Source organism: Schistocerca serialis, chromosome 2, assembly GCF_023864345.2.
Source record: "Schistocerca serialis cubense isolate TAMUIC-IGC-003099 chromosome 2, iqSchSeri2.2, whole genome shotgun sequence".
Classification (NCBI taxonomy): Eukaryota; Metazoa; Arthropoda; class Insecta; order Orthoptera; family Acrididae; genus Schistocerca; species Schistocerca serialis.
In genome coordinates this window covers 436745599-436889777 of record NC_064639.1, presented here as the reverse complement: position 1 = coordinate 436889777, position 144179 = coordinate 436745599, and the positions used below count along the sequence as shown (strand labels likewise).

Sequence of the window (144179 nt, the reverse complement as noted above, 5' to 3'; positions counted from 1 at the left end):
TCTTCTTATTATTCTTCCTCCATTTCCGTTTATATGTTTGTTCACATTGTTGGTCATGATTACACTGGTCGGGATTTTCGTTACCAAATTTCACGTTTTTCTGGAAATAATTCACCTGTGGGTTTGGTGAATTGTGTGCAAAAGGTTTGTTTCCATACTGTTTGTTGTTACTATTGTATTTGTTAGGTTGGTAACTTGGTTGGTTATAGCGCACACGAGATTCTTCGAACAGAATGTCTATTGAATCCAATGTGGCTAGAAAATCTTCCACATGTTGTTCAGGCACATGTAGAAGTTTTTCCTTAACTTCAAGTGGAAGTTTGCCCTTCAATATTCGAATGATATCCTGCGTCGGGATTGGTTCATTCCAGTATTTACTTTTATTTATATACTTCTCGAAATACTTTCTTAAAGATCCATTTTTGAAAGAAAAAGGTTGTGGGTCAAAAACTTCCTTACGTAGTCTTTCTTGTACACCTTTATTCCAGTATTTGTGCAAGAAAGCGCGTTCAAATTGGTCATAATCTTGACACCAATCGGATGCTTCTGACGCCCACATCGATCCATCTCCATGTATGAATCCTGCAACGTACATAATTTTTTGTTGCTCAGTCCACATTCGCGGCAATATCCCTTTAAATTGCTTGATAAATACCACGGGATTGATCGACTTCCTTTCGGGAATAAATATCTGGAATTGACGATAATTAAGCATTTTTTCTTCATTCATAGTCACAGGTGTATTCTGGTGGCTACTACGCGGTGAATGATAATCTCGATAATTTGTTTCTGGTTGATTACGTAAATATGCACCAATACATGGATATTGTTGGATGGATTCGGTTTCACTGGTTTCATCAGGAATAATGTCTGCTTTTGATAAACTGCAAGTAGTATGTGCCCCTCTAGTATTAACTAGACCCTGCTGGCATGCTTTTAATGTATTTTCTATCTTTGCTTTCCAAGCAGGAAATTCATCTCCTATATTCTCCTTAATCTCTTTAACTTCTGCTTTAAGTTGTTCTTGTGCAGCTTCGTTGTTAACTTGCACGTTAGAAACTGTTTCTTTCAAGGTTTTGTCAACATAATTTCGCACTGTCTCGGTTTGCTCTTTCGCCCAATCTTCAATGTCCTTAGAAAATGCGATCTTATGTTCATTGAAAAGTTTCTCTATGTGTTTCTCGCCTTCGAGACTGAGAGTGTCTATCCTCCGAGTAAGCTCAATGACAGCTTGCTCGTTATCGTGCTTAATTGTATTCACGTCTTGCGCAATAGTGTTCTGTACATGAATAACTTCTTGCACTTGATGATTTAGTGTATCTTGACGACATAAGATGTCTTTGTATTTGTTTGTTAATTCCTGATACTGTTGTTCTTGTGAACTATGAGTTGTGCCTGACTGGTAATCAAGTGACTCTGCTTTGTTTCCAAACTCTGGAATTTTTCAGTAATCTTATCATTTATTTCTTTTAGTTTATTAGATTGCTCCTGAGCCAAATTAAATTGCGCACTCTCCAACGCCTGGAATCTACGATTCATGTCGTTTGCAAACGTGGATTGTGCCGTTGCAAGATTAGATTGCGTGGTTTCCAATGCCTGGAATCTACGATTCATGTCATTTGCAAACGTGGATTGCGTGGTTTCCAATGCTTTAATCCCTTGTGTTATGACAGTCAAACTTGACATCAGCTGGGATAACAAATCGGTATTCTCAGCAATTGGCGATTGCACTGGGCTTAATGAGGATTGTACCGACACAATTTTCGGTACAGTCATTTCGTTTTCGCACGCGTCTGTGTCAGAGATGAAATTCATGTTGTTTGTTGGTTGCTGCATATTTCTCTGGACTTCTTTCGACATATGAATGTCGGAACTAGCGACCGTTTGTGTCGGCGGCATGAGCGCATTAATTATTGTTGGTTGCTCAGCCGTAATCGACATATCGCTAACTACGGCGGTATTAAATTCTGTGGCTCTGGTTGACGATGCATTCACACTATTTAATTCATTTTGTGGCATTGTGATGCGTGCTTGCTTATTGGCTTTGAACATAGATCTCGTTATCACCATGTAAATGAGCAATTGACAGTTTCTCCTCTAAATAAGTCCTACAAAAGTGACTATTGAACTTTTACACACGCAAAAACGTTAATGTCCTAATGCTGTTAATGTACACTTTACAATGTGACACAAAAACAGTGCATAGATAACACATAAAATGTTGTCTTACTATATCTACTGAAATACTGGAATTCTAGTAAAAGTAATATAGCAACTCTATTTCTACTTAGAAAATTTCTACATGAAGGGTCACTACAATGCATAAATGCTCAAGAAAGCTAGTAATTCAAATGTTCTGGCCTTTTTGAAGTTTCTGCTCGGCTGCTGGGACGGCGCACTCGTTCTCTTCACAAGATACTCCCGCACGTTAGCGTTAGCATGAAACATACAAAGGACCATAATGTAGTTACTCTATAAGACTAGACATATATACACACAATGAAACATTACTTACTAAATTACTAACATATTTATATTGCAGGTTCACTATGAGTGTTGTATCAGGATCGTGTCCTGTCTAACGGTAGACATTTATAACGACTCCCTTTTCTTACTAGGCTAATTACTGTTTAGCTCTACAGGGCCATTATACTGAAACGTTCCCCCACACCACCTAGTATTGTCTTTCTATTTGTGTGAGTAACTGTATGTTCACTGTTGTGGGTAAATACATACAGCGTACACAGGGCGGTGTGTGAAACTGATGGCGATTACACGCTTCCGCTGTTGTAGAAATCTGCTCCAGATGCTGCAGATACCGTGTTGAGCTGAAAGTGGTAACCAAAATACGGAGAAATATTCTTCGGGGCTCTGTTGCATAGCAATCAGATTGCTTTCAGTTCTGAGAAATGTCCAGTTACTATTGTGGATTTGAATGACCCATGAAGTGACTTCTTTTCCGAAGAAAACATCGAACTATTTCACTAGAACTGAACGCTCCCGTCGGAACTGTTCTCAACTGGTTTTTATTAGTAAATCACAATAGCAGTACATCGCTGGGTGTATAATAAGACGTACCTTCTTGAAATGAACAATATTTTATTGTTCTATTAACTGATTTCCTTCCAAATGCACTTATATTTTACAATGTGAATCAAAAACTCGCAATGGCGTCGACTTTTTACATCACAATAATGGCTCTCCTCCCCTCAAAAATTACTCTTAACAAGAACAAAAGAACTCCATATCCTAAGAATAATTATGTGAGCGCTGACCGCCACAGAGTAATAAACAATATCTTTGTCTCTCTCTCGCACTGTCACAGCAAGTTACGTTGCATGATACATCATAATATGTGTCCGGAAACGCTCACTTTCCATGTTAGAGCTCATTTTATTACTTCTCTTCAAATCACATTAATCATGGAATGGAAACACACAGCAACAGAACTTACCAGCGTGACTTCAAACACTTTGTTACAGGAAATGTTCAAAATGTCCTCCGTTAGCGAGGATACATGCATCCACCCTCCGTCGCATGGAATCCCTGATGCAGCCCTGGAGAATGGCGTATTGTATCACAGCCGTCCACAATACGAGCACGAATAGTCTCTACATTTGGTACCGGGGTTGCGTAGACAAATGCCCCCATAAATGAAAGTCAAGAGGGTTGAGGTCAGGAGAACGTGGAGGCCATGGAATTGGTCCGCCTCTACCAATCCATCGGTCACCGAATCTGTTGTTGAGAAGCGTACGAACACTTTGACTGAAATGTGCAGGAGCTCCTTCGTGCATGACCCACATATTGTGTCGTACTTGTAAAGGCACATGTTCTAGTAGCACAGATAGAGTATCCCGTACGAAATCATGATAACGTGCTCCATTGAGTGTAGGTGGAAGAACATGGGGCCCAATCAAGACATCACCAACAATGCCTGCCCAAACGTTCACAGAAAATCTGTGTTGATGACGTGATTGCACAATTGCGTGCGGATTCTCGTCAGCCCACACATGTTGATCGTGAAAATTTGCAATTTGATCACGTTGGAATGAAGCCTCATCCGTAAAGAGAACATTTGCACTGAAATGAGGATTGACACATTGTTGGATGAACCATTCGCAGAAGTGTACCCGTGGAGGCCAATCAGCTGCTGATAGTGCTTGCACACGCTGTACATGGTACGGAAACAACTGTTTCTCCCGTAGCACTCTCCATACAGTGACGTGGTCAACGTTACGTTGTACAGCAGCAACTTCTCTGACGCTAACATTAGGGTTATCGTCAACTGCACAAAGAATTGCCTCGTCCATTGCAGGTGTCCTCGTCGTTCTAGGCCTTCCCCAGTCGCGAGTCATAGGCTGGACTGTTCCGTGCTCCCTAAGACGCCGATCAATTGCTTCGAACGTCTACCTGTCGGGACACCTTCGTTCTGGAAATCTGTCTCGATACAAACGTACCGCGCCTCGGCTATTGCCCCGTGCTAATCCATACATCAAATGGGCATCTGCCAACTCCGCATTTGTAAACATTGCACTGACTGCAAAACCAAGTTCGTGATGAACACTAACCTGTTGATGCTACGTACTGATGTGCTTGATGCTAGTACTGTAGAGCAATGAGTCGCATGTCAACACAAGCACCGAAGCAACATTACCTTCCTTCAATTGGACCAACTGGCGATGAATCGAGGAAGTACAGTACATACTGACGAAACTAAAATGAGCTCTAACATGGAAATTAAGCGTTTGCGGACACATGTCCACATAACAACTTTTCTTTATTTGTGTGTGAGGAATGTTTCCTGAAAGTTTGACCGTACCTTTTTGTAACACCCTGTATATCCTCTTGATTAAGGCAGCAGTATAAGTGAAGCATAAAGCCCCGCTTCACTTGACAATTTTAATTGTAATATTCGGGTTCAGCGCATCGAAATCTGTAAAGACCGTCTACTTTGTTTCTGTAAAGAATCCGCTGTGGACCGGTGATATTTGCAGCGCTCTGCCGCTAGATAGCTCCGAATTGTAGCGTGTAACATGACTCTGTGTAACGTAACAATGTCTGTCCGTGGGAAAAAGCATGCTGTAATCGAGTTCCTAATTCGAAGAGTCCATCCACACGCGGAGCACTCTCTCCTTCAGCATGACAGTGTCAGAATAGACACGAGCGCTGCGACGCTTGCAGAAGTCCAACACCTTGGGTTCACTGTCATCGATTATTCTCCCTACATACCGATTTGGCCCTATCCGATTTTCATCCGTTTCCAAAACTTAAAGAACATCTTTGAGGACTTCACTTTGATAATGATGTTGCAGTGCAAGCACACATAGGGTTGTTGATCCGGCAACAAAGTCAAAAATTCTGCAGTGACGGTGTAAACAAACTTGTCTCTCGTTGAGAGAAATGCGTTCATCGCCAGGCTGACTATGTTGAGAAATTAACATGTACACACGAAGAATAAAGATGAAGAATATTAATAATCTCTGTTTTATTTAAAAATCTTGAGTTTCCACATTATAAAATTCGGAGACATTCCTTTTCATTGGACTGGTGAAAGAAATAGGCTTTCTGTACAATGTCTAAAGAATTTGTCGATCATCAGTTATAACTATAAAAGCCCAGTTATTCTCAATACTGTGATAGCATCGAATCCAAGAAAGAGTTTTAAGAAGATTCGAGGAAGGGAAAAATATGTTTCTGTAAGAAAGCAGCCGTTCTGGTTCACATAAAGGAGGTTTGTATTGCCCCCTCGGTTTTTTCAAGTGAAAATAGCGTAACCCTAGTTGCCTCGTACTGTATGAAACCAAGAAGTCGATGTATGTGCTTATTTTGAGGTATTAGGGCGTGAGTAGTTCCGTACCTCAGCCAGTAAAAAGAAATTCTGAATGTCTGGGTATTAGTGAAAGTACATTGAAATGAATTTGAGAGAATATAGAGAAACTTCGTGCCTAACACCACCAAAAAAGAGTTCTGACAGGCGACAGAAGTTTGTATTGGATGAGTTTACACAGGGAGTCATAAGAAGGAAAATCCACGATTTCTATACGAAAAACCAGTTTCCAGTAATAGCAGACCAACTGGAAAAGTTGAAGACTGAAGTTGGATACTTCCCTGATGTGACTCAAACAACTTTTTGACGTGATATTCCCAAACTGGGCTTCAAATACGAGAAGTTCAACAAAAAGTATTTGCTGATGGAAAATAACCGAGCAGGAGGAAAAAGAGACGGCTCCTTGTGGAAATTGAGACACTTGCGAAATACTGAATGGACTATTTATTACACTGATGAGAGTTAGCGTGGTGCAAAGCATTCCAGAAAGTTTGTATGGCACGAAAAAAAGTCGTATGTCTCATAAAATGTATACGATTATCACTGGGGGAGGATTCAAGAGCGGAAAGGCTGGAAAAGAGGAATTTAAACACTGTCCTCTTGTGGTAAACGTGCTATAACGTACCACACCGGGCACGAAGGTGGGTTCGTGCAAAATGCTGGTTTATGTTTTATTGGGCAAAAGAAGACTTGCTGATTATCATTCTGAGATGAATGCCAGACGCTATGAAGAGTGGTTTAGGAGCGTTCTCAAAAAATTACCACACAGCTCTTCTCCATATCACACGACGAGAAATCCAGTATCACGAAACTCATGTAGGAAATGGAGGAAAGGTTCTGTTACTGAATGGAAAGAAAGCAGTCACGTAGAGCTTGAATATAATGCCACGTCATATGAAGAATTTTTTAAAGCACGCTTGCTGGAACACGCACGATCACACTACATGTTACAAGAAAACCATTAGGAACGTGTATTGCACTCGGTGGAGAAGGGAATTAAACTTCTGTGGATGCCTGTGATGCAATGCGAATTCAACGTCATTGAACTTATTTGGGCCTTTGTCGAAGACAAGGTAGTAAATGAGAACAAGGGTTTTAAGTTAAATGATACTTTACTTTACTCTGGAAAGTGTCCCTCAAAGTGTCTGGAGGAATTCAGTGAACCATGTGCACAAATTTGAAAACAGATATGCAAAAATAGTCCTTTATCTTGAAATGGCAATTTTTATTTTTTTGCGCCAGACAGTAAAGCATTCAATATGAAGCCTCACATTACACACAGAGCACTGTTTCCTTGCGTTTTTGTAGAAAATTCAACATTTTCTTTGTTTCCCCAATGTCATGCTTTCAGTCAGGTGTCCAGTTCTAGAAGTCCTGAGTGCAACTGAAACACGTAATGTAGATGCCTTCGGGTATGATGGACGTCTTGTCCTTTTGAATCAGAAACAGTCAATGATTGAGCAAGATATGCTCTCGCTACCATCCTTCTGAATTGGAGTAGTGGAGTATTTACTGAAATACTGCAACCGCATCCGTAGTTTTGCCATTAGCTCCTTTATATCTGTCACAACAGAATCATCAGCATCGGTTTTTGAATTTTTGAGTTATCGTTTTAATATTCTGTTCCACGCTTTGTTCAGAGTCTTCCTTTCAATCAAGTGCCACGCATCTACAGTCATGTAACAATCCTCCTTTGAATTCATTTGTTAGAAAAATCACAAAACTACTTCTACGTTATCTTCATAAACAGATAACGATTTACGTAAATGTAAATAAATTCGTTGAATGTTTCAGTAACACTTTGATCCTCTGGTTGTAGCAAGGGTGTCACATTAGGAGGCAAAAAATTTACTGTAAACATTCTGTTTTCTCTCTATGCCGGTTCAGCCGAAGGATGAGCTGGTGCATTATCCAGTAGAAGTAGGACTTTCCTTTCTTTACCAATTTAGTTTTGAATTTTTTCACTTCAGGGAAGAAATGTTAGTCATACCAGGCAGTGAATATTTCGGTGTTCTCCCATGTGCTTTTTTGGCTTTTGTGAATCATGATGATTTTTGAAGAATCTGGAGTTTCTGGATTCACCAGTGAGGAGCTAAGGTGGTAGCGTTTAGGCAAACTAATATTGTTATTCGCTCTTTACTAGTTTAATATTCCGGAGCTGAGCTTTCTCGCCGATATGCAAAAGATTTTGGCGGTAATGATTTCCAATTTGATCCGGTTTCATCAGAATTGTAAACAAAGTCCAAGTCATTGTCATTTTCATTCATTTCTTTTTTAAAACCATCTTCAAAAGAATTTGCTGCAGCTAGATCAGCTGATATTTTTTCACCTTGTACTTTCCAATTCATGAAATGCACGACGAGATTTATAAGTGTACAGTCATTACTTACGTAACACAAACGATTCATCGCCAGCTATTTCTTTATTGAATTGTAATGCCTTTTCACACAGCGAAGGACCAGACATCGTTTGCCCGGTTGATCGTTTTTGTAAAAACCAAAAATACAAAGCTTTTTCCAAAATTTCATTTTTCCGTTTCATCGCTTTTCGATGTTTGCTGCCATATTCACTATCAAGTTTGCAGGTGAACATCAGAATTGAATCGGTATTCTTCTTAATATCGCTTATCTAGGTGTACCTACATCACACTTATCCGGTAACTTACAACCAGTTTCTCCTTTTTTAATAAATCAATAATGTTTATTTTAGCTTTAACGGGAGGTACGGGTAAAATTTCAACCTGGTCGTAAAAAAAATCGCAGAGTGCTGAAAATTTGTTTCGTAATATATCTTGGCATGCTGAATTCAGTAGATAAACCCAATTTGCTAAACCATGGATAAACCCAATTTTGCTAAACCACAGAAATATTAAAAAAAAATTGAGTCAAAAAGTTTTAAAATTGACGGAGGAGTAGCATTTTTTTGTTGTAGCCATTTTGATTTTTTCAAAAAATTTGAAGTACAGTCAGTTTCCTATCACTAGACAGATATGTACGGTGCAGAAATTTAATTGAAATATTAATTTTATGTGAAAATGGCTGGAATTTTTTTCTTTCTTCTTTTTCAGACAAGCGGATTTATGTTCGCGGTGGACTCAGTTGTGAAACGAGCAGTGAATTTTTATAAAGGTTTCTGATCCAGAATGGGTGGCAGTGGGTTATGTGGTTCTTAGGTCGGGCAGGTGATCAACATTCGAATACTGTTCAGTTACTTTACGTAACTTTACTCAAATCACGAGACATACATACACTCTAGCGATCAACGCTCTGCCGTCTACCATCTCTAACGTGTCGCGAAAGCCCGGAGATTAATGACAGCATGACGCCTGATGCCAGGAAAGATCGAGTTTTATACTGCGTTCCCAGATATGGGGGTTGGAACACTTGTACACGACCGGCACTTGAAAGGAGCCTGGAGCTCTTGCCGGGATAACCGGCTTCCCACAGGTACAGCCAAACTAAGAAGTGTAGCACTTCAGCACAGCTGGCCGTGCGAGTTGGCCCGCGCTCACACCATAGCAGTGAGCAATCAAGTGTCGCTTCAGGGTGGCTGATTAACGCGTTTAGTGGCAGATTTATGTTTAAGACTATATATGATGAGCATTGATAATGTAATTCAACACAATGACAACTGACAAAGAAATTTAACATCTCTTTTAATATTTTGATGATGTGGCGAATGGAGGGCAGTTAAGTAAGAATCCTGGTATTTCTTACGACTGTCGCAGCCTTTTGATGACCGCCGTTTGAGGTCAAAATTAACAGATTTGTATTTCGTTACCTTTTTATTTAAACGTTAACCATAAAATGTTAATGAATATCACTTATTTTGCTTGTCACTAAAGGATCAATGTCTGGTACCACTTTTCGAGTAATGCTAAGGAAAGCTCTTAAACTGAAGTCTGCCAGTGAGCATCTGTGGATGGATTTCGCTCTCGTCATTCCATAAAAAAGAAGCATGTAAATGTAAGACTTAACATTGGCATATTGTAGCTGCCGACTAGTAAAGTCGTGAAAACTTAGATTGAGAAAACGGAAGTCTACGAGACTAATTTTGCTATGAAACTAATCACGCAAACGTCATACTGTAGGTGTTCAAGTTCTAGCTGTAGCCGAGTTTCCAGACTACGTCGCAGGTAGCGGCGGACAGCACGGTGTATACCACTTCTGGAACACCCTGTCCACTACCTTCACTGTCCTGGGCTCCGTACAAATATCACCACATTCTCTCCGTACAAGTGTCACTTCGCGCAAGTGTCACTAACTCGCCAGCTGTAACCGCAGCCGACGAGCCGCCCGTGCGGAAGGAGCGGAGACGGGGACGTGTGATGTAATATATAAACTGAAAATAAAAGAATACAATTTTCAAACTATCAAGTCGTCTTTTATTTATTTGTCCTTTATACTGGCGAGCCATTGTATAATGTCGTAGTAATTCTATTTTACGCTAAATTCTTATCACGTACCGTAAATACAGAATTTTTATAACTGATTTACACTTTTCGTATGTATGTAGTGTTAAAAAGGTAACTACACTTCAATTTCTTTGAAAAAATTAAAATGGCGGAAAGGAAAAAAGGCTACTCCTCTGCCAAATTTAAAAATTTTGGCTCAATACGTTTTTGTCCGTACATTCCGTGCTAACCAACAACTTCACTTATGGGTTTGAGAAACACTGATTTTTTTTCAGCACTCTAAAATTCAAAAGTATGAAAATTCAGCACGCTGAGATATGTTATGAACTAAATTTTCAGCCCCATATGGTATTTTTGCGACCGAGACAAAGTTTCACCGATACCTCCCCTTAAGCGATGACACCACTTACACTTTAATAGACGGACACGGCGCAGGGGCGTAGCGGCTGACTACTGTACCTAAAACAATAATTCAATGCACATGAACTCAAACAATAATGAACGCAATATCCTTGCACGAACGGTGAAGATTGTAGACTGCAAAGACATTTGCTTGCATTTGACAGTCCGGATAATCGCGAATCCATATAACTGAGGACCGAATTATCGAGTCTCCACTACACAGTTCCTGCGGTAGAAGATGGTGTCCAGTGAAGGGCAGTATACTTAAGAACTTTATGTTTTCAGTGGATAACTCAAACCTGTGATTATTGTTCAGTATAGCATATCGAATACTTCCACTGGCAGTCAAGTTCAGTACTTGTTCATCAATAAATTCTTCAAAACAATTAACTGCAGACTCTCCTTTTGGTGCCAGTACCAAATTACATTTGCGCTACTCAGTTTTTGCTAGATCGGGGTAGGTTTTACTTCAGGTTGCAGCTTCTGTTGGCCAATTAGCTTTCATTTTCTTCTTGAAATGACCTGCGCTTTTCTTGTCCACCCGTTCTTCATTAGTATGAACTTTCGAGCTACTTGGCGAGTATCTTGGAAGAGTATCTTGCATTGTATTTTCGTTGATATCATCACAGTCAGGCATCTGGTCTAAGCGATATAGTGGAAGCTCGACAATGTCACTGATCTCATCCAATTCATCCTCATCATCAGAAAAAGCCATGAAATTGGTGCCATTTTTAAAAAAAAATCTTTATTTGATACGACACAAGATGATGATACAAATGTAAACAGTGATAATGATACAACAATTCAAAAAGAACAAACACTAATAGTCATACACAATAACCCACCACTTTATCTGATTAGTGGGTCCTTTTATGATACAATAGCAAAAGCAGGTTATACTTAAATTAGTTTACTGGCACAAGCTATGGACAAGGTTAATCTATATTGTTAACTACACTAAGACTAATCTACTCTGCAGCGTTACAGTTGTGCCAGATGATCGACAAACCTACTTTTTTGTGGCCTGCTCACCGAGCTAATCCCAGTGAGCGTGCCCCTGGCACTGGGCTGGTCAATTTACTTAAAGATCGCTGCAGTCACTACCTGTGTTAGTGGTGCCATTTATAATTGTTTTCAATTTTCATTATAAAACATGCTGTATTGCTACTCATTGTGTCTGAGAAGAAAAGAAAACAAAATTTTGTTTCAGGTGGAACCTACCAAGAGCCACAAATAGCGATCGAAATTCAAGGAACCCTCGTATGAGGCTTGGAAATAAACGATCGACAGCCATCTTCTAAAACCGTTACAGACCACGCCAGTATACAAGTGCTGGAATTTATACATAAGAATATAACTTACGCTATTTTGAAAAGGTTCAACTCTTGTAACTCTAAAAAACTTTACTGTTTCACGCAAATAATCCTACACAGCTCGCTCGCTTAACAATTACTGTCTAACAACCAACGCACAAGCTTGACAAAGGTCTAGACAACAGTAAAAAATAATAATAACTGCTGTCAACATAATTACAAATACAAACTTTCCGCTACAAAAAAATCCCCAAATGTGGATCATGGCATTTAATCGGTTAAGGTAGATTTTATTTCATTCGTCATTCTATCCTACAAAATTTATTTCAACTAATCGATTTTTCATTTACTGCTAAAATGAACCGTATGTTTCATTATTCATTTATCGAGAGCTTCTTGTACATCGAGAGTTAACTTGTAATTTCCCATTTTATTCCCCTTCCACTCGCAAAAACAACTGAACGCGGTAAAGCTGTACTGGGATGCGAATACGAAGTTGCCATTCTTCGTTGATGAAACGGTAGCGCTTATCGCGCGTTACAACAGTGGCAGTGTGCTGGTAACACAGCTACAGATCCACCACAGCCTCGCATAGACTGCAGCTACCAACGTAATTGCTTTTCAAACTCGTAACTGGCAAACATGGGAGTATTCATTGGTAATGACACACAATGTAACCAACGAAAGTTAAAGCTTCACATTCGTGTTTTCTCTGCCGCAATAGCTCCAATGGTAAGCTCAATCTCAATGTCTTGCCTTTGACATTATAGCATGAAACGACTAATAAGAAAATAACGAAAATCCGCCTGAAAATTACCGTGTATATCGCCTCTGTTCCACCAACACGTGATATTTACAAATGAAATAGAAGTAGATATTTCCACCATTCCGGAAAGCTTGAACATGTAGACGTTCTCCACGCGATGTAACCACAATATGAGCTCAAAACCAGGGGTCAGTCATTGTGAAATGGATAAATAGTTTCCGCCCTTTACTTCAATTCTTATTGCTGGTCGTTCGCTCAGCTTGATTCTGCAGCTGAATGAGGCTTCTCGCCTTCAGCAAGTAACAGGCCATATCTGTTCCTTAGCTCAACAGGAAGAGTATTATAAATAATTACATAGATATATTTGGTTTTCCGTATTAGTGGTGTTACAGTTGTATTTATACACCCGAAAACCGTAAAAGAATTACGTCTACTGGTTGCGAATTCTAACACTGAATAACCTTAAGAAAATTAACCAAGATCAAACTTGCTTTCATTTCCGTTCATAAACATTAAGTAGTTCGATACTTAGCCTTCTACATAAAACAGAAACGCAAGCTAATAAATCAAGACGACGTTTATCCCGTCTTTATCGTAAACTAATTTGAACCAGAGCGCGCGATTTCCTTCCTTACGAAGGTTCCTCTTTTTTAATAAGTAATACGACTGTAAACGGGAAACTTTTGTACTAGGGACTGAAACAGGAGCCAAAACACTTACCTATTAGTAAGGAATAAATATTAAGCAACCATTGGAGATGAACAACATCTGTTTGATATAACTAAGGAAGCAATAGCTTTTTTTTTTTTTTCAAATTGCATCTTTCCTTTTAAATTACTTGATTACATTTAACTGACATAAGCATTAAAGAATTGTGCTAAGTATTACAATGATAATTTATTGTTAATACTATGTCCAAATTAAGTTGATACGATTTGCGCGTCGTATTTTACTGTGTGCTGAAACGTCCCCTTTGGAAAATTTTAAATGACTGTGCTGATAAACCTCTTACATTATTTGATTTTCAAACAGCTGAGCAGAACTGAACGTACTCAGACATTTCTCTCTTTACTTATTCTGATCAACATTAAACTGACACAATATTTTTAGCACAACGCAGTCTAACATTCAATAGTCCCTACAACAGAATGGCCCTGACTAACAATAACCTATACCTTTCATGAATCACTTACCTCACAAAAATCTTCGTTACTCGAACTGCTGCAATACAGCGAGCGCCAATACTGCCAGCTAAATAAAAGATTCTAACTACTGAAGGCACTAACTACTGATCGGCATAGTTAGCAAATGAAAGATTTTGATATAGAACAAACAATGTATTTACCTTAATAATGTTCAAAAGTCATCATATATATATCATTTCATGATATCCAGTAGTACCAATTTACTCTTCCTGATGGACACACGTCCAGATCGTCCGCTCTCAAAATTCTGCCGTCTCTCCCCCCACATCCACCACTGCAGGTGGCTTACCTCCAACTGCGCAACTCTACGCGCTGTTCCCATCCAACTGCCCACACTACGATAGCAAATATTCCAACAATGCAAACCAGCCACAGACTGCACACAGCACAGTCAGTGATTTTCATACAGAGCGCGACAGTGCATGACGTCTCTATGTCCTTCACAGTTAATATGTGACGCTTGTCACGCCCCTTATATATCCTACCAAGCCTGATAACAACACTAAACACAGATAACACTAACGGACTCTGACAGCCATTCTACTTATCACAGAGAATTGCTACTATAACCATTTACATAGCTTTGATGGAGTGTACACCAACGAAGTTTCATTGACATCAGACCAAGTGGTCTGCGTACTTCACTTCTTTTGTCACGCACCCCTTGTATTTGTGTACTTAACGACCAATCCGCATGTTACATGATCTACAACATAAAATCGTCAGTGAAGAAAATAAAAGCAGGAAAAATAAAAGGGCGTGCTGAAAAGTAATGCCTCCGAATTTTTTATGTGAAAACTCTTAAAGCTTCTTGAATAAACAAACTTTATTAACATTCTACACCTTTGTTCTTCATGTCTACAAATTTATTTCCCCTGGTCGTGAACACATTTCTCCCAAGGAGAGACCGGTTTGTTCATACCATCATTGAGAACGTTTGACTTTGTTGACGGAGTCACAACCTTACCTCAGCATCGCTTCATCACTATCAAAGAGAACTCCCTGAAGCTGTTCTTCAGGTTTTGGAAACACTCCCAGCTCTGTCACACACGCTGAGGTTAGCATTCCTTCATTACGATCACGAAAAACCCAACGTCGCACTTTACTGATGTCAATATAATCATCACCGTACACAGCTTTCATTCTTCTATGGATTCCAATTGGAGGCACGTTTCCTGTAGTTAGAAACTCTATTGCAACACGTTGTTTCTCACGCACCGATACAGTTACGTTACACACCGCCTGTTACGCGCTACAATTCGGAACCCTCTAGCGACAGGGAGTTGCGACTTGTGGCAGCGAAGCGGGAAAGTCAACCGAGTAATATGCATGATATGCAACACTTCAACCGATTCTGACAACAGAATTAAAAACTGCTTTTGAAAATTACATAATTTTATATTGATAATACGAATGTGGATGAAGGAAACCTTCGAAAACAACCATCATTGATAGAACCAAGTCTCACAAAGCCTAGAAGTGAACCAAATTGTGCCCTATGCCACTCGTGTGGGATGTGTAGTCGTGGTAAGGTACAGAATTCATAACCTCTGGCTAGACGTCGCTGTGTATTGCATCCAGTACACCTTACGAATGTTTAGTTTAAGAAAGTCCAAAACAGCCTTTTCAAACCTTGAAATTTCACCGTTTGTTACTCTCTTCCAACGGAGGCATTCGTATTTCTTCTGCATTTGAGTCCACATCTACAGTGTACCTACTACACAGCAAAATAGTGTTCCTCATACGCTACTGCAGTCGGTCTACTATGTAAAACTGAATATAGTGGTAACAAGCCGTAACTGGTCAAATGCAAACCTACTGTTGAGATTAAGATGTGCGGCATGCGAAAGGGCTGTTCCTGAGGGAGCTGGGGACGGGTGTTGGGCAGGTACAGGGTGACAATTATTGAACTACATGAAAAAAAAGTACATTTGTGCCAACTACGGCGTGCATACACTTTATTCAACATGTAAACAACTTACAGATATTCGGATTTAGGTTATGTCATGTTCGATATGCCTGCCATCATTGGCGATGATGTGGCGCAGACGAATAGCGGAATTCTGCATGACCCCGCTGAAGTGTCGCAATATCGATGCTGTCGACGACCTCCCGAATGACTAGCTTCAGTTCAGCAATGGTTTTGGGTCTATTGCTGTACTCCTTGTCTTTGATATAACCTCACAAAAAGGAGTCGCATGTGTTCAGATCCGAAGAACGTGGCGGCTAATCGAGGTCCATTCCGTTGGCCTCTGGGTACCCCAGAGCCAGAATGCGGTCACCAAAACGCTCCTCCAGGACATTAAACACTCTCCTGCTTCGATATGGTCGAGATAGGTCTTGCATGAACTACATCTTGTCGAAATCACCGTCACTTTGGATAATGGGAATGGAATCACCTTCCAAAACCTTCACGTAACGTTCGGTAGTCACCGTGCCATCAAGGAATATCGCACCGATTATTCCGTGACTGGACATTGCACACCACATGGTCACCCTTTGAGGTTGAAGAGACTTCTCGATCGTGAAATGCCGATTCTCAGTCCCCCAAATGCGCCAGTTTCGCTTATTGACGAACCCGTCCAAATGACAGTGGGCTTCGTCGCTAAAACAAACCAAACCATGCGAATACTAATTCTCATCATGCCCCGCGGCCAACCGTGCAGTTTTCACCTCCTAACCCAAACCCTTCAGAAGTTGCGACGATTTCATTTCATATAGTTCAATAACTGTCACTCTATATATTGCAGCCTTGTTTGCACTGTGCGCGATGTTGGAACGGTTACTTCCTATAGCTCATTAACAGGTGTAGAGGGAAGCGACAGAATAAAGACCGGGTATTCTATTTCGGCTTTGTTTTGTAAAGGTTCACATCCACCAAGATTGCAAAACAACGGTGAAACCACTTCCACAGTAAGAAAACAGAATAATTTCTTGTGAAGAACCTGACAAACTAAATTGCGCTGTTTACTAAAACCACAGTGCTTCACTTTTGCTTTCAGCATTGCTAAATCTGCGGTTGAGTAGAATCAGTCAACCATGACAAGAAATACGTGGCAATTCAGAAACTAATAAAAGGCTCCCCCTTGTTCCTCTTGCACCCAACACCATCCTGCCTTCCATTCCCCCCTCCCCTCCCCCCCCCCCCCGCACCCCCACCCCCTCTTTGCAGACGCCTTTGTACTCTGCTTGACAATTGCTAAGAAACGGAGACATTGCTGGACAGGAGTAATCACAGGCAATGATGGGATACATCAAATAAAGTACATACGTAATAGAGGTGGAGTGGTATATTTATAATGAAAAATGGTACACATTGCGCCACATGGGAAAGCATGATAACAGACATAAATAATGTTCATGTTTGACATAGGTTATACGTCAAACATAAAGGTCGACGTCGGATTCTCAGTAAGGAATGTGCCCTCCTGGGGCACTAGAGCACGTTTTGCACTTGTTATTCATGCTAGCTACCAAAGTGTTTCGTAGTCGTTGGGGAATTTGTCCCACTCCTCTGTCAAGGGGGTCTTCAGTTCAGGGAGGAGGTGTTCGTTGAGAAAAAGGTCTGCCAAGAGCATTCCAGCCACGGTCTACAGGGTCTAGGTCCAGGGAGTACGCAAGCCATTCCATACGTTCAATACCTTCGTTTTCTGGTGTTCCCGACACCTCAGCAATCATGTGTGGGTGCGCGTTGTATATAATGCCTGATAACGTGTAGCCTATACCGATGACATTCATGAACATCCTGTGGTGTGCAGCGTGTTCCCTCTCTTTCCCTTTAACTGGTGGCCAGGATCATTTGCAACAGGGAAGCTGGACTCCTCGGAGAACTTCACTCTGGACCACTGTTGCTGACCCTATCAAACACGCTCCCTACACCAACGAACTCTTTCTCGAAGATGGCGTGCCTTAAGTGGGTTGCATTTAACATGCTTCCTAGCATACAAACCAGCCTAATTTAATCGCCGAGACATGTTTCTGGCAGACACACGTGAACGGGTAACGGTTGAAATGTCTGCAGCGACTCATCTAGGAATGAGATGTCTATTTCTTTTCGTAACTAGGGCTACGTATCTATTCACTTGCGGTGTTGTGGTCCGTCTACGACCACAGGCATGCTTTCGCATAGCATTTACACCTTCAGCGTCCTTTTTTCAATCGCGAAATGAGACTTTTGGCCATACCCATTGCTGTGGCCACAGCAGTGGCACTTCGACCGGCTTGGAGCCGTCCAATTGCTCCACCACGGTAGCAAGCACTCAAATGGTGCCTTACATCACACGGAATATCGCATTAATCCGTCCCACAACAACGTCATCACACACTGTACTGCATGAACTGTCGAATGCAAACAAAATGTTCGAGCACAAGCTTCGCTGCAGTTAACACGTCCCTTCCTCTACATTTACGTTTGCTATAACTGCTCGGGTGTTCCGTGGCAATTGCCAGTTGTTCCGTAGCAACTGGTAGTTGTCCCTTAGTAACTTTTAGTTGCTCCTTAGCAGTTCTCAAACATTGTATTGGAGTGATGTCTCCTGGAGGTAGTATTTCGCCTGGTGTCCTTACCTGGCATTTGTTGCTAAGGCCGAGGCCATCTCTGACACCACAGCGTCACTGATAAAAGGACGAAATGTTACGTTTTTGAATCGTGTAACACGTATCCTGTGCGCTTTTCATGTTTGTGGCTCCTGATTCTCTGGCTGTGGCGGGGGATTAGCCGAAGATTCGCACAGAGAGGCGCTGGAAACTCCACCAAATAATAATTCCTGTGGTCGTTTACTAAACCACCACTCGTCAATCGGCACGTGTACGGGACTGGCTCACCTGCTAGTCGCCAAGGCGTCACCCCCACACGACGTCCGAATAAAATCTACGTGCACGGTTGAGGTGGCCGTTTGTACTTCGCATTTTCTTTCATAGAATTTTTCTACATCATCAGTATGGGGCAAACATCGTTAACAAGCAACACAGCCCAATGCGTGGTGAAAGTAGAACAATTCTGGGAGCTGCCTCTTATCGCTGGCTGTCCTCTTTATTTCGACTCTTTACGTAACATGAAGTGGAACAATGCTGCAGACGTTTACCCAGTACTGGGTACTATAAACTTGACTGGCCGCTACGCTGAGAGAAACCGGAATGGCATGCAATGTACGTTATTATTCGGCTCTCTCGTTATGCCCTAAGGAATACGTCAACGAATAATACGAAACATCAAAACTTTGCTGACTTGAAATTTCTCTTTCACTGGCGGCATTATGTATGTTGGATTTTCGCAAACCGAATCAGGTGTCATGTGGCATTCTAGGAAGGTTCATTTCATATATTCAGCTCGAAAGACAAAGATCTGCGTCGAGTATCAGTTACCTTCTTTTTCCATGATCGTTCATTTCGGCGCACAACGTTCTGCTAAGAACATGTTTATGCTCGAACGAAACTAACGTTTCTTCTGAGTCTTTACTCCGATTGCTTTACCAAGTATTATCGTTCGCACAAACTTCAACTAACATTCAAGTTGAAATATCCTATACTTTGCCTGTTCTAAGGTGGTCAATCGTTTACCGCATTTACAGAAATTTATTGCGTTAATTTCATCACACAACGTGCTGCTCAGTGTAGGTTTCATTTTGGAACGAAAGTCTTGTTTATTCTAACGATTTACTCTGATTTGCTTGCAAAGATACGTCGTTCGCAAAGTACTGATTAGTTAACAACCCTACAAAGTATCTCTTTTTTTTTGCATGGGCTACCGATTTATACGCTTATAGAAGCATAATAGTAAATTGGGTATTAATCAGTCGGAGGACAATGAGAGAACCTATCAGTCTATAAATATATCTTCTAGAAACTCTTGCTTATAAAGATTGTACAAATTAAGAAGTTACACCTTTTCATGGCTATTATCTACATCTACATGGATACTCTGCAAATCACATTTAAGTGCCTGGCAGAGTGTTCATCGAACCACCTTCACAATTCTCTATTATTCCAATCTCGTATTGCGCGCGGAAAGAATGAACACCTATATCTTACCGTACGAGCTCTGATTTCCCTTATTTTATCGTGGTGATCGTTCCTCCCTATGTAGGTCGGTGTGAACAAAATATTTTCGCATTCGGAGGAGAAAATTGGTGATTGGAATTTCGTGAGAAGATTCCGTCACAACGAAAAACGCCTTTCTCTTAATGATTTCCAGCCCAAATCCTGTATCATTTCTGTGTCACTCTCTCACATATTTCACGACAATACAAGACGTGTTCCCTTTCTTATCAGCAGTAACAATGGTTGACCAGAGTAAATGGGACCAATAAAATACTACGTTCTTTGGAAACAGTATGACAGAATGACAGTCTACTTATACAGCTATGAGTCACCACACCCTTCTTTTGTACCTCTAATTATTTTAAACATCCCAACCCAAAATCCTTCTTTCTTGACGAAAAAACACACATGCGAAGATTCAATTTTGTTTTGCACTCAGCCCGCCAACTACCTGCTATTTAAACTTTCCAGAACTGCCACCTTTCTGATGTAGATACTCCTCCCCCTCTCTCTCCCACGCAGCCTTCGTCTCTTCTCTGTGGACCAACATTACCTTGACGCAAAATAAGGCTCCATTAGATTCAGAGTGTGGGTTATAATACTCTTAAATGTCAATGTGCTGTTAAAGTCGAATCACTATTCAATTCGTACTTTTCATATGCACAAAATATTAAAAGCTGGTATGGGAAAAACATTTCAAGACAGAGCGAGGATCGAACCCTATACATTGATTTTTGTAGCCTGACCCCACCTAGCCACTAACCTTTCTGAAAAATATGTAATATACAAAAAGGATCTATCTTGATGGTGACCATCCTGATCATGGATAGGTTAGAGTTTAAAGCCCTGCACTCATCGAAATTATTCTTGCATTACAGCCTCTATAGGACAACGGTCCTTCTTCTCCTCCCAGAACTTCATCCTTTCTCTTCTTCTCTCCCATTCTTTTTCCGAGATCTTCATTAGCCTCTTCTCTTGTCTGCTCCACTGGTGACACTCTATCCTTTTCCTGTATCCTGACTGTCGTCGATCTCTGGTGTATTGGTGGGTGTGTACTTGCTTCTCCAATTTTCCTTTCCCTAGGTCTTGATCCTCAGTTCAGTCCATTCCTTCTGGACGTCAAAAACCCATTTGGTTCCTTCTCTCCTCTTCTCTACCCTGTTCGTACATGTCCAAAAGAACAGACAGTATTTTGATCTTGCAGCTGCTATGAATCAAGACACAAACAAATTAAAGACATTAGCTGCCAGGGGGGATTGATTTATATCAATAGTCCATGTTGAAAATTTGTGCCGGACAAGATTAAAAAATGGTTCAAATGGCTCTGAGCACTATGGGACTTAACATCTGAGGTCATCAGTCCCCTAGAACTTAGAACTACTTAAACCTAACTAACCTAAGGACATCACACACATCCATGCCGGAGGCAGGATTCGAACCTGCGACCGTAGCGGTCGCGCGGTTCCAGACTGGAGCGCCTAGAACCGCTCGGCCACTTGGGCCGGCTCAAGATTCAAACCCAGGTCTCCTACTTAATAGGCAAATGCGCTATCCACTATGCCATTCAGACATAGTGGTCACCACAAGCGCCTCGACTACCCCATCATTCCTCCCGTCGGACCCAAATTCTGAATTTATACCACACATTACTGATGTAGTGCACCTGCTCATTAGCCTGATTACTCGCGGTATCTCGGCGATTCGAATAAGATTTTGAGTTGGTGCGTATCTGTACTGAAGGGATCACTGACCATCATCGCCGTAATTATATACACTACAGGCTATTAAAATTGCTGCAACACGAAGATAACGTGCTACAGACGCGAAATTTAAACGACAGGAAGAAGATGCTGTGATATGCAAATGATTAGCTTTTCAGAGCATTCACACAAGGTTGGCGCCGGTCGCGACACCTACAACGTGCTGACATGAGGAAAGTTTCCAACCCATTTCTCATACACAAACAGCAGTTGACCGGCGTTGCCTGGTGAAACGTTGTTGTGATGCCTCGTGTAAGGAGGAGAAATGCGTACCATCACTTTTCCGACTTTGATAAAGGTCGGATTTTAGCCTATCGCGTTTGCGGTTTGTCGTATCACGACATTGCTGCTCGTTCGTCGAGATCCACTGACTGTTAGCAGAATATCGAATCGGTGGGTTCAGGAGGGTAATACGGAACGCCATGCTGGATTCCAACGGCCTCGTATCACTAGCAGTCGAGATGACAGGCATCTTATCCGCATGGCTGTAACGGATAGTGCAGCCACGTCGCGATCCCTGAGTCAACACACGAGGACGTTTGCAAGACAACAACCATCTGCACGAACAGTTCGACGACATTTGCAGCAGCATGGCTGCGGTTAACCTTGACGCTGCATCACAGACACGAGCGCCTGCGATGGTGTACTCAACGACTAACCTGGGTACACCAATGGCAAAACGTCATTTTTTTGGATGAATCCAGGTTCTGTTTACAGCATCATGATGGTCGCATCCGTATTTGGCGACATCGCGGTGAACGCACATTGGAAGCGTGTATTCGTCATCGCCATACATGCATACCAGCCAGCGTGATGGTATGGGGTGCCATTGGTTACACGTCTCGGTCACCTCTTGTTCGCATTGACGGCACTTTGAACAGTGGACATTACATTTCAGATGTGTTACGACCCGTGGCTCTACCCTTCATTCGATCCCTGCGAAACCCTACATTTCAGCAGGATAATGCACGACCGCATGTTGCAGGTCCTGTACGGGCCTTTCTGGATACAGAAAATGTTCGACTGCTGCCCTGGCCAGCACATTCTCCAGAACTCTCACCAACTGAAAACGTCTGGTCAATGGTGGCCGAGCAACTGGCTCGTCACAATACGCCAGTTACTGCTCTTGTTGAACTGTGGTATCGTGTTGAAGCTGCATGGGCAGCTGTACCTATACACGTCACCCAAGCTCTGTTTGACTCAATGCCGAGGCGTATCAAGGCCGTTATTACGGCCAGATGTGGTTGTTCTGGGTACTGATTTCTCAGGATCTATGCACCCAAATTGCGTGAAAATGTAATCACATGTCAGTTCTAGTATAATATATTTGTCTAATGAATACCCGTTTATCATATGTATTTCTTATTGGTGTAGCAATTTTAATGGCCAGTAGTGTATGTGGTGTCCGTACTTCCGGAAATGTCCGAAAGAATAGAGGCCATTTTGATGTTGCAGCCACCATGAATCAAGACACAAAACATTAGTGGCCATTGGGCATTAATTTATACAGTGGGGTAGCTTGCAAATTTGTGCTGAACAGGGATTCGAAGCCGGGTCTCCTTCTTACTAGGGAGATGGGCTCCACTATAACATCCAGACACAGTAATCACCAAACATGCATCCCGTCAGTCCCAAATTATCAACTTATATATAGGCCGCGCGGTTGTGATGGCCACTGTGCCTGGATGGTGTAGTGGTCAGCGCATTTGCCTTGTAAGCAGCAGGCCAGGTTCCAGCAACGGTCTGGCACAAATTTCAACTTCCTCACTGATATAAGTCAACATCTACTGGCAGCTAAAGTCTTTAATTACTTTGCGTCTTCCCTAAACATTTGTATCCATCTCTCACCATCTCTTTTTGGGTCTAGTATTATTCTCTCTTCTTTTCCTAGTTGTTCAGCACCATTTCTTCCTAGATTTACCGTCTCATACACATTTAGCACAGCATTTCACAACAACTCGTTGCTGTGTCTCGCATTTGTGTGTATATATATATTCTTTATACTGCGTATGAAGACCTCGGCTTTAAATATTAGTACGGGACACTCAATGAGAAACAGAGTTATAGCATGTAAAGCATGGTACGTGGTGTGCTTTATTCATATTATTCGATAGTTCCTTGATAAACCGAAAAATGGCTGCTCTATCTCTAATTTCAGATTCCCACTAATAGGAACTTTGTCAGGATGTATGCATGTAAACAGTGGTAAGTACGAAAAACATGGTGGTAGTAATGTGTGTGGTGTTCGTGCCAGAGAAATTTCTTTCAGGAACAATTTATATGAGGAGAATGTGGCTTTACATAAATAAAGATCCTGAATATGTCCCTGAGCGCAAACTCCAAACATTGTTGCTACTCAGGTAAATGTAAATAATTCTTTAAGCAAGCAAATACTTTTAAGCTACGTCCCTTACCACTGTTAACGTGAATTTGCAAGACTAGGTCATGGTAGAGATGTTAACATTCTGCTGAATCATAGATTAATTCTTAAGTTTAGTGTCTTCATTATTTCAAAAATTGGCAATACAAGTCTTGGTATCATAAACTGAAACAATGCGGACCTTACAAATTTGAATTTTGGGGAAGTAATGTTTCGTTAACTCGACCAGCAAGTAAATAGTGGTAAGTCAATGGTATATCATGTTAAATACATTCAGTTTACAAGTAAAGAATGTTAAATAACCACTGAAATATTTTTGAGAATAAAATTTGGATAGACTTTACGACTTTAAATATGTGTGTTATTCTAGAAATATTTGAAAGCAATGACTTATCTGAAAAAAAAATCACAATCAATATACTTGAATTATTTTATTCCTGAGAATTCATTGACACCTTACGTGCAGTTTCTCAAAACAACCAACCTGTACCTTTCTGTTGTTTACATATGAGATCTTCATGTACAGGGATCGGACAAATATACGGAAACACCATGAGAAATGCATTTTTGAACATAGATGCAAAAGACAGACACGCCTATTGGTAGCACTGTTGTATTTGACCATGAATGGCACCTCTGATTTTCAATGTTTAGAATTTGTCCAGCTTATGTAAACAAATGTGCTATTGTGTACTGTGTTTTTGTGGTGTAACAATCATCGTATGTGAGGGATATATGTCGTACCAGAAAGATGTACACTGGAGAGGAGCTACAAATGAAACAGTCTACAAGGAAATAGAACTGGTAATGAATGAGTACAATCAGGAAGAAACGCATTTCAGTTTTCTAACATCTTAATCAGAACACCAGAGAACAGGATCATCAGGAGAATAATAGAAAAATTGTGGAATAGTATGTGAAACATTAAGTGGATTACAGAAATCAAGGAAGATATGGATGACCTACAGATTACACTTGAAGAACTAAGAGAAAAAATTGACAAAATCAGGAAACACACACACAAACAAACCAGACTGCAAATGAGAATCAACAAACAGACAGTAGGAAGGGTGATTTCCGATGAAGAAAGAAGGATGAGATCCGAGAGAATGAAGAAGTACTGGGCTGACAGAAAACTGAAACATTCTTTGTACAAAGTTGGCTAGAGTGGTCTAAAGCAGGCCATAAAATGTAAATATGGAAATGGCCATTTGTAGCACAAAGTACTTTATGGTTTTAATATTTACAACAAATCTTTTACCATATGCTGATTTTTGTCCACATGACAACTCGGCATTAGGTCCAACATAAAATGAACATGTTTCACAACAAAGAGATTTTTAAGACATGAAGATGACAGCGAAGTCTGTCAATAATGGTTGTCTTAAATAAATAAATATTTATGCCATCTAGGCTCTTGAATGTTTTTAGTGATATTTACAAAATCAAAGAACTCTGTGATCTTTCCACCATTGCAGTACAAATATAAAAATATTTGTAAATTTTACAAATGATATTCTCTGTATCAGTTGGTTACATCTTGAAGGCTGTTTGCATATCGTTATGGATAATATGTGCCATGCAACTCACACCTCTGGAATAATTCCTACCAAGATTTGCTTGTAATTTAGCAAAAATATTTTCTCTGTCCCTTCTGTTTACTCCAGCAAACATACTGTTCACACTGTCAGCAGGTAAGCACACAAACTTAGATTCAGTGATCATGCAGAAATGAATCACATCTGTAGATAGTAGATTAGGAGTTTCATATTCAGTAGAGATGAATTCCAATATTTTTGATGCACCCCACTTTCTGAATTGAAATATTATTTAACTATGGAAGAAACTTTGTTGATTTGTGATTACTGGTAGCAAGGGATAAACTTACTATGTTTATATGGTTATGATTTTTAAAAAGTTGTTTGCACAAAGGAGTTAATTCAATATTAACAATGGCTTCAACTTTGCTTATTTTATATCTAAACTTGAGATCATAGAGTTTTTTAATGATATTTGTTGTGCAATCCACGAAACAGTAGCTATGATTATGACTCACCTGATATGGAAAGTTTCCTCAGCTGCAGCCAATGTCATTTCCTGTAATTTCACGAATTACGCCTTTACTATTGACCCCTTGTTTCCGGATACAAATTAACTCCGAAAACTGTGGTTCTCAATCTACAATATGATTTTTTCCACTGTGTACAAATTCTAGGTATAGTTCGATAGGAGGATATGGAACAAAAAAGCTCTAATGAACTTAAGTCTGGAAATGCATAGTTTCCATGTTAGAGACCATTTATTCAATCATACTCTGTTACAGAGGCTGCAGTCCAGTACGCGCTGTACGCTGCAGCCACAGTTACAGTATGCATGGTTTCCTCCTAGAGGGTGGTAGTGTTTCTTGTACGTCATTCTCTAACGCTCACCTCTCCTGCCCTAGCAATTGGTAATGTTATGTCCGATTCATTTCTCTTGCTGCCTCACCTTGTAGTGGATGTGATACAACGTTGTATACAATGGTTCTGTATTCGTATCCAGAGCTTGTCGACATGGTTTTTACTTACGGAAAGGCAAATGGCAATTGGGGGGGGGGGGGGGGACGGGCAGCAAGTTTGTATCAGGAGACTCATCCCCGCCGACAACAACCACAGCAGTATTCAATGTTCGCAACAATGTTCCACCTTTTGTATGAGGCAGGGTCGTTTCGGGTAGCAGGAAATCATGTAGGACATACCCGAAATGTTCGGACACCAGACCTGGAGGAAAATGTGATTCACACTGAGGAAGGCGAAGGCCGTGTCAGTACCAGACTGCTGGCTGGCCAGTACAGGGTGAGACAGACGACCATATGGAACATTCTCCATGACAATTGTTACTACCCTTATCAGTTACAGCGTGTGCAGAGCTTACTAGCGACAGACGGTCCACATAGGGAGCAATTTTGTCACTGTTTTTTTCACCAGGCAACCACGGCTCTGGGATTTGTGTGATCCATCCTGTTCACAGATGAGGCCCCCTTTAGGCGGAGTGGTATCTTCAACTTTCATAACAGTTATCTGTGGTATAGTGTGCAGAACTACCATGGTATTGTGACAGCGAATCATCAACATCGGTGCAGCCGGAATGTGTCGGCCGGGATAATTACCGACGGTATTTTGGGACTTGTCTTCCTTCCAAGTCGGCTAACGGGCCAGAACTATCGGCGTTTCTTGCAGGTGATTTTGTCTCCCCTACTGTAAGAAGTGCATCGATGATTGATTCAAAGGGGATATGTAGCTGCTACATGATGGTGCTCCAGTTCACTTCGCCGTTAACGTCTGGAGGCATCTCAATCGTGCCTTCCCCGGTCGATAGATCGGACGAGAGAGTCTAGTTGCATGGTTTGCTCGTTCATCGGATCTCAACTCGTGCGATTTCCCGTTATGGGGTCATCTCAAAAGTATCATGTATGTAGAGCCCATTCCAGATGTGGAGAACTGGAGCAGTGTATTCATGCTGCCTTTGACACTGTTCGGTTGGAGCCTGACCGATGTGAACATGTGAGACAGAACATGCTTCGGCGCGTACAAGCATGCGTTGAGGCACACGGAAACCGTTTCCAACACATACTGTAACTGTGGAAGCATGGTACAGCGCGTATTAGACGGCAGTCTCTGTAACTATGTGAGATTCAAGAAATGGTCTCTAGCATGGAAACCATGCAGTTCTGGACATAAGTTCATTAGACCTTTTTTGTTCCGTATCCTCTCATCAATCAATCCCTATAGTTTGTACAGGACGGAAAAAATCACCCTTAATAGAGCCAACTATGAAGTCCAGGTCAACACTTCAGCGATAATATTACATCTTTCGTAATTATAATTGAGGTAAAAGCTTTGTGAATTTGAGTATCAAGTATTCGCTTTCACGATAGCTCTTTAACAAAGCATTTTTACGCTAGCAGTGTTTCACATTTTTAAATACGTATTTCATTGAAACAGCGTTAAGCAGAACATCTTAGGATGCGTGAAAAAAACTTTACCATAATTTTTTTCGGCGAAGAAGTCATTGATTTTAGAAGCTGTTGCTACAGCAGCAGAAAAAGCCAGCTTATGTTTGGTTGATTTATCATGCTGAACAACATCTGAGTTCGCACTATGTGCAGTCGAAAATGTGGGATTGCAAATTTTACAGTAAACTTCATTATTAAGCACTGTCCGTTCGAGGAAAGAATATTTTTCCTTTAAGTTAGAAGAAAACATGCATTTGCATAACACTTTAGTTCAACGACACTCCACATTAACTGCCAACACTGGACTAAACTAACTTCGTCTGTCTGCGTTGTTCACATAAGGCGCAAAACAATGACAACAATAAGTGAGAGAAATGTCGATCTAGCATTTCTCACAACAAGAAATTTCAAAAATAGTTTGATTTTTAATTTAGGAAGACCGTGTTAAGAAAATAGAGGACCTATAATAATTGGGACGCGAATAGGTCTTCTATTTTCTGCTGGGAACGCGGATCACACAGGGGAAAAATTCTGTGGACGCGGGACACACAGGCAAAAACCGGGGATGTTCCGTTTTTTACGGGATGAAGGGCAGGCTTAACCAGGATCTTTAACCCTTAACGTCCCAGATGCGGTCTCACTAACCGCTGGCGTTTATTGTTTGTTGCTAACGCGTAGTGGTGCTGCAGGGGACTACAGCGTTCGACTAGTTGCTCTTCCCCGGAACTGCTTTGGTTTCCTTTGTCAGTTGCCACTTGAATGTTAAGTGGACCTACACTATTACCGCTTATTTCGTGCTCGCGATCTCTGAGACCCAGCTGGGCGTTGCGATCGTCTACTGTTCATGTTTAACTGACCCTGACTTTGAGGATACTATTTTGAAATGGTTTGAGGACAGTTTAGGAGGCGATGTTGAATCAGATAGTGGCAACGAAACTGAAAGTGAACATAACGGAGAACAGGACCAGTGCGAAAGTGAAGACGAATTTATTTTGACGCCTATGAATTCCATGAATGAAACAACTGAGCAAACTGATGAAGACAGAAGTGTGCAAGCTGAATCTTTAGCTTGAGGTTCTGGTAGAAATACAGTAGGTCGAAACAAATATCTCTCTTCGTCGAGGCCTCTTCCAGCGATGGCCACCGACATTTTTCCGCATGTTGGACATAAGTGGAGTGAATGCGTTTGTCCTTCACAATTCTTCCAAAGTCAATACGCAAGTAGAACGCTTTAAGTTTTTAAGAAGCTTGGTGATACCACAGATAAAAAACAAGTCGATTCGAAAAACGCAAAACATGCTCTAGCTACGACCCACAAAAAGAAACGAAAGACACCTTATTTTTGCTATTGTTGCAACAAGCCGACCTGACATGAAATCTCCACAAAAATTTCCAGTGGATACAAAGAAAACCTCTGAGAAGGAAACTAAACACATAAAAAGCGCTTGTGTTCATTTTTTGAATATTTTGTGGGAGTTTTTTCTGCTTTTATTATTACATGCGTAATAAACAGTAAAAATATAGCAAAAAGTAAAATTCAGAGTGCAGGGTGTTTGAATTTTTATAGCAATAACATTATCATGTAATACTGTGTTCATTTTGTGCAGTTTTCTATTTAAATGCGTTTTTTCGTAAAAATAAACTTTAAAATTTATTTGGGATATATTTTTGTATAGTATTGGGTAACCTTTTACATACAATCTGAGTTGTTCCACTGAAATTGCTAAATGCAATTTTTATGGTTATTTAAAAATAGGGATCACTCAGACCGCACCTACGACTGTGTGATCAAAAATACTACCTATCTGGAAAGCTAAGAATTAACGTGAAAAACTTTGAGGAGATGACAGTTATATATTTAATGATGTTGAATAAAAGCGCACAACGTCGGTACTGGTAGTTTCAATTTTAATTATTCGTGATTTTCGTACACGGTCATTCAATAGTTTTCAAGTCGAAAGTCAGGGTACTCTCTTCACTAACAAGCTCAATGTTCCTTCCAAGATAAATAATGGTCATGTCAAATCGACGTTTACTTAGTTCTACCTTCCAGTGCACTACCTCGAATATATACTTTTCCATAAAGCATAAGGCGAATAGAGCTTCATGAATATTCTTTAAATTGTTTAAATCGATATCCTTGTTTATAACCGTACAAGACAAGAAGCGCCTGACATTGAAAATTGTAGGAGTTCTTGGTCGATGGCCACGGCTTATAAATGTTTAAAGTCCACGATCGTTTTGCTTGTGACAAACATGTTTTGTCGTCCACGATTATTGAAACACCACACGATTATGAGTTGATGTACAACGACGTGCGTTAGCACTGTGCGGTGCAAGGAGAAACTAGGCACCAGCTGTTGACTGGTGGCGCCAGGAACGAGGTTCTACGTGTCCACGCCGCCGCCAGATGGTGCGCGCGTGCCTGACAGCCAGCGGTACACGTCCGCCAGGTGGTCGTAGAAAACCGCAGCCAGCGCCGACTGTAGCAGGATCTTTTCAGCGTACGGCGGCAGACCACTATATATAGCGCGGATGGCCTGCGACTTTGTCATTGTACGGAGCAATTTCACAGCCGACTCCGTGTGGCACCTCGTGTGGTCTGAGCATTGAATCCTGTAGAAAAAGGAAATAACATTCAATTCACTGGAGATGTGTTCACTGTAGTTCATGTGTGTTCAAGAACTACTTTTACGAACCTTGGAGATGATAAAATGCATCAAATCAAACTATTTTAAATAAGAAAGTATGGATCAGACGCTGAAAGCTATTTCTCATTTTTGCGGCCCATACTTGAAAGCTACTCAAGAGTGGAGAACGCTGAGTGTATTCAAATAACGGCAGTGCGAATGACCAAGCAAGATGTAGCAGCAGTATGATGTTGGGCTCACATTCCGTAGACGGTAATTTAAATACCCGTCCATAAATACATTGTTTCATGGTTTCCGCAAACAGCTTAAGCGAATGCCTGCATGATTCCTTCAATCGGGCACTGCCAATTTCTTTCTTGATAAATCCCCAATCCGTCTCTACTGACCTTGTCACTGAGAGGACGTTGACTGACGAGAGTGTAGCAAAAATGTTGCAAAACATTAACTGGCAAACAGCCAAAGTTAGATTCCGTACACCTCGAGAAAATCTGCTTACAAAATTCAAAAGAGCCGACTTTTAGAGCACGAATTTCGGGTATTCTTCAGGCATCTACGTATCAGTTCCGCAGAGACCACGAAGTTGCGCTGAGACGTACAGTCATCCTTTCTACGCTACAGTTGTGAGTGGAACGGGGAAGAAACTTGAATATACGACACAATAAAAAATACTCTCTGCCACACACTTCATAGTGCTTTGCATAGTATAACGTAGATGTAAAATACGTAGTACCTAACGGAAGGGACATCGAGACGAATAGAGGAAGGCGATATACATTAACTGAACAGCTACAAAGACCTGACCGAATGCTGAAGAACATCAGTGGGAGCTACAATGTAGGGAAAAACAGCTGGGCAGATGCGCATTAGCAAATCAAGGAACAAGAAGACCCAACAGTACCAACAAGCTGGACAGACTCGCAGCAGACAGAAAACTGTACAAAAGGGTTATTGCAAGCCACAGAATAACAATAATAATAATAATATCAGTAGTAGTAGCATGACAATGGTAAAGAACAATATCTATCATTAAGAATCCTGTCAGATTAAAAGTGTGTGCCGCCTGGGATTCTAATCTGGAACCTGATACCTTTCTTCCAGGAGTGCTAGACCCACAAAGAATGTGGGAGAATTTCTGTGGAGTCTGATTAGTAGGAGAGCGGGTCGTGGATAATGCCTGGATGACTCAGACGGTAGAGCACTTGCACCGGAAAGGGAAAGGTTGTCGGTTCAAGTTCCGGACTAGCTCACAGTTTTAATCTCCCAACAGAAAGTTTAAAATCAGTGCACACTCTGGTAGGAGAGTGAAAGTCAATCCTGCATACATATCATCTTTCAACAAAAATAGTTCATTTCTGATCATCCGAAGTGTTGTCAGTAGAACTTCTGTGAAGTTAGATTTGTTGTTACGCATTTCCTATCTCGAAGTCTTATTATCTGAGAAATCATTTGCAGCAAACACAAGTCGACGTCTTAGCGAGCCCGGCTGCTAGGAAGTCTGCAAACGCTCTGCAAATGATGTGTCCTAGATGGATATGGCACTGATCCAGCTAAACTGCACTGTAATCATTCATATTTTTTTAGTGCGTAGCATCGCAATAACACTATGTCCATTCAACAGTTCCCCCTTGATAAGCAAATTAGTCCTGCAATGGCTGTGGCTAGCGCGTTGGTTAGTTCTTGCCCAAATAGATATTTCAAAGGTAACTAGTTAATTGGACTAAAATATTGCAATAGCAGCTTTAAATGCAGCCTTGACCATTAATACACTGTTCAGGAACACTAATGTGACCACTTGTCAAAAGCCTGAATAATCGTTTGCAGCGCGGGCTGCTGCGAGACGTACAGGAAGACAGGCACTGAGGCTCTGGAAGCTACCGACAGGGATGTGGACCGACAGTGGCGTGACAATCTGCGCTAGGTTCTCGGCTCAGAATTCATGACGCGAACAGTCCGGTCGAGATGGGCCCACAGATTCTCGACTGGGTTCTAATCCGGCGAGTTTGGTAGCCAGGGAAGTACGGTAAACTCATTCTGGTGCTTTTCGAACAACGCACGTACGTTGACATGTTCTACTGTCCTGCTGGTAGATGCCAGCGCGCCCTACTGCATGTAGGGATGGACATGGTCCCCAAGGATAAATGCATACTTGTATTGATCCATTTTCCCTTCCAGAAAGACGAGATCACCCAGGGAAAGCCGCGAAAATACTCCCCAGACCACAACCCTCCCTCCTCCGGCCGGGATCCTCCGACGATTGTTGCAGGTATTTTCGTTCTGGCGTTTTACGCCTAAACCCCAATGGCCATCTGCCCGATGGAGCATTAAACGTGATTCATATGAAAAGGCCACTTTTCGCCAGTCAGTGGAAGTCCAGTTGTGTAGTGGCGTGCAAATTCCAGTCTTAGTCAACGATGAGCAGCAGTCACTACTGGTGTATGGGCCAGGCACCTGTTGTGGGGGAACGTACATAGCAACATCCGCTGAACGATAATTGAAGAGACACTGTTGGTAGCCCCGTTGGTTCAAATGGTTCAAATGGCTCTGAGAACTATGGGACTTAACATCTGTGGTCATCAGTCCCCTAGAACTACTTAAACCTAACTAACCTAAGGACATCACACACATCCATGCCCGAGGCAGGATTCGAACCTGCGACCGTAGCGGTCACGCGGTTCCAGACTGAAGCGCCTAGAACCGCACTGTCCCGTTGGTTCATTTGGGTGATCAGTTGCTCAACAGTTGCACGTGTAGTCGCTCGTACACATTTCCGCAACAGTTTACCCCTGTCATCTATGGCCCGTGGTGCACCACGGTTGCCTTGGCGCCGGTCTTGGATAGCGTCATTTTGCCACGCACATTATACTTAAACCACGGCGGCAGGTGAATAGCTTACAAAGTTAGCCGTTTCGAAAATGCTTCTACCCTTGGCCCGAAAGCAAATGATCATTCCCTTTTGGACGTCAGATAAATCGCTGCGTTTCTGTATTACAACAACTGCACTGTTTTCTTCGTCCCCCTCCCCCCTCCCCGAAAAGCTTTATATACCCTCGACTGCTAGTGCTGCCGTCTGTGGGTGGTTATTGTACGTTTCAAGTTGAACATAGGTGGTGGTCACATTAATGTGATTGGACTGGAGATCAGGTAAATAGATCAATTTTCGTAACTGTTACCTATCATGTGGATTAGAATAAATGTATTTACACTACAGCTATACATTAGTTATCTTTACAGCTTTAGAATTTTATAGGTTTAAAGCTGTACTAGATATTAACAACTGGTTTTCAACATACGACATAAGAAATCAAAGGTTTCCTTTCTTACTTTTTTTTAATCCAAGTGGCGCAGATCTGACGAAAGATGCAAGCATGAGTTTTTCAAAAGATTTATTGCTCTGATGATTCATCTTTTCATGTTACCTGCAAACCAACTGTCATAATGTTTCGTTTAGGGATAAGAGTGTCCTCGTGTTAAATGTAGAATGGAAAGCGACAGTTCTAAGCTCAATGAGTAATGCGGAATTATGCATAATTGCATCTTTGGTCCAATCTTTCTCAATGAGTCTAAATCAACAGTGATGTTTACTTGGACATGTTACAAAAATTTACAGTGCTACACTTGGGGCACCTGAAATTATTGTAGTAGGATGGTGAAGACCTCTTTGGTTCCTAAATGTCAGTTAATTTCTGGGTGAAAAGTTTCCAGAAAGGTGAATAGGACGAGATGTCCGATTTGCTGGCCTCCACGATCACCTGACTTTACTCTGGTCGTTCTCTTCCTCCGCGGATTTATAAAGGATCAGGTGCATCGACCCGAGGTGACGGACGTACAAGGCTTGAGGACATGCATTAGCAACACATTTGAAGACGCCATGTAGAGTTCCTGGAGCCTTGTCTCTTGCCGAAAATCGGTAGTTATTATTTAGTATAATTTTGAAGTTATTAGAATCTAGCGTTGTAAAGGTAATTTATGGACACACTGACTTTCCACGGGGCACTGCAAGCATATGTTAATGTGATTAACAGCCTCCGATACCTATAATCAATTATTCAAAATAACAGCCACAATCGCATTATTTATTTTGCCGCCAACCGGTTTCAACCAGCGATGGGGTCATCTTCAGGGCAATTTACACCATTTGGTCGCTCGCTGGAGTCGTCACCCTGCCTGTGCACGGATAATTACCAACCGTGCACAGGCAGGGTGAGTGGCCGAGCGGTTCTAGGCGCTACAGTCTGAACCCGCGCGACCGCTACGGTCGCAGGTTCGAATCCTGCCTCGGGCATGGATGTGTATGATGTCCTTAGGTTAGTTAGGTTTAAGTAGTTCTAAGTTCTAGGGGACTGATGACTTCAGAAGTTAAGTCCCATAGTGCTCAGAGCCATTTTTTAGGCAGGGTGACGACTCCAGCGAGCGACCAAATGGTGTAAATTGCCCTGAAGATGATCCCATCGTGGGTTGAAACCAGTTGGCGGCAAAATAAATAATGCGAATGTGACTGTCATTTTGAATAATTGATTATAAGTAAATTAATCACTGTTATCTCCACACAACTATACAGTCTAAAAATTTCCGATTACCTACAGAGTCGTGAATGTCGGCAGAGATAAGAAACCGGCGTGAAGGAAGGCGTGTGTCCAGCGCTAGATGTCGTGTACATCTGCATTTACATGACTAGTCTACAATTCACACTTAAGTGCTTGGCAGAGGGTTCATCGAACCAACTTCAGCCCATTCCTCTACCGTTCCAATCTCGACTAACACGCGGAGAAAACGAAGGCTTAAGTCTTCCTGCGTGAACTCTGATTTCTCTTGTTACGATGGTCATTCCTCCCCATGTAGGTGGCCGCCAAACATTCGGAGGAAAAAGTTGGTGATCGAAATTTCGGTAACAGGTCTCGCCGAAGTGAAAAACGCCTTTCTTTTAATGACTGCCACATACATCCGCGACACTCTCTCCCCTATTTCACGTTAATACAAAACGAGCTATCCTTCTTTGAACTTTTTGGATGTCCTCCGTCAACCCTATCTTGCAAGAACCCCATACCGCGGAGCAGTACTTCAGAAGAGGATGAATAAGCACAGTGTAGGCAGCTTGTACCTTCTACGTCTTCTGCCAGTTAAACGCACTCTCTGGTTCCCCTTCCCCACAACGTTATATATGTGATCGTTCCAATGAAAGTTGCACTTGATTGTGCTCCCTAGGTATTTACTTGAATTGACAACCTTTAGATTTCCGTGATTTCCCGTGTAACAGAAATTTAATAGATTCCTTTTCGTACTCATGTGGTTGACCTCACACTTTATTGTTTAGACACAACTGGTACTTTTCGCACAATGCTCATCTATTGTCGAAATCGACTATAAATAGTAGCTAGTGGCCGGTAAAACGTCACCTCTTTTCATTAGCTATCTAAACTAGGGTTTACCAAACAGCGTCCCGCAGAACACTGCTGTTCCGTTGGAAGCGAACAGTTACTCTGCAAAAAGATAGATTAATCATTAACACCGTCAGTAAGCCCCTCCTTCATGATTTTGTGCATTACACATATTTACAGCTACAGTCCGCACTTATTACTGCAGAGGTGCTGAATCGGACAGGAGAAAAATTAGCTTGTGGCGCAATTTTACTAAAATGAGTGATGGGTTTTTGTGTGTGTAGGTGGGTGGGTGGGTGTGAATGTGGGGAGGAGGGGGTAAAAATTGAAGAAGGAAACCAAGGCCTGAATACAGTAAGTAAGTTCACATGGATGCAGAGTGCAGCAGTTACGCAAATATGAAAATTCTTGCTTAACGTAATGCGGACACCTGCAGCAAAGAGCTGATGACAACACAACACATAACCCAATACCATTTTTTTTCTTTGTGCAGTAGGAGACAGGAAGGAAGATTAGAGTTTAACGTCCCGAAGACAGCGCAGTCGTTATAGATGGAGCACAAGCTTGAATTACGAAAGGATGGGGTTGGGAATCCGCCGTGCCCTTGCCAGAGAATTTTTCTGGAGCCATTTAGGGAAATCACAGGGAACCTAAATCCTGTGCCACCTCGCTCGGTCTAGGAGACATGAGCGAGTTAGGGACGAAGACTGAGTCACTTTCGTCGAGCCTGGCTCTCGTGGCATTCTTATTAATCCGAGAATACGCGTGTCGGCTGAGCCAAGAAAGAACCGAGATAAGGCGGGCTGGCACGGAACCAGCTCCCGCATTGTTCGGCTGTGCGCCAGCGGACCGCCGGGACGGTGCGCTACGTGCAAGCTACTACAGTTAACCAACGTCGACGAGCCCCCTCAGATAATCAGTTTCATTTGTGGCTATCAAATATAATGATGAAAATTGGAGAAACAGTTAGTTACAAATTTGCCGTTTAATCGGTTTTCGGTTCTCGTCGAAGCGAATATTCTACTCGTTCCCACACTACGCTTTACTCAGAAGTTAAACGGGCAATACATTAATCACCCTCTTGAAAGAATACACTGATTACTTTGGAACGCTGTAGATTCCTTTGCAAGTTATGACTGAGAAAGCAGCTGCTTAGTCTCTCTTTATAAATTAAATGTAGGTGGCCTTACCGCTACTTGCTTTGTGTGGATGCGCTGAAACAATAATTAACTGCATATTGAAGTATACCACTTTGCCTTTTATTTGATGTTGCAATTTCAATAGCCAGCAGTGTATATTTCATGATTAATTGTTTTTGTGTGGCACTTAAAACGTACCGAAACACACAGTCGGAAACTCGTTCGTTCTTTTTCGCCATATAAACACGACCATTTTTACTTTTATATAGTGATAACTGTCCGGGGCGCGGATTAGTCGGTCTCTCTGCATCTGCTCGCTGCCTTTGCCTCCGCCACATAACCGCCGGCTGCTTTTCAAATGGCTCTGAGCACCATGCGACTTAACTTCTGAGGTCATCAGTCGCTTAGAACTTAGAATTAATTAAAACTAACTTACCTAAGGACATCACACACATCCATGCCCGAGGCAGGATTCGAACCTGCGACCGTAGCGGTCGTGCGGTTCCAGACTGTAGCGCCTAGAACCGCACGGCCACTCCGGCCGGCCCGGCTGCTTTTGCTCCGAACAACATCCATACCGAGCGAGGTGGCGCAGTGGTTAGTTTCTTTTTTTTTCTTTATTGTTATTTTAAACACCTTGTACAAAAGTCAGCAGCATAAATGACATAAGGTAGTGACAGAAAATACAATAAAAATGGCGGGTAAAAACTGTAGACACAAAAACAAGATACATGAAGCCGTTCACGCTGGACAAGAAAAAACACTAAAACCTGTTGACACGGCGCACATAACATGGATGACTGCGACGGGACACGTGAACAGTGGTGGCAAGATGGCGAAAGAACACTAAACACAAACTTAGGCATACACACGAGACACTGATGGCGATGATCTCCAGCGCGCGAATGTTCACTGAGCGTGTGCGAGTCCGGGGACCTGCCAAGAGAGGAGGAGGAGGAAGGGGAGTGGGAGAGGGAGAGGGGAGAGCAGAGATGCCATGGGCAGGGGAGAGAGGGGGAGGGAGGAAGGGGGAGGGGAAGCCCGGGGGAAGAGGGGCGGAGGAAGGGGGATGGGGGAAAAGGAAAGAGAAGGGAGGGAGGGTGCCGAAAGGAAAGGACACAGGAAGTGGGGGGGAGGATCAAAGTTGATAGGAGGGGTAGATGGAGGGGAGGACGACATCATCAGGTAGGGGGAGCTGGCGGAAGCCACCTTGGGAGAGGGTAAGGAGGGTGAGGAGATGGAGACCGGGTGGGACGTGGGAATACAGGCGCGGCAGTGGGCAGGGGTGGGAGAGGATGGGTGAGACAAGTGGGTGAGAAGGATCGAGTTTGTGGGAGGTGTACAGGATCTGTATTCTTTGAAGGAAAAGGAGGAGGTGGGGGAAGGGGATGAGATTGTACAGGATCCGCATGGGGGAGGGGAGACGGATGCGATAGGCGAGGTGGAGACCATGGCGCTCAAGGATTTGGAGGGAGCTATAAAAGGTAGGAGGGGGCGGAGATCCAAGCCGGATGGGCATAACAAAGGATAGGGCGGATGAGGGATTTATAGGTGTCGAGGATGGTGGAGGGGTCCAGACCCCACATACGGCCGGAAAGGAGCTTGAGGAGACGGAGTCGGGAGCGTGCCTTGGCTTGGATTGTCCGGAGATGGGGAGTCCAGGAGAGGCGACGGTCGAGGGTGACGCCAAGGTACTTCAGGGTGGGAGTGAGGGCGATAGGACGGCCATAGATGGTTAGATAGAAATCAAGGAGGCGGAAGGAAGGGGTGGTTTTGCCTACAATGATCGCCTGGGTTTTGGAGGGATTGACCTTGAGCAACCACCGGTTGCACCAAGCGGTGAACCAGTCAAGGTGGGATTGGAGAAGGTGTTGGGAGCACTGCAGGGTGGGGGCAAGGGCAAGGAAGGCGGTGTCATCGGCAAACTGGAGAAGGTGGACCGGGGGGTGACGGCGGCGGCATGTCCGCCGGATACAAAAGGTACAGAAGGAGGGTGAGGACGGAGCCTTGGGGCACACCGGCGGAGGGGAAAAAGGTGTAGGAATCTGTGTTATCGATGGTGACATAGGAAGGATGGTGGGAGAGAAAGGAGCCGATCAGACGGACGTAATTAATGGGAAGGGCGAAGGTTTGGAGCTTGAAGAGGAGACCGGAGTGCCATATGCGGTCATAAGCATGTTAGAGGTCCAGGGAGAGGAAGATTGCAGAGCGACGGGAATTAAGCTGGTCGGAGAGGAGATGAGTGAGGTGAAGGAGAAGGTCGTCAGAAGAGAAGGACGACCGAAAGCCACACTGGGTAACGGGAAGGAGGTGGTGCTGGCGGAGATGCTGGTGGATGCGGTGGGTAAGGATAGATTCCAGGACCTTGCTGAAGACCAAGGTAAGGCTGATGGGACGGTAGGAGGAGACGACGGACGGCGGTTTGCCAGGTTTAAGGAACATCAGGATATGGGAGGTTTTCCACAGGTCGGGGTAGTAACCAGTGGACAGGACTACATTGTAGAGCCTGGCCAAGGTGGAGAGGAAAGAGACAGGAGCTTCACGAAGGTGACGGTAGTTGACACGATCGTGACCAGGAGCGGTGTTGCATTTTGTGTGGAGTGTAGCAATGAGATCCTGTGTAGTGATAGGGGCATTGAGTTCCGTGTGTGCAATGTTGTCCAAGTACTGGAAACCAGGTGCGAGGGGAGGGACAGAGGTGTCAGTTCGATCGCGGACATCTGGGAAGAGGGAGTAATCGAACAGGGGATCATTGGAGATAGAAAACACATTGGAGAGGTAGGAGGCAAAGTGCTTGGCCTTACTAAGGATGTCAGGGAAGGGGTGACCATCATGGAGAAGAGGATAGTAGGGGGAGGGTTTAGTTCCGGAAGGCGACGGAAGGCTGACCAGCAATTGGACGAGTTGATAGGTTGTTGTTGTTGTGGTCTTCAGTCCTGAGACTGGTTTGATGCAGCCCTCCATGCTACTCTATCCTGTGCAAGCCTTTTCATCTCCCAGTACCTACTGCAACCCACATCCTTCTGAATCTGCTTAGTGTAATTATCTCTTGGTCTCCCTCTACGATTTTTACCCTCCACGCTGCCCTCCAATACTAAATTGGTGATCCCTTGATGCCTCAGAACATGTCCTATCAACCGATCCCTTCTTCTGGTCAAGTTGTGCCACAAACTTCTCTTCTCCCCAATCCTATTCAATACTTCCTCATTAGTTATGTGATCTACCCATCTAATCTTCAGCATTCTTCTGTAGCACCACATTTCGAAAGCTTCTATTCTCTTCTTGTCCAAACTATTTATCGTCCATGTTTCACTTCCATACATGGCTACACTCCATACGAATACTTTCAGAAATGACTTCCTGACACTTAAATCAATACTGGATGTTAACAAATTTCTCTTCTTCAGAAACGCTTTCCTTGCCATTGCCAGCCTACATTTTATATCCTCTCTACTTCGACCATCATCAGTTATTTTGCTCCCCAAATAGCAAAACTCCTTTACTACTTTAAGTGCCTCATTTCCTAATCTAATTCCCTCAGCATCACCCGACTTAATTAGACTACATTCCATTATCCTTGTTTTGCTTTTGTTGATGTTCATCTTATATCCTCCTTTCAAGACACTGTCCATTCCATTCAACTGCTCTTCCAAGTCCTTTGCTGTCTCTGACAGAATTACAATGTCATCGGCGAACCTCAAAGTTTTTATTTCTTCTCCATGAATTTTAATACCTACTCCGAATTTTTCTTTTGTTTCCTTTACTGCTTGCTCAATATACAGATTGAACAACATCGGGGAGAGGCTACAACCCTGTCTTACTCCCTTCCCAACCACTGCTTCCCTTTCATGTCCCTCGACTCTTATAACTGCCATCTGGTTTCTGTACAAATTGTAAATAGCCTTTCGCTCCCTGTATTTTACCCCTGCCACCTTTAGAATTTGAAAGAGAGTATTCCAGTCAACATTGTCAAAAGCTTTCTCTAAGTCTACAAAGGCTAGAAACGTAGGTTTGCCTTTCCTTAATCTTTCTTCTAAGGTAAGTCGTAAGGTCAGTATTGCCTCACGTGTTCCAGTGTTTCTACGGAATCCAAACTGATCTTCCCCGAGGTTGGCTTCTACTAATTTTTCCATTCGTCTGTAAAGAATTCGTGTTAGTATTTTGCAGCTGTGACTTATTAAGCTGATAGTTCGGTAATTTTCACATCTGTCAACACCTGCTTTCTTTGGGATTGGAATTATTATATTCTTCTTGAAGAGGGTGGTGGTAGGTGAAGGGGTGGCTATCGACCTGGGTGGAGAGGATATCTCGGTAGCCATTCCAGTTGGCATGGGAAAAGTCATGGACGTACTTAGGGGGAGGATCATTACGAGGGTCGGGGCGTGGGCGACGACCGTCTGAAACGGTGAGGAGGACAAGGAGATGGTCGCTACCAATAGGCTCCAGGACATCCACCGTTATGCGTCGAAGGAGGTTGGGGGAGGAGAGGATAACATCGGGAGTGGAGTTGGATTTGGGACGGGTGTGCTGGGAGATGGGGATGAGGTCGCCTTGAAGGGATGAGAGGAACCGATGCCACGCGCAGTGGTTAGCACACTGGACTTATATAAATATAAGTGTACAACAGTAACCACATCTTTTTATTAAGTATTTTAGCCGTTATTCGCTACCAAAAGATTTACAGTTTTATAGCAGTACCGCATTTTTATTAATATTACATATTTATATTTGCAATTGACGATACCATGAATACACAAACGACCTATAGCGCCACTAAATGCAAACATGTTCTCTAATGACTTTCGCTGCGTGTCAGTTCAGGGGCGCCTTTGCTTACTCTGTGAATCGTAATGTGGAACGGATGCTATTTGGGAAACATGTTGTAAACACTGGTGTTAACTTTGACATGCCAATGCATCTTATGCCAAGTATCCGGCAAATTAAGATGTAGAGTACATGTATAGCTCTGATTGGGCACTCGCATTAACATCTACGAGGTACGTGTAACAATAATTCGCTCTAAGTATTATATTTATGACTTCGTACGCTATTTTCATAATTTAATATGCTTGATATTTTATGTTCACTATCCATAGATTAGATGATGGTAACTCTGTTTTACCGAAACCGGTCATCGTAAATAAATGTTTTATAAATGCGATTTGGCTGAGTAGTTGTCTTCTTTCAGGTTGAATGTTAACTAAGTCATTGAAGTGTTCGAAATAAAAGATCACTCTTTCAACATCATAATTCAGTTTTTACAGACTCGGCGTTTTTATTTTCAATCCGTGATACCGACTCTGTTTATAGGAAAGGGCTCATTTACCTTACTACCCCTTACAAAGATGGCGTTTCTACACTAAATGTGTGGAATACTGCTGATTGTTTACAAACCGTATTTTGCTTTGAATCTCATAGAATATTTATATTATTCGTAGAATTCTCCATGATGTTCCATTCACATACGTAACAGCGCACATTTTCTGTTTCCGCAGTTCACGAGTGACACCTCTTCTTTTCACTATTATCCTTGCAGTTTTGTTAACACCATTTCCTTGAGCTTTTCACTTTCGTTTCTGTAGGGGTTAGTAAACCCCCGATTCTTTGATGAATAGAACCCCCATGTATAAAAACAGCTTCAAAAGTCTGATTACAAATGAGTTCACGTGTTTATTATTTGACATCACGAAGGTAGACGAAAAGTGTAGAAAAGGTTTGAAATTATGCTTAAAGTTTGTTGGCAGTCGCTAAGTGCTCTAATTATGAAACACTAAATGAATATAGTCTAGTTAATTTGCGATCCACTTTAAGCAAAAGCCAGTTTTCCACGCATTTCAACGTTTATGACGTCTTATCTGCTGATAGGTGTCGTACAATAATATAATTTTGCATGTACGTTCAGCGGTGCGTATGAATACCGTCTGTAAAATGTGTTGTGAATAGCTAATAGTGAAGAAGTAATAAATTAAAACGTCATGCCTGATGTTTAAATTTTACTGCATGGTCGGTGATAATGGAGTAAGCGAGAAACTTTTTTCCCGTTCATCATTTTGTGTATAGGGTGTTAAGCGAGAAAAAGTTTTGTAAAGGCTTGAGATTGTGTGAAGTTTGTTGGTAGTCGCTAAGTGGTCTCATTCTCAAACAATGGATGAAGAAAGTCTGAGTAATTTGCGCGCAGCGACTTACGCTGCCTCAAGGCACATACAGTTCCTAACTGTAATATTAGTCTTACTGTTTTGTACCTTTCAGGTAAGATCGTAATTTGTAATGATTAGATTATGACACAATTTTATATTTTTAAATTCTTCCAATAATAATGTGAAAAATTGAAAATGGAGTTTGTGTTGCCCCTGGAAGCCGTTAGATAGGCAACTGCAACAGAGGATCTTGCACGATGAGCAAGCCGTTTACTCGCGGAGATATTTTTTGTTGTCCTAATGCTCTTCGTTGTCAGCCCTTGTCTGCACAGTCGAAGGTTACTACTGTCTACGGCACCAACTATGGGAATTTTGTCAGCTTCTTGCTCATTGTTTCCTTCCTGATTTTATGATTGCCGATCTTCGGTTCTTAGATCTGCTGAGTTCCATTTCTGACCGAATACATAAGAATTTGGGCAAAGTAAGCGTTCAGCACTGCTAATTTCACATTTCCTGATATTTGATGTCAGGAAGCCTTTTTTGTTCAGTTCGTGAAATAAATGTTAAGACTTCTGCACTCCGCTTTGCCTTGTAGAATTACATCTCCAACAACACTTCCTAAATATTTAAAGAAGGCTGGTTCCTTTCAGGAATCTGTGTGAATCCGTTATTGATTGCTATTGTTTTATTTTTACGTTTTCAGCAAAATATGTTGATGCGCAAAAACATCTAGCTTTCTCCTTACAAATTTTTCCTCTGTACTATTAAAAATTTGCAAAACGAAGGTATCTGGCTTCATAATTTTTACTGTTTGATCAATTACAATGATAGATTTAAGTTGCAACAGTATATTTTCTTGCAAAATGCTTTTCCTTAGACTAACTCGTTTTGATCTTCCATTGCCTATATGCACGCAAACGCAACGTTTTTGGTGAAACATTTCACTTTGTCAGCAATAAATTCAATAGCACTCATGTTCTCTGACTATTGTAAGACGTGTATATTTCTATTGTCTATTGTTAAACCACAATTCATGAAAGATGTTTATATTTTATTAATAGGATTAAGTAGGTATAATTAATATTTGTCATTTTGGAAATAATTGTGGTAGCAGGGAATGTCTGCACCAAAGTATTGTTAGCGGGAGAGACCGCACATTGATATAATTTTAAAAAGAGCGGGAGAGACCGCGTATGGATACATTTTAAGAAAAGAGCAGGAAAGACCGCGCATTGATACATTTTGTAATGGTAGCACGGATTTTCTGCACCAAAAAGCATTGCTGGCGGGAGAGACCGCACTATAGCGTTCGTAGGAAGTTCAGTAGTAAGCGAAATGTGAAGCGTGTCGGTAGCAGGTCTGAAGCCAGAGGTTGAGAGGAGCGGTGTGCCCGCCAGCCACCAGCTATGATTTACAAGAGACATCAGCTATCTATTATCATAAGAGGAACTAATATTATTGAATTATTATTATTTTTTTTTTTGAGAAACTTAAGACCACTGAAGGTATGTTTGCGCAATGCTAGTTGTAAGATTATTGTAAAAAGTAAGTCACATTTGAACGTTTGTAAAATCATTTCATTACCAACAGTAAATATTTGAAGAAGCGTTTTCAGAATATAATTAATTTTTACCAGCAATATTGCATTACTGATTATAATCCATCCCAAAAACCATCAACGTAAAACTTGGCAAAATTTTATTGTTCTCATGAAAAAGTTTAATTATGAATTACGTCTATATAAAAACCACTGTCCCATAACTTCAAATGTTAGGCACTGTTCCCTGTTAAGCAATACCGATCTACAGTTAAAATGTTCAATTTTATTACGAATTTCAGCCCTTATCTTTACTAATTGGCTGGTAAATTAAAAGACACATTATTATTTTGGATGATTTGAATATTTTGTAAGTTTTCAATGCGATCAGAATAATCTTTCACGGGCTGTCGCAGTCACAGCTTGTTGGTTGTCGTGAGCCGTAGTTTGAAGTCCCACTTGTAATTAATTACAAGGCCCGCTGTGCCACCGCTCCGACCGGGCTGTTTCACTGTTCACAAAGAGCGACAATGCTCGGCAGCTGCAAATGTTACTGTAGTGCACGCTAAAATTTAGGTAGGCACTTATGAGATCAGCATTACCTAGTTTAATAATATTGACGTTTTAGCTGTTGAATGTTCTTGTTGCGAAGAGTAAAAACTTAAAATTGAGCTGTTCAATATGAAAATTACAACAAAACAAATTGCTTGTTAAATATTTCCTTCTTTTACCTAATGCATATTAAATATTCTTGTTGGGAATAGTAATAATACTAACAATATGTCGAGGAAATTCTTTACTATATGTCCCATTTGCTGATTAAAATAGATTTGGCTGTACTCTTTAAATCTATCAGAAATGGGCTGTCGCCATCATTTTTTTCAAGGAAGGAGAGAAGTTTCAACTTCCACAACACTCATAAATAAAGCGTAGGGCTTTTGGAGGCTTCGAGATCACCAGAAGCTATTTTAAATGGTGTCAGAAAGGTTATTGTATCTTCCAACGTCCTCTTGTCTATAGAATCAATCAAATTATCTTGATTTTTCTCTGACAAAATTGACAGAACTTCAAACCATTGTGAATTAATAGATTCAAACATATCCTATTTACTGTTCCGTCGTGTGTCTATATCTCCTTTCAATGACTTCTGAAGGCGATTCTGAAGACCAGATCTTTTAAAGAAAGTTGTGATAGCTCGACAGGAATTTATTAGTCGCTGCACGGCACCCTTCTCATCATTCGCGTCTCCTCGAGTCGTGTGCTCCAGCACAGTATTAAGAATGTGTGCTGAGCACGAGAGCCTCTTGTATTGGCGAAGTGCTGCCACAATATTTGGACCTCTATCCGTAACGAACACGATGTTATTCAGAGCACTGAATAAATCGAACGACCGTAGTATCTTAATAAATTCAAGTTTAATGTTTTCTCCTGTTTTTTTGATCTCACTCTCAAAATTTCTGATGCACAACACTGGATCCTCAAGTTTCACTTCTTCATAATTAGCATAATGTGCAGTCACTCCCATATAGTTTATTTTACCGTACGAATCAGTCCACAAGTCGACAGTTAGTGCTCCACCTATATCTCTGAATATATTCTTCACTCCTGCGGAGACAGTTTCACGCAGACAATCGGCCGTTTCCTTCAAATTTCTGGATATGATGGTTGGATGAGGTAGCAGTTCCTTAGCACTCACTGCACCGTACTTGGCACCCACATCAATAAGAAACTGTGCCTTCTCGAGAAACCCTGATCCACACGCAACTTCGAATGGTAAAATGTCTTTGCTGACAAGATTGATAAGTTTTTCTGTCGCGGCTGTCTTCAAATTTGGCGGAACTTCGAACTTTAACGTCTCTCTTGGTATTTAAATAAGTAATTATGCTACTTTGTCCAGCCTCACACGAATGTTTTAGCAAATTTGAAGTTCCACTTTTGTGTCCAGTGTAGGAATATACTTTTTTAATGCAAAACAAGCCACTATATCTTTTATCTTTTCGTTGCCATCAAATACGTATCCGAATTTTTTTTCCAAATTGGCGATTTCAATTTGTTTTCCTTCACTAATGTAAAATCACCTTTTTTCACCTTACACGAAATTGTATCCATCGATATGGTGTTCATTTAAAGAAAGAACACTCACTGATATTTGCTACGATGCACGTTGTCACTCGGTCACTACAAAGCGCTAACTGAAGGCAGCGGAAAATTGCAACGGGCACCTGTGTGGTAGGCAGTGGGCAGGTTGGCCACCCAGAGAGCACTTCACAGGCCACACAGAAGACACGGTCGCGGAAACGGATTAGGCGCAGGTCTCTTGGGTACAGCTACGTCGGTCGTAGCCAGGGGCTGAGGACAACAGACATCCGCTCTACCCGGGCCCTGCAAGATTCCAAAAATGTCAACGGACTTGCAGTTTTCAACTAACATTGCAACATACGTACTGGGCAGATGCCTCGCTCATTATCCGCAGATGACCCGCGGATATCCGCGCCGGTCGCGATTTTATCCGCCAAGTAACAAATACCGCGGATATCCGCGGATATATCAGCGGATATCCGCATCCGCGCAGACCTCTAGTGTGAGGAATGAAGCGAACATTTCGAGCGGAAAGTTTGACACAATGTCACTAATATAGGGCTTGCCTCGTCACCCTTTCATTAATGTTACACAGTAGACGAAAAAAGAGGAACTGTATCGAGTCTTCTACATATTAGGAAAGTGGTCTGATAAAATGATAGATACGTAGAGTGTGGCATTGAAGTTGCGTGTTATACTGCATAAAATGTACCAGATAAAAGGGATGAAGAGGCACGTTCCTAGGGAAGCGGTTTGAAGTAATTCAGATATAAGAAGAGAGTGAAAGGAACATTCTTGTAAGGCAACTAATAATAGCTACATCATGTAGGCACGAAGGAAAACACTGCACCATGATAAGAATAACAGAAGCTACCAAGAAAATGATCGAACATAAAAAACTCAAACAGTGGGAAAGATCAAGAATGAATTGTCACTCTGCAGAGTGTGCGCTGATATGAAACTTCCTGGAAAATTAAAACTATTTGCCTCTGGGACTGTAATCTGGGACCTTTGACTTTCGCGAGCAATTACTCCACTGACTAAACTACATTGTTTAAACTAAAGTATTTTGTTGTTGTTGTATTCTTCAGTCCTGAGGCTGGTTTGATGCAGCTCTCCATGCTACTCCATCCTGTGCTAGGTTCTTCATCTCCCAGTGCCTACTGCAACCTACATCCTTCTGAATCTGTTTAGCGTATTCATCTCTTGGTCTCCCTCTACGTTTTTTACCCTCCACACTGCCCTCTAATACTAAATTGGTGATCCCTTGATGCCAACCGATCCCTTCTTCTAGTCAAGTTGTGCCACAAATTTCTCTTCTCTCCAATTCTATTCAGTACCTCCTCATTAGTTATGTGATCTACCCATCTAATCTTCAGCATTTTCTGTAGCACCACATTTCGAAAGCTTCTATTCTCTTCTTGACTAAACTATTTATCGTCCATGTTTCACTTCCGTACATGGCTACACTCCACGCAAATACTTTCAGAAACGACTTAAATCTATACTCGATGTTAACAAATTTCTCTTCTTCATAAACGCTTTCCTTGCCATTGCCAGTCTACATTTTATATCCTCTCTACTTCGACCATCATCAGTTATTTTGCTCCCCAAATAGCAGAACTCATTTATTATTTTAAGCGTCTCATTTCCCGCAGCATCACCCGATTTAATTCGACTAGATTCCATTATTCTCGTTTTGCTTTTGTTGATGTTCATCTTATACCCTCCTTTCAAGACACGGTCCATTCCGTTCAGCTGCTCTTCCAAGTCCTTTTCTGTCTCTGACAGAATTACAATGTCATCGGCGAACCTCAAAGTTTTTATTTCTTCTCCATGGATTTTAATTCCAACTCCGAATTTTTCTTTTGTTTCCTTTACTACTTGCTCAATATACAGATTGAATAACATCGGTGATAGGCTACAACCCTGTTTCACTCCCTTCCCAACCACAGCTTCCCTTTCGTGGCCCTCGACTCTTATAACTGCCATCTGGTTTCTGTACAAATTGTAAATAGCCTTTCGCTCCCTATATTTTACCCTTGTCACCTTCAGAATTTGAAAGAGAGTATTCCAGTTAACATTGTCAAAAGCTTTCTCTAAGTCTACAAATGCTAGAAACGTAGGTTTGCCTTTCCTTAATCGATTTTATAAGGTAGGTCGTAGGATCAGTATTGGCTCACGTGTTCCAACATTTCTACGGAATCCAAACTGATCTTCCCCGAGGTCGGCTTCTACCAGTTTTTCCATTCGTCTGTAAAGATTTTGTGTTAGTATTTTGCAGCCATGGCTTATTAAAATGATAGATCGGTAGTTTTCACATCTGTCAACACCTTATTGTGCTGAAATACAATAAATAACAACGCTGTATAAACGTTGGTGCAAAAAGCAAATAAGACATCGTCAACTTATCATTTTAAGCGAGAACTAATTTAAAAAATCAAATAAACAAGGGAAAAAGGAGGCAATGCCGGAGTACATTTGCATCCACAAGAATATATGCGTTTTTCAAACAATATAAATTGTTTTTATAAGGGACTATCGAAAAGTTTCCGTTCGAAGGCCGTACAGTTCAGAATCGATATGCATATCAGGCAAATCGCCGTGGGCATTGAGACAATCATTCCCACCGATGCGCTACCCGTTTGGTAAAACACCGTATCCTGCTAACGTGAATAAGTCCGTAACTGACTGCTGCACATCCCCGACTGATAGGAATCGTCGATCCTTCAAAGCCTTTTTTACGAGACCGAAGGCATAATAGTCACATGGGGAGAGATTAGGACTATAGGGCGGTTGCTCGAGTGTTCCCCTCTCGAATTGGCGTAACGTCTGCTTCACGACATTTGCAATATGGGGACGTGCGTTATCATGAACATGGCGCACCATTGCACAGCGGTGGTTTTCGACGGACATGCTACGTCGTACACATTCTTCACTCTCCGATGGATGCCTGCCGCTGCTTGACCGCCAGCAGCCAAGAAAAGAATAACAGCAAGTTGGTTCTATTTAGACGCGTTTGATGCCACACTAATCCCTTGCTTACACGTCGGTACTATATACCAGCATCGTTGCATGTAAGCTGCAGCAACGCCCTCAAATGAAAACTTAGATTTCATCCTTATAAATTCTTCTTGTAGAACATTTTCTCGGTGCTATTTTGATGTATTATTTCCATTGCTTTCAGTTGTAATTTACAGAAACTAAGTAGCAAAACTGTAACAAATGCCACAGAATATTTATTAAAAAACTTATCCAAATTATTTATTCAAATTTGTGATAAATGAGTTATTTGTACAAATTTTTTTAATTGAACTACACACCTAATAGCTTCACGAAAGGCATCCAGCCACCAAACACCACTAACATTGCCAAAAATCAGTGTGACGTGCCGACCCCATGGAGACAAGGGGGCAAGGCAAAGAAGATGATAGTACAATTAGACGTGAAATTTTCTTAGATTTCACTGGAAAAAAAACATCTCAAGTTACACAGAAGGTTGTCTATACATAAACTATCTGACAAAATTATCAGGACACCTATTAATGGACACTAATATGGTGTGTATGCACCCATCGCCTTTGTAAAGGATTGAATTCTGCTGTGGACATTTTCATTAAGGTGTTCGAATGTCTGTAGAGGAATGGTAGCCCATTCTTTCTCAAGAGCCGAAACCACAGAAGGCAGTAACACTGGACGTGGGCCTTGAGCGAAGTGGACGTTCTAACTCATCCCAAAGGTGTAAACGTAGGCTTCCGCAGACGTTGTCAAGGTCAGTAAAAGTCTTCTGGGTTTGAGACCGCATTATCTGTAAAATTCCGACGGTTCGGCGACTGTTGCCAGGCGCCTTCCTCAGAGTGTGTTGCTAACTGCTGAATGAGCACTAGTGTGGATACTTATATACTATGGAGAAGTGCTGTCATTGGATGTGAGGGTGAGGAGGAAGGGTATTAGGAGTTCATTTTATTGGTCTTTGCATTGCATTGGCGGAAATAGGCGGAAATAGGCGTTTTCCATTGGAGTTTCCATTAGTGCTTGCCATTGGTGGAAATCGGCGAATAGGAGACTTTGCGGCGACTACAGCGTAGAGTAGTTTACTAACCGTCTAGTATCGACCAGGGCAAAATTCTCCGTCGGGCAAGTATTAAGCCGATTTTTCGTAGCAACAACAAAATAAAAGACGTAATGGGCTCGACGAACGATACAATTGACAAGTTTCATGCCGCCGGAGTTTATGAAATAGGGTGCGAATGTGGTGGACTGGTGTATGTAGGTGAGAATGGGCGTCCAATAAGGACAAGGATAACTGAACACGTGAGATATATCCGCCTCAAACAATACAACAAATCAGCGGTGGCAGAACATCATGAACAGTGCAGGATGAAGATCGAATTTCGAGAGGCCCACGTACTGGCGAAACAGCCGTTTAGTTTGAGGAGGAAGATTAGAAAGGCTATAGAAATAGCCAAGCGATCCGACGATATGAATAGAGAAGACGGGTACCGACTTCCAGTTTCTTGGCTGCCAGCTGTGACAGCTTTGCAGAAGGACAGCGCGCGCAAAGCAACAGGCACGCGGTAGGCCACAGCGGTGGAGGGTACACAGAGCGCTAGTCGATACTACGCGGTTAGTAAACAACGCTACGCTGTAGTTGCCGCTAAGTCTCCTATTCGCCGATTTCCAACAATGGTAAGCAGTAAAGGAAGCTCCAATGGAAAACGCCTATTTCCCCCAATAACAACACGCAATGCAAATACCAATAAACTGAACTCCTAATACCCTTTCTCCTCACCCTCATATCCAATGACAGCACTCCTCCATAGTATATAAGTATCCACACTCGTGCTCATTCACAGGCGATCACAGTAGGCAAAACCACTCCTTCCTTCCGCCTCCTCGATTTCTACATCACCATCTATGGCCGTCCTATCGCCCTCACCACCACCCTTAAGTACCTTGGTGTCACCCTTGACCGTCGCCTCTCCTGGACCCCCCACCTCCGGACAATCCAAGCCGAGGCATGCTCCCACCTCTGTCTCCTCAGATTCCTCTCCGGCCGAACTTGGGGTCTGGACCCCTCTACCATCCTCGATATCTATAAATCCCCCATTCGCCCTATCCTTTCCTACGCCCACACTGCCTGGATCTCTGCTCCCCCTACCTTTTACAAATCCCTTCAGATCCTGGAACGCCATGCTCTTCGCCTCGCCTATCACATCCGTCTCCCCTCCCCCACGTGGATCCTGTACAACCTAATTCCCTTCCCCCACCTCCTCCTTTTCCTCTAACGGATACGGATCCTCTACACCTCCCGTAAACTCGATCCTCCTCACCCGCTGGTCTCTCCCATCCTCTCCCGCCCCCGTCTGCTGCCGCGCCTGTACTTCCATGTCCCACCTGCTCTCCATCTCTCCACTCTCCACACCCTGTCCCAAGGTGGCTTCCACCAGCTCCCCCTCCCTGATGATGCCCTCCTCTCCTCCATCTACCCCTCCTACCAACTTTGATCCTCCCTCCCTCTTCTTGTGTTTGTTTCCTTTGGGCACCCTCTCTCCCTTCTCTCCCCCTTCCCCCCTCCTCCCTTTCTCCCCACTCCTCCCCCGGGCTTCCCCTACCCCTGTCCCTCTACTCCTCCTCCCCTCTCCTCTGCCATTGGCATCTTTGCTCTCCCCCCTCTCTCCCCCTCACCCTTCTTCCCCTCTTGGCAGGTCCCCGGACTTGCACACGCTACGTGGACATTCGCGCGCCAGAGATCATCGACATCAGTGTCTCGTGTGTGTGCCGTCGTGTTTTGTGTTCAGTGATTACCGTCATGCTCCATCGTTTCAATGTGTCATCGCAATCATCGATATTTGTGCATCGTGTCAACAGCTTGTGGTGTGATTTCTCGTCGAGTGTGAATGGCTCCATGTTTTGTCTTTTATATCTACTGTTTTTTACCCACCATTCTGTCATTTCTGAGTATTCTTTCTGTCTTTTATCATTGTCTCCTCTAAGGCTGAAGAGCGGCGTAGAATGCTGCTGCCAGCCTACCTGTTTGTATGTGCAGGTGTAAAATAACAACAAAGGAAAAAAAAGCTCATTCAGCAGTTAGCAACACACCCTCAGGAAGGCGCCTTGCAACAGTCGCCGAAACGTCGGACTTTTACAGATGACAATGCGGCCTCAAACCCAGAAGAATTTTATTGACTCATCCCAAAGGTGTTCCATTGAGTTCAGGCTGGAACTCTGGGCAGCCCAGAACACTTCATGAATGTTATTGTCCACAAGGTTATTGCCTCACAGATGCTGCTTTATGACAGGGTGCATTGATATGTTGATAACAATCTCTCCTGTGCAGTACACAATGCCGTAAAATGTGAGCATAACCTTCCGCATTTAGCATTTTCTTAAGTGCAATAAAGAAACCCACAACCTCACTAAGAAAACACTCCCGTAGCACATCACCACCTCCTCTGTACTTCTACTGTCGACACTACACACGATGGCAGGTAACATTCACCAAACTGAAACCTTCCCATTGGATTGCCACAGTATATAGCGTGATTCATCACTTCAAATCATCCTCTTTCCAGTCGCGCCTCCCTCTACATTACCTCAACTGTCGCTTAGCACTGACCTCAGAAGAGTGTGGCTTAGGAGCTGTTCGATGACTGTAGTATAAGGGCCATTCAAATGAAAGCCGGTCACTAGTGTAAAGTAACGGTAACGATAAAAATGTAGTTATACACAGCACACATACTCAAAAATAGCCGCCAAACTGTTGGCACATTTATCCCATTGCGACACTAGCTCGGCTGGTCCCGGCGGAGGTTCGAGTCCTCCCTCGGGCATGGGTGTGTGTGTTTGTCCTTAGGGTAATTTAGGTTAAGTAGTGTGTAAGCTTAGGGACTGATGACCTTAGCAGTTAAGTCTCATAAGATTTCACACACATTTGAACATTTTTGAACATTTGCCGGTCGATTCCAACCTTGAAGCTGGTAGGCTGCTGTCGGATCCACGCCTGGAACCAGTCACACACTTCGTCGGCCGTTGCGAATCGATGTCCGCGAATAGCTTGTTTTAGAGGTCCAAACACATGAAAGACACACGGTGAAAGGTCGGGACTGTACGGTGGATGTTCCAGCGTTTCCCACCGAAACTGCTGCGATGCCGTCTTCACCGCATTGGCCGTGTGTGGGCGGGCATTATCATGCAGGACTATAACACCATTTGACAACATGCCTCGGCATTTCGAATTAATGGCTCGTCTAAGGTTCTGTAAAGTGGCTTGATAACGCTGGGCATTTGTGGTGGCTCCCCGTTCCAGGAACTCGACAATCAGCGGGCCCTTGTGGTCAAAAAAGGACATCATGACCCTACCAGAACTGGTGTGCAAGGCCTTTGATTTCTTCGGAGGTGGTGAAGTCGCATGTTTCCACTGCTTCCTCTGACGCTTGCTTTCCGGTTCAAAATGGTGACACCATGTGTCGTCACCTGTGACAATACGCGACAAAAAGCCGTATCCTTCCTCATGATAACGTTGCAGATGAGTCAGAGACAGCACCATTCTAGTATTGCGCTGTTCGGCGATCAGTTAGTGGGGAACCCAATGCGCACAGATTTTTCGAAGGTTCATGTGTTGATGGATTATGGTGTAGGCATTGCCCACGCTAATACCCAGTATCCGGTGGATGTCGTCCACTGTGATTCGGCGGTTGTCCGAGACTAAAGCATTCACTTCCGCAACCATTTCCAGTGTCATGACACGATGAACCTATCCAGGACGAGCATCGTCTTCCAGTGACTCGCGCCCCTCAAGGAATCGTTTGCGCCATTCCACAAAATTTGAACGACTCAGACTGTACACACCGTACAAAGCCTTCATCCATCAACACATTTAACGGCCTCCAACTCCCTCCGTCGCCAAAAATCGAATCATCTCGTTGTTGCTGCTTACTAACTTGTGTGACCACCGTCTCTTCGGTGTGAAACCACACTGGCGCTATGCAACATCAAACGGTGCGCCCGCGTCAGTCTCTCTACCAACAGATGGCACCAGCATATCCGCAGTTACGAGGTGCCACCTTAGGCTAGGCGCGCACAGGCGATTTTTCAGTCGGCGCGACGCAACAATCGCTGTCGCGGAAGTACATTGTGGTGCGCACACAGCGGCAGGAAAATCGCAACTGCTCTCAGTACCAGCATGGATTTCATCGAAACAAGCTTGTTTGGTGGCGCTTTTACTACGAAGAAGAGCGAGAGAACAGCGCGAATGTCGTTACCGGGCGCATCCGATTGTAAGTCAAAGACTAGTGAAAGGGCACTTTTACAAATTACACGAAGAGTTAAAAAATCACCCAAATAAATTCTTTCAATACTACCGAATGAGTAAGAATAGTTTTGATACACTGCTTCAGACAGTAGGACCCAATATAACAAAACAAGATACGACATGGAGGAAGTGTATACCACCCGAGGAGCGCTTATCAGTGACTTTGAGGTAAGCACACATTATTTCATTCAACAGTTTTATTGCCCTTTTACATTATTGATTAGATACATCAAGAGAATCATTTCATTCAACAATTGTTGTTGCCATTTTACATTACTGATCAGATACATCAAGAAAATCACTACTGCAAGTCGAAACTGACGAACTTGTTTCATGAGAAAACTGCAAAACCATGTTGCACATAGAGGTTTCTGTGGTCTCGTTGCGTTTGTCAGCAGAGGAGCACACGAACAAATTTTGTGGAGGTTCCGTTTCATTTAGGAAATTTGAAGAATACAGTTGAACGAATCAAGATGGTGGAGAATAAGTTGCTTGAGTGGTGTTATAAGTCGCTTGAGTTGTGTTATAACACATGTTCGGATGCTGTGGAAAAATCGGTGAAAGGTGATAATATCTGGCATTCCTCATCACATTCAGTATTTCTGTTTTCGCGTAATGTTTCTGTTCTTCGTTTAACCTTGCCAGCATGGGGACAAGCATTAATGTAAAATTCTTATCCTCGTTAACTTCTTCTTTTTGTCTGTCTTTTAATATATTTAATAGAGATTCCTCGTAGGACGTAACCTTCTTGGCTCCTCTTTTCGTAGGATGTCGTACTTTTGTGCTCTGTGCAGTATCGTTGTTGTTTTGTGAATACAAACTGGGGGGAGAACCTACTTCCTTGTTTCCTGTGCTACTGGGCATAATTTCGATGTTGCTGGTGGTCGGTCTGTCTTCCATTTGAGGGAGCAGAAATAAAATTGCATCGAAGTATAGATATTTCCTCCGTTTTCTTGCAGCCTCGCCAGACGAAGATTTTTTTCTGTGATGCCAGTTCTCTCGCGAAGCAGTCCTTCAGATTTTTCCACTTCCTTTGAATTACTTTACGTGTCATAAATGAAATTATCACTGAATATAATTTATTGTAAGTATTTACCTTAATACTTCTATGAATAAATATTAATGCTGTTACTGAATATTATTTCTTCCAGATACCTTGCAACTGGAAATAGCTTTCGCTCATTACACTACGAATATCTACTGGGAGCCACTACAATCAGAGAAATTGTTAAGGATACATGCGAGCAGTTGTGACAATGTCTACAGCCTATTCATATGGCAGAAAAAACTGAAGATGATTGGAAGATTATTGCCAAACAGTTTTTAGACAGAACTGACTTTCCAAATTGCATTGGTGCTGTGGACGGGAAACATGTGAGACTGAAGAAGCCTGCTGACAGTGGCTCAAAGTTTTATAATTATTATAATTACAAGAATTATTTTTCGACAATACTTTTGGCCGTAGTGGACGGTGACTGTTGTTTCAGTGTGATAGGCGTGGGCTCGTACGGAGCCAATGGGGATTCTAATGTGTTCAAGAAATCCAACTTCTATCAAAAACTGAAATCTAATCAGTTAAACATTCCAAACCCTCAAAAATTACCACATGATGCGGAAGGAGAGCCTCAAACTTTTAATTTTGTAGGAGATGAAGCATTTGCACTGTCTAGACAGATTCTGCAGCCGTACTCGAAGAAAAACTTGACAATGAAACAGCGTGTTTTTAATTATAGACATTGTCGTGCTCGTAGAATGGTGGAATGTACTTTGGAAATTTTGGCTAACAAATGGAGAATATTTCATCGACCTATGGATGGATGTTGGTTTTTCAGACATAATCATAAAAGCATGTTGTATTCTGCATAATTTCGTAAGACGAAATGATGGTGTACGAACTGAGGACGAATCGTATGAATGCCTTCTGCAAGGCTGTGAGCCTGTAGGAATAAGAGCTGATGCGTGTGGTATGCAGATAAGGGATTATTTTGCAAACTACTTTGTGACTCCACAAGGATCAGTATCTTGGCAATATGAAAAAATTTAAATTGTTGTAACTGTGATGTCTACATGAATGAATAAAATAAGTGAACCAGAAATACCTTTGTTAGTCTTCTGGTCCAGGCAGTTCAGTCCAGTTCCGAATTAGGCTGCAGCATGCTCCTCCCCATAGTTTCTCTTTCAAATTGCGATCACTGTATTCTTTTAATTTCCTATTGTAGAGAGCTGGTCGCTTTTCTACTTCTGCAATAAGTCTTTCTGAATCGGCAACACAACTTCCAATGTCATCCGTAGCGCAACTCCCGTTATCAGACATACTGTTGGCGCACTGAAATGGTGTGTATGCAACACAGAGCGAGAGCGACTGACTGAGAAATCGCGTCGCTAGTGCGCGCGGGCCCATGCCAGTGCCTGTGAATCATTCCACACCTGCGACAATCGCGTCGCGCGTGAAATAGGGCCGGTTGCGTCTTTTAAATCGCCGCTACTTTTTTGTCGCACGTGCGCGCGCTCCTATTCGAGCCACTGTGTTTCATTCTTGCGACAAATAAATCGCACGACGGAAAATCGCCAGTGCGCGTCTAGCCTTACGTGTGGCTTTCATTTGAATGAACCTCATACATTTTTTAAAATCCCTACGTAGACCTTCTGCAGTGATCGACAGTCCCTGTCCCACAGTGCACGAGGGCCGTCTCGTCTTGGTTAGCGGTTTCCACTTCACAATCACATCTGCAATAGTCTACTTGGATAGCTTTAAAAGGGATTTGTTACCCAGGTGATATTCAATGAGTAGTCCACGTTCGATGTTACTGAGGTCTCTGACCGACCCATTCCGCCGTTACTTGTCTATTGACGAAACAGTACACCTCGCCTCGTTCTCTATTGGCTGTTCCGCCTCTCGTGACACCTACTGGACACAACTCCCCATTACATATAGGTGTCCGCATACTTCTGATCAGACTCTGTATGTTGTCTCAAAGCATTCTGCATCTCAATATATTTTCTTTTTAATTTTTCATGGTTGTTCCCAATTGCTCACATCAGGTGTTCGTGTTGCTAGCTTGAATGCGAACTCTTCAACGTTATTTTAACTTCTTAACCAGGTCTCCAGGGCCACACGCTGATAATTGTGGACTGTTGGTCCACATCTGACCCCCAGATATATAAAATCGAATGCTGCAATGACAAAAAATCGACAAATTTCTGCATATCAGTGTCCTTGAGCGTGGCGAGAAATAACGTCCAATGACCGATAAGCCAGGCAAATGCGTTGTGTTTCTCTTCAGGGAAAGAATTCCACTCTGGCCGCAAAACGTGGTCCACGTGCGTCATCTTTATTGCTGTTCTTGTAACGGTGGAGACTTTGTACTCATCCTAGTCCAAATGGTAAACGTTTTCTTGCAAAAATATGTGTGTTCCACATTCGCTTCAACACTACGCTCTGCCCATAAAGCAGAGGGGCTCAGCAAGTGCGACTAGCGAACCGCCGGTACCTCTTTTCCTGCCTTCCCAACAATTTCAAATCAGCGCAAATGCCGCTGCAGAATGAAAATTCAATCTGGAAACAATCCACTAGGCTGTTGCTAAGCCATTTCTCTGCAATATCCTTCCTTACAGCGGTCTACAAGATGTACAACTTTGCTTCCGCCGTTTCTTCCCCAACATTTGAGGCTTTAATGAAACAAATTGGTTACACATGTATCATTCGAAGTATTTTCCATCGCTGGCCACTACTTTCTCCCATCTTTTGGGCAGTGTACGAATCCCGCGTCGAAAAAATTGTTCATCTTTTGAAGCCATCCACGAATCGATGCAATTTGTGACTTCATGAGATCGGAAGTGTTGGTCAGCCAGACCATGCGCCATTGATCTAAACAGGTGATAGTCAGGGGGAGCAATGTCTGGAGAATACGGCGTTAGGACTTCACATTTTAACGTTTCCAAGTACGTTTGGACCTCTTTTGCAACGTGTGGTCGAGCGTTGTCGTGCTGCAAAATCACTTTTTGTGCCTCTCGCTGTATTTGTCTTTTAATGCTCTGCTCTAACGCGTTAATTGCGTTCGATAACGAGTACCTGTGATTGTTTCACTTGGTTTTAACACGTCATAGTACACGACGCCGAGCTGGTCCCACCAAATGTAGAGCATGATCTTGGAGCCGTGGATATTCGGTTTGGCCGTCGACGTGGAAGCATGGCCGAAATATCCCCATGATTTTTTGGGGTTATCGTAAAGAACCCATTTTTCGTCCCCGGTCACAATGCGATGCAGAAATCCCTCCCGTTTTTGCCTCCCAAGCAAATGTTCACAAACACACAAACGGCGTTCAACTTCTCTTGGTTTCAGCTCACACGGGACCCAAGTTCCTTCTTTCTGAATCATGCCCATAGCCTTGAGACGTTTTGAAATGGCTTGCTGAGTCACTGCCTCTAATCGTGCCAATTCTTCTTGAGTTTGACGCGAGTCTTCACTCAGCAAGGTCTCCAATTTTGCATCTTCGAAAACATTCTCTCTTTCACCACTATGCCGGTCTAAGACGTTAAAATCACCGTTCTTGAAGCGTTGAAAGCATTCACGACACGTTCTTTCACTAACAGTGTCCTTACCATACGTATCTGAGAGCATTCGATGAGCCTCAGACGCTGTTTTCTTCATACTGAAACGAAACAGTAACACCTCCCGCAAATGACGAGAATTAGGCTCGTAAACTGACATTTTCAAGAACAACTTTATGATGCAGACACAAATCGACTAATGTTCGAACGAGGTTATGTTGACCGAGGTCCAAGCTAACTGCCTGACGTCTGCGATCTGTTTCTTTCGACCGCTACTTACCGTTGTCGCCACATATCGGCAAACGGCGGAAGCAGAGTTGTACACCTTGTATTTTGGTCTCACAACGTATGCAGGAGAACTCTGAACTTTTGAATGCAGAAGAGAGGAGGTCATAGGTGACGCTGTGATGGTGGGTCGTTGAGTCTTACTTTGACAGCTCAGTCGGTGTGGCGCTTGAGTGCGAAAAGGCAAAGGTCCCAGGATCGGGTTCCCGTCCTGTACATAGTCTCAATTTTTCAGGAAGTTTCAGTGACAAAGATAACCGGAACAAGTTAGCACTACAATTAAGGCGATCTACTAAATATAGTATCGAGTGACGTAAGTGTGTGACGCTGTCGAAAACTGGGGTGAGTAACTGTGTACAGAAAGCGTCTGCAATTCTATTGTTGTGTTGTACTGCTGGCGACCCGCCGAGGGCAAGCCAATTAGAGACCTGCAACGCTCAAGAGAGAGTTAACCATGACACTGAACTCGTAACATGTCCACCACATCGCCCCTTCTCGTTCGCGGCAACCAACGTCAAGGCATCCGGCAATGAAGGACGTCTAAGGTCACGGGTCGGCGGCACTAACGAATTCAAGATTGCTCTATCCTGTGCTGCATCTATCCACGTTATGGAGAACAGTCCATCGTTGCAGATGGTTCCATTATTCACGCTGCCGTCTCCTTGGCCACACAACTGGTTTTTAAGCCGTGTGAACCATTCGTAACACAGAGTAAGGTTTAAGAAATCATCACCGTAGGCTTTCTGCATAATTTTGTGTGTCTCTGTAAAGGTTTTCTTGAGTTTCACGCAATACTTAATGCAGAAGCATTGCTCTCTTAACTCTGCCATCTCGAAACTCGCAAACTGTGCGACACGTTCAACTCAATACAGCACCGAACAATAACTAAGAGACAGACAACAATTAAACTTCCAGCAGTTACACATCATACACAGGCGTGTGCAGCGATGCCAAGCACATATTGCTCCAACACACCACTGGCTCGAAATTGCGGATGTTCCGGAAATTTTCGAGCAGACCTCGTATGAGCACATTGAACGGGTATTTCAGTTCGTAAAGGGGATGAAAACCTAATAGTCGTTGGGAACTGAAATGCGGTTGTAGAGGAAGGAGTTATGGGAGAATATAGGCTTGGTACTAGGAACGAGAGAGGAGAAAGATCGAGTTCTGCAATACATTTCAGCTTGTAATAGCGAATACTCTGTTCAAGAATCACAGGAGGATGAGTTGGCGTTTGTAAAGCACGGGAATCAGATATTAGATTGTAAGGCGTACCAAGAAGCAGATATAGACTCAGAATAGAATTTAGTAATGACCAAGGGTAGGTTGAGGTTTAAGAGACCAGTCAGGAGGAAACAATGTGCAAAGCAGTAGGATACGGAAATTCTAAGGAACGCAGACATATACTTGGAGTTCTCTGAAGCGTTAAGTACTGTGATAATGAATAGCTCAGTAGGCAGTTCAGTTGAAGGGGACTGGGCATCTATAAAAAGGGCAATCACAGAAGATGGAAGGGAAAATTTGGGTTCACGGGGAAAGTAACTGCGAAGAAACCATGGGCAACAGGAGAAGTACTTCATCTGATCGACGAAAGAAGGAATTACAAAAATGTTCAGGGACATTGAGGAATACGGAGATACCACTCACTTGGAATGAAATACATAGGAGATGCAGGGACGCTAAGGCGAAATGGCTATATGAAAAATATGAAGAAATCGAAAAAGAAATGATTGTCAGAAGGACTGATACAGCATAGAAGCAAGGATGCAAACGTTAATAGTGCCATGGGAATTCCATTGTTAAATGCAGAGGAGAGAGAAAACAGGTGGAAAGAGTACAGTAAAGACCCCTATGGTGGGGAGGATTGGTCTGATGACGTGATAGAAGAAGAAACAGGAGTCGACAGGGAAGACATCTACATCTACGTGATTACTCGGCAATTCACAATAAAGTGCCTGGCACAGGGTTCAAGCTGTCTCTCTACCGTTCCACAGTCTAACGGCGCGCGGGAAAAACTAGCACTTAAATTTTTCTGTGCGGGACCTGCTTTCTCTTATTTCATCGTGATCATTTCTCCCTATGTAGGTGGGGGCCAACAGAATGTTTTCACAATCGAAGGTGAAAACTGGTGATTGAAATTTCACGAGAAGATCCCGTCGCAACAAAAAATGTCTTTGTTCTAATGACTGCCACTACAATTGACGTATCATGTCTGTGGCACTATCTCCCCTATTTCGCGATAATACAACACGAGCTGCCCTTCTTTGAACTTTTTCGATGTCATCCGTCAGTCCCACGTGATGCCGATTCCACACCGCACAGCAATACTCCAGAATAGGGCGAACAAGCGTGGTGTAAGCAGTTTCTATAGTAGACCTGTTGCACCGTCTAAGTGTTCTGGCGATGAATCGCAGTCTTTGGTTTGTTCTACCCACAACATTAGCTATGCGATCGTTCCAATTTAGGTTATTTGTAATTGTAATCCCAGAGTATTTTGTTGACTTTACAGCCTTCAGATTTGTGTGACTTATCGCGTAATCGAAATTTAGTGAATTTCTTTTAGTACTCATGTGAATAGCTCCACACTTTTCGTTATTCAGGTCCAATTGTGACTTTTCACTCCATACGTTATTCAGGGTCTATTGCTACTTTTCGCACCATACAGATATCTTATCTAAATCATTTTGCAATTCGTTTTGGTCATCTGATAACTTTACAAGACGGTAAATGACAGCATCATCGGCAAACAATCTAAGACGGCTACTCAGATTGTCTCCTATGTCGTTAATATAGATTAGGAACAATAGAGGGCCTATAACACTTCCTTGGGGATCACCGGATATCACTTCACTTTTATTCGATGACTTTCCGTCTGTTACTACGAACTGTGACCTTTCTGACAAGAAATCACGAGTCAAGTCGCACAACTGAGGCGATATTCCATAGGCACGCAGTTTGGCTAGAAGACGTTTGTGAGGAACGGTGTCGGAAGCCTTCTGGAAATCTAAAAATATGGCATCAATTTGACATCCCCTGTCGATAGCACTCATTACTTCATGAGTATAAAGAGCTAGTTGTGTTTCACAAGAACGATATTTTCTGAATCCGTGCTGACTATATGTCAATAAATGATTGTCTTCGAGGTACTTCATAATGTTCGAATACAATGTATGTTCCAAAACACTACTGTAAATCGGAGTTAGTGATATGGGCCTATAATTCAGCGGATTACCCCTACTTCCATTTTTGGGTATTGGTGTGACTTGAGCAATTTTCCAGTCTTTAGGTACGGATCTTTCTGTGAGCGAGCGGTTGTATATAATTGCTAAATATGGTTGGTTCAAATGGTTCTGAGCACTATGGGACTTAAGATCTGTGGTCATCAGTCCCCTAGAACTTAGAACTACTTAAACCTAACTAACCTAAGGACATCACACACATCCATGCCCGAGGCAGGATTCGAACCTGCGACCGTAGTGCTAAATATGGAGCTATTGTATCAGCATACTCTGAAAGGAACATGACTAGTATACTACATGGCTAGGAGGCCTCGCCTTTATTAAGTGATATAAGCTGCTTTGTTACACCGAGGATATCTACTTCTGTGTTTCTTATCTTGGCGTTGTTCTTGATTGGAATTCAGGAATATTTACTTCATCTTCTTTGGTGAAGCAGTTTCGGAAAACAGTGTTTAATAACTCTGCTTTAGTGGCACTGTCATCAGTGGCTTCACCGTTGTTATCGCGCAGTGAAAATATTGATTGCGTCTTGACACTGGTGAACTTTACGTATGACCAAAATCTCTTTGGGTACTCTGCCAGATTTCGAGACAGAATTTCGTTGTGGAAATTATTGAAAGCATCTCGCATTGAAGTACGCGCTTCTTTATAATTTTGCCAGTCTTGGAGATTTTGCGCTCTTTTAAATTTGGCATGCTTTTTTCGCCGCTTCTTCAACAGCGATCTGACCCGTTTTGTGTACCATGGGGGATCAGTACCATTTATTAATTTACGTGGTATATATTTCTCAATTGCTGTCGATACTATCTCTTTGAAATCATTCCACAACTTTTCTACGCTTACATGATCAGATCGGAAGGAGTGAAGACTGTCTCTTAAAAGATAAAGATAGGGGATCCAGTGTTAGTCAAAATTTAATAGAAATTTAAGAGACTTAAGATTCAATAAGACAGAAGGGATTGATAACATTCCACTGGAATTCCTAAAATCATTGGGGGAAGTGACAACAGTACGACTCTTCATGCTGGTATGTAGAATGTATGAAATGAGAAATATACCATCAGACTTTTGTAAAAACATCATCTACACAATTCCGAAGATTGCAAGAGCCAACAAGTGCGAGAATTATCAGCTTAACAGCTCATGCATCCCAGTTGCTGACAAAAATAACATATAGAAGAATGGAAACGAAAATCGATATGTTAGATGATCAATTTGGCTTTAGGAACGGTAAGAGGAGTTCTTACGTTGCGGTTGATAATGGAAGCCAGACTGAGGAAAAATCAAGACATGTTCGTAGGATTTGTCGACTTGGAAAAAGCGTTCGACAATGTAAAATGGAACAAGGTATTTGAAATACTGACAAAAGTGGAGATAAACTATAGGGAAAGACGGGTAATATACAATATGTACAACAACCAAGAGGGAACAATAAGACTGGAACGAAGAACGACGTAATTGGATTAAAATGGTGTGAGACAGGAATGTATTCTTTCGCCCCTATTATTCGGTCTATACATCGAAGAAGCAATGACGGAAATAAGAGAAAGGTTCAAGAATAGGTTCAAAATACAGGATGAAAGGATATCAATGATAAGATTCACTGATGACATTATTGTCCTCAGTCAAAGTGAAAAAGAGTTATGACAAGACGTGTTTGATAAAACAGTCGAATGAGTACAGAATATGGATTGAAAATAAATCGAAGAAAGACGGAAGTAATGAGAAGTAGCAGAAATGAGAATAGCGAGAAACTTAACATCAGAATTGGGGATAACGAAAAAGCGAAGTTAAGGAACACTGTTCACAGGCAGCAAAGTACGCTACGTTGGACAGCGGAAGGAGGGAGACTAGCACTGGCAAAAGGGTCATTTCTGGCCAAGAGAAGCCTACTAGTATCAAACATACGCCTTAATATGAGGAAGAAATTTCTGAGAATTTGCGTCTGAAACTCTTTTGTATGGTAGCAAAACCGGAATAGAAGAGAATCAAAGCATTTGAGATGTGATGTTACAGAAGAATGGTGAAAATTAGGAGAACTGATAAAGTAAGGAATGAAGAGGTTCTGTGCAGAATCGGCGAGGGACGATGGAAAACATTAACAAGAAGAGGCGGCAAGATGATAGAAGACCTGTTGAAGACGTCAGGGAATAACTTCCATGGTACTAAAGGGAGCTGTAGAGGGCGAAAACTGTAGGAGAAGACAGAGATGGAATTCATCCAGCATATAACTGAGGACGTACGTTACAGGTGCTACTCTGATATGAAAAGGTTGGTACAGGAGAGAAATTTATGGAGGACCGTGTCAAACCGGTCAGAACGCTGATAACTAAAAATATATATTACTATTAATGACATCTCTACACATTTAGTTTAGTTCGCAATTTTGCCACTTCTTTTTCCGTTTAAGTTCCTCAATCTGTTTAACCAGATCGAAATTGCCTGGAAATCTGTAGATCTCTCTTGGACATGGCGCACTGACTCTCACGAGCAGTTCTTAATCTTTCGAATAGTTTTTCTTTCACACTTTTGCGGGTTTCATTTAGGCGCATTTTTCATACTTCGTATAAATCTTTGTTCCATTTATACAGTTCACTTCCAAATTTTACGAAACCAAGCCGGCTTTGCACACTGCTGAACTCTGAGTTTTCTTCCTCCTTCGTTTAACCAAAAAATTTACAATCCTTTCTTTTTCACTGAAAGCTGTTAGTGTACATGTTTTCTTTGTTCTGGGAGGGTACTGTATGTTTGTTCTGCACAAGAATCATCGTTAGAACCGCAGTTCACAGAATCGTCAGTTATTTCTTGTTCCTTCTAAAGTTTGCACAATTTGTAGAGAAATATCGACACCATCCAAATAAATGTCCGAGAAATTAACTAATAAAAATTACACGTACGTGGGTATTTAGCAGAAGTAGGTGATTTCGACTTTGTGCCATGTTCTTCGTATTTCATCTTTGCAAGATTGAAAACATTATTGGATTATACATTAGTGTGAGACTTTGGAACCTGTACAACGACAGATGCTATTAGCAGGCATATACGAAGAAAACACAAAGAAAAGCAAGTCATGTTCATCTCCATGGCCAACACTTAGCGATACCGCAAATGGAACTGCTAATTATTAAGGATGTTAAACGAGTTGCGTATTCTAGTGAATAGTAACTGTGAACAATTGTGACAGAGAAACTATCAACGAAAATTGAATTTTGCTTTACAAATTAAGATCGCATCATGCCGTGTTATCTGTTTACCGAAGTGATGACAACCAAGGATATGCACTGTCTGCTGCAACGATAGCAGAGATGTACATTAATCCAGCCGCCTGACGAGCAACGAATTTGGCTATTTTCAGCATTTTGTAAAACTATTTGCAGTGTGTCTTAGCAGCTAAAATTTCGAGTTTGTTTCTGTCGGTGTATTCTCCCCGTGTAAACAATGTCAGGGCAAGTTCGGACCTGTAGGATTGGACCATTTCTTAGTCAACTCAACTAGCGAGAGCAAGATCCTATGTAGTAATGGCGACTACTCACCTTGTCTTGGCGAAGTCACTGGGCAAGGTGACTACGGAAGCTATGAGTCCTGTGCCTGCGCTGCAGCAGAAGTGCAGGCTAGCGCTGTCTGGTGCCATTCCTGCACACATCACACACATGCACGCCAGCGTCAAACGGCTGTGGGAACCTTCGAAATCGGAGGACACGATACTGAAAGAGGCACTTATTATATGTCAAGCCAATTATAGACCTTACTGCACTTTATATAGTCACACAGATACACACACTTGCATTTGGCTCACAGATGAGAGTTGAGGGAAAAATAATGCCTCCCTCCTTAGTAACTTTTTTTATGGAAAAATTTTAATAAGTAAAACGCAGAAGCAATTTTAAATAGTGCTCTTTACTTAGAGATGTTCACTTTTTCACATAATAACCCGGTAGTTGGATACATTTACACTACTGGCCATTAAAATTGCTACACCACTAAGATGACGTGCTACAGACGCAAAATTTAACCGACAGGAATAAAATGCTGTGATATGTAAATGATTAACTTTTAAGAGCATTCACACAAGGTTAGCGCCGGTGGCGACACTTACAACGAGCTAACATGAGGAAAGTTTCCTACCGATTTCTCATACATAAACAGCAGTTGACCGGCGTTGCCTGATGAAACGTTGTTGTGATGCCTCGTGTAAGGAGGAGAAATGCGTACCATCACGTTTCCGACTTTGATAAAGGTCGGATTGTAGCCTATAGCGATTGCGGTTTATCGTATCGCGATATTGCTGCTCGCGTTGGTCGAGATCCAATGACTGTTAGCAGAATATGGAATCGGTGGGTTCAGGAGGGTAATACGCAACGCCGTGCTGGATCCCAACGGCCTCGTATCACTAGCAGTCGAGATGACAGGCATCTTATCCGCATGGCTGTAACGGATCGTGCAGCCACGTCTCGATCCTTGAGTCAACAGATGGGGACGTTTGCAAGACAACAACCATCTGCACGAACAGTTCGACGACGTTTTCAGCAGCATGGACTATCAGCTCGGAGACCATGGCTGCGGTTACCCTTGACGCTGCATCACAGACAGGAGCGCCTGCGATGGTGTAGTCAACGGCGAACCTGGGTGCACGAATGGGAAAACGTCATTTTTTCAGATTAAACTAGATTCTGTTTAGAGAATATTGATGGGTGCATCCGTGTTTGGCGATGGTGAAAGCACATTGGAAGCGTGTATTCGTCATCGCCATACATGCGTACCAGCCAGCGTGATGGTATGGAGTGCTATCGGTTACACGTCTCGGTCACCTCTTGTTCGCATTGACGGCAATTTTAACAGTGGACGTTACATTTCAGATGTGTTACGACCCTTGGCTCTACCCTTCATTCGATTCCTGCGAAACCCTACATTTCAGCAGGATAATGCACGACCGCATGTTGCAGGTCCTGTACGGGCCTTTCTGGATACACAAAATGTTCGACTGCTGCCCTGGCCAACACATTCTCCAGACCTCTCACCAACTGAAAACGTCTGGTCAATGGTGGCCGAGCAACTGGCTCGTCACAATAAGCCAGTCACTACTCTTGATGAAATGTGGTATCGTGTTGAAGCTGCATGGGCAGCTGTACCTGTACACGCCATCCAGGCTCTGTTTCATTCAATGTCCAGGAGTATCAAGGCCGTTATTACGGCTAGAGGTGGTTGTTCTGGATACTGATTTCTCAGGATCTATGCACCCAAATTGCGTGAAAATGTAATCACATGTCAGTTCTAGTACAATATATTTGTGCAATAAATACCCATTTATCATCTGCCTTTCTTCTTGGTTAGCCATTTTAATGGCCAGTAGTGTATCTCAACGATGAAAAGTGTCCTGAGGCCGTCACAGAAGAAGGCGCTACACTGCTTCCGCAGCCAGCCTCTCACACTTCCCACGGCCTCTTCTTAATACGCATAGTGACGTCTCAGTAGCATTTCTTTCATTGCGTGGAACAGATGGAAGTCAGGCGGTGCTGAATTTGAGCAGTATGCAGGATGCTGTACAGTGGTGAACTTCAGTTTCCGATGTTCTGTTATGATGACATGTGAGGTGTGTGGTCTGGCACTGTCATACTGCCGGAAAACATTTCCCTTTGCCTTCTACACCAATGTTAGTAGACGAATCAAAGTTGTTGTTCCTCTTTCAAGGAAATCGGTGTGGATAAACGCCATTTGTCTCCCATAATACTGATGCCACGATTTTTCCAGCTGTGGACTGTACCTCGAATTTCTTTTTCTGGAGAGAGCTTTTGTGTCGATACTCCACATACCAACAAGTCAACAAGCACCATAAATGGGAGGCATTCTTTGATAAAGTTAATATGGGGTGACACCTTCTGTAAAATACCATATGCACACCTCATCTTTTTTCTAGTTTCTGTGACTATTGTATACGTCAGACAAAGCCGTTTCCTGCATCATGGAAGTAATGGTCCAGTTTATCCCTAATCCCCCAAAATGTGTGATGGTTTGGACCGATCATGCTGTTTTCAAGTGTGAGTGATTCTCACAGGAGGGTTGGTGTTTCCTAACAACCTCTAGGAAATAAACCTGAGAAGCCCTAGGCGGAAGCAGTTCTTCGCTGAGTTCTATTAGTGGGAACCGAAAGCAGTCAGTGGAAACTTTAAATGCGAACATTTTAGGGTAGGCTTTACCGTGACTGTTATTGACATTAAATGAAACAACAAGTTTACTGTTACCAGTCACCGTTTTATTTATTTCCACGACGCGCTTCAAAGGTTTAAACCTCCATCATCGGTTGGATTTACATTAGTTAGTATGACATTTGTGTGTGTGTGTGTGTTGTGTTACGATTTTTTGGAGGAACTTGTGGCACTGTCTCCAGTGGTCATAGGTTCTTTTCGCTGTCGTAACACATCACATGTATACTGTCATATTTGTAATATTTGTTTACAAATATGACAGTATACATGTGATGTGTTATGTCAGCGAAAGGAACCTGTGAACACTGGAGACAGTGCCACACGTTCCTCCAAAAAATCATAACACAACACACATACAAATGTCATACTAACTAATGTAAATCCAACCGATGATGGAGGTTTAAACCTTTGAAGCGCGTCGTGGAAATAAATAAAACGGTGACTGGTAACAGTAAACTTGTTGTTTCATTTAAAGTCATTGGAAATGTTTGAATTCTATTCCTTTAGCTGAATAGCCGGAAGGTCTAAACGTTAAAATTGAAAGACTGCAGTCAGTCCACCTTTCATGAGATTTTGTAGATTATCAAGTTCTGCAGACAGGCTTTTCTTTGCCTGTTTTTTTCTCATTTCTTAAAATGCAAAGGGGGAGATCACTCTGGGAATCGAGTTAAGTGAGTTTCACTTCTATTACGTTTGATATTCAGAATGCCATGTATCTTTAACCACCTTTCCTACACATTGATGGTCGTTAGATTCTATAAATGTGGGTGTAATTGCAAAAGCATGCACTTTGATGATATTCAGATGGACTTTCTTGGTTCAGTCTTGTGATATACGTCTGGGAACGGTCGTAGGGTTGAATTTTCGAACCTGGCTTGAGTTACCACTCCAGCAGGGTAGTTATCTGCCCGAATTTTCTTAACGTTCTGCCTCGCCACTGGTTCCTTCAGACCCAATCATATGCCACGTGGTTGTTCACATTTTAAAAGTTGAACCGATGGGAAATTTTGGGCGAAGTAAACAAAATACGTGTTGTCTCTCGTGTCTTCTGATTGGAGAAAATACCTGGTGCCACTGAAAAATTCGACTTGTCGATTGGCGGCAGTTCACCCCCTCCAAGCTTTTTTCGATCTCTTTGTAAGGGAGACAAGTTGTATTTTTGTATAGAGTTGGTCAGTCACTGAATAGTCTTGGTGATGGCGTGTGGTGAGTACGATGTGCTACTTCTGAGGACATCTGAAAGGTAATTTTGTGTGGAAGTTAGCTCAGTCTTTCGTGTTACGAATTTTCTGTAATTTTTAACGTCATTTATCAGAAGTTTTATGGGGTTCTCACGAGTGATGTACAGTATATGCTATCATTTAATTAGATTCAGATAGGGTCGATTTTGTTTTTTATCCAGTCACAAATCACCGCATCCATCGTAATTCCGATTATGTTTTGATCTTCTTTTCGTTGTGAGTCACAAGCTACTTTTAACAGCTCAACCTTTACTAGAAAATGGGAATTCTGCCTTCAGTTATTCTCTGGGTGTTTGAATCTTTGCGTGCGAAAAAATGCACGCTCATGCTGCGTTCCTTAGTTTACTTAATCCTCGCTGAATAATGATGATCAATATAACGACAAACATATTCCTTTACGGAACCACGGTGTTAGGCTTTTATACTTGTTAAATTGTTACTGAAATTCAGGAATACTCTCCATTTTGTGAATAAATGTCCGTTTGAAATCAACTCCCTTCGTCAAACTCTTCCCAATGTGTGTTTTAGCACGCCATCGCGCTCCTGTGGTCATTAACCTCATATGCCGTGTAACAAAGATACTAGGAAGCAGTTAGTAAACTTCAGTTCTTGATCGGTCGGTCTGAAGCCAAACAGTTAAATTCCCATTGCGATGTTTTTTTGTGGTAGAATGTAGGGGGGCTTGGCATTCAGTGAAAGACAGAGAATGACAAGAACTGTTTTTTCAATAGGAAGCTCGCGACTACGGAAAAAAAAAAGTTTCGTGAAGAAAGTACGTCCCACAGAAGAACCAGTTACCATTATTTAGACATTTCGATGCTTGAATAAACAATGTGCGCCTTTTAAAATAATTTCGTGAAGTGGTTTGGTGGTGTCGTATGTGCTCTGGACGGATATAGTGTTCTGAAGTGTGTTTCTGAAGTCAGTAGTTAATGGTATGGAGTGACCAATCAAGTTATTTTTTCAATTACGGCAAGTCTACACGAAACAAACGTGCGTTCCTATGAGACAGCGTGGAATTCTTTGCTAGGCCTGTTGCTTTGAACTGTGTGTGCAAGTGTCCGGCCGGTAGAGCCCTCATCTTAAATTTCGTGTCCGCAGCTCGTGGTCTAGTGGCTAGCGTTGCTGCCTCTAGATCACGGGGTCCCGGTTTCGATTCCCGACCAGGTTGTGGATTTTCTCATCATTTCATCATCACCACTTGTGGATTGTGTACGAAAAATTGGACTGTGTAAAAATTGCGACTTTGTAAGGGCGCTGGTGACCGCATTGCTGAGAGCCCCACAAACCAACATCCACGCTGTAATTCCCCTTCGTGTTTTTTTGCTACTGACAGCGTTTGCGAGTGCGGCATTCAGTTTTTCAGGGACTTTTACAGCTGTTGTCCTCTTATTTATCGCCACAATTCTCTTCAAAGATCATCTGTCACGATCGCAAAATAAACACTTTTGTTCGTCTTATGACCTAGCGGACGATGTTTCCCCGCTTTCCCCGTATGTGGTACAAATCTTTGACTTGGTGCCTGTTGAAACTCTCAGCACTCCGGCTACCTTGGCTATGGAAGCGTTCATCATACGAGTACCAATAATAGGGCCACGTTCGAATTCGCTGAGTTCTGACATAATGCACGCAAAACCACAGAGAAGACCGTTCTGAAGACGCCCAACGCTTGCAACGTATTGATGCACAGGTCCTTTTCCTGATCAAATACAGCAGTGCAACGTACAAGCTTAGTTAGCACCTGCATTTATATGCAAGCATGCATTTCCCGTGGTGTTCCCATACTTTTGTCCAATCCCTGTATATACTCCAGTGCAGCAGTCCGATTTCGGAACTGTTCTGGAAATAGTTGGATTACTACAAGGCTTTAATTATTCTCACTGGAGTAGTGAGAAGTTTAACTATGTCTCGTGGGTCAAAGTAAGGCAGACGACCCTTACTAAATGGATTTACACGTGTAGCAGCCAATGAACGCTTCGGACAGAATCTGTCGAGCAGTATGCCAAGGAGCTCCTAGTCATGAACAAAAAGGGCATTTCACATTTGCTGTCAAGAATTCAATGGAAACACATTGCTTAAATGGCATTAACCGACCGTCTTTACCATACAGCATCACAAGCGTTTATTGCTTCCCGCCAAACAGACTTGTAGAGGAGAGTCTACTGAACACAACACAAGCCGCAAAAACAGCTGCCATCTGATCACGAGTTACAAAGGTGTAGGTATTACTTTTCACTCAATCCTTGTACTTTTGTCTTTGTAGGTTCCAATCGCGCACTTCTCACAAATTATTTGGCGCGTTTCCAATGGCTGTAAGGCAAACGCTAGAACATATCCTCAAATATGAATCCTGTCATCATCGTATAACAGCCAGTGTCTTTTAGTTGTACATTATTCATATGTACACTCAGTACTTAGCTATGGGATTCTTTTCTGGAGAACATGAGCACAAAATATGAACACAGCTTTCCTACTTCAAGAAGGAGCCATATGAATAATAACCAAAAATAGTAGTTCAGCTTATTGTAAAAATCTATTCAAATCACTGGGGATTGTAACTACACCATGTGCAACATTTTTACCATCGGCTGCTTTTATTTTAAACCCAAATATCAACCGGTTTCGGTCATGGACCATATTCACGGATAAGGGTTAAAATGATTTAAGCCAGCACATTACGTTTGTCATTACCTAAATAAGTGTAAAGCATGTAATGAATATCAATATACGACACAGGACTTTTAAAAGCAAGCATAGCAAGTGTACACAGAGCAGTACTGATTAGGAGATCAGGACTATAAGTATTACTTTGTATAAAATATTGAGGAGTGGTGAAAGATTTTTAAAAAGACTTTTTAAAGATCTTTGACAATTCCTCAATATTTTATACAATGTAATACTTGTAGTCCTCATCTTCTCATCAATACTGCTCTGTTTACACTTACTATGTTTGCTTCTAAAAGACCTGTGTCGTATATCGATACTCACGACATGCTCTACACATTACTTAAGTAATGACAAATTAATGTGGGGGGTTAAATATTTTTAACACTTATCCGTGAAGATGGTCCATGACTGAAACCGATTGATACTTGGATTTAATATAAAAGCAGACGACGGTCAGACATGCATTTTATTCATTACTTGACGGTTGGTGACAGTCACCTTCTAAAAATGGTTAAAACATTTTTACCCATAAGAGACTTGTTCTCATGCACCGTCCTCCTCCCTCCACATCTCCCCTTTCCCTTGTACACTTTTACCCATATCAGTTTTTGCCACTAATTGTGATCAACACTCTATAAAAAATTTGAACTTGGATATCCCTCTCAGTTTTCCATCCGAGGTGCTTAGGAGTTTGTGTGTTCTCGTAAAGATAAGTTATTTAGATCGTAATAACAGTTACTTTAGTATAGATTACTCCTTAAATACGCGTATTTATGTGTTTTCCGTCTTTCTATCAAAGGTTTCACTTATCATTACGTATTATTCCAGAAAACGCGAAAAGATGGTTAAGTCGAATTGTAATCGTATTTTTGTTTACGTTTTGGGGCAGTAAACTTAAAGAATGACGTTTAATAGTTCTTTTTCTTTCCAGAAATTTAAGTACGGTATATCCCTTCATTACTAAGCTCATATTTCAGGAATGTAATGTAAATCTTAAGCTGTTTGATTTAGAAACTTTTGCATTAATAATTTGTTTACATACATTTTGCATATATTGCAGTTACGTTAAAAGTTACATTTTGTTGTGAATAAGTTAACTAAAAGATACTGCAGTTACGTGAGTACTGAGGTCTTGTTTTTAGCGGAAATAATTAACTTTTTACGTTACACGCCAGAAGCGCTAACATGAAGGTCTAATTTTTGCGAATCGTTAGTAACGAAAAGTTGTATACTGTAAAGTGTGTTAAGTGATTTAATTCTATTTTTGAGCATTTAATCTGTGTTGCAATGTGTAATAATGTGGGTGTTGCCATAGGGTAGTCAGACACACAGAGTGGTATGGGTAAATTGTAGGTTGATATTCCACTAGGGTTACTGTAGAGGAGAACTGAATGAGGAATTCAGTGAGGGTCTCCCATGGAACCGTTGTCTCTGCGAAAAAGACAAGAGAATCGCCGGCCAAGAGATAAAGATTTGTGCCCTTCAACCTGAATTAGAACATGCGGAATTTGAACTCGATAGGCTGGAGGGGGAATAATATTGTAGGAACTGGGTAAAGGTAACAGGTAATGGATGAAAGATTAACAGCTCTTCAACTACATTTGGGCTAACAGTTTTTAATTTAATAAGTTTGACTTATTACCTGAAGAAGAGAGGGTAGAGCCTCATACAACTGTAGGTCACATTAGGCTACAGCAGACTCATAGCAAAGAAACTAAGTGTAGGTCGGGACCAAAAGATAGAATGAAGGAAAGTGTTCTGGTGCTAGGTAGTAGCCCCGGCAGGGGTGTAGGCCAGGTGGTACAGGACAAGTTAGGAATAGTGTACCAGGTCGCAAGTAAGTTGACGTCAAATGCTAGCCTTAGCCAGATGAGAGAGGTCGTAGGGAATCTGTGCAAAGATTTTGACGAAAATGGTCAGGTTATTATAGTAGATAGAGTGGGAAACGGCGTGGCTAAGGACTGAAACTACAGTACTAGGGATGACATGGATGAAATAGGAGTAGAAACTACACTCACAAATGTGAGTTTTGTGGAGGTCCTAGAGCATCGTTGATTAGCCCTGGGTTAACACTACTGTGAATTGTGTGAACACTGAGTCGAGCAGGCTGCTGCTGACTGAAATGAAATCTCATATGATCGCAGTGCCTGTCGTTACAATTGGAAGACGAGATATACTAAACATGGCCTAAAGCAAAATCCCAGTAAGTACTAGTATCGGAGAGTTACATTTTTATTTTATGAAGACTTAACAATAAATAATTTCGGTGCCAGATGGAATATCATGATCTCTGCAGAAAAACAGTAGATATGTATAGGTTGATCTTGTTTTGTCGCAATTTTGGCGTTGAACAGAGTTTGGGCAAATGAGAGTATGCACATTCATTAATTAATAATAATCATTCAAGTGAAAAAATCGGTGTAAACAATTATTGTTGTCCTGTGGCACGTTTTATTGCAGAGAAGGCGAAAGGGTTTTGCTGTTCATCGAGGTTGTAAAAGGAGGTACGTGAAAAAGGATTATTTCTGGCTGGCTTGGACTGTATAAAATGGCCGCTTGAGCGGTACGTAAGAATTGAGTAGAATTCTCACACTTTTCAAGAGCTTGCAATCTTTACTTTCCGATTTCACGGTTAAAGCATGAAAGGACTAATAGTTTTCTCCGGGTCAGCTCATCGCAGAAGCCCTCTGCCCCCGCATACCGATCTATTTCGAGACAGTTATTTTTTTCTTGATCGTTAAACTAGCTTCAATCATGAAATAGGGGACTATGAAATAACCCGTTCGTACCTCTCTCGCTAATGCAATTTTTTTTTGTGCTAAGACTAACGATTCCTTCGAGTGTCATCCTCAAATTACAGGCGTATCTAATTTTAAAAAATCATTATAATTTTTCTCTCACTAAGCAGTCAAAATGCTTGGGAAAGTCACACAGATGGAGCTTTTATACTTCCAATTACGGTTCAGGCTGCCTGTTATGAAAGAAGCTCAAATAACAGAAGAGCCTCACAATTTGCTTAAGAATACACTGGAAAGTAAGGTTAATTGATTTCATCAGAATATTGGGGGACTGAGAATTAAGATGGAAGAGCTTCTTGTCTGCCTGGAAAATTTAGAGCGCTCAGAAAAGATCCTGTGCCTAGCTGAGCACCACATAGCCAAACGGTTAGAAAAGTTGCAAATAAAAGATTACGCTGCACCATCTCAATCATCCAGAACTAGTATGGGAAAAGAAGGAGTTGCTACTTATTTTAAGACAGAATAAAAGTTCAAAAACATTGAGTCTTGCAGATTATGTGTTGATCTGCACATAGAAGTGTGTGCTGCTGAATTAATAAGTGAAAATGGTTCACTTGTAATTGTAAATGTATAAAGGAACCAATGGGAAATTCTGGACTGTTTATGAGGAATTTGCATTCCTTACATTGCTGATGGTCAGACAACAGCATGCACTTAATAGGGTGTGGTGATTTCAATGTAGATTTTCTAAATGATTCTGATAGAAAAAGAACATGGAAACTTAATGTAGATCCTCCTACTTGATCTTTTTAACTTTCCAACACAGGCGGACAACGACAGTAGGACCCTCATTGATAAAGATTCCTTTGAGGAAGTTCAAAGCAACAGAATTACTGTTTACTCACTAACAAATACTGTCTCTTATCATGACGCTCAGTTAGGATAAATATGATAATTCCCTCCAGTATTGATACTCCCCATAAGGAGAAGACAAGAAGTACCATGCCCCGATTTCCCAGAAACTCCGCTGAGTGGAAGAGGGGTCAAAATAAGTGAACATGTATTTCGGCTTATCCGTTGATACTTGACCGTTTCTGAGAAAACGACGGTCAGAACCCAGTTATTATTTTATTAATTTTTGTTTTTCATTTATTTACCCCTGTCCATAGGACATAACTACAGAAATGCTTTCCATTGTACCCGGAAATAACGTTGTCTTTATTGGTCTTCTAATTGTATGGTGAATGAATTAAAGAGAAAAAAGACAATAAATTAATGGAAAAATTATTTTAAATTGTTTTCGGCGAATTCCTGTGATGTATCTCGATTCATACAACCATCTTATTTTCTTTGTTTTCGTTTTTCCTTTTCCCATATGGAGTCGTCCTTGTTATGTATCGGTTTTGGCGATGTTAGTGATGTCTGGTGGCCGGATGTGCTTCCTGATACCACCTTTCCCCCCTTGTGAAGAGATCTACGTGTCCCTCTTGTCTGCGGCTAGTGCAGCTCTTTATACTAAAAGTCTTTTTCTAAATCTTTGTTCAGTGTGCAGGACGTTGGTACGTGTCCGGCATTTACCCAGATGGATGTGCGAAACAGCCCAAAAAACCACATCCAGACTGACTGTATCAACAGCTCACATCATTAATCTGCGAAGCTGGCTTCTACCCGGGGCTGGCTTGTCTCCCTGTGTCCAGGAAGTGTGAGTGTTAGCGCTCTTGGGTCACTGTCATACAACCAGTAATTAGATAAAATATTATTTCATCAAAAAGTAGAATACGATATTTGTTAATTAACATTTCCATTTGTCAATAAATATGAAATGTGGGTAATAGGAAACTAGGGTTACTACTAACGAGATGCAAATAAGTGATATCTCCACTACAAATCTATAATGGGACCCACTGAGTTATCGATGAATACATTTATAGGCTAGAAATGTTTTGCAGCTCGACAGTGTGTTAGGTAACTGATGTCCAGACACCGAGCATAAAATCCAGTAAGAATGACGAGTATGGAAGAGGGACAGTCTGTGAGGTCCGCTTGTCAGAGTACGAAATGGAGTGAATGGATGGACGAGCGACTGACCAGAGGCGATGAGTGAGGAGCGCATGCCGGCATAGAAGGGCATGGAGACACCGAGGCTGAGCACGGTGCGCACCACGCTGTGGAGAGAGCCGGACCACAGCGCCCACAGGCCCTCCTCGTGCCGTATGCGCCGCATCGCGTCCATTACGTGGCGGTACTGCTGGCGCTTCGATTTCCGCAGCATTCCATCCGTCGCCATCCGCACCATCGCCACCTATCCGAATGACCAACAATTACCCTCTGCACAACGCTGTCACTTACGCACATTTAGAGCTACTACACCAACTATAAATGTGAGCATGAAATAGCTATGACGGAATCTTGGAAATTTTTTGGTGCCCATACTCCAAAAAGGGGTAAGTGCTGAAAAATGTGAATATCACGTAACTATCAGTTTAATACGTCATAACTGCAAAATACTGATGCAAATTACACTACTGGCCATTAAAATTGCTACATCACGAAGATGACGAGGTACAGACGCGAAATTTAACCGACAGGAAGAAGATGCTATGATATGCAAATGATTAGCTTTTAAGAGCATTCACACAAGGTTGGCGCCGGTGGCGACACTTACAACGAGCTAACATGAGGAAAGTTTCCTACCGATTTCTCATACATAAACAGCAGTTGACCGGCGTTGCCTGGTGAAACGTTGTTGTGATGCCTCGTGTAAGGAGGAGAAACGCGTACCATCACGTTTCCGACTTTGATAAAGGTCGGATTGTAGCCTATAGCGATTGCGGTTTATCGTATCGCGATATTGCTGCTCGCGTTGGTCGAGATCCAATGACTGTTAGCAGAATATGGAATCGGTGGGTTCAGGAGGGTAATACGCAACGCCGTGCTGGATCCCAACGGCCTCGTATCACTAGCAGTCGAGATGACAGGCATCTTATCCGCATGCTGTAACGGATCGTGCAGCCACGTCTCGATCCTTGAGTCAACAGATGGGGACGTTTGCAAGACAACAACCATCTGCACGAACAGTTCGACGACGTTTGCAGCAGCATGGACTATCAGCTCGGAGACCATGGCTGCGGTTACCCTTGACACTGCATCACAGACAGGAACGCCTGCGATGGTGTAGTCAACGACGAACCTGGGTGCACGAATGGCAAAACGCCATTTTTTCGGATGAATCCAGGTTCTGTTTACAGCATCATGATGGTGGCATCCGTGTTTGGCGACATCGCGGTGAGCGCACATTGGAAGCGTGTATTCGTCATAGCCATACTGGCGTATCACCCGGCGTGATGGTATGAGGTGCCATCGGTTACACGTCTCGGTCACTTCTTGTTCGCATTGACGGCACTTTGAACAGTGGACGTTACATTTCGGATGTGTTACGACCCGTGGCTCTACCCTTCATGGCCGGCCGCGGTGGTCTCTCGGTTCTAGGCGCGCAGTCCGGAACCGCGCGACCGCTACGGTCGCAGGTTCGAATCCTGCCTCGGGCATGGATGCGTGTTCTGCCCTAGGTTAGTTAGGTTTAACTAGTTCTAAGTTCTAGGGGACTGATGACCACAGCTGTTAAGTCCCATAGTGCTCAGAGCCATTTGAACCATTTTCTACCCTTCATTCAGTTTCTGCGAAACCCTACATTTCAGCAGGATAATGCACGACCGCATGTTACAGGTTCTGTACGGGCCTTTCTGGATACAGAAAATGTTCGACTGCTTGCCTGGCCAACACATTCTCCAGATCTTTCACCAATTGAAAACGTCTGGTCAATGGTGGCCGAGCAACTGGCTCGTCACAATACGACAGTCACTACTCTTGATGAACTGTGGTATCGTGTTGAAGCTGCATGGGCAGCTGTACCTGTACACGCCATCCAAGCTCTGTTTGACTCAATGTCCAGGCGTATCAGGGCCGTTGTTACGGCCAAGGTGGTTGTGCTGGGTACTGATTTTTCAGGATCTATGCTCCCAAATTGCGTGAAAATGTAGTTACATGTCAGTTCTAGTACAATATATTTGTCCAATGAATGCCCGTTTATCATCTGCATTTCTTCTTGGTGTAGCAAATTTTAATGGCCAGTAGTGTACTTACAGAAAAATGGGAAACCTGGTTAAGGTATCGGAAAATGAGACACAATACTGAAACTACAATTTATCTTAGAAGAGTGCTTCCCAATCTGGTAATTTTCTGAGTGGTAGGAAGCAAAGGGTTCGATTATGTTTCAGTCACAAAAGTTACTCTAATAAATAATTAATATTATCATTATTTCGTAAGACTGATACTGACTACATAATTTACCGGCAATTAATATTTTTATTTTTGCAAATGCTAGAACTAACGTACGACACAATGTGGTGGAGGTTACAGCATGTGGAACGCAAATATTAATAACGTCTTCCTCAGAGTCCACGCACTACAAACATACTTTGTACCGTGCCTCTGTGGAGGTGCAGAGAGCTGTGATCTCAACGAGTGTAGGACGCCGAGGTCGGAGCGCAGGAGTGTGGTCCAGTGAAAGGCCCGAGACTGTCAGTGGCAGAGCGTTGGCTGCAAATACATTTATTTCTGGAGTCATACAATGCAAACATCTTCTCGGTGGCGTCGACGAAAGGCAGCCAGGAGTTTCTGACACACCCAGCACAGTGGCGTCTACGCTGCATGCTGGAAGTCAAGAACTGCATCTTCAGCACTGACACGTCGGGCAGAATGGCGATCCAGGGTTCTGTAGCCATTGTCTACCCAGTTGGGATGCTGGTAGCAAGGTGCACTGCTTAATGGGAGTGCTCTCGAACCCATCGTAGTTTGTGCCTAGGTCAGTGGCCAACAGATCTGTGTGGCACGATGAGAAGTATGCCCAGGCCTCTCAACAAGAGGCGGGAACAATTGCAGCATCTGTTCACAGATACAGCCAGCGGGGACATCAAGTTCGCCCCTTTCCCGGACAGTGTCTGTGGCCGGCAGCTGGCAGGTCACACCTGGGTGACCCCCAGCTCAGGTCTACACATTAGTGGCAGCAGTGGCATTCCACAGCTGTGCAGTGAATCAGGCAGGCTAGTGTCTTGCAGTTGAATTCAGTAGATGAATATTAGGCAGCACATTGTGGAACAGCCTTGACGTGGATTCACTGTAACTCACAATTCTGTCAAGCTAAATGGTTACTGCCTACCTGCAAAGAAACAGCATTCAATAAAATCGAATCGAATGGTTTGTGTGCTTCAGAAGTCGCAGTATTTATGCTGATCGGATTATGCCGATGAAGTTATCGAGTTGCGTGGATGGGAGAATTTGGCCCCATTTTCTAAGGCTGGTAGCTCTGAATGACCATGCTGCAATGTCCCAACTACGGCTCTGAGCTCTTCTGCTTAGCTCTTTCTGCTATATCAGCATGCTGAAAGGCATTCCTGGATACAATTTACGTTTTGTTTCAGCGCCGCGCAGTGCTGTCAGAATGATATTATGATTCGACCATTCTGCTGCAATTGCATTCTCCACTCAGTTTGGGTTGTTGTGGCAATGCCCCAGTTGTGTGTCTCGCTAACCGCTACATTGGTTTTTCTTCCTGGTTACGCTCTGACTGTGACACCGTGCTTGGGCCTGCATTGGCTCTGGTCGACACTTACTGGGGGAAAAAAACTTTAAAAATTTACATTCACACAGAATTCCTTGCTGTGGTGCAACACATCTAAGACAGTAATTTTGAGACGTATACAGGGTGTTACAAAAAGGTACGACCAAACTTTCAGGAAACATTCCTCACACACAAAGAAAGAAAATATGTTATGTGGACAGGTGTCCGGAAACGCTTACTTTCCATGTTAGAGCTCATTTTATTACTTCTCTTCACATCACATTAATCATGGAATGGAAACACACAGCAACAGAACGAACCAGCGTGACTTCAAACACTTTGTTACAGGAAATGTTCAAAATGTCCTCCGTTAGCGAGGATACATGCATCCACCCTCCGTCGCATGGAATCCCTGATGCGCTGATGCAGCCCTGGAGAATGGCGTATTGTATCACAGCCGTCCACAATACGCGCACGAAGAGTCTCTACATTTGGTACCGGGGTTGCGTAGACAAGAGCTTTCAAATGCCCCCATAAATGAAAGTCAAGAGGGTTGAGGTCAGGAGAACGTGGAGGCCATGGAATTGGTCCGCCTCTATCAATCCATCGGTCACCGAATCTGTTGTTGAGACGCGTACGAACACATCGACTGAAATGTGCAGGAGCTCCATCGTGCATGAACCACATGTTGTGTTGTACTTATAAAGACACATGTTCTAGCAGCATAGGTAGAGTGTGCCGTACGAAATCATGATAACGTGCTCCATTGAGCATAGGTGGAAGAACATGGGGCCCAATCAAGACATCACCAACAATGCCTGCCCAAACGTTCACAGAAAATCTGTGTTGATGATGTGATTGCACAATTTCGTGCGGATTCTCGTCAGCCCACACATGTTGATTGTGAAAATTTACAATTTGATCACGTTGGAATGAAGCCTCATCCGTAAAGAGAACATTTGCACTGAAATGAGGATTAACACATTGTTGGATGAACCATTCACAGAAGTGTACCCGTGGAGGCCAATCAGCTGCTGATAGTGCCTGCGCACGCTGTACATGGTACAGAAACAACTGGTTCTTCCATACAGTGACGTGGTCAACGTTACCTTGTACAGCAGCAACTTCTCTGACGCTGACTTTAGGGTTATCGTCAACTGCACGAAGAATTGCCTCGTCCACTACAGATGTCCTCGTCGTTCTAGGTCTTCCCCAGTCGCGCGTCATAGGATGGACTGTTCCGTGCTCCCTAAGACGCCGATCAATTGCTTCGAACGTCTTCCTGTCGGGACACCTTCGTTCTGGAAATCTGTCTCGATACAAACGTACCGCGCCTCGGCTATTGCCCCATGCTAATCCATACATCAAATGGGCATCTGCCAACTCCGCATTTGTAAACATTGCACTGACTGCAAAACCACGTTCGTGATGAACACTAACCTGTTGATGCTACGTACTGATGCGCTTGATGCTAGTACTGTAGAGCAATGAGTCGCATGTCAACACAAGCACTGAAGTCAACATTACCTTCCTTCAATTGGGCCAACTGGCGGTGAATAGAGGAAGTACAGTACATACTGACGAAACTAAAATGAGCTCTAACATGGAAATTAAGCGTTTCCGGACACATGTCCACATAACATCTTTTCTTTATTTGTGTGTGAGGAATGTTTCCTGAAAGTTTGGCCGTACCTTTTTGTAACACCCTGTATATCACATATGTATATATCTCATGAAAAAGCCTTCTTTGGGTTGTAGGTAGTTTCTGCAATGGACCAGAAATTGCTTTATGATTTACTTCGCAACGGATGAAGGATCAAATTGACGGAACAACACAACAGTATCTATACCAGGTTTCCCTCCTAACATTCGTCAGGCGCATTTTCTCTGGTGTTTCAACCGATATTTGCAATTTCATTTTTCCAACGTAGCCGGCCGAAGTGGCCGTGCGGTTAAAGGCGCTGCAGTCTGGAACTGCAAGACCGCTACGGTCGCAGGTTCGAATCCTGCCTCGGGCATGGATGTTTGTGATGTCCTTAGGTTAGGTAGGTTTAACTAGTTCTAAGTTCTAGGGGACTAATGACCTCAGAAGTTGAGTCCCATAGTGCTCAGAGCCATTTTTCCAACGTAGGCCTACAGCAGGAGTCATCCCAGAACAAATACTGCTCGTGATGACGCCCAGTTTCGATGGAATGTGTCGGTTTGTTTGCCATTACAAACAAAATTATTTTTAAAGTGAAATTTCAAGTGTCCATTCGATAGAATGGTTCCAGATTAGTTTAGTATGATATCCGTTCTGTCGATATGTATTTAAAGGGACCGCAAAACTCAAAGAATAACCAGTACTCCAACAGCATTGGCTCTGGTCTACACATATCGGGGGAAAAAAACTTTAAAAAATTTACATTCACACAGAATTCTTTGGTGTGGTGCAACACATCTAAGACAGTAATTTTGAGACGTATATATTGTAAGCAGGCTGTTTATGTTTTCTTGTTGGCAACGTTACGTAGCGTTCTGTATGAAAATCACTGGCTGTACTGTGTGCAGTCTGTGGCTAGTTTGCATTGTTGTCTGCCATTGTAGTGTTGGGCAGCGGCAGCTGGATGTGAACAGCGCGTAGCGTTGCGCAGTTGGAGGTGAGCCGCCAGCAGTGGTGGATGTGGGGAGAGAGATGGCGGACTTTTGAAATTTGTCATGAACTGATATATATATTATGACTATTAAGGTAAATACATTGTTTGTTCTCTATTAAAATCTTTCATTTTCTAACTATGCCTATCAGTAGTTAGTGCCTTCAGTGGTTTGAATCTTTTATTTAGCTGGCAGTAGTGGCGCTCGCTGTATTGCAGTATCTTGAGTAACGAAGATTTTTGTGAGGTAAGTGATTTGTGAAACGTATAGTTTAATGTTAGTCAGAGCCATTCATTTCTAGGGTTTTTGAAAGTCAGATTGCGTTGCGCCAAAAATATTGTGTATCAGGTTAAGCACAGTCGTGTGCAATTTTTCAAGGGGGACGTTTCATATGTCGACCCTTGGTCTAGGATACCTCACTGGAATCTTCTGATTTTTTCTTGTAGTTTGTGTAATTAGTGTAGCTTTTGTTTATTGCTAGCGCGTAATTGTAGAGAGAATCTCCTTTGTAGTTGCAGTCTTTCATTGTTGTTGTGGCATGCATGTTAATTTGCACCAAGTATTTCGCAGCTGTTGTGTTTTTCTGTGTTATCGTGTGAAATATTGTGACAATAATGGCGTGTGAAAAACGTAACACTAGGCTCCAAAGTAAAGTGAGAAATAATAGTGACAACGAGCGTAGCTTGCCAGCACCACTGTGTAATGAATTAACAGACGTTCAAAGTAGTAATTTGGTAACTGTGCATAGGGAAATGGAGCAGGCTGCAAACAATGGCGTAGACAGTGAAACAGGTAGTGAACAGGGAAGCATTATCGATCGATCGCTCGGCAACAGCTCGCCTCAGGAATCCGAAATGACAGGACACAATTTTGCAAATACTGTAGATTCAGGTTTTGCGTCCTCACCATTTTCTCAAATGCGTCAAGACACATTTTCCGCTTGTCAAAATGTGAATGTTGCCGGTGCAAATTCACTGCCGAAAAGCACTGAGGAACATGTTTCAGACACCAGTGCATTGTTATTACAATTAATGCAACAAATGGGACAAAAGCTTGAAAAGTTAGACACAATGGAACAAAATCAGAGACAAACACAGCAATAGTTAGACACAATGGAACAAAATCAGAGACAAACACAGCAAAAGCTTCAAAAGTTAGACACAATGGAACAAAATCAGAGACAAACACAGCAAAAGATTCAAAAGTTAGACACAGTGGAACAAAATCTTAAAAAGTTAGACTCATTGGAACAAACTCTTGAACAAACACGTGAAGATTTAACTACTGAGTTACATAACATTGAATCGAAATGTCAAAAAGTCTGTAATGACGTAAAAACTCAAATTTGTGAGCATTTTCAACCTATTTTTTCGCGGCATGAAAATGCATTACAGAATCACGAAGCAGCCATAAAAGAACTGCAAACTATTGTTCATGAAAATCATGAGACCTTGCAAGCTAAATTGGACTCAATTGCATCTACCGATTCGCTTACGCAACTTGCAAAAACTCAGGAAAACTTGAAGGACACAGTAGATTCGATTTCAACACAAATGGACACTCTGAAACTTGGTTCAGAAAAACACACTGAGGAAATGTGTTCACTATCGGAGAAAGTAGCCGAACTTTCAGATCAGGTCACTAACTTATCTACAAAGGTAGATGATGATCTGAATGACACAAGACCTGTAGCCTTCACTGACACAGAAGAGTATGAACAAATTAGAAAATTCAAACAAAATTAAAATCAAATCAATACACAGTACAAAAGAGAAATCCGGGAAGTACAAGATCAGTTGACGCAGGTAATACAAGAATTACATATTTCAGAGGACACTCGCGCTCCAGTACGGGAAGAGGGACATAGAAATACGGAACAACCACAAAATAATAACACAGGACACTTCGGAAATTATGAAAGAAATTGGCAAGGCGCACTGGATTTTGAGATGGAACCGCCGACAAGACGTAACAATGACCGATATGCTACTCGCCGACACGATGATTTTGACTATAAGCTGTTCATTACTACACGTAAATTCAAAACGTTTAAGAATTCTGCCAACGACATTCATCCACAAGTGTGGCTCCATCCCCCAACTGGTCATTGGAGCACAGGTTAGAATTTATGTGTGGCTACTTGGAGAATGAACCAGCTGTAAGAATGCGATCGGTCATTGACAATTGTCACAGTGAAGGAGAATTTTATCATGCCTTACTCTCAGCGTATTGGTCTCAAGCTACACAAGACCGAGTAAAACATAGCATCATAATGATGAAACGTTTCATACAATCTGAATTTTCCAGTCTTATGAAATATTTTGAAGACATGTTGCATAAGAATCAGTATCTTTCAAACCCATACAGCCCCTCAGAACTCATCCGCATTTGCTTAATCAAATTACCTGAACATTTACGGCATATTATTTTAGCAGGATGTTGCAAAGACGACATTGAAGCTTTTCAGGGACTGTTACAAGAACTGGAAATTGACACTGACAATCCCGGAACCCGAAAACAGGAGCACAACAATTACAGATCACATTCGTCACAATTCCGCGATGAAAGAAATAATAACTGGACACGACAAGGCTATTCTCACAACACATATCGTGACCAAAACAGACTCACCCGTATGACAATCGTTGGCAGAGTAGTAATAACTACAGGGAAAGATCACCTCTTCGCGGTAATGACTATCACAGAGACAATCAGAGAAACAGACAATATGGGAACCAAAACAATTATTATTACGGGAGACAGAATAACTTTAGACGCAACGGTCCAGCGCGCAGTTACGATTCAGGGAGAAATTCTCCACCACGTGACCGACAAGAAAGAAACTATGGAATCTACTGACATGACGACAGACGATATGATCGTAACGACAGACCTGAATTGCACCAGAACTGGCGGGATTCAAACAGAGCAGGGCCCTCTCGAGGAGGTGAATTTGTAGAAGTTAGGTCTCCAAATCCCAATAACGACGCGCGCCAACAAAGAGACAATAGGCAATGACTCATACCGCTGTCAGCCACGAAACGTACGTATGAAACTGACGACGCAGCTGCCGTAGCTAGTAATTACGTAAAAATGGAAGACATTAGGGACATCTTACTCCAGCAACACGACATAAAACATAACAACACTGCATATCCTGTGATTCACATTACTGTAAATGACGTAAAATTTACGGCAGTACTTGACTCTGGCAGTCCCATTTCAGTAATTAGTGAAACAGCTTTTAGCAAATGCAACAAATCGAACGATTGCCCCACACTTTCGTTACGTAAGATTAAATTACAAGGTGCAATCTTTGGAAAAAGTGTAGATGTACGCCAACAAACCAATTTAGAATTCTTTTGTCAAAGCCACAGCTTCGCTATGAACTTTCTCATTGTTCCATTATTGTCGACGGAAATTATATTGGGAGTAGACTTTTTGAATGAATACAAAGCAATCTTAAACTTTCACGATGCTGAAATAAGTTTAGAGAAAGAAGGTAAGTCAATAGCTTTGAAATTTGAAGATTGGCTCTCAAACCATGACGAGGAAATTAATCGGCTTTACCTTCTGTTAGACAACAGTTCGGAATTTTCTACGGAACTAGACACTAACAATCACTCTGCAAGTACTGACAGGGATGATATCGACGGCATATTTGAAATTAATGAGTTAATTCAGAATAAAATTCAAACAATTGAAAATTGTAATGACACTGATAGGCAGGACCTTTTTGAGATTTTACAAGCACATTCCACAGTTTTTACTCATAAAACAGGAACAATCAGGGGATTTCAATACCAATTTCGTGTTCGTCAGCATACTAAATTTTGTGTTAGACCATATGTAATTCCAGCACATTATAGGGACCGTGTTAGAACAAAAATACAATCTATGCTTGACGAGGGCATTATTGAGCCTGCAGTAAGCTCATACAACAATCCATTACATGTTGTTAAGAAGAAAAATGGATCGATCAGGCTTGTCTTAGATTCGAGACAAATCAATACTATCATTATTCCTGAAACAGACAGGCCACAAACGTTGGAAGAACTTCTTCAAAATTTTAATGGTGTAAAAGTGTTGTCTTTCATTGATCTCAGATCCAGCTTTTATCAGATCGAACTTCATCCAGAATGTAGAAAATACACAGCTTTCCTTTGTTTCGGCGTTTGTTATCAGTTTCGGAAACTTCCCTTTGGTTTGAACATTTCTTCAGCAGCATTCATTCGCGAGCTAAATTCCATATTACCTGAGTTCTTAAAACGTTACATCACCTTATATGTGCACGATATTCTAATAGCAGAAGCTTCATGGGAACTACATAATCGCATCCTCAACAGTTTGTTACGTATTTTTGCAGAATCTGGAATTACAGTTAACTTGGAAAAGCCTGAATTCGGTAGGTCAAAGGTGAGGTTTTTGGGACATATTATTTCTTCTGAAGGCATTCAGCCAGATCCTGAAAAGTTAGAAGCAATCAGAGCCATTCCAGTTCCATCCACAAAAAGACAAGTCCGCAGTTTTCTAGGTCTCGTAAATTTTTACCGTCGTTTTCTGAATATGCAAATTCTTGTTACACCAAAACTTTGTTCTCTCACTGAAAAAAATACTATTTGGAACTGGGACGAACAAGCACAGTTGGAATTCAATTCTTTGAAAGAATCGCTACTTAACGCGCCAATACTAGCTCATCCAGATCTGTCACAAGATTTCTGCCTTAGCACGGATTTTTCTAAAGTCGGTCTTGGTGCCCATTTATTTCAAGAAGCCACAGAAAATGACACCACTGTTCAGAAAACCATTGCTTTTGCTAGCCGAGTGCTAACAAAATCTGAAAAAAATTATTCCGTTACTGAATTAGAAGCTTTAGCTATCATTTGGGCATTTAACAAATTCCGTTTCTTTCTTTCTGGTAAGCACGTAAAAGTATACAGTGATCATCGTGCATTACAATTTCTTACGTCTTCAAAATTAAATCATGACAGGTTAAAACGTTGGGCATTGTTTCTGCAAGAATTCCGCTTCACAATAGTCTACATTCCCGGCAAGGAGAACATTGTTGCGGACGCACTGTCACGCGCACCGGCTGGGCTTGAGAAAAGTAACACAGAAGGCAACCTCGAGAAAATTTTCAGTATTCTTTACATTCAGAAAGTCGCCTTTGAAAACTTCATCACCACATCTTTAAAGGACATTGCTCATGAACAAGATAAAGATCCGATTTGGAAAGACATCAAGAGCAAATGGCATGAAAAGACACACACTCAGATTCGGCACTATTATCTGGTTAGAAACAACATACTTTTCAAACGCTGCACTGTTGTTGATAAGCTCATTTGGTACATTCATTTCAGCTATGCACATTTTGGCCCACGAAAATGTTATCATATTCTTCGAACGACTTGTTATTTTAACAATATGGAAAAGAGAATTCGAAGAGTCTTGTCTATTTGTAAACTTTGTCAAAAGGCGAAACCATCTACGATCTCCCATCGTGCTCCGCTGTTTCCTATCATTCCTTCTAAATTAAAAGAATTTGCTGCTGTTGATCTCTTGGGACCGCTTGTCAGAACATCTAATGGATTTTCGTACGTTCTAGTCGCTGTTGAACTTACTTCAAAATTTGTTTCTTTCACACCGTTACGTAAAGCCACTGGACGGTCTGTATCTAACGCCTTTGTTAAAAATTTCTTACGTGAAGTTGGACACGTTAGTAAAGTCATTTCAGATAACGGACCACAATTCAGATCTGCTGTTTGGTCACGCATGCTTCGCAATCATAAAATCAAACCTGTTTTTATTTCATTGTACTCACCACATTGTAACCCCTCCAGATGGATTATGAAAGAAATCAATAAGCTTTGCAGACTTTATTGTCACAGAAAGCATCAGCATTGGGACAGATATTTACACTTATTTCAAAACGTGCTGAATGAAATGCCTCATGATTCCACTGCTTTACCACCTACTCTTGTACTAAAGAATGAAGAACCACCGAACAGAATCAGAGAGCTTTTACCTTTCCCGAATACACGTAAACTTCGACACAAAGACATAATTGATTTGGCTCTTAAAAATATAAAATCTGCAGCAGACAAAAGGAGAAAACTACACGGTAAAGCAAATGCAAAGAAATTGTATATTGGTCAGAAAGTTCTCATTAAAGCTCATTCATTGTCACATAAGAAGAAACACTTGAGTCACAAATTCTTTCTAGTTTACAATGGACCTTACAGAATCCGACGTATACCACATGATAATTGCGTTGAAGTTGAAACTCTGCGTACTAGGAAGAGTAAAGGTTTACACCACATTTCACATGTAAAACCGTTTATTGAAAGATAATCTGCTTTTTAACTTTGTCTTTACCATAAAATTTTTCACTTCACATTTCTAGTATGCTTTGTCAGACTTAGAATCTGTTAACATGCAACAATGTTTGAAGTTAAATATCCAGTCAAGAACCAAGAGAACTTATTTAAACAGAAATTACGAATGCATTGTTATAGTGAACAGACGACACAGTGTTGTTATTTGTACATTCTTGCTTGTTAGTTGCACGATTACGTAACGACTATCAGGCTTACATACATAGAACATGTACTGGTACTGCTAATGAGATTTTAGTGCAACATTTTGGTTTACTTGAAAATACATTATGGATTCAAGGTGCTTTCTGAGTGATACCAGATGAGATAGTGGTTAGTTTATTTGACAGCTACACGTCTATATCACGACGCTACTAATGTGTGACACAATTTACCTTGTTGCTTTTGCGGTGTATCTGTTTTATATCTGCACAGTTTTTCTGAATTCTTCTGGAAAGTAAAACATGTTTTAGTAGTAACTTTTGTGGTATAGCTACAAGGAGACAGCCTTTTCTGTAGCACAACAATACGTTACAGCACAGTACTTTCTTCATCACGGCAATAAGCGTTATAACTAAGATATCTATACTCAAAGCATTGCACTTTTGTTTATCATGAGGTAAGTACATTGACTTTTGCAGAACTTAGCTTTCGGAGGACGATAATTACGACACTTCCACAAAATTATCTTACAGCAAGACGCACATTTAGCGCTACAGGACACGCATTTGAGTGATTAATTTTGTACTTAAAACATTTATTTTTAAAGATATTTGAAGTACAATGATACGAAGTTTTTCCGTGATACATTTCATTCCATTGCAATGATCTGTAACACATGAGGGTATAATTACATTAATCCTCAGGGGGGTACTCGCTTACTTTGTGTATCATGTGTTTGGCAAGCACTAGGAGCCCTAGCTAATATGGTATTTGCTTACACAACTTTACACATCAGTACCATATTTCTCCAACACATAATTACACAGCTATCTGATCATTTAACTGAGAGAGACAAACGTTTTTACTACGGCAGTGACATATGTTTACGCAACTACACAGTTGGGTAACTTCACACTTACGAAATTGTATTTTGTCTGTACTTTGTAAACTGTTCATATTTTTTCGGAACCATTGTGATACTATGAGAGCTTTGAATGATGTATTTGGTATGGGATCATGATTTTTAAAGTATGTTTGAGGCAGATGACACTTTTGACATGAGCAGAGAATTTTTTTTAGGTTTTGACACTATTGGAGGAAGCTACAACGATTTTGAGATTTGGCAGAGGTTTTATGATGTTATTATTACGATGATGATGTGTATTATGCTGTTGCGGTATGTTTATGATCAGTAAGCTGATGCTATATGAGGAATTTGATTATGCTACGTATTTATTATGATGAAATATTGAAGAAGTGTCGACGAATATGTATATGTGTAATAAGGTAAGGAATAATGAGTAGTGGTTAGGGACTCTGATTTGTGAAAAAGGATGTTGGAAACCAAGAATCGTACTTTAAGAGTTATGAAATCTGCGTAAATGCGTGAATGTACCACAATGCCGACGAAAATTTTTTGGACACTGTTATATTTACAGGATTTTGTTTCTACAGATTTGTAACGCAAATTCTAGACCTGTGAAATTTTGTATATGAGACTGTCACTGTATTGCAAACTGGTGTCGTAAATATTTCGGTAAGAAAGCCAAGTGACCTTGACGTAATGCGTCATGAGTGGCCAGCTGTGTCAGATGCCTGGTGAAAAAGCCATTAGTGTGTGCCTTTTCAGAGGCACAGGTAGAAAAAAAAGGGAGGCCATTATCATCGCTATTGACATTTCTTTGTCGAAAGCATCGCAAATACGACACGCTCAAACTTGAAAACATATGATTACACTGTGGAGCTCTTAATTTATGATATTTACTAAAATGCCTAATGAAATGATGAGAAACATTTTACATCTATTGTCTCTCTAGTTGAGAGATTGTTCATTTTGTTTAATATCTGGTTTCCAGCTGTGTTGCAGCATTGGTTTTATAAAATAAAATTACATGTATTTGCTAATGTGAACACTTTTTGTCAACAGACCTATTAAATAATTATTTTATGATCCACATTCTTCGAAAAAGGAGCACTTGGAAAGGAAAGAACAATAAGAAGGGATTAATAACAGTTACTGCATACATAACTTTCTTTTCAACTACTGTACTTGGTAATATTTTTGGTAGAATAACTTCTTGTGGTGCACCACTTTAATGACATAGATATTAAGATGTGAACAGACATTTTCCTTATTTGTGTTGTTGTCTTTAGTGTACTATTTTTTCTGCTTGAGCTTTGTCATGTTTAGGTTTATAGCATTTGCTGCTGCTGCTTGCCAGGCATAGTGTTACTGAATTTGACTTTGTATTACTGGGTTAAGCCAGTTTTACTACTGATTTATTTTTATTGTTTGCTGCACATTGCCTTATATTAGTTGTAATATTGCAATTGCTCTGCTAATTTATGCTGCTTTGTATTTTTTTATCATTGCTGTTTGTGTTAATTGTCTTGTGCTGCTGCATTGTCTCGTTCCTTAGTTTAGCATCTGAGCTCATTAGATTTAAGTTAGCTTAAGATGGGGTAAGCTATATGAGAGAACGAGTTGTGATGAATGGAAAGAAATGCATTGAGAAGCTATAAGAAAATGGTTGGCCAAAAAAAGTATTTAAAAGACGATATGAACAAAAAAGTAGGGTTTAGGTAGGATTTTCTTGGAAATAAATGATGAGGTAAGATAATGGAAAATAAATAATGAGGTAAGAAATATGTAAACATATAAATACAGAAAGCATGCTTGGATAGGATTTTTTTTGGTGGAAACAAATGTTGAAATAAGACGTAAGATCTATGGAATGAAGTTTTGGGTTGGACTGCAGTACCAAATGTTACCCTGAAAACGAACCCTGTCTTTCCTTTCGTATTATTCCGCTATGTGTTTATGTATCCTTGTGTATTTGTCTTTTTCCTGTCTTTATGTGTTTGGCTAATAAGATTTATGTTGTAGAATTTTTCAAATACTATGTTATTTTCTTTGTAAAGATGTTTAGACATTATTTATTCCGTTCTGTTTTAATGCTCATGTGTGAAGTCTATGTTTCAATAATTATTCTGATCTTTTATGTATGTACTTATGTCATAATTCCTGTAACACTGATGTATATGTTATTTCGATTCTTTTGTAAAGCCTATATTACTACAAATGTTATCTGTATTGTTATGTTCTTTAAAGATGTATTTTGTACCTTTGTTATTGTATTCTCATGTTATAAAATTGTAATTGACACCAGTTCATCAAATTAAGCAACTTGTAAGTTACATTTCACTGGACACGTTTCTGTTGGTCATAGTATATGGACAAAATGTGAGAAGTAGGGACTGATAGTGTTTGCACGAGTGTTAATGATTCAGCAAGGGACTGGATAACAGCATTGCTGGTTCTAAGGACAGTTCCAAAAATTTCGTGAGTGGACAAGTGATGGTTTATGAACTTGCTATATTCTCCGCAAGACTCTTCGATGCTGATTGTGCACCTGGACAGTTGCAACAGATGGCTGCTGGCCGTCTCTACATGGACTACAGTGGGTCTGCATCTTTGATGACCCACCAATACCATTATTTCTACAAGGACTACAGTGGGTCTACACCTTTGCTGACTCACCAGTACCATTATTTCTAGAAGGACTGCAGTGGGTCTGCACCTCTGGTGGCCCACCATACTGTAATCTTTACCAGGACTACAGTGGGCCTGCTCTGTGATGACCTACCTACCAATACTCTTCAAAACGTCGAATGACTCTGCTGTGGGTTTGCTCTGTTGTGGCCCATTACCTGTCAGCATGTCAAGAGTCAGCATTGTCTTTATGTTGGAAGGACAACACTACTTCTTCAAGACTGCATGGAAATCCACTACTTCCGTGTCCATTTTCTTTTACTGCTCAGACTTTGAGAAAATTTTAGCTTTTGACAAACATTTTATCAATGCATTTGATATCTGTGTTATTGTAATTATGAAAAATTTTATCAAATCATTATTGGCCACTGCCCAAAACAATTTGTAAAATTTTTTGTGGGGAGCATGGGGGCTATGTAAGTAGGCTGTTTATGTTTTCTTGTTGGCAACGTTACGTAGGGCTCTGTATGAAAATCACTGGCTGTACTGTGTGCAGTCTGTGGCTAGTTTGCATTGTTGTCTGCCATTGTAGTGTTGGGCAGCGGCAGCTGGATGTGAACAGCGGGTAGCGTTGCGCAGTTGGAGGTGAGCCACCAGCAGTGGTGGATGTGGGGAGAGAGATGGCGGACTTTTGAAATTTGTCATGAACTGATATATATATATATATATATATATATATATATATATATATATATATATATATATATATGTATATACACTCCTGGAAATTGAAATAAGAACACCGTGAATTCATTGTCCCAGGAAGGGGAAACTTTATTGACACATTCCTGGGGTCAGATACATCACATGATCACACTGACAGAACCACAGGCACATAGACACAGGCAACAGAGCATGCACAATGTCGGCACTAGTACAGTGTATATCCACCTTTCGCAGCAATGCAGGCTGCTATTCTCCCATGGAGACGATCGTAGAGATGCTGGATGTAGTCCTGTGGAACGGCTTGCCATGCCATTTCCACCTGGCGCCTCAGTTGGACCAGCGTTCGTGCTGGACGTGCAGACCGCGTGAGACGACGCTTCATCCAGTCCCAAACATGCTCAATCGGGGACAGATCCGGAGATCTTGCTGGCCACGGTAGTTGACTTACACCTTCTAGACCACGTTGGGTGGCACGGGATACATGCGGACGTGCATTGTCCTGTTGGAACAGCAAGTTCCCTTGCCGGTCTAGGAATGGTAGAACGATGGGTTCGATGACGGTTTGGATGTACCGTGCACTATTCAGTGTCCCCTCGACGATCACCAGTGGTGTACGGCCAGTGTAGGAGATCGCTCCCCACACCATGATGCCGGGTGTTGGCCCTGTGTGCCTCGGTCGTATGCAGTCCTGATTGTGGCGCTCACCTGCACGGCGCCAAACACGCATACGACCATCATTGGCACCAAGGCAGAAGCGACCCTCATCGCTGAAGACGACACGTCTCCATTCGTCCCTCCATTCACGCCTGTCGCGACACCACTGGAGGCGGGCTGCACGATGTTGGGGCGTGAGCGGAAGACGGCCTAACGGTGTGCGGGACCGTAGCCCAGCTTCATGGAGACGGTTGCGAATGGTCCTCGCCGATACCCCAGGAGCAACAGTGTCCCTAATTTGCTGGGAAGTGGCGGTGCGGTAAGCCTACGGCACTGCGTAGGATCCTACGGTCTTGGCGTGCATCCGTGCGTCGCTGCGGTCCGGTCCCAGGTCGACGGGCACGTGCGCCTTCCGCCGACCACTGGCGACAACATCGATGTACTGTGGAGACCTCACGCCCCACGTGTTGAGCAATTCGGCGGTACGTCCACCCGGCCTCCCGCATGCCCACTATACGCCCTCGCTCAAAGTCCGTCAACTGCACATACGGTTCACATCCACGCTGTCGCGGCATGCTACCAGTGTTAAAGACTGCGATGGAGCTCCGTATGCCACGGCAAACTGGCTGACACTGACGGCGGCGGTGCACAAATGCTGCGCAGCTAGCGCCATTCGACGGCCAACACCGCGGTTCCTGGTGTGTCCGCTGTGCCGTGCGTGTGATCATTGCTTGTACAGCCCTCTCGCAGTGTCCGGAGCAAGTATGGTGGGTCTGACACACCGGTGTCAATGTGTTCTTTTTTCCATTTCCAGGAGTGTATTATGACTATTAAGGTAAATACATTGTTTGTTCTCTATTAAAATCTTTCATTTGCTAACTATGCCTATCAGTAGTTAGTGCCTTCAGTAGTTTGAATCTTTTATTTAGCTGGCCGTAGTGGCGCTCGCTGTATTGCAGTAGCTTGAGTAACGAAGATTTTTGTGAGGTAAGTGATTTGTGAAACGTATAGTTTAATGTAGGTCAGGGCCATTCATTTGTAGGGCTTTTGAAAGTCAGATTGCGTTGAGCCAAAAATATTGTGTGTCAGGTTAAGCACAGTCATGTGCAATTTTTCAAAGGGGACGTTTCAATATCACATATATTTATATATCTTATGATTGCTACCGCCATGCAACAGCGTTGCTCAAGTCGCTCCTCGAGTACTGGTTAATCTTACGGCCCCTGTTACTACATATCGATAAAAAGAATAACTCATTAGACTAACAACGGAATGATCCAATCTGACACGAAGCCTACCCTGAAATTGTTCACACAGGAACAACACACCGAAAGAAATAAGCAGTCAAAATTTTAGCTGCTAAGACGCTCTGCAAGTACTTAAAAAATGTTCAAATTACTCAGTTTTTCCGCACGAAGAACAGCTTATGAAAGCAGTTTCTACACCCCCCTCCCCCCCCTCCTTCCTGCATAGCGCGGGATCCGGTGAATAAGCTGACACTGCCTTGGCGAGAGAACGTAGCACCGTGCAGCGCCGTCTAGAGCGAAGTCCAAAGTGCACACACGCGAATTTTAAGTACTTAAACCACACCAAAAATGTCTCAAATAGTTAATTTTTGAATACTTCGTAGTTCATACTGACAGGCAAACAGTTGCAGATGTAGCTGTAACACTCAAGTGACTGGCAGAGGAAATAAAAACATGGCAGTGTATTATGTTACTTTACAGACGACTTCTACAATTGATACTTTGTTGACATGAAATATTTTATACAAATTCTTGTAGCACGATTCATATGGTAAGTTTTGGATACGTTTATTTTACTAACAATGAAACAGTTGCTTGTTTATACGCTGTAGTAGTCACAAAAAATGCAAAGAGTGTGGTGACGAAACGTTTTCCTTGTCCAAGATACACCTGGTAAAACAAAATTTAATGCATTCAGGCACTGCACAGCAATGACTACTAGGTCTTCAACTTTGCTTCCGCCGTTTTTTTTTCGAAGTTCGGGGCTTTATTGTGAAAAACTTACAAAAAAATTGATTCATAGCATTGCCCATCACTGGCCACTACATTATTCCATCTTTCGGATAGCACATGAATCCCGTGGCGGAAGAACTGGGCGTCTTTTGTGGGGATCCATTAATCGATTCAATTTTGCACTTGTTCATATGATCGGAAGTGATGGTCAGCCAGACTGTATGCCATTGATGGAAAAAGTTGGTAGTCAGAGAGAGCAACGTATGGAGAATACGGCAGGAGGGATAGAACTTCTCATTTCAACGTTTCCATGTATATTTTGACGGGTTTTGCGACGTGGGGTCGAGCACTGACCTGCTGCAAAATTACCTTTACGTGACTATCGCTGTATTGTGGCCGTTTATGATTCAGTGCTGGGCTCGAACGCATCAGTTGCTTTCGATAATCATGTCCTGTGACTGTCTTCGTCTGTCTTCCACCGCCATGCCGATCTTCAAAAATCAATACCACCGTTCTTAAGGCGTTGAAAACATTCTCTGCGCGTTCTTCCACTAATAGTTCCCTCACCATTGGTCTTACCCAGCATTTTAAAAGCCACAGCCGCAGATTTCTTCATGTTAAAGCAGAAAATTAAAACATCCCGCAAATGGCGAGAAATGGGTACGTAAGTTGAGTACTTAATCGAGAATGACCTTATGATGCAATCACAAATCGACTAATATTTTTATGGCATTATGTTTACAGATGCCTAAGCTGACTGTATTACACCTATGACCAACCATCTGAACCCCACTTGCCGCTATTGTAAAATGGCGGAAGCAAAGTTGTAGACCTAATAGTTTTATTTACACGGAACTGAGATGGAGTAAGAAATGGTCGTAGCCGTTGTTCTGCATATTGAGCTGCGTACCAGACATACTTGATCAAATTCGTAAAAAGTGATGATGCAAACTGACTACTCACAAATGACTGAAATGTAACAACACTTTTACGCTGATAAATCTGAAATGACAGAGTTATGGGAAATATACTGTCCGATAATTTACTGAAAAATGCTTTACACAGTCGAAAAAATTTCTTTATTGAGAAGCTGAATCATACTATTAGTTCAGAACGTAATCCGAGTTATACGAAGTCTTTTTGTCATCGCGGGTTTTTCTACGTAGATCACAAGATTTTTGCAACCAAACAGTCCTTTTTTTTAATTTATAGGGTTCCGTACCTCAATTGGTAAAAACGGAACCCAAGGATCGCTTTGTTCTCCGTCCGTCTACCTCTCTGTCCGACTGTTAAAAACTCCTTTTCTCAGGAACGGGTAGACATGTCTAGTTGAAATTTATGTCACACACTAAGATACTAAGATCTACGGCTCCTTGACAGTGTAAAAAACTGAAGCTTCCACGTCAATGCAGTCAAAAGATGCGTCCATTTATGTCACATACTTTGATACTCGCAAACTCGCTCATCAAAACCTATAGGATGTTTCTCGTTGACCTAGAATCATAAAATTTGGCAAGAAGCAAGGTTTCACAATACAAACAAAGGAAAAAAATCCAAAAACTGTAAATTTGTAATTATATAAGACGAACCAATTGTTTTATCGTTTCTTATCTGTCTGTCCGTTCGTCCGTCTGTTGAGACCCATTTTTCTCAGGAACTGGTTGACGAATCAAGCTGAAATTTGTTACATGCTAAGGTCTCAGGCTCTTTGCGAGGTAATAAATGTAAGTTTCTAAGTCAATATAAGCAAGTCACATATTTTGACACTCGCAGACTCCCTCACCAAAACCTACAGTGTACTTTCTGTTGGCCTAGAATCATGAAATTTAACAAAAAAGGACTCACAGCACAATCAAAGCAAAAATCCGAAAACTTCAGATCTATAATTATATCACAAGAAAAAAATTTTTTGTCCTTTGTTATCTAACTCTGTTCGTCCGTATGCTAAGACTCCTTTCTCTCAGATCAGGGTAGCTGTATCAAGTTAAAATTTATTTCACATGTTAAGGTTTGTAGGCTCTTGGTGGTGTAATAAGTGTAAGCTTCTACAAGGGTTGACTGAAAAGTAATGCCTCCACCTTCGTAACACTTCAACAGTTGGCAGCATTGGTATGTGACAGCTACTGGCTTGTTGCGTAGTCTTTTCTCTGCAGCTCTAGTTGGCGGGAAGCCTTAGCATTGAACGGTTGTGTTGTAACAGTGTAAAGTATGGAACGCTGCGCAGACGGTCGGTCAATGCGATTTAAGCAACGTGCAGGCATTGAATTCTTGACAGTCGAAGGTGTCACTTGAGGAAACTTCGTAATTTTGCGACTTCAAAATGGTTCAAATGGCTCTGAGCACTATGGGACTCAACTGCTGTGGTCATAAGTCCCCTCGAACTTAGAACTACTTAAACCTAACTAACCTAAGGACATCACACACATCCATGCCCGAGGCAGGATTCGAACCTGCGACCGTAACGGTCGTGCGGTTCCAGACAGTAGCGCCTTTAACCGCTCGGCCACTCCGGCCGGCTTTGCGACTTCCTTTTCCGTGTAATTTTCTGAATTGTTTAGCCACGTCGAAGAAGCCTGGAAAGCAGTAATGTTCACCTCAGTTGCAATTCGGAAGGTCTTGTCCCGTAAATTTCACTTGGCAATGGTGAACTAACTCTCCCAAGCAGTTCTAAATCTTCCGAATAGTTTTTCTTTCACACTTTCGCGAGTTTGAGTTTGCCGCACATTCCGTACTGCGTGTAAATCTTCCTTGTGTCAATACAATTCATTTTCAAATTTTACGAAACGAAACCGGCTTTGCACGCAGCTTAACGTTAGGCGTTTTCTCCCTCCTTCGTTCAACTGAAAAATTTAAAGCCATTTCTTTTTTCATTGAAAGCTATTACTCTCAATGTTTTCTTTGGGCAACGAAGGTACTGTATTTTTGCTCTGAACTTAAATTAGCACAACAATCATCGTTCGACTCAAAAAGTAGGACCCAAAGAAAAGTAGGAAGTTATGTTTGCTCAGCAAGGGTGACAGGATACAAATTTCAGAATATCTCAGCAGTCAGCATCAAATATTCGGTTATGAGGACGAAGATGTGGAGAACAAATGGAAAAAATTCAAAGGCATCGTTCAATATGCTCTAGACAGGTATGATCCGAGTAAAGTTTTAAGCGATGGGAAAGATCCACTATGGTTTAACAGTCGTGTTAGAAAAGCGCAACGTAAGCAAAGAACACTTCATCTCAGATTCAAGAGAAGTAAAAACCTAGCTGACAAAATAAACTGAACGAAGCGAAAATGAGCGTAAGGAGAGCAATGAGAGAAGCGTTCAATGATTTTGAAAATAAGACGATGTCAACCGACCTGCGTAAAAACCCTAAGAGATTTTGGTCGTATGTAGAATCAGTAAGTCGGTAAAAATCATCTATTCATTCTCTCAGCGACCACACCGGCACCGAAACGGAAGATAACAGAGAGAAGGCCACTAAATTCGGTCTTCCGAAGTTGTTTCACCGCGGAAGATCGTAGCACTGACCCTCCTTTCAATCGTCGTACGAACGAAGATATTGAGGTAACCGATCTCGGAATTGAAAAGCAGCTACAATCGCTTAGTAGTGGAAAGGCGTCAGGACCAGATGAGATACATGTAAGATTCTATAAAGATTATGCGAAAGAACTTGCTCCTCTTCTAGCAGTAATTTATCGTAGATCGCTTGAGCAACGAAAGGTACCTAACGACTGGAAAAAAAGCGCAGGTCATTCCCGTTTTTAAGAACGACCGTAAGATAGATCCACACAATTATAGATCTATAGCATTGACGTCAATCTGTTACAGAATTATGGAACAAGTTTTAAGCTGCAGAATTATGACGTTTTTGAAAAAGAAACATCTCCTCTACAAAAATCAACATGGATTCCGCAGACAGAGATCCTGCGAAACTCAGCTCGCTCTATTGCTCTATGTTGCTCTATGGGATCCACAGTGCAATGGACAAACGGCGCTCAGGTTGATGCCGTGTTCCTTGATTTCTGTAAGGCATTTGACACCGTCCCGCATTGCCGTTAACGAAAAAAATACGAGCTTACGGAGTATCGGAGCAGACTTGGGATTGAATTCAAGACTTTCTTGCAGACAGAATTCAAGGCGTAGCTCTTAACGCAAGAAAATCGACAGATGTAAAGATAATATCCGGAGTGCCACAGGAAAGTGTGATAGGACCATTGCTGTTTACAATATGTATAAATGATCTAGTAGAAAGCGTCGGATGCTCTTTAAGGCTATTCGCAGATGATGCAGTTGTCTATATCAAAGTAGCAACGCCAGAAGATAGTAAGAATTTGCAGAACGACCTGCAGAGAAGTGATGAATGGTGCAGGCTCTGGCAACTGACCCTGAACGTAAATAATTGTAACGTATTGCGGATACATAGGAAAAGAAATCCACTACTGTACAGCTGCACTATTGATGACAAACAGCTGGAGACAGCGTCTGCCGTAAAATATCTAGGCATAACTATCCACAGCGACGTTAAATGGAATGACCACATAAAACAGATATTGCGAAATGCAGATACCAGACTCAGATTCATCGGAACAATCTGAAGAAATGGCTTGTAAGGCGCTTGTTTGACCGATTCTTGAGTATTTATTGTTCATCTGTCTGGGATCCCTAGCAGGTAGGACTAATAGAGAAGATCCAACGAAGGGCGGCGCGTTTCGTCACGGGATCGTTTAGCTGGCGAGAGAGTGTTACAGTGATGCTAAACAAACTCCATTGGCGGACGTTACAAGAGAGACGCTATGAATCGCGGAGAGATTTACTATTGAAATTTCGGAACAGCACTTTTCAGGAGGAGTTGGACAACATATTACCACCCCGCACAGACATCTCGCGTATTGAACACAAGGAGAAAATTCGAGAAATCAGAGAAATTTTGTGAAAACGCATTCATTTTACGTATGTGTCCATATACATATTACAGTTGCTTGTTGCAACAAGCAACTATGAGTAATATGTATATGGGCATAGCCTGTTGCACAATGTGCTTTATGTTTTTAAGTATTTTAGCGATGACAAACCTTTTACAATGTGCTATTTTTATCCACTTGCCTTCTTGTACGTGAGGTCAGCATAATACGAACGTGTTTTATAACAGATTTTAAGACTTGACGATGACAGCGTAGTCCGTTGAAATCGGTTATCTTAAATAAAAAATATTTTATGCTCTCTTGGCTATAGAATGTTTTAACAGCTAATAAGCTGATCGAAGGAACTGTTACAGCTTTGAATTTAAATGATAACACTGTTTTGAAGATTGGCTAGGAAACGGCCTGTCCCCTTAGGGCAGTAGTAGTTCTTTCTGGTAATGCACTAAAAGTGTCCACACACCGACTAGCTACTAGGTAAGCATGAGAGAATTGTCAAGTGGTTGCTAGCGATCGTGACCTGGGTAGAAGGTGGAAGTGAAGTGTGTCTCTCGAGTTCCAGCCTTGGTATGAGCAGACGATTTTGTTTTCTAGGATTGAGGCGTGGCAGACGGTATCATAGTATACCAGCGTTTCCTTTAATTAGCACTTTCGATTCCAAACACCTCCCTTCCAGCGTCCCCCATCCCATCCTTGACAGAGGCCGCCTCCATGGCAGGTGTGGACTGTGCGTTTGCACAATCTGAGGTTTCATTGTGGGTATTTCTGTGGCCATAAACTGTTGAAGATGAGGAAAGATAAAGATGCACGACTGATCAAAAAATGTAATAAATAGTTATAAATGTGGTGATCTGTTTCTAGTAATGAAAACAAGTGGGCAACTGCTTAGCTCTTAACGGACGAGTGCTGAGCATTGCACATCACAATTAACTCCAAAGATCTCCGACACAGCTCCATTTCAGAGCACATCGAAACATGATTTATTCCTAAGACTTAGCTGGGATAATTTGTTCGTCTATCTTAAAACAAAACAAAAAAAAGTTTCTTGCTGGTCGAAGATTCTGTAATGCCATTACGAAATCATTTTCGTAAACTTTCCTCATCGCGCCATAAAAATTTGCTCGTGCAAATAAAAATTAAATCAAATCATAGTTCAGATCTTCCAAAACTCTCGTTCAGTAAGCTGAATGTTTTGGGAGTTTAAGGCAGGTGAATGAAATTTAAGATTACTCACGTGCTTTGTGTGTGATGTGGCAACTGTGCTCCATGCCTCCACGTGCTCCCGCCAAAAGGACAGTGTCAAAGTAATTTTGAACTGAGTTTAATATATCTCATAATCTATGTTATCACTTTACACTTAGTTCTGATTCTACGTCAGTCCATCGTCTGTGTCGCTTTCGCCCGATACACTACCACTGGTACTGTTACCTGCCTCGCTATAGCGGAGTCGCCAAAAAAAGACCCTGACTAGGAGTGTGATAAACTGTGACGTTCCGATAACAGTGCTTACGTGAAAACTATTTTCGGTAGCTGTGATTTTAGTTGCGATTTGTCGCAGTTTTTTACAATTTTTATCACGGTAGCTGTTACACTGTGATTTAGTCACAAACAGCATCTAACAGACAATAGCAAATATTTTAAAGATTATTCCAAAGCATTACGGAACTTTTTCTCGCTGACAGCACCCACAAAATGATTAAAGGGAAAAAGTTTATCTCTTACTACATTTTTGTTCTTGCAGTAAAACTTCAGCATCAGACATGACGTTATAATTTATTACTTCTCTACTACTAACTCTACTCGTATTCCCAACACACCTCGTAGACCGTAACCAATTTCATTGAACGTATCTGCAAAATTATATCATTGCACAACATTGACGTCATAAAGACAGAGATCTGTGAAAAACCTAGCTTTTGCCTAAAATAGAGCACAAAAATACTTCAGCATCAGGCAAGACGCTGTAATTTATTTCTTCTTTACTACTAACTCTATTCGCAACACACTTTTCCGACAGCATTTACATATGTCACTGAATTTGTCTGCAAAATTATATAGCCCTACGACACATAGTTGAGAACAAGGTCTGGTTCAGGACATATGACGTCATAAACATTGAAATGTGTGAAAAACTAGCTTTAGCTTAAAATGGAGCGCAAATTATCCAGACAGTATTCAGCCAATGTTTCATAAGAACAAAAGTTAGCGACTTCCAACAAATTTCAAACGTAATTTCGAATCTTTGCTAAACTCGTTCTCGGTTACGTCAAATATTTAGCAGATTAATTCATTTGTAAAGCAATCAGTCGTTGAAGCTGTGTGATAGATTTGAGCAGGTGAACTGTGTTAAATGCAGCAGAAGTGACATGTTCTCATCTGTAAAGTGTGCAAATTGAGTTTTTCAACAGCGTGTCGTTACAGTTACTATGCGAATTGAAATCGATGATAAATAAACACGAAATACACTGTGAGTGAATAACATGAAAATTACATTTTCCTCTTGTTTAAGCTGAGCCATATCCCTAAATTGTCTGCTTTGTGGTTATTAATAAAGACTTGGTTATGTGTTTAAAGTTGATGATACGCGCATGAGAAGGGTAGGAAATACATAGCTTTCAGTTAATTTCAATTTCTTGGGTGATCGATTTCGATCATCTAAGAGATCGTCATCAGATCTACATTTCTTGATGACAGTAAGACTCGCTGGCGTGCAGCAGGTTCGCAAATGTTCTCCATGCCAGCACAGATGGACCTGCTCCACGCCACCGATTCCTATTCTCATCAAGAAATGTAGATCTAATGACGATCTCCTAGAAGATCGAGATCGGTCACCTAAAACATAGAAATTAACAATTTAAATGCGATCACGAATGTGTTTATTTAATAAGTTTCAGTTAAAAGCTGACATCAGAAATAGTGTAAGTGCAATACTTGCATATAACCTACTGCTGAAAAAAAAAAAAAAAAACCTCTGTGAATACGCCTGCTAAAAGTTACGTAGTGGACCCTCCCCCTGCATTTTTCGTAGTTCATGTGCAATATGTGTGGATAACATGCATCAAAATACTGGTCGGAGCCTTGTCCATTATCTAATATATCTTTCCTGAATTTATCTTGCCGTATTAGTATTTGATAGAAAGTAAGTGTATTTCAACATGGCCTGAACGTGAACACTATCGTACGCCACAGGTCAACCTTTTATTTGGCATTCAGATTCGTTTGGTTCACAAACCCAGCCGAATTATCAGACTTCAACCAAACCTAAATCTCGGTCTATGCTACACAACCAAGATTTCCACAGTAGATGGGAGTCCAGAGACATCCTCGCCAAACATATCAGGTAAACAAGTGTAAAATTTTTGTCAGCGCAAACTGGCATCTTGATTCATTGCTTCCACAATAGGTAGGCTATGCAGCCATAGCGTCATACGCAAGGTACTTAGAAAAGAAGTACGAACTTCACAAACAGGTAGCACATGGCGTTGAATGTTAAATGCTGATTTTAGTTGCTATTTTACACTTATAACTTCTAGTAGTGATTGAAATCGCAGCCAGATACTGTAAAATTGTTATTGTGAAACCTGCGACTTCCCACACACCGTCATTTGTAACAGATACGTGATTTCTTCCCCACCCCTATCTCTGACAGTTGTAGTGTGGTTGGAGCAGCTGCCTCCATGTCTACCTCAATCAGTCACCTAAAGTGATTTTGCATACCCTGAGGTGACAAGTCATGGGATACCTCTTAATGTCTCGAAATAGGGTTCAAATGGCTCTAAGCACTATGCGACTTAACACCTAAGGTCATCAGTCCCCAAGACTTAGAACTACTTAAACTCAACTAGCTCAAGGATTAATACTCATCCAGGCCTGTGGCTGGATTCGAACCTGCGACCATATCAGCAGTGCGGTTCCAGACTGAAGCGCCTAGAACCATTCAGCCACAGCAGCCGCCTCTCAATATCTCATTGGACATAATTTTGCTCGGTGTAGCGCAGCAACTCGACATGGCATAGACTTAATATGTTGTTGGAAATACCCTACAGAAATATTGAGCCATGTCGTCTCTATAGGCATACCCCATTGTGAAGGCGTTGCCGGTGCAGGATTTTGTGCACAAACTGACCTCTCGATTACGTCCCATACATGTTAAACAGGATTCATGTCAGGCAATCTGGGGGGCCAAATCATTCGCTCGAATTGCCCAGAATATTCTTCAAACCAATTGTAAACAATTGTGGCCCTGTGACATGGTGCATTGTCATCCATTAAAATTCAATCATTGTTTGCGAATATTAAGTCCATGAATGGCTGCAAATGGCCTCCAAGTAGTCGAACGTAACCGTTTCCAGACAGTGACCCAGTCAGTTCCATGTAAATAATGGAGGAACTACCAGCTTGCACAGTGCCTGTCGACAACTTGGGCCCATGGCATCGTGGGGTCTGCGCCACACTCAAACACCACCACCAGCTCTTACCAACCGAAATCAGGTCTCATCTGACCAGGCCACGGTTTTCCAGTCATCTGTGGTCCAACCGATATGGTCACGAGTCCAGGAGAGGCGCTGCAGGCGATGTTGTGCTGCTAGCAAAGGCACTCAAATCTGTAGTTTGTTGCCGTAGTGCATTAACACCAAATTCCGGTGCACTGCCCTAATGGTTACGTTCGTCGTATGTCCCACAATGATTTCTGGGGTTATTTCACGCAGTTATGCTCGTCCATTAGGAGTGACAACTCTATGCAAACGCCGCTGCTCTCGGTTGTTAAGTGAAGGTCGTGGGCCACTACATTGTCTGTGGTGAGTTGCAGGGTAAGGATGCGTAATTCAGTGCTATTTTTCGTATTGTGTTGCTCAGTGTCCATAAATGATAAGAAGTCATGTAAATAACATGTCATGTAGACATTTTCATTGTTCTCTAACCTTTCTTATTTTGCTAGTTATTGTTAATTCCTACACATAAAACAAAAAATATAGAAATAAATCAAGTGACAGAGGCTCCTAATGCATGGCAAGATTCCTAAATCTGCGATAGTGGTATCCTAATTCCATGAGTTCAAAAAAAACATAAAATATACAAACTATTACTTTCTAACATTTCATTGTCATGCATTACATTGCTGTAATGTTGCAACATATTAGCGTGATCAAAAAGACCTAAATTTCAAAATCTACAGAAAAATATTACACCTAAAATAACACAGATGAAAATAATGAGATGTTCAATAGTGAAAAAAAACAAAAACAAAGATAACCAATAAAAAGTCCAAATACAAAAAGAGAAACCACATATCTCATTATACAAACAAAAACATTAATCTGCACACACTTAGCACATATAAACATCTTTGTCGCAATCATCCCCTAGAGCTTCTCATTTGTTGTGATACCACTGAAGACAGAAACAACACTGTATCCACTCTGCTCCACTAAATGCACATCACATTCATAGTCCAAATTGCACACTGAACACACAATTTTCTCATGAGATTTGGCATTTCTTCCCCCATTTCTTCCCTGTGGTCTTTTAGAAGATGGGCCAGGTTCAGAAGACCTATCAGCATTGCATGTAGTGGGCAAGATGGTATGAACTTGTGCAGACTGTGATTTTCTGCGAGTGCTCCTTACTGGAGAAGGTTCACATACAGGAATGGACAATATCTGCTCTTCCTCTGGCGTGACATTAACATCAGCAACTGGTTTATCAGAAATCGAAGAGGGTGCTAGGGCTTCTGGTGGATTTGAATCTCTGTTAAAAGGGTGTATCCGTGCCTTCTTGATACCTGATTTAATTGTTTGAGGGCATTATGATTTGTCATAACATGCATTGAAGAGTGCATGGAAATCATATCTGCTTGGCGCCTTTCTGGGATTCCTCCTCATATGCGAATCAAGTTCAGCTTTCCAGGAACTTTTTAGTGATTTGTAGACACTAATATCAAGGGGCTGCAGTAGGTGCCTCGTATGAGATGGAAAGGTCAGTAGAATTATCCCATTTTCTTCAGCCATTTGCAGTGCTTCTGGAGACAAAAGTGACCCATGAGAGTCCATCAACAAGGGAACAGGTCTGGCAGGTGGAAGTGATCTGATGAAATGCTGCATCCATTTCACAAAAATGTCATTGTTTACCCAACCTTTTGGAGTAACTTCTACGATGGCTTCACAGTGGGTACCAACTTTTAATGCTGGAATATTCTGCACTCCTTTAAAGATTATTAGGACTGTACAAGACTTCCCAGCAGCATTGCCACAGCCAAGGATTGTTGTTGTTGTTGTTGTTGTTCCTCTTTCAGCATAAACTCATCTGTAGATGTATTTTTTCCCTATGCTTGTCACAATTTTTAACCCAGCTGTGACAAACATCAGCCATGTTTCGTCACAATTCCATATCTGATTGAGTGAATTCATCAAATTGTCATTATTCATAACTTTCTCAAGACAGTCATAAAATCCTTGAATTAATACCAGATTTGCACAAGATGCACGATACCTGGATAAGTTTGTAGGTGTTCGCAATGTTAGATTGAATCCACATTTAAAACCAGCATACCACTTTTTTCCAGCAATTTTATTTTCCTAACTGAATCTTACTGTTGTTTTAGGGCTACACTTTTCTCCTAATTTGTAGGCAAGTTTCCTTATGTGGATAACAGTCCAAATCAAATCTCCTGCATTTTAATGATGTAGGATGCAAGCTGCACTTCAACATCTGAAGGAAGAGCAAACGGCCTACCCACTTTCCCAAGTTCAAAGTTTTTAAGTTTGTTTGTGTTGCAGCCAAAATGTTCAGTAGCTTTCATGACATTTTCTTTTGAAGTGATCCAAGGGATTGAATAAGCCTTCAATGCTTTGTAAACTGACCAGTCTTCCCGCAAAACTTTCCTTAGAGCCAGTTCAAGCCTTCTTCCATCATATGATTTGATGGAATGTTTTCCACGTTTGATCTCTTTATTGCGTTTTCCCATTATGACAGCAGAACAAACCTAAAGCAAAAATATAGAAATTACTCTATATTCTATCTTACTGGCATTGTATCCCCAGAAAATAAATATAAAAAAATGTTTCACTCATTATGACATAATAATGTTGACTTGAAAATATTTCTGCCATTATAGCATCAAAACATTTAATGAAAATTATATATCTATTTGTTTTACACTCCACAGAATAAATATGTATGCATAGCATCCCTTTCATGAACTTTACTAGTTTCAGTAAGAGGCCATATTGCAGAAAATGCAAAAATAAAGCATGGAAATGGAAAAGTGTTCCAGGACTGTGTAAGCACAATATAATTATAATACTGACATGCAATGATTCACTGTACGTTTATCTATATTAGGAAGCATTTTTAACGTTTTGTCACTAATATTTACCTGTCAAATCAGTATTTCTTGAGCAACGGTAACATAGCACAGCAATTCTCGAGGGTTTGACCGATGTTCACTGCACAGTGCACTAGCCGTGTTGTAGTTCCGTTCTTTCCCGCAGAGCGCCGGGGTGCATAGAACTGGAAAGCACACAACCTGCGCTATCTGTTGGATGCTTCAGAAAGCAAGGCATATGGATCCTAACGCCGTGGCACATTGCTGAACCAAGTATCACGGTATTAGGGGTATCACGGAATAAGGCATCCTTACCCTAATGCCTGAAATATGGTGTTCTCGACACGCTTTTGAGGCTGTGAATCTCCAAATATTGAATTCCCTAATGATTTCCGAACTGGGCTGTCCTGTGCGTTCAGTTCCAACTATTCCACGTTCAAAGACTGTTAATTCCCGTCGTGCGGCCATAATCACGTCACGAATCACACGAGTATATGTGACAGCTCTGCCCATTTGTACCTTGCGTACTCGATACTACCGCCATCTTTATATGCGCGTACTGTGTGCCTCAGGTTTACACGCATGAAATGCTGTATACAGTAAGACAGAGGTAAATGCATAGGAGCGACAGGTGACTAACCTCGGCGGGGTTGGACATGATGGCCGCCACGACGCCGACGATGGCACCGTAGCAGAAGCCCCTGAGCACGCCGTGCTCGTGCAACGTGTCGGGCCAGTTCACCTGCAGGTGGAAGCCCATGATGTTGGCCATCGAGCCTCGGCCACTCAGCAGGCGCTGCGCGGCGCCAATCGGCCGCTGGTTCCTGCCAACATGTACTCTTACTGCCACTCACACCGACACACATAAGCAGCGCTTGTTCTTCTACGGTAACAGAAGTTAAATACAAGCATGTGATACCAGCTGCGAGAAATTGCAAAGCGAAAAGCATTAAAAAATACCACGAAGACAGCATGTCACAAACGTCATACTGACCGCTTTCCCCTACCACCATCGCCGACGGACCACTGACCTCAGTATGTATCCGCTTCAGTTTGGCGGCAAGCATGTGATACCAGCTTCGAGAAATTGCAAAGCGAAAAGCATTAAAAAATACCACGAAGACAGCATGTCACAGACGTCATACTGACCGCTTTCCCCTACCACCATCGCCGACGGACCACTGACCTCAGTATGCATCCGCTTCAGTTTGGCGGCAGCTACTATCCAATACGGTTGATTACTGCTTGCAAGGCAACCTCCCCATCGCACCCCCCTCAGATTTAGTTATAAGTTGGCACAGTGGATAGGCCTTGAAAAACTGAACACAGATCAATCGAGAAAACAGGAAGAAGTTGTGTGGAACTATGAAAAAAAAATAAGCAAAATATACAAACTGAGTAGTCCATGCGCAAGATATGCAACTCAAGGATAGTGTAAGCTCAGGAGCGCCGTGGTCCCGTGGTTAGCGTGAGCAGCTCTCGTCCTTGGTTCAAGTCTTCCCTCGAGTGAACAGTTTAATTTTTTATTTTCAGACAATTATTATCTGTCCGTCTTTTGGGAGTGATTATCACATCCACAACAAAACCTAAATCGAGCATGGTAGAAGAATCTTTTTACCCATTCGCCAAGTGCGCAAGTTAGGTGGGTCGACAACATATTCCTGTCATGTGATGCACATGCCGTCACCAGTGTCGCATAGAATATATCAGACGTGTTTTCCTGTGGAGGAATCGGTTGACCTATGACCTTGCGATCAAATGTTTTCGGTTCCCATTGTGAGGCACGTCCTCTCGTCTACTATAGTTCAATTTTTTTATCTTGGCGGTTCGCGCATGCCCGTCCAGACGCGGTAGATTGCTGCGTTGCCAGTTGTACGCGCCAAGAGAAGCAGCGCCATAGTATAGTTCGTAAACTTACGTTTAGGGGGGAGCGCGCAATTTATGAAGTAAAGCCACCACGGCCGCATTAACCCTTTCGCTGCTACAGAGACATGCTCCCCGCATTCCGCGATGTGCGCGATTTTGTCATCATTGCACTGCTCGCCTGTGCAGACACATGGTGTTTCGACTGCTTTGACACACTTTATCATTCGATTTCACAAAAACTATTTGGCCCAAAAATTTGGTTTTTACACATCTTCTTGACTGATACCTTCCCCCCATAAATGACTTAATTTTGTTTCGATGTTCAACGCAGTTATTGTGCAGCACTAGATGTAGTAAACCATTGCACGAAATTTTGAAGAGTTTGCAGAGGTAAAAGTCCATAGCGTATACTTTCCGTATGGTCGATTTTCGTTGCCACTAGAAATTTCAAAAAATCACATTCAAACGAATAAAATTCATGAAGTAAGACACTTCGATATTGTTTTTAAGTAAAGAAAATATTAAGCATCGATCAAGGTTTGAATTCAGAACCTTTCGTTTAGCAGCCATACACTTTAAACATTACGCTAACGCAGCTCATCGTTCAATATGTCTCCCTGAGGACTTTAAACTATCACACGAAATACTGACAAACACTGTTGGTGTGATTATGAATTACTCACGTTTCGTCGAAGTACAATAGGAAATAAACAATTACCGCTGTTCTTTATTGCGAAAAAGCGGTTAGTGAGAATTATACAAACACCTTTCCTTGCTATCGCCTGAATTAGGAGGCTTATTGCTTGTTTGGTTTAATTAATTAATAGAATATGAAGCAATTGGTATAAAGAATGCTTTTTCCAAACTTTCTACAAAAGAAAGTCAAGACATTGCTTTTGTTCAATAACTTTATTTATGACTGAACGTTTCTAAAACTGAAGACACTCGTCCATGCTCTACACTGCAGTCGAGCTCTGGCAACGTCGTTCTCTGTTCATTGGCTGACTGTGTTTTGTGACGTCAGATGCGCAGAACGAACCTAAACTCGGCCGTCATCGTAAATGACGCGCACTTTAATCGCACGGTTTTGCGGTGCGGTCGCAAAACACAGACACTAAACTTATTACAGTGAACAGAGACGTCAATGAACGAACGAACAGATCATAACTTTGCGAGAATAAATAAAGTAAATTTATCACTCAGTGGAAGACTTGAACCGAGGACCTCTCGTTTCAGAGCTGCTCACGCTAACCACTGGACCATAGCGCGCTTTAGCTCACGGTGCCCTTGATGTTGCCTATCTAGCGCATGGACTACTCAGTATGTATATTTTGCTTATTTTTTTCATTGTTCCACACAACTTCTTCCTGTATTCTCGATTGATCTGTGTTCAGTTTTTCAAGGCCTATCCACTCCGCCAACTTGCGATGGGGAGGTTCCCTTGTTAGTTGTGCGACTTAAACATGTGTGACAAAATTGAAGATCGCTGCAAGTGTGACGTGTGCAGTGTTACCTGTTTATTAAACGCGAAAAAAGTCCGACCCATCGAAATTTATTGACAGATAACTGAAGTTTACAGTAACGTGATGAACGAAGAGTCAGTTCGCAAGTCGTGTATCACGTTTAATGGCGGACGGAAGATGTTCAAGACGAAGATCGCTCGGGCAGGTCCCCGGTTGTGACTTTAAGCTAGAATTGACACAAAAACCCAAGAAGATGGCGTTTCAGAATTGGTAGACTGTGGCGGCGTACTTTCAGACGCTTCAACGAATTCGCTGCGCGCCATTAAAAACACGCGGTGCGGAATGCTATCCAATGAAATATTCATTCAGAAGAAATCGGTAAGTTGTCATCCAAGGATTTCATTGTACTACTCGGCGGCTCTAATGGCATGTACCGCAATGAAACATCAGTAGCCTGCCAAGAACTAAAGAAGTGCTTGTGTTATCTAGGACACACAAATGTAATATATGTAAACATTCCACAGAGGTACGACTTACATCAGTCGTCTTGTGTGAACAGAGAGATCAAACTTGCAAATGAATAGCTCTCAAACGTATGTAAACAGTTTAAAAATGTAAATGTTCTAGATGTAAGTGGTGTTGGTCGAAGATTCCATACCTCACATGGGCTTCATTTGAACAGTCTTGGGAAAAGGTTCCTAGCACAAAAACTAATTGAAATAAGCACAGGCAACAGTTTTACTACAAATTCAACAGTAATGACAAAATTTGTTTCATCGCCAACCACAGAAAAGTAAAATAGTGATTTCTTTTCCACAACAACACATTCCAGTAATAGTCAACTCTCAAATAAAATCTTTTGTAGGCTAAAGAACAGAAGAGAGCACAGTGTAAATGTTGTACCTTTTGATAATTTAACTTGTGTGAAAACTAACATTAAGGACCCAGTTAAAAATACAATTGCTAAGCTATATCGTTTTAAAATATTTCATCAGAATATAAAATGTCTTTTGAATAAAAAAGAAGAGCTGATGCTTTCACTGTAAGAAACAGCTGACACAGACGGAATTATTCCTGATGTGCTCTGCCTAACTGAACATCACTTGCAAGACACAGAAATTAATCAGCTACATTTAAATAGTTATAAAATTGATTCTTCCTACTGTCGGAGCAATTTAAAACAAGGCGGTGTGGCAATTTACACACACAATACTATAGGTCACAAGTTATAGATGTATCTACATATTGTATTGAACAGCACTTTGAATGTTGTGCAGTCAAATTAGAGCTTGAAACACAGTTCCTGATCATAGTAACAGTTTACAGGTCACCTATGGGAGACATTCAAAAATTTCTCTCTCAGCTAGAAACAGTTCTTACTAAACTTTATAGAAACAATAGTAATGTCATCGTATGTGGTGACTTTAACATAAACTTACTCACAAAAAATAACAACCAGAAACTATTAGAATCACTACTGTTAACCTTCAATCTGCTCCCCATGATCTCATTCCCAACAGAGTGTATGGGCACAGCAAGACCCTGATTGATAATCTGTTCCTCGATCCCACAAATTACAATGAAGTGATGACACGGGCAGTAAAAAATGGTCTGTCTGATCACGACAGTCAAATGACAACCCTAACACTTGCCAGCAGAAAAACAACACATGGCCATTGCAACCAAGTTAAACATGTTAGATCAATAAATGCTGAATCTACTTGCTTGTTCAGAAATAGTTTATGCCATGAACAATGGGAGGAAGTATACCATGCTGACACAGTGAATGAGAAGTTCAACTCATTTCTGAACTTATTCCTTAAACATTTTGAAGCTTCTTTCCCCCAAAGACAGATTAAAATCAAACCAACCTATAGTAAGAGGAAATAATGGCTAACTACTGGCATAAAAATATCATGTAACAAAAAGAGAGATCTGTATGTACAACAGAGGACTAGTACAGACCCAGCAGTAAAGTTACATTACAAGAAATACTGTAAAATTCTAACAAGTGTAATCAAGAAGGCCAAACAGTTGCACTATGCACAAAAATTAGCAATTCAAAAAATAAAATAAAAACCATATGGCACATCATAAAAAGTGAGACAAATAGGAACATAAAACCTGACAATAATAAACACAAAGCTGCAGCCTCAGATTTCAACAATTTTTTTCTCTCTGTAGCTGAAAAACCAGTGAACCATAAAAAACAGGCTCACACAGAAGCTCTTGAACTACTTAATCACATGCAAATAACATCTAAAGTAGCACTTCATTTCAGAAGTGCAACCCCTAAAGAAATTGAAAAAACCATAAAATTACTCAAAAACTCAGATTCCTGTGGATATGATGGCATATCAAGTAGGATTCTAAAATCATGTGCAGACTTAATCAGTTATATATTGTGCTATTTGTGTAACCAATCTATGGAAACTGGTGTGTTCCCAGATAGATTAAAACATGCAGTAGTGATGCCAATCCACAAAAGTGGAGCAAGGGATGAAATATCCAACTATTGGTCCATCTCCCTGCTGCCAGTACTCTCAAAGGTATTTGAGAGAATAGTGTATGATAGGATTTATAGTCACAATACACAAAATGGCTTACTGGCTCCTACACAGTTCGGCTTTCGTAAGGGCTCCTCCACAGACAGAGCTATATTTAACCTAACACATGAAATTTTAGTTGAACTAAATTACAAAAGGTATCCAGTGGGGATATTTTGTGACCTTGCCAAGGCATTTGATTGTGTAGATCACAACACACTCTTAAAAAAGCTTCCACATTATGGCATTAAAGACAAATCTTTGACTTGGTTAGAATCATACTTATAGAACAGGAAGCAAAGGGTTGTCTTAAGGGAGACAGGAACAGCATTAACATCAGTCTGGGGAAATATAAAGTATAGAATCCCACAGGGCTCAATTCTTGAGCCATTAATTTTCCTGATCTACATTAATGATCTACCAATCACAATTAACAACAGAGCAAAAATAGTAATGTTTACCAACGATACAAGTATCCTCATAAAAGGACCCAACTCAACAATGCAGGATACAGCCATGATAGTCTCTACTCAAGTACACAAATGGTTCACTGTGAATAGCCTAACCTTAAATATTTCAAAAACCAATATGATACAGTTTCTGACAAAATATAAAAAAATTAAAGTTCCTGAAATACATGTTAACAATCACAAAATTAATGAAACCACACATACAAAATTATTAGGTATCCAGATAGACAGTCACCTAAGATGGAAAGAGCAAATTGATCAGCTGGTCAAGAAACTTAGCTCATTGTGATTTGCACTAAGAGCTCTCCATCAGTTAGTAGACAGAGAAATAATGTTGTTGTCATACTTTGCATATTTCCATTCTGTTCTCTCCTATGGCATAATCTTCTGGGGAAATGCTGCAGGTGTTGAAAAAGTCTTCAGAATACAAAAACGAGCAGTGAGGCTAATATGTGGGGTCCCTAATGGGACATCTTGCAGAAGTGTCTTCAAATCTCTCAGGATACTTACCATCACAGGTCAGTATATATAATCACTTATGTTATTTGTAGCCAACAACAGGGAAATGTTTCAGAAAAGTTGTGACATCCACAACCATGAACCAAGACCAGTGAAAAATTTTCATCAAGGCTCTGCATCTCTCACTAAAGTACATAGGGGAGTTACTGAGTCCGGTATAAAGGTCTTCAATAAGCTCGCCATCAATATAAAAAAGGAAATAAGTAATGTACAGATTTTCAAAAGAAAAAAAAATTATTTCTCATCGAACAAACTTTCTATAAAATGAATGAATACTTAGAGTTATGATGTACAAGAGAGGGGGAAACTGCCTAAGAAAAGCATTCCCTTAAAGATACAGTGTGATGCTGTTACTTGTAGTTTGACTGAAATTGTGGTGATAAAATGTAAATGTATCTGTTTCATTATGAGAAAATGTGAACTCCCATGTGTCCCACTCTCTTGAGCATTCTCTTAAACCTCTTCTTAAGCAATGCAGTTAAAACTTGTATTCATTCAAACCATGACCATGAAGAAAATTTACTTCCTTATATACACTCCTGGAAATTGAAATAAGAACACCGTGAATTCATTGTCCCAGGAAGGGGAAACTTTATTGACACATTCCTGGGGTCAGATACATCACATGATCACACTGACAGAACCACAGGCACATAGACACAGGCAACAGGGCATGCACAATGTCGGCACCAGTACAGTGTATATCCACCTTTCGCAGCAATGCAGGCTGCTATTCTCCCATGGAGACGATCGTAGAGATGCTGGATGTAGTCCTGTGGAACGGCTTGCCATGCCATTTCCACCTGGCGCCTCAGTTGGACCAGCGTTCGTGCTGGACGTGCAGACCGCGTGAGACGACGCTTCATCCAGTCCCAAACATGCTCAATGGGGGACAGATCCGGAGATCTTGCTGGCCAGGGCAGTTGACTTACACCTTATAGAGCACGTTGGGTGGCACGGGATACATGCGGACGTGCATTGTCCTGTTGGAACAGCAAGTTCCCTTGCCGGTCTAGGAATGGTAGAACGATGGGTTCGATGACGGTTTGGATGTACCGTGCACTATTCAGTGTCCCCTCGACGATCACCAGTGGTGTACGGCCAGTGTAGGAGATCGCTCCCCACACCATGATGCCGGGTGTTGGCCCTGTGTGCCTCGGTCGTATGCAGTCCTGATTGTGGCGCTCACCTGCACGGCGCCAAACACGCATACGACCATCATTGGCACCAAGGCAGAAGCGACTCTCATCGCTGAAGACGACACGTCTCCATTCGTCCCTCCATTCACGCCTGTCGCGACACCACTGGAGGCGGGCTGCACGATGTTGGGGCGTGAGCGGAAGACGGCTTAACGGTGTGCGGGACCGTAGCCCAGCTTCATGGAGACGGTTGCGAATGGTCCTCGCCGATACCCCAGGAGCAACAGTGTCCCTAATTTGCTGGGAAGTGGCGGTGCGGGCCCCTACGGCACTGCGTAGGATCCTACGGTCTTGGCGTGCATCCGTGCGTCGCTGCGGTCCGGTCCCAGGTCGATGGGCACGTGCACCTTCCGCCGACCACTGGCGACAACATCGATGTACTGTGGAGACCTCACACCCCACGTGTTGAGCAATTCGGCGGTACGTCCACCCGGCCTCCCGCATGCCCACTATACGCCCTCGCTCAAAGTCCGTCAACTGCACATACGGTTCACGTCCACGCTGTCGCGGCATGCTACCAGTGTTAAAGACTGCGATGGAGCTCCGTATGCCACGGCAAACTGGCTGACACTGACGGCGGCGGTGCACAAATGCAGCGCAGCTAGCGCCATTCGACGGCCAACACCGCGGTTCCTGGTGTGTCCGCTGTGCCGTGCGTGTGATCATTGCTTGTACAGCCCTCTCGCAGTGTCCGGAACAAGTATGGTGGGTCTGACACACCGGTGTCAATGTGTTCTTTTTTCCATTTCCAGGAGTGTATGTCAGTAGCATAAAAATATGCACTGTCACTTATTCTACTATTTTAAACAATCACTTAAACTGTTTTTGGCATAATGCAGGCTTTAATACTGCATGCAAGTAATTGTTCTTGTAAAATAAACCAATGTCTGTGCAATGTGATGTATAAATGTTAAGGTACTACTGTAATTGCATCAATTGACTTGTCCTATATTACTTGTACACTGGCTGTATAATATGTAATCAACAGGACCAAATAAATAAATTAAATTAAATAAATAAAATTGAGTCACCATCCTTCACGCTGATGCACGACCGCATGCAGCGAGAGTGCCGCAGGACTTGCTTTAGTTGTTTCTGTGGGAAATGTTTCAACAAACGCATTATAGTACGGACTTAGCCCCAAGTAATTATCACTTATTTCCCCAAACTGTAAGATTTTTTGAGTGGACAACGCTACTGAACTCATGATGAACTTAAAGAAGCCATTACTCAGTTGTTCAACAACTTAGCGGCAACTGAGTACACAGAAGGCATAGAAAAGGTGTAAAAACGGTAATACAAGTGTCTAAATTTGAACGGCGACTACGTGGAAAAGTGGCTTCGTATCAAATCGTATGTAAAACACAGTTTCGTTTAATTATAACAAAATTTTCTATAGAAAAAAGTTCTTTACTTTCGGAATGATCCTTAAAGATGCTTGGATATACAAATAATGTTTCAGCAAAATCGTGCGAAATAGGTAGGAGTAACGCCGTAACGTATCTAGGAAAGGTGAAAGAAGAATTAATTTCATTTTCCTTTTATTTGGCGATAAAGTTTATTATTTTGTAACTAATTATGGTAAATTGTACATAGTCATAGGAACTAAGAAAATCTCTTAAGTCTTAACCGATATGCGATGACTTTGCTATATTCAATTTTTTTAATTAGCTTCTTGTGTCTGTATCACTCATTGCTGGAGTGTGTCGACCGAATCAGCCATACATGTAATAAAAACTCCGCTTTTAAAGGGAAATATATACGAGTCATTAAGAACTCAAAAAAGTTATTCAACTAATTACTTTAAAAATCCGGTACGAGAAAATGATTTCTAGTTGACAAAGACGCAGCATGGCGAGGCGGAAAAAGTACGTCCGATCCAGGCAACAAGGGACCTAAGAAAGATTCGTTTTGGCGGACGACGACTAAATTACAGAAATTGGAAAACCACACACTGAAGAGGTAAATCGTCGACCTTAGCTATTTCCAGAAAGATCAGCACCTATAATTACTCCTGAAAGGACAATCCCTGCAAACGTTAGTATTGTATAAAAATGTTTGTAGGAAATTTTCATTGCTCTTTCATTTTCTGTAAGCGAACCCTAAAATTCTTAATTGATCGATAAAAGAGCAATATAACAGTATAGCGCCACATACATTCTGTGCGCGAGGAAAGGTTAAACGGCAGCTTTCTCATTCAGAAACTGCATTTGCATATTGTTTGTTTGGGACAAGCTCGTGACATGCCTCGTGTAAATAAGAGAGGTATCTACTAACACGTATCAGCGGCAGGACCATTCAGGTGTAGCGCTTTGTATCGTGCCTATGTTGAGAGTAAAGAGACGATAGCGGGCAGACAGCTTGAGACAGTGAATCATGGTTAGCACATGACAGATGCACTCTAATCCAGTAGCTAGCTGCAAGTAGTTACGAGTTTGACCGAAGGGCTTCTTTCGGTCTATGAAATTATGAAGCAGTTAAAACATACTTTGGAAACAAAACTGTAGGTTATTGTGATTATTATGACTCGTTAAATATTGCGAATTTGTTTAGTAATGTGAATTATGCTATGAAAGGAAAGTAAGATATTAAATTAATACTGTTATATCTATTAACTGAGTACAAGTTAGTGTGAGAACGATTGTACAGAGAGAGTGAATCATACTCTCAGGGGAATTTTGTAATGTACAAATAGCTAGTTTATTGGAATGGGAAAACAAGAAATATGTTACGATAATTCTGTTATTTAAAGATGGAGCTATTCTGAAATTTGTGGAGTTTCTGTATTTGTTCATAAAGCAAATCTATCATAAAAGCTATTAAGCTGGGAGTGGTCAAATGTAAGAGATGCGGGATTGCGCCCTTTAATACTAATACCAGACTGGCTATGATGTGTATCAGCCAGTCACAGGGCAGTAGGTTCGCGTGAATTTTGTGGGTTAAAGAATTGCTCTGTAACGTCTAGAGAGTTCAGTTCGGAGCTTAGTCATCGTGTTCGGATGCGGATACAAGAAACTTTGAATATATGCGTCAATTTTGCTGAATAACGATTCAAACTAGACCGTGGAGTGCTGAAAAGTAGGATGCGGATGTGTGAGAACAACCAAAATCCGAATGGCATGTTATACAAACTGTGACTGCAAACTGAACATTGGTAGTCATCGAACTGGGTAATATTTGAGTGAGCATTCTGTTACAGATAATCCGATTGGTAATACTTTTGGTAACCGGTTTGGTTAATTACCAAAGCTGGCTATTATCAGTGGCTGTGATTGTGTGTGTGTGTATGTTGGAACAAGAATTTAAAATTAACATGGGTATGGCAGCTTTTTTGAAGCAAACAGGTGTCAATAGATCGAAATTTTCACTCACAAACTATCTTTCAATTAATAGCTGAGTTAACCTGATACTGAAAAACATTTGCTGCACCCGTTGGATTCGTATAATGCTGCAGCTTTTCCTGTGGAGGAACAACCGTCCGTCGTTTACTCCACAATGATATGAAATTACCCTTAAAATAATAAAGTTGTACTTGCACTAAACCCATCAAAACGTATGGTGCGAAACAGTTCTGTGAAAAAAAAAAACTGATGGAAAACTTTAAAGACGACCCTAATTTTGTTGAAGATCTCTTCATGTTGGATTAGGCTCGGTTCCATATTAGCAGAAATGCAACAAAAGGAATATCAGGTATGTTGACGTTGCTGAGGTCTTTAACTCGGACAACTGATTTGACTCAGCGCTACACGTTAGTCTGTCCTGTGCAAGCCTCTTCATCTCTAGATAACTGCTGCACTCTACATTCATTTTAACCTGCTAACTGTATTCAGCCCTTAGTTCCCAGTACTTCCCTCTAATAGTAAATACACGATTCCTTCATGCCTCAGGGTGTCTCATATCAAGCGATCACTTCTTCCGAATAGCGCTGCACTCGAGACAGATACTTTCAGACAAAACTTCATAATACTTAAATTTATATCAGATTTTAACAGATCCCCCTTTTTCAGACGTTCTTCTCTACTATCGCCTGTATCATCTCTGCTTCAGCTATAATCAGATATTTTGCTGCCCAGATAGCAAAACTCAAGGACTACTTTTAGTGCCTCAGCTCCTATTAGCATCGTCTGATTTAATTCGACTACATTCCATTACCCTTGTTTTATTTCCTTGGATTTTCATCATATAATCTATTTTCAAGATAACATCCATGCGAGCTGCTGCTCTTCAAAGTCCTTTACCGACTCTTAATTTCCGGAATTGTTCCTTGGTTTCTTTTACTGCTTACTGCTGAATAACTTGGATAGGTCACTATTCTGTCTCACTCCATTCTCAACTACTGCTTCCCTTTCTTGTCCTATGGCTTCTATAACTGCGTCTGTTTTTTTTTAATATAAATTAAATTACCCTGCGCTTCCTGTATTTTGTCCCTGCTACTTGTATCTAAAAAGATCAAAGAGTGTATTCCAGTCAACATTGTCAAAAGCTTTCTATATACTTTTGCCTTTCTTTGAGCTATCTTCTAAGGTAAGTCGTAGGGTCAGTATCGTCTTGTGTGTTCTTACATTTCTCCATAACGCAAAGTGGTCCTCTCCGAGGTTGGTTTCTGTCAGTTTTTACATTTCTTCTGTAAATGATTCGTGAGGTACGGCTTATTAAACTCATGGTTCGAAGGTTTTCTCACCTATTAGCACCCGCCTTCTTTGCAACTGGAATTATTGCATTCTTCTTGAAGTTTTGAAGGTATTTTCCCTGTCTCAAACAGCTTGTACATCAGGCGAATTAATTCTGTCATGGTTGTCTTTCGCAAGGATCTCACTAATTCTTGGGCACCTGAAAACCCTCGTCAACTGCACAAAAATCTATTACACAGCATAAAGATTACTATTTGGTGTGCCGTTTCAACGTGAGGCATGTCGGAGCGTTGTTTTGTAGTGGATGAGAAAAGGGATGCAACGTTTGAATGTGTGAATAAGGTCTAGCCTTTTGTAACAGAACAACGTCAGAACTTCTCCGAGCTTCATAATCGTTGCTGTCAGCATGATGGAGCTACGGATCATACGGCCAGAGCGTAAAAGGTCCGTTCGACAAGGTAATGTCTCGGTTTGTTAACATTCATCTCAATCCAACTCCCAAGATCGCCAGATCTGTTAGCGCAAGATTTTTTTCTTTTTTGTGGAGTCACCTAAAAAGCAAAGTGCACATCCCTCGCAAAACAACAATCACTGAGTTAAAAACAAGCATTCAAAAAAAAATCGTTGCAATTCTCATGGAAGTCATTAAAAAAATAAAAGAAACAACGCAACATCTCAATACACGCTTTGAGAAGCGAATACAGTTGTGTGGCTGTCATCTTAGGGACCTTACTTTTAGAAAGTATTTGTTTGTAGCGACTGTTTAACCCACCTAATTTACTATTTCTCTCAGCAGTACATTGAAGTTTCCCGCTTCCTTGTGACACCCTGATCTATGCAGTGGGAAGACGACGTTAGGCGTTCCCAGTTGAATCATTCACTATTACTACTTTCTGAAACTCGATTTTCCGAGAAAAATGTTGATGCAGTGCAACTTTCATGTTAAACTTCAGCATCAAAGAACCTGTAACACTTTCCATGGTTCTGGCAGAGGTGGATTATATACTGGCATACGTGCAGTTATACCTCGTTTTATTTTAAAATCACCTGTGTATACACAGAGAAAAACTTATGAAGGGTGACAAGTTATAGCTAGTTGGATGGATGAACAAGGTTCTTACTATATCCAAACTGACAACGTTTTCTTGTTAGGTTTCAGTTACATCGAGTTTAAGGCTGATTGTAATGTGTTTAATACAGAAAGGGGTGGTATTAAATTTTCTTTTCTTGTAGATGGGCAATAATAATCTCTTTTGCGATCTATTCTTTGAACGAAACCAATTTTATGCTCAGATGCCTTGATCTATTCTTTGAACGAAATCAATTTTGTGCTCAGATGCCTTAGATATCTTATATGGCACTTCCAGTTCTAAATTGGGGGACACATAAAGCATTCCTTCTTCAAATGACCTGTTGGAGACGACATGGACAAAGGACTACAAGAAAGAACGTCCAAAAGTACTCCAGTCGAATGTAGATAGACGTCCCAGTCAAAAAATACTAAAATGTTTAAATGTTTGCTATTGAGTCCATTGATGGCCAGCCGTTGTGACCGAGCGGTTCTAGGCACTTCAGTCTGGAACCGCGCGACCGCTACGGACGCAGCTTCGAATCCTGCCTCGGGCATGGATGTGTGTGATGTCCTTGGGCTAGTTAGGTTTAAGTAGTTCTAAGTTCTAGAGGACTGATGACCTCAGATGTTAAGTCCCATAGTTCTCAGAGCCATTTGAACCATTTGAGTCCATTGATGTATTTACGCTGAGATGAAAAAGTCATGGGATACCTCCTATTATCGTGTCGGATCTCCTTTTGTCCGGGCACGGACTCAGGTCATTGGAAGTCCCCTACAGAAATGTTGAATCATGCTGCCTCTAAAGCCGTCCATAACTGCGAAAATGTTGGCGGTGCAGGATTTTTTTCACGAACTGACCTCCCAATTATGCTCTAAAAATGTTCACATCGGGCGATCTGGGTGGCCAAATCATTTGCTCCAACTGTCCAGAATGTTCTGCAAACCAATCGCGAACATCTGTGGGCCGTTGACATGGACCATTGCCATCCATAAAAACTCCATCGTTGCTTGGAAACATGAAGTCAATGGATGACTGTAAATGGTCTCCAAGTAGCAGAACATACCCAGGATCCAATCCATTCCATGTAAACACAGCCCACACCATTTGGAGCCACTTGAACCCTACCATCACTTCTTACCCACTGAAATCGGGACTCATCTGACCAGGACACTCTTCTCCAGTCTAGAGTCGAACAGATATGGTCAAGAGCCCAGGAGAGGCGCTGCAGGAGTTGTCGTGCTATTAGCAAAGGCATTCTCATCGGTCGTCTGCTGCCACAGCTCATTAGCGCCATATTTAGCCGCACTGTCCTAACGGATACGTTCGTCGTACGTTTCACATTGATTTCTGTGGTTATTTCACGCAACGTTGCTTCTCTGTTAGCACTGACAACTCTACGCAAACGCCGCTGCTATCGGTAGATAAGTGAGCGCCGTCGGTCACTGCTTTGTCCGTAGTGGGATGTAACGCCTGAAGTTTGGTATTGTTGGCACACTCTTGGATCTGTGGACCTCAGAACCTAATGATTTCTGAAACGGAATGTCCCATCCATCTAACTGCAACTGACCTTTAGCGTCCAAAGTCTGTTAATTTGCGTCGTGCGGCGACTAATGTCTGTAGTAGTTCTGTAGGGAACTGACTCCATGAATTCTGCAGTGCTGTCCATAGATCCGCAAGAGTACGAGGGGTGGAGATATCTTCTGTACAGCACATTGCAAGGCATCGCCGATATGCTCAATAATGTTAATGTCTGGGGAGTTTGGTGGCCAGCCGAAGTGTTTGAACTCAGAAGAATGTTCTGGAGCCACTCTGTAGAAATTCTGGACGTGAGAGGTGTCGCATTGTCCTACTGGAATTGTCCAAGTCCGCCGGAATGCACAATGGACATGAATGGATGCAAGTGATCAGACATGATGCCTACATACGTGTCACCTGTCAGACGTATCAGGGGTCCCAGATCACTCCATCCGCACATGCCCCACTCCATTACAGAGTATCCACTAGCTTGAACAGTCCCCTGCCGACATGCAGGGTGCAAGAATTCATGAGAAGGTTGTCTCCATACCCATACTCGTCCATCCCCACGATACAATTCGAACGAAACCCGTCCGACCAGGCAACATGCTTCCAGTCATCAACAGTCCAGTGTCTATGTTGACGGACACAGGTGAGGCATAAAGCTTTGTGTAGTGCAGTCACCAAGGGTACACGAGTAGGTCTTCGACTACGAAAGCCCATATCAATGATGTTTCGTTGAATGGTTCGTACGCTAACACTTGATGGTCCAGCGTTGAAATCTACAGCAGTTTGCGGAAGTGTTGCACTTCTGTCACATTGAACGATTCACTTCAGTCTTCGTTGGTCCCGTTCTTGCAGGATCTTTTTCCGGCCGCACCGATGTCGGAGATTTGATGTTTTTCCTGGTTCCTGATATTCACGGTACACTCGTGAAATGGTCGTACGGTAAAATCCCCCGCTTCATCGCTACCGCCTGCCTCGGACATGGATGTGTGTGATGTCCTTAGGTTAGTTATGTTTAAGTAGTTCTAAATTCTAGGGGACTGATGACCTCAGAAGTTAAGTCCCGTAGTTTTCAGAGCCATTTGAACCATTTAGCCATCGCTACCTCGGAGACGCTGTGGCCCATCGCTCGTGCGCCGACTATAGCACCACGTTCAAACTCACTTAAATCCTGATAACCTGCCATTGTAGTAGCTGTAACCGACCTAACAAATGCGCCAGACACTTGTTGTCTTATACAGAAGTTTCCGACCTCAGTGCCGTATTCTGCCTGTTTACATATCTCTGTATTTGAATACACATGCCTATACCAGTTTCATTGGCGCTTCAGTGTATGACTGTGCAGTGCTCCGAAATTAACAAGTTGTAAGTCACTTATTGTGTACTTCCTGATCGTTAGTTACAACAGACACATATCGAAACTCTGAACTCGCATTTCGTCATGCAGCGTCTGTCTAGAGGAATGATATTTTCGTAACTGTCAAGAATTTCTACTGCATGTCGCTTAAGCACAGATAGCAGCCACTTCACAGTACTCTCTCCACATTATGAACTGTAAAGTCATATCGACATGTACTGCATATTCAATAGCACCGCGCTGATGGTTGATCAACGTAAATGCAAAAGTGAAAATTTTCTCACAATGCACATAAAAAAGTAATTTTTTACTATATGCAGACAGTTCGAAGGATCTGCATTGGTAATTTTTTCTAGTAATTACATTGTATAATTTAATTTTTTCAGAGATCTGCACCGAGTGTGCGTGAGCGGAACGATTACCGATGATAAACAAATGCAGCGGACGACGCCACAACGTTGTGTACACTTCAATTTTGTGTGGTTTCTGTCTCTCAGACTTATCTGTACTACAGAGTTTGATGGGTGATCTACACCAACGTGCTTATAATAATCATGAGTACGACAAAATGAAATAGGAATTATGACATCGGTCGCAGTCGGGGATTGAAATGAGTTCAGCGACAACAAGCGAAAATTTGCACCAGACCGTAACTCGAAACCGGATTCCCCGATTTACACGAGCGCTCTCCTTAACCGCTTCTACTGTCTGAGCGTGCCTCCCGTCCATCACAAATTCCCAAGCCGCACACTACTTACGTAGCGCCTCCTGCCCATCATGCTCACAGCCTCACGCTGATTCCCGCAAGTCCGAGAAAGAGAGTGCATCGGCACGGAAATGATCTATAATGACGGTCAAGGCGTGTATACATGTGTGGTGTCTGTTCTATCGAACATGTCCGACATTTTCAAAACGAACTGCAAAATAGTTGGACCATTGACCCACTAACAAAATTTGCGAGAAAATTAAAATCAACAAAACGATACCCAAGTCATCAGATCATTCAACGCTCGTACATTCTAGGAGATGTAACAATTTTTCAGAGCATATGAGATTCGATGCGTACTTGAAAAAGTCATAGAATTTTCATACTGATGGAAAGAAAAGCGTAGGGGAAAGAATAACTTCACCTGTCAAATGTGTCCTAGTCTCTAGCAGAAAGGTAAGGCTCAATATTTTTGCGCAAGGGAGATACCTATGTCAGTGGTTGCATGAGACCCTCTTCAAAGAATCAGACATCTGTATTAGGGGATTATAGCCTTCATATGAAGCACGAAATCAAGTGACGAAAGGGCTAAAAATGGGGACTCTATTCGTCAACGAACGAACGAATAGAGAAGGATGCTCGTAACTTTTATTCTGACAGTGATGAAGAGGAGAACAGTCCCTACTCCAAGGAGAAGCTGGATTCGGCGTTGCTTGAGAATATGAGCCTGTCAGAATAAAATTCTAATCCCCCTTGTTCCATTGACTTACGTAAAAAGTAAGAGAGGTAAAATAATGCCCCATTCAGACTTCCGCACGTGGACTTCTCAGGAGGGAAAACACAACTGGGATTCCACGGGCTGGAGAATGGAATGTTATATCCCTTAATCGGGTACGTAGGTTAGAAAATTTAAAAAGGGAAATGGATAGGCTTAAGTCAGATACAGTAAGAATTAGTTAAGTTCGGAAAAGGATGAAAAGAAAAAATACTAAGACAGTATGGAGTGGAGGGGGGGGGGGGGGGAGGAGGGATGAAAGAGAAAACCACCTGGTAGAATTTTGCACAGAGGATAATTCAATCATCACTAGGACTTGGTTTACGAACGATGAAGTAAGGTTTCATACGTGGAAGAGGCCTGGCCATACTGAAAGGTTTCATGTTCATTATATAATATACACTCCTGGAAATTGAAATTAGGACACCGTGAATTCATTGTCGCAGGAAGGGGAAACTTTATTGACACATTCCTCGGGTCAGATACATCACATGATCACACTGACAGAACCACAGGCACATAGACACAGGCAACAGAGCATGCACAATGTCGGCACTAGTACAGTGCATATCCACCTTTCGCAGCAATGCAGGCTGCTATTCGCCCATGGAGACGATGGTAGAGATGCTGGATGTAGTCCTGTGGAACGGCTTGCCATGCCATTTCCACCTGGCGCCTCAGTTGGACCAGCGTTCGTGCTGGACGTGCAGACCGCGTGAGACGACGCTTCATCCAGTCCCAAACATGCTCAATGGGGGACAGATCCGGAGATCTTGCTGGCCAGGGTAGTTGACTTACACCTCATAGAGCACGTTGGGTGGCACGGGATACATGCGGACGTGCATTGTCCTGTTGGAACAGCAAGTTCCCTTGCCGGTCTAGGAATGGTAGAACGATGGGTTCGATGACGGTTTGGATGTACCGTGCACTATTCAGTGTCCCCTCGACGATCACCAGTGGTGTACAGTCAGTGTAGGAGATCGCTCCCCACACCATGATGCCGGGTGTTGGCCCTGTGTGCCTCGGTCGTATGCAGTCCTGATTGTGGCGCTCACCTGCACGGCGCCAAACACGCATACGACCATCATTGGCACCAAGGCAGAAGCGACTCTCATCGCTGAAGACGACACGTCTCCATTCGTCCCTCCATTCACGCCTGTCGCGACACCACTGGAGGCGGGCTGCACGATGTTGGGGCGTGAGCGGAAGACGGCTTAACGGTGTGCGGGACCGTAGCCCAGCTTCATGGAGACGGTTGCGAATGGTCCTCGCCGATACCCCAGGAGCAACAGTGTCCCTAATTTGCTGGGAAGTGGCGGTGCGGTCCCCTACGGCACTGCGTAGGATCCTACGGTCTTGGCATGCATCCGTGCGTCGCTGCGGTCCGGTCCCAGGTCGATGGGCATGTGCACCTTCCGCCGACCACTGGCGACAACATCGATGTACTGTGGAGACCTCACGCCCCACGTGTTGAGCAATTCGGCGGTACGTCCACCCGGCCTCCCGCATGCCCACTATACGCCCTCGCTCAAAGTCCGTCAACTGCACATACGGTTCACGTCCACGCTGTCGCGGCATGCTACCAGTGTTAAAGACTGCGATGGAGCTCCGTATGCCACGGCAAACTGGCTGACACTGACGGCGGCGGTGCACAAATGCAGCGCAGCTAGCGCCATTCGACGGCCAACACCGCGGTTCCTGGTGTGTCCGCTGTGCCGTGCGTGTGATCATTGCTTGTACAGCCCTCTCGCAGTGTCCGGAGCAAGTATGGTGGGTCTGACACACCGGTGTCAATGTGTTCTTTTTTCCATTTCCAGGAGTGTAGTAAGACAAAGATTTTGGAGCGGGATCTGGAACTGTAAGACATTTCCAGTCGCAGATGTGGACAGCGACCGTAATTCATTAGTTATGAAATAGAGATTAAAACTGAAGAAATTCCAAAAAGGTGGGAAATTAAGCAGACGGGCCCGCAATAAACTAGAGAACCAGTTGTTGATGAGAGCTTCAAAGGGAGGATTAGGGAATGACTGACAGAAACGAGGGAAAGGAATACAATAGACAACGAATGGGTAGGTTTGAGAGATTAAATAGGAAAAGCAGCATAGGAACAAATAGGTAGAAAGACAAGGCCTAGTAGAAATCCTTGGATATCACAGGATATGTTGAATTTAAATAATGAAAGAAGAATATATAATAATGAAGCAAATGAAGCTGGAACAAGGGAATACAGACGTCTGAAAAATGAGATTGACAGAAAATGCAAAATGGCCAAGCTGAGTGAGAAGAGGACAAATGCAAGGCTTCGGAAGCATGCATAATTATGGAAAGATAGATATCGCTTATAGACGCGTTTGGAGAAAGAGGCAGCTGTACCAGTATCGAGACCTCAGATAGAAAACCAGTACTAAGCAAAGAACGGAAAGCTGAAAGAAATATGCAGGGGGTCTTTACAAGGGAAAAAAACGTGAGGACAGTATTATAGAAAAGGAAGAGGACGTTGTTGGAGATGAGATGGGAGGTATGATTACTGCGAGAAAAGTTTGACAGAACACTGCAAGACCTAAGTCATAAAAGGCCCTCGGCTGACAGTCTCTGAGAACTTCTGATATCCTTAGAGGATCCACGCTTGACAAAACTATTCCACGTGGTAAGCAAGATTTATAAGACAAGCGAAATACCCTTAAATTTCAAGAACAATGTAATAATTCCACTTCCAAAGAAAGACGGGACTGATAGGTGTGAATATTACCCAACTATCAGTTCAATAAGTCATGGTTGCAAAATACTGACACAAATTATTTACAGTAGAATGGAAAAACTAGTAGAAGAGATTAAAACTGAAGAAATTCCAAAAAGGTGGGAAATTAAGCAGACGGGCCCGCAATAAACTAGAGAACCAGTTGTTGATTTAAGTATTCGTATGGAGTGTAGCCATGTATGGAAGTGAAACATGGACGATAAATAGTTTGGACAAGAAGAGAATAGAAGCTTTCGAAATGTGGTGCTACAGAAGAATGCTGAAGATTAGATGGGTAGATCACATAACTAATGAGGAAGTATTGAATAGGATTGGGGAGAAGAGAAGTTTGTAGCACAACTTGACCAGAAGAAGGGATCGGTTGGTAGGACATGTTCTGAGGCATCAAGGGATCACCAATTTAGTATTGGAGGGCAGCTTGGAGGGTAAAAATCGTAGAGGGAGACCAAGAGATGAATACACTAAGCAGATTCAGAAGGATGTAGGTTGCAGTAGGTACTGGGAGATGAAAAAGCTTGCACAGGATAGAGTAGCATGGAGAGCTGCATCAAACCAGTCTCAGGACTGAAGACCACAACAACAACAACAGGTTTATAGAAAGCTTTTGACAATGCTGAATGGAATGTATTCTTTGAAATTCTGAAAGTAGCGAAAATACAGGGAGCGAAATGATATTTACAAATTGTACAGAATCCAGACGGCACTTACGAAACTCGAAAGGCATGAAATGGATTGAAACGGGAGCGAGACATAGTTTTAGCGTTCCCCGGTGTTACTCAATCTGCACATTGAGCAAGCAGTACAGACACAAAAGAAAAATTTGCAGTAGGAATTAAAGTTCAGGGAGAAGAAATAAAAACTTCTATGTTTGCTGATAACATTGTAATTCTGTCAGAGACAGCAAAGGACTTGGAAGGGCAGTTCAGGGGGATGGGCAGTATATTGAAAGGAGGATATAAGATGAACGGAAACAAAAGCAAAACAAGGGCAATGGAATCTAGTCGAATTAAATCAGGTTATGCTGAAGGAATTAGATTAGGAAAAGAGAGACTAAAAGCAGTAAATGAACTTTGCTATTTGGACAGTAAAAAAATGATGGTGGCCGAAGCAGAGATAATACAAAATATAAACTGGCAATGGCAAAAAAAGCGTTTGTGAAGAAGAGAAATTTGTTAACATCGAATACAAATTTAAGTGTTAGGCAGTCTTTTCTGAAGGTATTATTTCGTCTTGCGTGTGGCCTTGTATGGAAATGACACGTGGACGATAAGGAATTCAGACAAGAAGAGAATAGAAGTTTTTGAAATGTCGTGCTATAAAACAAGGCTGAAGATCGGATGGGTATATCACGTAACTAATGAGGAGGTACTGAACAGAATTGGGGAGAAAAGAAATTTGTGGCACGACCTCACTAAAAGAATGTTGCAGCAACCATTCGAAGATGGAGTGGCTTGCACAGGACATTAGCGTGAAGACCTGCATCAAACCAGTTTTCGAACAGAAGACCAGCCATGTAGCCTACACTCAAATACGGTCCTGCCTAGGATAATAACCAGTTCTCACTAGAGCGCCAGATTACTCGGTGTCTCCTGTGAATACAAATATGACACCCATACATTTGCAAGTGTTTTCGTAGTTCATAAACATATGCATCATGCGAATACCATTATTTTACGATGTTTATATGTGTTGTGTCTATCCTTTCAGACACGTCCAGAAGAAAGAATCTCTTGATTCTGGAACCGGAAGTATATATGATTAAATAAATTCTGACACTGGCTGCAATTGGGCATTGAAATGAATTCAATGGCGACAGGTGAGAATTTGCGCCAAACGTGGACTCGAAGCCGAATTTGCCGCTTATGCGACTGATCGCCTTAATGCTTCAGCTATCCGAGCACGCTTTCCATCCAACCCAAATTCCCATCTCGCAGCGCTCTACTCGTGTAGCGCCTCCTGTTCGCGTAATGCGGCGATTACTAAGTATGGTGGACAGGGGGCGTTACGTAAGTAGTGTGCGACGTCTTGGGAATTTGGGTCGGACAGAAAGCATGCTTGGATATCCGAAGCTGTAAGCCGGCACGGTAACTCAACGTGTTCGGGAGGAGGACCGCCTGCCCTCTGTAAATAATAATAATAATAATAACGAACGAAATGAGAGCGAAACAAAAAAGCTGTTAAGGAGATCACTCGCATAAGTGGGAAATCCGGGTTCGAGTCCCGGTCCGGCACAAATTTTCACTTGTCGCCATTAAATTCATTTCAGTGCCCAATTGCGGCTGTTGTCAGAATTAATTCATTTCATTCTATTTAACGATGATGATGGTCAGACTCTGGGGGAAATGTCCCGATGTATTTACTCTCGGCATCCTTTACTGCTGTTGTCTTGTATCACTGTATGATTTTCGGGGATCTATCTCCGTACCACATTGACCTTGTGAAAGTCAGTGACACTTGGCGCGCCTGTGTTGCACTATAAATAGCGCTGGCCCAGTCCTCCGACACACAAAGTATCCCACAAGGCAGCCTACAGCCTCAACTGGAAGCTTAGATACGCGTCCAGATTACTCACAAATTCATACTGTTTCGTAGCAGTGATTAGAATTGGCGCTTTCGACATGTGAATTGTACTGGGATAACCTACAACGCTTATATTGAAATCATGTATGTTAGACAAAAACAACCAAACAACACTTCATCTAAACTACTTTGACGTCTTCAGCTCTCCCAGTATAGACGTCATACTCGAGAATTTGCCCAAATAAAATCAAATGGCTCTGAGCACTATGGGACTTAACATCTGAGGTCATAAGTCCCCTAGAACTTAGAACTACTTAAACCTAGCTAACGTAAGGGCATCACACACATCCATGCCCGAGGCAGGATTCGAACCTGCGACCGTAGCAGTCGCGCGGTTTCGGACTGAAGCACCTAGGACCGCTTGGCCACCGCGGCCGGCCAGAACTTGCCCACTGAAGATGTAGTAAGTGTCCAGTATTTGTCCAATGCCTTAAGCAACTTCAGGAAACCACAGAAAACATAAAGTCGGATGGTTCGATGGGTATTTGAACCGCCACCCTGCCGACTGTGAGTCCGAAGATTGAGTGGGCTTGTTGTCGGTATTAGTAGCAAGGGCGGGTTATATGGCGGTGCACTTTGATGCACAAGCTTGCATAAGCCTTCCCCGTCATTAGCAGAAAAATGAACGTTTTCTAAATTTTCGCGTGTCATGTTTTTGAGGCGGGGCGTGGTTGTGCTTATTTGAGTTTTCAATTTACCGTTGCAACGTTCCCATTAGTCGGGAGACATATCTATGGCGTCACAAGTCAATACGCTGTCTTGCCAGACGCTACGGATCTTACCACATCTCTGCTCTTTGAGAATAGATGCAGCGACACTGAACTGACAGCTCTTAAACCTTAACAAATAAATGGGCACTAAAAGAATGTTACGAGAATGCCAGAATCAAATCAACTACGGAAAACGGCTCTACATTTCGGAAAGCTGTATCGCACTCTTGTTTTAACTGCAAACTGATACTTTGATGAGAAACTAGTTCGGGCGTGGCGAAGGACTATTACGCCATCGGCAAATTACTCTTAGGCACAAGTGATAACCTTCCGCCCCTACAGCTTTCATTGAACATTTAGAGGAAACATAACTTCTTTTAAGTAAATTCTGATATGATTTTCATTCCACAGTATTCGCTTGTTGAGCTATTACTCAATCTGTGTGAAAAAATCCCTTCTGCCTACTTCATTTCTATGTCAAGTTGTAACACAACAGTAAAATGTCACACATATACGCTACATTTAATTTATCTTTGCTTTGATTCATAAATGCCGTGTTATGTCATTGGACATTAAGTATAATTATTTATGTTTATCCAAATTATAAATCTACTTTGCACATTTTCAGTGTTTTGTGTTTATGCAAATGATGAACATCTGTACGTGGTACATTCAAGTTATAACTACTCCGATTTTTTCTCGGACTGGAAAGATATAGAAACATGCGGTTCCTTTTAAAATACGTATTCATTCGTTGTGAATGCGTGACAGAGACAGCAACACAGTACGGCACATAGAACTCTAGCGGCAGAGGCGAAAGTGAGGACTGGTTTTTATACTTAAAATGGTGAGTAATCATTCGTTTTCTCCATTAGTGAGGTGTGGCACCGACTGAAATGCATCGCCACTTGAGTGAAACATGTGGTGATGGTATTGAGGATACGTTTAGTGTGCGATCGCGTGTGTGACAGTTCAAAGAAAGCAGAACATCGTATGACAACAAGGCAAGACAATCTCGGCCTCGCTACAGTCGTCTGGCAACATGATCGAGAGCACCGAGAAAGTTGTTTTAGAGGGCCGCCGAATGAGTGTGGAACACATCGCCTCCAAAGTTGGTATCTCCGTCGGATATGAGCACATAATCCTGCATGAAGACCTGAAAATGCGAAAAGTATGCTCCAGGTTGGTGCCACGGATGCTGGCCGATGACGTCAAGACTTTACACGTGGCATGTTGACAGGCAAGTAGATGCGTGATGACAGCATGAATGGGATTTTCTTTTTAACGACTGTGGAAACGGATGAGACACGGATGCCGTTTTCAATCCTGAAACGAAGAGTCAGTCAGTTGCATGAAAGTACGCACACTCACCGCCACCAAAAAAATTTCGGGTAAGCGTCACTGCTGAAAAAATAATGTTGGGCATTGTGGGGCGGTGGGTGGAATTACATCTTCAAAATAGTTCCTATTCTTTATGCAGTCTTTTGCCGTTCTCAACACTGGCTCTCTAACTACAATATTGGCAACCACAAAGTGATTAGCAAAACGTGAAGCCCGTAATTAGAATTCCTAGTGCCCACTTCATCTGAGAAATACACTTATAGCTACAGCTTAAAGCTCTGAGGAATTAGGAAATTGTCTGGGATTCATAATCAAAAACGATCGTGTAAAAACGTTCGCTATATTCTGAAAGTCACAGATGAAAAAAAAAAAAAAAAAAAAGAAACCACAAAATCCAACTACCAGAGCAGTTCAGAGTCTAATGCGCTGATGCAACTATAACTGTCCAAATTAAATGTTTAAGTGAATGCTCGCCATAATTTGATGATAATGTTCATCAAACGCCACGCTAAATAATGGTAGAATGTCTGTCCCGCAGCAGCACCTGAAAATACGACATACGCAAACTGAAGATAGATCATTAAAGTCATCCCAGAATTAACACTTCACTCGAAAATGATTTCATGGTTACGCGTATCCCGAGTAACTTAATACGGCATCCGAGGCTGTTTATAGCAATGATACCGACGCGACGCGACACCCGACACAGGTGGTGTACCATTCAGTGTCTGGAGAGAACTGGGGCCTTCCTTCATCGCGCAGCGTTCTTATATACGAGAGCGGTTCAGAAAGTAACCTCCGATTGGTCACAGTGCAGGTTGTGGGGGGAGTAGCGACGCCATTTGTGCGTTCACGCACTCAACAGGTCAGTCGGCATCAAGCCGTGGTCGACTGAACGTCGTACCTGCGCTAGTTTAGTTTTTGTGGCAGTTTGAAATGTGTGCTGCAATAGAAAACCCCGCCAAATGTGAAGTGCGTGCTGTCATAAGGTTTTTTACAGCCAAAGGATATTCTGCAGCAGCTATTCATCGTGAGCTTGAGTACGTGAACCCTGAGACAAAAGAACAATCAAAGATGTGGGCACATTCAAATTCGCCTACCAAACCAAGAAAAGCCTCACAAGATTTTTCTGCCAGAAAACTGATGGCAACGGTGTTTTGGGATGCCAAAGGGGTGTTGTTGGTTGAATTCATGGAACGTGGTACGACCATTAATCAAGACGTGTACTGTGAAACAATAAAAAAGTTACGACGGGCTATACAGAACAATCGCCGTGGTATGCTGACTTCCGGTATCGTTTTTTTGCACGATAACGCCCGTCCTCACTCTGCTCGCAGAACAACGGCCCTTCTTGAATCCTTCAAGTGGGACGTTATCAACCATCCACCTTACAGCCCAGACCTGGCGCCAAGTGATTATCACCTCTTCATGCATTTGAAGAAATGGCTCGGGTCACAGCGGTTTGTTGACGACGAAGAGCTCAAAGATGCGGTCACAGGCTGGCTCCAGGCACAAGCGGGTGATTTTTATGCAGAAGGAATTTCAAAGCTTGTGAAGAGATACGATAAGTGCCTCAATCGCTATGGAGACTATGTAGAAAAATAGTGCAAAGATGTAGTTGTAAGATGTATATATTAAAATATTTTTATTTAACTTGGTGTATTTTTTTAAATCAACCGGAGGTTACTTTCTGAACGGCCCTTGTATAAAGCCGCGGTGCGGATGGCTAAGGGAACGCCTGATCAAATCGGCTCTCCCGACTAGCCGCTGGGCTAGTAATGCACCACTTTAAGTTATGGAATAAATCATCGCTTCCTTTGCTGATGGCTGATGAAGCTCTCAATTTAAATGTGCATTCAGCACACAGGTAAGTAATCATAATAAAAGTCTGACGTGGCTAAGTCAATTATTTTGGGCGAGAGAATTAATTTAATTACACTACACGCAGCAGACGAGCTCTGAACTTGCCCTTTGGAGATACGCTATCGCTATAGTTTTGTAGTTATTCAATTGAAACTTCTCACATCTTTATGATTATAGCGGATTTCCCTTCTACTTAAATTTAAACATCCTTGCCTTATTTATTCGCCTACTTAATATATCTTGCTTCCTTACTTTTTAAGACAAAAACCAGAAAATCATGAATTTCAACTAAAATCTTAATTTGTGAGATCCAAAGTACTGTTTCTATTAAATTATTATGAAAAAGGAATCTAAATGTAAATTTTTAAGTCTCTAGCTCTTTTCTGTTGCCCAATGATTTTTACAGAAAAACGTCCAAATATTGAAAATGGTTAAAGTTATTGAACTGACATTCAACACATATTGATTTAGTATTACTCCTGACATGGTAGAAAGGTTTCAGGTTATTTAATTGATTTTTAGAGTATTGCGCAACATTTATGACGTCAGAGCTAGTTACAGCAGACTAGGCTGGCACACAATGGAAAGACTGATGAGAATTTTATAAGGCGTGAGTAGGCTGCTTACGCCGGCCGCGGTGGTCTCGCGGTTCTAGGCGCGCAGTCCGGAACCGTGCGACTGCTATGGTCGCAGGTTCGAATCCTGCCTCGGGCATGGATGTGTGTGATGTCCTTAGGTTAGTTAGGTTTAAGTAGTTCTAAGTTCTAGGGGACTGATGACCACAGCAGTTGAGTCCCATAGTGCTCAGAGCCAGTAGGCTGCTTCCCTACAGCATGTCCTGGGACAGCGATGGCATAATGCTTACTCACTGCGTTCGAAAGATCACTACGGTGACAGGTGCATACCATCAAGATGGTTTGAGGACAAACTTCAAGCACTGCAGGGAAAAACGGCCGGAAATGGCTCCACATGTGCCCTTGCACCAAGACAACGCACCAGTATATCGAGCATGCGCGATACTATAGTCTTTTCATGACAAAAACTTTGAAATGATTTCTCATGCTTCCTACTCACGTCACCTGGTTCCTGGCGACTTTTGGCTGTTTCCAACAGCGAAAGACGCTCTCTGTGGTAGAACATTCACTAGCCGTGTCACCACTGCATCAACAACTTTCCAGTGCTCAACCCAAACTCATAAAGAATCGTTCGCAGCGGCCGTAGGAATTATGGCATCGATGTTGTGTATGGCTGCAGAGATATTAAGTCGAGAAGTGACACAAGTTTCACAGTTTTTGTGTGATTAGATTGTTAGAATGAAAAAATGGAGATGTCATAACTTGAATGCTCTTAAAATATCACGTCACTGACCAATGTTTTGGAGAAGCAGGAAAAATGTGGATGGTGAGTAATACATCAAAAGAATATTATCTGGGAGGTGTGGACCAAGACCAGGGCACACGCTGTTGAGACGGGTAGCTAGTGAGGCGCGTGGCGGGCAATGCAAACGCGCAAAGCACTGAGGCTTCTGGAACAAACTGAGCCCTTAAAGCGTTGCTTCAGATGCTGCGTGAAAAATACGCACAACAAAAGGCTCATAGCACTGTACGCAAAGTTTTACAGTCCATAGGCAGATCACTTAAGAGAAGTGCCATTGTTATTCCTCCAGCAGAATTATAAAGCCAACTGCCACTTTGAACGAGCAACTAGGGTGGTGGAGGTAATGGGCAATATTGTCATCGCCTACTCACGGAGTCTTGAAGCTGCTCTCCATCTGCAGGCTTCTCTTCGCTGACAAGTGGAGGATTTGTTTGATTGTTGTTGCAGAAAAATGTGGAGGCAACAATGGATTAATGATCAATACATTTCTCAGGCCTGCAGTCCCACATGCTTAACAGGGAGCTGCATCAGTTTCGGATATTAACAGTGGAGCCTGTGTGAGATGCACTGGGGAGAAGAGCTACAGACAGTCTGCGGTCACCAAGGACATTCCAGAGCTCCACAAAGTTACTTCCCAGGAATAGAGTCGTCTACTGACATGAACAATCGAAAAAGTTTTTCGTCTCCCTCATGCATAGCACGTATTTTTTATCGGAAATCTCTTTCTGAATACTATTTTGGTTGGTTGATTGATTTGGAGGAGGGGACTGAAAAGCGAGGTCCTCGGTCCCATCAGATTTGGGAAGGATCGGAAAGTAAGTTGGCCGTGCTCTTTTAAAGGAAACATTCTGGTCGGCCGGAGTGGCCGAGGGGTTCTAGGCGCTTCAGTCTGGAACCGCGCGACCGCTACGGTCGCTGGTTCGAATCCTGCCTCGGGCATGGATGTGTGTGATGTCCTTAGGTTACTTAGGTTTAAGTAGTTCTAAGTTCTAGGGGACTGATGACCTCAGCTGTTAAGTCCCATTGTGCTCAGAACCATTTTTTTGAAGCATTCCGGAATTTGCCTGAAGTTATTTAGGGAAATCACAGAAAACCTAAATCGCCATTTTCCGGACACGGGTTTGAACCGACGTCCTCCCGGATGCGAGTCCAGTGTACTATCCACTGCGTCACGTCCCACGGTACACTACTTTGGCAGTAGGTAATAGGTAATAGCTACGTGAGGCCACTTAGGAAACGGAGGCGAATGCAAAGCTGCATTCTCAGTACTGTTGAGTATAGTGCATTATTGTCCAATCGTGAACCAGACAGCGCAGTTTGAGCACACCGCCCAGTCTGTCAGCATCTCTCAAACGGTAGTTAGGAGTTCGGACCGCGCACGCATTGTATCTACGTTGCGAGAATGGTTGTGAGCACGGGAAGCTGTCCGCCAAATTGCTGTACCCCACAGCGAAGTGATTTCAACATTCAACGGCTGCCGTGAGACACAAACAACCTCATAGTGGCCCGCGACCGACAACACTAGCTGATATCTGCTACCAACAAATTATGGCTCGCAGGCTCCCGGAGCAGAACACAACAGGATTGCGAACTGCCATTTTGGCTGTACCTGGGACACAGTCTACACACGATCAGTTCGACCTGTAGGTGTCCATTACGAACAAAACAAACCAGAATGAAATTTTCACCCTGCGGCGGCGTGTGTGCTGAGAGGAAACTTCCTGGCAGATTAAAACTGAGTGCCAGACCGAGACTCGCACTCAAGGCCTCAAGGCACTCAAGGGCAAGTGCTCTACCGACTGAGCTATCTTTCTTTTATTTTTTTAGGGTCTCCCAACTCCCCTTTTAGCCCTTCCTTGCTCTCATCAAAAATGCCTTCATCGGCCTTTCTTCTTTGCCATTCAGGAAACTCAAAGTAATGTGACTCCTTTTTTTCCGAACGACAACACAGTTAAAGTTCTAGAGTATTAAATTGACATGTAGAAATTGGTATGTGTTGGTAGTACACCTGAGATACGCGTTTCATTTGGCAACGGTTACGGTGGACTCGTGACTTTGGTTTGCGGTCAGTTCCCTTTGTTCTCTTGTTATTTTTAGAGAAGGTGGATAAATGGTAAAAACTTTTCTCTTGTCCATGGATTGGTGAGAATCGCATGTTTTTCACGAATGATGTGTTGTTGAGAGTCACGTATTGACTCTCCTCCCTCATTAAAGATGTAGTAGAGGAAAGAATATATAAACCATGTGAGTGTTCTTGTCTTGGACGCTGGAAATGCTTTAACGTTCATGTACAGTAATTTCTTGCTGTTGATTTCAGTAGCATTTGTTGATAACAATCTCGCCGTTTTAACTTTTGGTACAGCCTACAGTTCGGTGAATGGCAGTGTCAATCAATCCACAGTGTGGCCAGCATGGTTGACTAGTTAGCTTCTTTTTGGCGTGGCGCAGCTGTTGCGATTAAATCATATATAAAAATGTAAGCAGCGGAGCGCAACCGCGAACTTAAGGATCTGTCTGCAAAATTTGACCAGACTATTTTCCAATTTAAGTCTTTATGTTTCGTCTGGTTGGCCGAGGGGCGTGGAGTAGTGTTTCCTATGATTTCTAATATTTTCTTCGTAGTATAGATCCGTACATTGGGAGTGTGCGCTAAAACAGGTGTTGTAGTTTGCAAGGCGCAAATTATACAGGGTTATTACAAATGATTGAAGCGATTTCACAGCTCTACAATAAGTTTATTATTTGAGATATTTTCATAATGCTTTGCACACACATACAAAAACTCAAAAAGTTATTTTTTAGGCATTCACAAATGTTCGATATGTGCTCCTTTAGTGATTTGGCAGACATCAAGCCGATAACCAAGTTCCTCCCACACTCGGCGCAGCATGTCCCCATCAATGAGTTCGAAAGCATCGTTGATGCGAGCTCGCAGTTCTGGCACGTTTCTTGGTAGAGGAAGTTTAAACACTGAATCTTTCACATAACCCCACAGAAAGAAATTGCATGGGGTTAAGTCAGGAGAGCGTGGAGGCCATGACATGAATTGCTGATCATGATCTCCACCACGACCGATCCATCGGTTTTCCAATCTCCTGTTTAAGAAATGCCGAACATCATGATGGAAGTGCGGTGGAGCACCATCCTGTTGAAAGATGAAGTCGACGCTGTCGGTCTCCAGTTGTGGCATGAGCCAATTATCCAGCATGTCCAGATACACGTGTCCTGTAAGGTTTTTTTCGCAGAAGAAAAAGGGGCCTTAAACTTTAAACTGTGAGATTGCACAAAACACGTTAACTTTTGGTGAATTGCGAATTTGCTGCACGAATGCGTGAGGATTCTCTACCGCCCAGATTCGCACATTGTGTCTGTTCAATTCACCATTAAGAAAAAATGTTGTTTCATCACTGAAAACAAGTTTCGCACTGAACGCATCCTCTTCCATGAGCTGTTGCAACCGCACCGAAAATTCAAAGCGTTTGACTTTGTCATCGGGTGTCAGGGCTTGTAGCAATTGTAAACGGTAAGGCTTCTGCTTTAGCCTTTTCCGTAAGATTTTCCAAACCGACGGCTGTGGTACGTTTAGCTCCCTGCTTGCTTTATTCGTCGACTTCCGCGGGCTACGCGTGAAACTTGCCCGCACGCGTTCAACCGTTTCTTCGCTCACTGCAGGCCGACCCGTTGATTTCCCCTTACAGAGGCATGCAGAAGCTTTAAACTGCGCATACCATCGCCGAATGGAGTTAGCAGTCGGTGGATCTTTGTTGAACTTCGTCCTGAATTGTCGTTGCACTGTTATGACTGACTGATGTGAGTGCATTTCAAGCACGACATACGCTTTCTCGGCTCCTGTCGCCATTTTGTCTCACTGCGCTCTCGAGCGCTCTGACGGCAGAAACCTGAAGTGCGGCTTCAGCCGAACAAAACTTTATGAGTTTTTCTACGTATCTGTAGTGTGTCGTGACCATATGTCAATGAATGGAGCTACAGTGAATTTATGAAATCGCTTCAATCATTTGTAATAGCCCTGTACTTGCTGGCATCCTCCTGTCACCTCTGTTTCCCCGCAATACCCATCCAGCTTTCAGTAAGTCCGACCGATCGACTGGCAAGTTTAGAGTATTCAGCAGATTTTTCACTATAAGGGCTAAACATTTTGCCTCACAATCTATTAAGGCTACACCGCCCTCGGTAAGTGTTTTCGTCAGTTGATCCCTGGCTACCCGAAACAAATTACCTTTACTAGTGAATCAGGCTATGTACTTTTTGACCTGGGCGATATATTTCCGATCGAGTGGTATGATTCGAGCAACATACCACATTTTCGCATTTGATCCTTTGAATGATCTTTAACTGCCGCGTACTATGTGCCAGAAGCCACCTCTCAAGATGTCGGCCATTCCTTTAGAACTGAGTGCAATTAACTCGTCGATGTTTTTCCGGAATTTCACTCCAAGCACTTGCATTTCATCACATTTGGTAAAGGGATGTGGCACAGAATGAGCACATTTATTTAGCCACGAGAGCTGCGTTTTTGCGTTGTTCATCTTCGCTCCTGCTGCTTCGTTATAATCGTTCATTATTGCTAATATTCCTGCGATGTCTTAAGGTTCGGTAATTATTATGGTAACATCATCAGCGTACGCGCTCACGGTGAATCGCTGCGCGCCCACATGTAATCCTGGGAGTGTGGCGCTGATGGTACGAAGTAAAGGTTCCAAGGAGACGACGAATAGAATCATAGATTAAGGACAACCCTGGTGGACAGATCGTTGGATCTGAAATTCGTCCGTGAAATGCCCGTTGATTTGCACCTTGGAAACCAGGTGGTATTGATTCGGTAGATTGTTCTTGTAGGTACCCGAAATGCTGTAGCACACGTCCTAGATACTGGTGGCTGACGTTATCGAAAGCTTTTTCTAAATCTATGTTCAAAGGTCCTAGTGGTTGTGCAGGATGCTGCTATGGGTAGAAAGTTGTATCCCTTAAGGAACAAATGCCACCGATAATACTTTTGTTAGCCACGCTACACGTTTGTTCTGGTCCGAGGATATGTGGAAGGGTTTGCTTTAGCCGTGCCGCTAAGACACGAGAAAGTGTTTTCGAGTCAGCACAAAATCCGCCATGGAATCGGTTTATTTGGAACAAGCACGATAATTCCTGGTTCCTTTTCGGAGTAGGGGCGTCCGAATCGCTGTTTCTCCCTCATGGCTTTCATGAACTCTTTCTAAACAATTGACCAGAAGGATTTGTAAAATTCGTAAGGGATACCATCTGCTCCTGGACTT

General features: G+C 42.2%; 1 protein-coding gene across 1 annotated transcript; it reads right to left on the bottom strand.

Moving 5' to 3' along the window:
* Window positions 1-29999: 29999 nt before the first annotated feature.
* LOC126457302 (mitochondrial 2-oxoglutarate/malate carrier protein-like) lies at window positions 30000-104209 on the bottom strand. The gene is made up of 4 exons (XM_050093485.1): window positions 104047-104209; window positions 78346-78559; window positions 66942-67041; window positions 30000-30716 (listed from the first exon to the last, which is right to left on the bottom strand). Exons 2-4 carry the CDS (start codon window positions 78551-78553, stop codon window positions 30488-30490), a joined length of 537 nt encoding a protein of 178 aa, XP_049949442.1. The 5' UTR covers window positions 78554-78559; window positions 104047-104209; the 3' UTR covers window positions 30000-30487.
* Window positions 104210-144179: the final 39970 nt, after the last annotated feature.

What these genes read in the sequence shown, in the direction of transcription:
- LOC126457302 (XM_050093485.1), bottom strand. Translation starts at nt 78,553, where the DNA reads ATGGTGCGGATGGCGACGGATGGAATGCTGCGGAAATCGAAGCGCCAG. An exon ending in CTCCTCACTCATCGCCTCTG is followed by an intron (nt 67,042 to 78,345) that starts GTCAGTCGCTCG and finishes TGATGTGTGCAG; the next exon opens with GAATGGCACCAGACAGCGCT. An exon ending in AGTGACTTCGCCAAGACAAG is followed by an intron (nt 30,717 to 66,941) that starts GTGAGTAGTCGC and finishes CTTTTTCTACAG; the next exon opens with GATTCAATGCTCAGACCACA.